Source organism: Pyrus communis, chromosome 17, assembly GCF_041283825.1.
Source record: "Pyrus communis isolate YQ-2024b chromosome 17, ASM4128382v1, whole genome shotgun sequence".
NCBI classification, from domain to species: domain Eukaryota; kingdom Viridiplantae; phylum Streptophyta; class Magnoliopsida; order Rosales; family Rosaceae; genus Pyrus; species Pyrus communis.
Window position 1 is genome coordinate 28,595,411 of NC_142581.1, and position 127,090 is coordinate 28,722,500.

The window sequence follows — 127,090 nt, forward strand, 5'->3', positions numbered from 1 at the left end:
TAATTGAAATGCAACCATATGAAGAGTCACTTTTGTAAGACCATCTCCAATGGTTGAGCTAAAAACCAAATATTTTAGCTCAGAAAATTTAGCTTTTAGCCCAGAAACAGCTTTTCTGCTCCAACTGTTCTAGCTTAAAATTTTAGCTCAGGATTATTAAAGAATGAACTTAGGCTATTTTTTTATTAAATTATTATTATTTTTAAATAAATATGTAGACTATCGTAAATTAATTTTATGAACATTTTAATCTAAAAAAATTTAAATTCCGATAGATATTGGGTGGAGTCCACTCCGATTTCTGGGCTAAATTTTGGGGGGAATTTGGCATTGGTTTAGCATTTAGCCCAAATTTTCCCCTTGGGTTGGAGTGGGTTTGGAAGGAAATTTTGAGGGATAATTTAGCTTTTAGCTCACAATTGGAGTTGGTCTAAGACTTTGTGTATTATGTGATTTGTTGTGGCCGGCTATTTCGTTCTAATTGAATGCATGAAGTCTTGTAGGAAAAGGTTTGGGTTTAGTTTCAACTCGATAAGGACTGGAATGTGGTTAATGAACCAGTGAATACACTCATTAGAGGACAAGGATTGCTTGTCAGTTTTCCAAATGGATTCTAATAAGAGAGACAAGAAGATGCCTATGAATATGATGGCCTCTGCTCTCACAAAACCGCGCTCTCTTAGTGAACCCAAACCCTATTGTCAATTGAGCATATACGAGTTCTGATAGAGGGGGTGTGATATCTACATACCCCATTTTACTTCTCAAATACCTTTTGAATTTTCGGCCGTCGGATCGGATGAATTGAAGAAGATCAACATACAAAAATTATCAAGGCGTGTGTGAGAAGTAAAATAAGGTGTGTGGATAGCACACCCCTTGATAGAGAGGAGAAGAACTATCATTGGAGTTTTTGTTATGGCTTCATCTTCTTCAAGTGATGTAGGTACTATTCTTGGTTGTTACATCGGCTTAGGGCCGTTTATAGAGACTTCATAGTGTCCCCATAGTGCTCTTATAGTGCCATATAAAGCTTCTGTAGTGCTCTTGTATAGCTGTTCTAGATTTTTTTATTAGTCTCGTGATTTATTAACTTTAACTGGATCTCTCAATTGGGCATGTTTATTCTTGCATGTGATATCAGAGACAAGCAACTGATTTTCATGATATTGCAAGCACTGCAGCTAAAGTATAGTCAACTCAAGGTGTCTTACAACACTCAAAACAACAACTGGACTATGGATGAACTCATTGCTCAATGCGTTCAGGAGAAAAACAGACAAACAAAGAAGTGGTAATGTGAACTTGGTGAAAGCTGCAGTGGCAAGAAAGAGACCAATGGTGCTTCTAGTAAGGGTTCTAAGTCTTCTAAAAACCCTTCTAAATCTGCCAAAACTACTGAATCATCTAAGACATCTAACAATCTTGTGAAAATAAAGACAAAACCAAACTCAAATATTTATGGTGCAAAACCAAAGGTCACTTTAAGAATAAAGTGTTTAAGGACTGGCTTAAGAGTAAAGGCAAAACTGATATCTATGTGTGTGTGGAGTGAAATCTGATTGAAATTCCTGCAAAGTCATGGTGTTTTGGTTCTGGCTATTTTGTTCACATAACAAATATATTGCATGGTTTTGAAAAAGGAAAACTAACTGGTCAAAATACTTACAATGTTTTTGTTGGGAGGGAACTAAGTTTGTAGTGGAGACTGTGAAACTGAAATCTCTTGTGGTTTTGTTTTACAATTGAATAATGTGCTTTATGTGCCTAAAATCACAAGAAGTTTGATTTTAGCCTAAAAAATGGTTAAAAATGGTTTTGTTTTTCTTGATGATGATAAGTCTACCAAAAATTTTCAAAGAACAAGCTTGATTTTGTTTCTTGAAGTGTTTCGTTGGTTGAGGAACCTTGGCAACTAAGTTGCACACCTGTTTAAATGAATCACATGCTTTAACTGCAACCACCAAGAGAATGCATAATGAAGAAACTTATATGTTGTGGCACAAAATTTTGGTCATATTTCAAAAGAAAGGATTTTAAAGTTGTCAAAATTGGATCTCATTCCCAAACTTGTTTTTTATACCAAGTCTAAAAGGAAAATTGACTAACCCAAGGAAATTTGATGCTAAAAGGAGTCAAAGTTTATTAAAAATTACACACACTGATGTTTGTGGTCCTTTTCCAACTAAAACCATTTGTGGAAGCTGGAAACATTAATTTTCAATTATTACTTGCTGGATCAGAGTGTAAAAAGTTGATTCTTCTCAAATAATAATCCACGGTTATTGTTACTCCTATATAATTCTTTTGTGAATTTGATTTAACTTTCTCATAGGGGAGGAGAGTATTTTAACAGGTACACTATAGTTGAAGGTTCCCTTTGCTATTTTTCTTGAGCAGCAAGACATAAAACCTAATGACAATTAAGCACATAAGGGAGCGTTTGTTTCACCTCCTTAGGAGGGACTGGCTTGGACTAGCTTAAGTAGGACTATAATACTGTGTTTGCCATGTCCTTAGACTAAAATAAGTGGGACTCGCCTCGACTATGAGACCCTTCAGGGTTCGCTAAAGCAATCTATCTAATCCTAAGCTTTCGTTTGGTATTAAGGGGGACTAGAAAGGAAGGACGACATCAATCCCCAAGTTTTGATCACTGACATCCAGTCCCCGCTTCTTCTGCGGCGCCGTCACTAAGGCTTCGCAATGCTTGCTCTTTCGTGGCCCAAGTCCCGGGGTGGGGGGGGGACAACTGCAGCTCGCAGCCAAAGCGACGCCATTGTCGGTGGACGTTACAACCAAAATCGGCATGTCGGTGGAGAACTTGCCAAGCTACGAGCCGAGAAGCGAATTTCGAGTCCTCAGTTGAAAAATCACATTGAATTTGAAGAACTCAATTGAGTGACAAGTCTTCAAGCTCTGTGGAAATTTTAGTTTTTTCTCTCTCTTTTCTAGAAAGCAGATGTTTGGCTTCCTATTGCCCTGAGAAATTTGCAGGTTGGGTTGGATATTAAATTGGGGAAAACGAAAAGGGGTTTAGATTTTTGGGCATATTTGATAGTTTGAGGGGGGAGGGGGAGAGAGAGAGTGTGGAAGGGTAATTTGGAAAATGAGGAAAGATTGAAAATCAATGGAAAGATGAGTTTGAAAGTTCAAAAAATCAATGTGATTTTTATCTGGGTTCTTCCAATTCATACGAGTGCTAATTCAATAGAAAGTTGAGTTCCCAATTGAAAAATTCGAAGGCTTTTCAACTGGGCTTTTGGGTTCCATTGATTTATTGGAAAGTTTTGTTTTTGTGTTGAGAGAATGTAAAATTTGGTTGCTAGGTTTAGTTGGATTCTGCAGAAAATTTTGATGTTGGGTTCAATTTCTTTGCATTAGAAAATTCTGGAGAAAGTTTTGTTGACAAAAACCTTTTTTTCCTTTTTGTCATTAATTCTGCTTCTTAGCCCGACTCTGCACCAAACACTTCATTAAGTCAATCCAGCTTAGTCTAGTCTAAGCCAGTCCAGCTTAGTTTATAAAGCTACTCCGGTCCGAGATAGTCCGGTTCAACAAATGCACCCTAACAATTTTGATAGAGGGGAGAAGGATTGTCATTAGAGTTTTTCTATGGCTTCATCTTCTTCAAATTCTGCAGATATGATTCTTGGTTATCATCATCTTTGTGGCTTAGGGCTGTTAGAGAGACTTCATATTGTCCTCATAGTGCTCTTATAGTTCCATATAGAACTTCTGTAGTGCTTTTGTGGAGTCGTTCTTGTTACTGTTTACTTTTAACAAAAAAAATCACATTTTTACATTCCCCTGATATTATTCAGTACACCTTCATTTATTATTTTTCATTAAAACTAAAGTTTTTTTTTTTTTTTAACTTTTTGTTCGTTTTTTTTTTTTTTTTTGGTCTCGTGATTTGTGAACTTCATCTTGATTTCTCGATTGGGCATGTTTATTCTTACAACTTTCACATCTATATAAAGGTGTTACCAGAGTCATTGGCCAACTAATTATTTGACTCATACAAGCTTATATGAGTCATATCATACTTAATGAGCCTTTACGATTTGGATTGCTACTATAGCAAGGAGGTGTTGTATCATGAGATCGGAGATAAGTGCTCATCAACTACGAATACCGTAGTAGGATGTAAACTTGTCTTAAAAAAAGAAAACCAAATACTTGACTCCACCGTTGATTTCTGGTTTTTCTAATCCAGTTTTACGTGCGGTAACATTGTGTTTTGTTTATCAATAAGTTGGAAATTTAATTGCATGAATATTTCTTGTATTATATGTGATTAATACAGCAAATAAACCTATTCCAAAAATGAGCACATAGACCCTATTTTCCCAACACACAAGATTTAATACAAATAAAGAGCATTATCCCAAGAGAAGGGTACTTGCAAATAATATTTGAAACCAAATGTTGCAAGAAACTGAAAGAGATGGAAGGATCCACATAAGTCAACAGTTCTAGTACTACAAGATCCTATTAGAGATCTAAGCACTCAAAAACCAGTGAGATATGGAAACGCCATGCTCGTATTTGGACACTGCATAGAAAGACGTCTTGGCTCCAAATCACCTTATGATTCTGAAGCACCATGTAATAGTAGATCCAACAAAACTAAACCAACTCATCTCAATTACGACAATGACACACCAATATATCAAACCTCAAATGACCAAACTCGCATATTGTGAGGCTTACAAAACTCGCCTAAAACAAGACTACCACACTTGCACACGGTAAGGCCAGACAACTCACAAATTTTGTGAAATTATTGGGCATTTTTTCGTTGTGGAACTCAACTCACTTTTCCCTAAAACAAAAATACCCTTTTTTATTCTTCTGTGGGATCGTTTTGTTTACGTGTGGTTGCATTTTTTTCTACTTTTTTATCAAAAGAAAGAGAAACAGAAATACTTATCGGAAGGGTGTTTGCTTGTAAAAGTAGTTAATTTCGTAGCCTATGGAATCAAATGGTCAGATTCTCTTATTGTATCCTTGTCTGCTTGTGATCGACATTCGAGTAAATTAACATCAAACCTATGATCTTGGGATACAAGACAAGTATGTAGTGTTGAGTTTTTTTCAAGCTCTAGAATTTGAACCTTTGCCGTTATAGCATTTAAAGTTGACATACCAGTTAAAGTTGATATAGCAAAGGTTTCTAGTACTTTCAATTGCACCTTTTTATTGCGGGTGCTTTCTAAATTTGGTTTCTCGGTTGCTTTTCTGCCTAGTTGAGGAGGCTTCATCAACCGATCTGAGTCAGCTTCAACTTGATGGGCTCACTAATCCAATTTTTTCTCCAAGAGGTTGTATTCCTCCGTCTAATGTACTTTATGTAGATGATCTATTCATTTTTTGCAGAAGTGATGGTGTCACTCTGCGTTATCTGCAAGGTTTCTTAGATATAGTAAAGCCTCTGGTCAATTTATCAATAAGGATAAAAGTACTTTCTACTTGGACTCTACTTCAAGGCATCGCAAAGTTGTGGTCAAGTGCTACCTGGGGTTCAAAGAAGGCAAATTACCATTTGTTTATTTAGGAGTTCCCATTTTTTGTGGAGGAGGTGTCATCTTCGAGCATTGACAGATGAAGCTAAAGCTAAGTTAACAGGTTGGGAGGGGGAACTTTTAACTATGGTAGGAAGAGTTCAACTTATTCTGTCAGTTTTTTCAGAGTATGCTTTTGCATAGTTTTTTATTTATTTATTAGTGGCCTTCTTTCTTATTGAGATCTCTTTCACGATGGGCTCACAACTTTATATGGTCTGGTGACGTGAACTCAAAGAAGATTGTCACAATTCCTTGGTCTCAAATTTGTGGGCCAAAAAATGAGGGTGGTTTGGGATTAAGTGATCTTTTCTCTCTAAATACTACGACTCTCTCAAAGTTTGGATGGGTTGTTATTACTTCTGATTCTCAATGGAGTGTTTATTTTTTAGAGCTATTTCAGCTACATGGGCGCTTGTACTCTTCCTGCTACAAGTCATCTTCTATATGGCCTGGTATTAAACTCATTCTTCATATCTTATTTCAGAATTGTCGATGGGTGATTGAGAATGGCTCTAGTACTTCTCTTTGGATTGATAAGTGGTTGGATATGCCTACTGTGGAGGTCGTTGGTGCTACTGAGCTTTGCAGATGCCACTTCCAATGGATGAGGAAGATGACATGTTAATTTGGGAAGCTTCTAAATGTGGAGTTTTTTTCGTCTTCTGATGGCTATGAAATTGTTCGTCATCGATTTCCTATTAAAAGTTGGGCTTCCATTATTTGGCATGCTTTCATTCCACCTCGGCATTCTATTTTAGTTTGGAAATTTCTTTTCAATAAGCTCCCAACAGAGGATCAACTTCAGCTACAGGGCATTCCTCTGATTCCAATATGGCAACTATGTTACAATAATTCGGAGTCCATACAAGGTACATGCGTGGTTTTGGCTCGCTAGTCAATTTGGCACTATTCTTCTGCTTACGGGTTCCTTCTCGGATTTATGACTTACCTTCGTATCAAAGCGGTTTTCTCCACAACTTCGTAATGTCTGGCTAGCATCAGGATTTATCTTATTAATAACTATTTGAAAGATGCGTAACAAAGTGATGTTTGAAAGTAAGTCTTCTTCCTTTTCACGCCTTTATCGTTCTTCTTTTGCTTGGATTAGACAGGTTGGAGTTTTTACTCCTGGTCATGTACGTGGTATAAACAACTTTTAATCTCTCTTGGAATCCCAGTTGAGTCTTGTAAAACTCCATCTATAGTTCCTGTTATTTGGCACCCATCATTCCCTTGGGTGAAAGTGAATACGAATAGGCTTGCTAACGATAACCCAGGTCTTGCAACTTGTGGTGGAGTTTTTCGAGATTCTACGAGATATTTTCTTGGTGGTTTCTACTTGAGCTTGGAGAATCATACGTCTTTCTATGCAGAACTTCATGCCGTCATCCTTGCTATCAAATTACCTCCTGCACGATATCTTATGGCTTGAAAGTGACTCTTCCAATGTGGTATATGGGTGGGCACGGCCATACCCAAATTTGGAGGAACCAGACATTTTTGTAAAACTGTAGTACACATTATTTTTACTTCTCACATTTTTTTTTTAATTCTTAATCGTTGAATCGTATGAATTAAAGAATATTAGAAAAATAAATTAATAAATGATGTGTGAGAAAAATAAAAATGTGTATATACCACACCCCATTTTTAAAAATGCAATTTTTTGGATCCTTCAACATATAATATGTCACCATGGTCAAGTCCACCATATTCCATCAGTTTATGGATACCAGATATTCCAAAAATCAAAACTACACAAAAAGCACTAAATTATGGATACCATATTTCATCAGATTATAGAAATTCCAAATTAGATTTCTGGGTTTTCATTTTTCACAAATTTTGCTACAAATTTGGAAACAAATTATAAAGAAATCAAGATGGTGGAGTGGTGGACCGGGGGATTTGGAGAATCAATTTTCCAGAACGATGGTTTACCTTGGGATTTGCATGATAGATGGAGAGGTGAACCGTTGTTCTCGACAGCGAGGATGGGTGGTGGACCTGGAGATCGTCGCAACCTGTGATGCCGTGTGATCACTGGGGTGGAGAAACAGGGGAAGGGAATTTGGGAGGAGACGATGGTGACAGTGACTCGGTCACTCGGTGACACGGTGGAGTGCTCAATGGATTCAGTTGATTCTGCCGAGGGCTTGGGGCAATGAATTTGGGAGTCGGGGACTGAAAGTCTTGCTCTGAAATAGGGGTGGGCAAACCCTATATGCGTTTCAACTTTGGGATTTGATAATTACGTAGGATGAAATCCTGTCCGTTATTTTGGTGGAATGAGTTTCCTCTTTGTGAAGATTTCGGAGGTTCTCTAATCACGTTCGTTAATCGTATATTATACGGTCAAAAATTATTTTAAATTTTTTATTTAAAATTGAATATAAACAGTACTTGATTAAAATTGGTCGGATGATGTACGATAAATAAAAGTGATTAGAGGATATCGGGATCCCCTGTGAGGATCCGGAGAGGATCCTCATTCATTTTGTGGCCCTTAAGATATGGACCTGCCCCACCTCGTAAATATTCCAGCCCGCCCCGGTCTTCCCAATTTCGTATCTCCCAAGGGTACCCATCCTTACCCGCGTGTCTAGGACGTGTTTGCCCATTCCTAGTGTGGTATTTTGCCTTGCTTCTAATTTTCTTTTTCCTCAGTCGTTGCGGACTCATTGGAGAAACTGTATTTCTCGGTCACATATGATTTTTCGTTGCACTCATACATTTTGAGAAGAGAATGCAATTGTGGACAAATTAGAGAATTTAGGGCTTTTCTCATCTTTTTTTTGTTTGGCATGTTGATCCTCCTCTTGAGATTCTTCCTTTTTTGCAATCAGATTTCATAGGCATGTTGGTTTACAGGTTTATCTCTTCTTCTTGATGTGTCATTTTTTTTTTTTTACCTAATCCTTTTAGTTTTATTTTGGAGGGGGTTGATCCTATGTCCCATCCCCTCTTCTTCTTTTTTGTATTTTCTTTTCCTAGATGGATAAGGTTTATATCCCACTCCCCTCTTTTTCTTGTTTATTTGTTTTCATAAAGAGTAAGGTTTATGTTTTCCCTTTCTTCTCCTATTGTCTTTTTTTCAAAGGAGTAAGATTTATGTCCCCCTGACTAGGTGTAACTTTTATCGTTATTGTTGGCTCTTGATACCATGAAAAGATCTCTCAACTCAATGAATGAGCAAGTCTACTGATCATTAATATTTGTAGAGAGTACAAAAGCAATCCGTGTAGAAGAATAATACAGAAACATAATTACAACCAGAACTAGACTAGACTAGAACTAGAAATAGGACAGGCTTCGATTATTCTTCAGCACCAGGCGTGTCCATATTGGAGTTGGGTTGTTCTTCAGCAATTAGACTCAGACTCGGTTTATCATCTTTTATTTTGTCTAATGAATAGTTGAGGAAAGAGATGTGCCGAGTCAATTCCCCTACCATACTTTTTAGGGTTAGTTTGGTATTACTGTGCTTTGAAAAAAAACTGCTTCTGGTATGCTGTAAGAATAAGCAGCTGTGAAATAAAGCAGCATAGTATTTGGTAAACTTTTTTGTAAAAGTGCTTTTGAAAAAAAAGGCAGTATTATAGTGTTTGGTAAACTTTTATGTAAAACAGATGTGAAAAAAAATCCGGTTTTTCAAAGCTGGGTTTTGCAGCTTCTTGTTTTTGGCTTTTTTTCATCCAAAACTATGAAAAAAAACTAAAGTTGAATGTTTACCAAACATAAAAACAGCTCTTTTTTTTATACCAGTTTTTTTCAGAATCACCTCAATACCAAACCAGGCCATAATCTGGCGCCTGCTTGTAGATTTGGAAGTAGTCCGTGTCCTCTCTGCACTGGCCGCACTGCCAGTACAAATTCGCCGGCTTGGCATTTAAGTTTACGATAACAGGACTGCTTATGCAGGTGCAGATTGAGGTATGCGAACTCAGGTGTAAAGCATCTGAATACTGAGATAAATTCTTGGGGTTGGTAACATGGCTGACGAAAATGGGGTGGATAGAGCTATGCCTCAAGAGCATGGGGATATCACTTCAAGAAGCCAAGTAGAAGAAGAGAAAAGCACCGGCACGAATGGGGATCATCAAGGCTCAGACAAGAGAGGCGGAGATGAGAAAGTTGAAATAGTTATTTTCATATGCAGATAAGACTGATATTATATTGATGCTTTTCGGTTCAATTGGTGCCATTGGGAATGGCTCGGGCATGCCCCTTATGACAATATTATTGGGGGAGATGATCAATTCTTTTGGATCTAATCAAAACAATACAGACGTAGTTAGTGCTGTTTCCAAGGTAATGTTAATACGCTGCACAAGCCGAAATTTAATCTTTATCTTTGTTGAGACATTGAGTTTTATATTCAATAACGTTTTGAGTTACCCCTTTCCCCTTATGAGGTCAAATATTAGATGTTAGCCTGAACATGTAGATCATCACTCAGTTATCTTGGTACATTGAAGGTCGCTCTAATATATTTCTATCTGGCAATCGGGACAGGTGTGGCCGCAACTCTTCGTAAGTACATCTCATACCCATAACCACAAAAGTTTTTCATGCATGCACAGACAAATTCATGCATATATCAAAGCATTTGAACTGATACAGCTGTATTTCTTGTTCACAGTCTCGTGCTGGATGGTAACAGGGGAAAGACAAGCTGCAAGGATAAGGGGTTTGTATTTGAAAACACTTTTGAGACAAGACGTTGCTTTCTTTGATTTGGAAACATACACTGGTGAGGTCATTGGGAGAATGTCTGGAGACGCTGTTCTCATACAAGATGCCATGGGCGAGAAGGTACTACGCTGGCTGCACAACTGCAACCCCTAAAATCACCCCAGGGAGAATAAAAACCTTGAAATTTGTTATTCTTACTATGTAATAAATTGTTATATTCGTCTTGTTCGTGCAGGTTGGAAAATTTTTACAACTATTTTCAACATTCATTGGAGGGTTTATAATAGCATTCATCAAAGGGTGGCTTCTTACCCTTGTCATGTTATCCTCGATTCCTTTGCTTGTGGTATCTGGTGCAGCCATGTCCATCATTATATCCAAGATGGCAACCCCTGGACAAAGTGCTTATGCAAAAGCAGCAATTGTAGTTGAACAAACGATAGGCTCCATCAGAACCGTAGGTCACGTTGGCCTTACAAGTTACAACTATTGGAATAATTGTCGTTTGTTTGTCCAATAGTATGATGTTTGTCATCTGGCTTACGTAGGTTGCATCCTTTACTGGAGAAAAGCAAGTTATAACAAGTTACAACAAATATCTTGCGGATGCTTACAAATCAGGCGTTTACGAAGGTACTGCTGCTGGAGCAGGTTTTGGCTTGGTTTCGCTAGTTGTCTTCTGCACTTATGCCTTGGCGATATAGTTTGGTTCAAGAATGGTAAGAAATAATGGACATTCTGGGGGTGACGTGCTGAATGTGATTGTTGCTGTTTTGACCGGATCCATGTAAGGTCCATATTTTTTCTCTCTCTTCTTTTTTTTTTTTTAGGTTATTAAACCTACTCTAATTCTTGGGTTAAAACTTAAAATTTTTAACACAGAAAATTTAGGTTTTGATTCAGAAACAATTTTTCTCCTCATACTTCTAGGTTAAATTTTTAGTCCGAGATTATTAAGGAATGAATTTAGGATAATTTCTTCTTAAAGTAACTTTTAAAAAAATAAAAAATAAAAAAAAATCATGTAGACTATCCTAATTTAATTTAATAAACATTTTAACCTAAATTTAGATTCCTATAAATATTGAAAAATTACAAAACCTACACCATGAAACTCATGGAACACTATGAAACACATAAAATAAATTTTTTCTAATTACTTTAACCGTTGGATTTAAATTTTGACCGTTAGATCTTTTTTTTACTATTGGATTTGATCATATTAGATCTTAACCGTTAGATTCCAATGAATTTATAAATATAAAACTAAAAAAATTACACATATATGGTGGGCCACATCAACTAACCCAGGAGAATCATTGCCTAAATTTGCCCCTATAAATGAGTTTTGGGTTAAAACTCATATTTACCCCAAGAGTTGGAGCAAGTTGGGATACGTTTACAACTTAAAATCTGAGTTTTTTCCCAAGAGTTGGATTAGATCTTAAAGTAAAACTCAAAATTTAGGTTTTAAACCTACCTCAACTTGCCCCAACCCTTAAGCCAAATATGAGTTTTAACGCAATCCTCATTTTTGGGGCAAATTTAAGTCAAAACTCATTCCTAGTGTAACATCCCACATCGTCCAGGGGAGTGGATACTGTAAACCTTATATGTATATTCTCATCTCTACCTAGCATGAGGCCTTTTGGAGCTCACTGGCTTCGGGTTCTATGGGAACTCTGAAGTTAAGTGAGAAAGGGGCGAGAGCATTCCCATGATAGGTGACCCACTCGAGAGTTCTCGTGTGAGTTCCCAGAAACAAAACCGTGAGGGCGTAGTCGAGGCCCAAAGCGAACAATATCGTGTTACGGTGGAATCAAGCTCGGGATATGATGGAGGCCCGGGCCGAGATGTGACACCTAGGTTAGTGGGCTGGCCCACCATATATGTGTATTTATTTTTAATTTTATATTTATAAATTTATTAGATCCAATGGCTAAGATATAATATGATCAAATTCAACGTTAAAAAAAAATATTCAAACAATCCAAATTTAAATCTAACAGCTAAAATAATTAAAAAAATCTTTCATGTCACATCTCGGCCTAGGACGGATCACTTCCAGGGCCCGCTCCACCACCGTAGCACGATATTATCCGCTTTGGGCTTACCATTCCCTCACGGTTTTGTTTTTGGGAACTCACGAGCAACTTCCCAGTGGGTCACCCATCATGGGATTACTCTAGCTCTCTTCTCGCTTAACCTTGAAGTTCCTACAGAACCCAAAACCAGTGAGCTCCCAAAATGCCTCGTGCTAGGTAGGGATGAGAATATACATTCAAGGATCACTCCCCTGGGCGATGTGGGATGTTACATTTCATGTGTTTCATATTCTTTCATAGTGTTCCACGAGTTTCATGGTATCTACTTAGTAATTTTTCAATATTTATCGGAATCTAAATATTTTTAAAAAATTAATGAAAAGAGCTTCAAAACTTTGCATTTTAACCAAAAATCATCTAATAACTTTATTTAATGATAAGAACAAAAAAATAAAACATAATATAAACATGTGTGCCCAGTGCGCGTCCCCCCAACGTCTTTGACAAAGCAAGATAACACAAACACACGTCTGGTACTATAATCTCGTAAGGTGTATTTTCATGTATGTAATAAATAATATATATATATATATATAAGTGATATATGTAGATTTCACTCGTACCTACTTAAGGCAAAAGAAATAATATACATATATACACAGTGTAATACTGTTAAGTTTTATAAACAGTGTAGTACCGTTAAGTTTCATAAACAGTGTAGTACCGTTAAATTTCATAAACAATGTAGTAAGTTTCACAAACAGTATGATACTGTTAAATTTTATAAACAGTATGTGTGAGGATGCGCAAGTCCCGCGCATCAGTTTTTAATTTTTAATATTAAAATTATGTCTTTTTCATTAAAATTTAAGTTCTTTTATCATTTTTATAAAAATTTAAGAGTTTTTCATTAAAATTTAAGATTTTTTCATTAAATAAAGTTATAGCATGGTTTTTTGTTAAAATAAACTTAGCCCAAGTCCTTTTCATAAAAGTTCCCAAATATTTTTAGATTAAAATGTTTTTATAATTAAATTTGGATAATTTACACATTTTTTTTTATAAAGTTAGTTTAAGAAAAAGATTTATCCTAAATTCATTCTTTAACAATCTAGGGCTAAAAATTTAACCCAGAAGGTTGAAGTAGAAAAACTATTTCTGGGTTAAAACCTAAATTTTTGGATTAGAAATCTTAGATTTTAATCAAAGGGTTGGAGATGAATTCAAATGCCCACATTCCGCTGTGGGTTTTAAAATCGTAATCACAATCTCTAAAAAAATCAAAAACCGATCAAAGCAGCTGAACCCACATGGTAGAAATAAGTCATTTAGTTTGCATCTATATTTTATGAATTTACATTAAGAGTCTATGTACAACTAAAATGACGGATTCCAAAGTACAATTCACAAAGAGAAAATAAATTGTTCACATTCATTAGTTTGCATCTAAATTTTACTAACTTTACATCAACAGCCTATGTACAACAAAAATGATTCACAACTTTATTTCACATGGCTTAAATTCTTACTTAACTGTTCTTGGGGCTCATCACAATTTTTTGTTGTCTTGAATTCAAAAACGCTTGAAACTTCCCTTTAAAACTGTAAAGACACAAACTTAAACAATTAAATAGAAATATATTGAAACTTTGACAAATAGAAACAATTTTGAGAAATAAAGAGTGCATAGAAAAGATCAAATCATGATTTTTTTTAATCTAGAAAACATACTAACAAATAACTAAATGAGCATCGATTAAAGCCCTTAAACCATCATCGTAAAAATAAAGAGAAATACTTTAGAATAATGTTCAAATAATAACGTAATGGAATCATTGTTTCATTTGGAAGCCATTAAATCCAAAACCTAGTGTCTTCTTCAACACTAGATGTCAAGTGTACATGACAATTTACACTCATCAAACAAAAAGAAGATAAATCCAGTAAGCAAACTCACACTAAAGGGTGTCTAAATTGTCCGAAGATAGTATTCAATTCTAAGTATTTGGGTGTGAAATCCCATTTAGAGAATGTGGATAATTCGTTGGTCTAATCATTAGTAAAAACTTCCATGCAATGTGCAAAATACTTTAAGCATTCCAAATTGTCGAATAACAACGGTAAGAATTCCAAATTTTCCTCAACTTTCTCCCCAACATAAGCACAAATAACCCCTTCAATCCAAATCAAGATTCAGCGAACACACATGTAGTGTCATTGCTCACGCTTAACTCATCATTCAACAATGAAAATCCCACAAAATAGACCAAACCCATATGATGAAATTCTCAACAGAGCTCGAAAACACAAACAATACAGATAACAAAGAAAAGGGTATTCAAAACAAACCTGAGAAAACGCAACTGCAGCAAGAACGCTATTGAAGTTGGCCAGAGCTATGTTGAAGATAAGCAAGTACGACGGAAAGCAATCACCTTTTCCACTGGTAGCTCCGAGGAGAACACCATCTTCTTCTGTTTAAGCTCTCTCTCTCTCTCTCTCTCAATCTAATCTGAGCAGTAGAGAGGAATGCGAAAATCAGTATTTACTAACCGAACAGTACACAAAAGATCGAAAAGTATTTCTCACCTTTACAATCAGGACATGAAAGCATGGGACAAAGGAGCCTTACTTGCCCCTGTTCAAAATCCCCACCCATCCCGCTCTTTCTCTCTGTAACCTTCCCAACCAGTTTGGATTCCACCATAGCTAAGCTACAGTTACACCCTCCCGAACTTTAGAATAGTGTAATGTTATCATCTTTTTTTTAATTTTTTTAGAGTTTTAACTAAACACTTCCAATATTGTTTATTTTTAATGAAATAAACATTTTTATTCTAAAAAGTCACTCTTGATACTATTCACTTACAACATATTTTTGTTTTTTTAATTAAAACTTAAAAGTTTTCAAACTTTTTTCATTAGTTTTTTTTTTTTTTCTTCTCTCTTTATGTTTGAATTTAACTTCTCGTACACACATGCAGGTACATAAATACGTGACTGCCTAGTTTGGTTTTTTTGTTTTTTTGTTTTCCTTTTCTTCTTCTCTTTTTGTTTAAATTTATTAACAATTTTGGATCAATTAGGTCTCTGGGGCAAGCATCTCCGTGCTTGAGTGCATTCGGTGCTGGTCAAGCTGCAGCATTTAAGATGTTTGAGACTATCAGTAGGAAACCAGAGACTGATGCTTATGACGAAAAAGGAAAGACCTTGGATGACATTCGTGGAGACATAGAGCTGAAAGAGGTTTATTTCAGTTATCCAGCCAGACCAGATGAACCAATATTCGACGGGTTCTCTCCTCATATCTCTAGTGGCACCACTGCGGCTTTGGTTGGACAAAGTGAAGTGGGAAGTCAACAGTCATCAGTCTGATAGAGAGATTTTATGATCCACGAGCTGGTGAAGTTTTGATAGATGGCATAAACCTAAAAGAATTTCAGGTGAAATGGATTCGGAGTAAAATTGGTCTTGTCAGCCAGGAACCTGTACTGTTTGCATCCAGCATTAAGGACAATATTGCCTATGGAAAAGATGGTGCTACCATTAAAGAGATAAAAGCAGCAGCTGAAGTTGCAAACGCCTCCAAATTTATCGATAAATTGCCTCAGGTGCTAGTTAAGTTCTAGCTCATTTTAATTGCAGCTTTCAAATAAGTGCAAGATCATAAGAATATTACTTCACTAGAACTTGAATATTTCGTGTTCAGGGCATTGACAGCATGGTCGGTGAGCATGGAACTCAGCTATCTGGTGGGCAGAAGCAGAGAATTGCTATAGCAAGAGCCATTTTGAAAGATCCACGAATTCTACTTTTGGATGAAACTACAAGTGCACTTGATGCAGAATCTGAGAGGATAGTTCAAGAAGCATTGGATCCGATTATGGTCAACAAAACTACTGTTATTGTTGCTCATCGTTTGAGCACGGTGAGGAATGCACGTGCGATTGCTGTCATTCATAAAGGAAAGATGGTTGAAAAAGGTATTCTACCTGATAAAGCTAGCACATTCTTTTTATTAGTTCTTGTGTATGTTTACCTTGGTTGGAGATGTTGTATCCAGTTTATGCTGTTTGTCAAGTGTATTGATAGACATATATATGCATTGCTTTCAAGAATTCTGCGCAATTATGCTGTTTGTCAAGTGTATTGATAGACATATATATGCATTGCTTTCAAGAATTCTGCGCAATCAACCCTGATTTTGACTTGCTTTCTTCTGATATGACAAGTTGCTTTTGCCACCGAAATCTATTACAATCTCTAGAGTCCAGGCATAGTGTTCGTACTTCTGGATAGAATTTCAGTTTACTCGTGGCTGCAATTTATTGTTAGATCCCAAGTTCCTGCCAATCTAGGAAGACATATCAGTTAACCATATTTTTGTCCATTTCGCACTCAGAATTACTCAAGGATCCTGAAGGAGCGTACTCTCAACTTATACGCTTGCAAGAAGTAAACAAGGGTTCAGGACAAACAGGAGAAGTTCAAAACAAATCTGATATAACTGCCGAATCTTTTACACAATCAAGTCTAAGAATGTCGTTACAAAGATCCATAAGTCGGAATTCCTCTGTACGAAATAGCAGCCGCCATTCATTTCAGCTGCCTTTGGTTTAACCACAGGACATGCTAACATGCATGACACTACCTTGGCAGAACCAGAGGGCGCTGCAGTGGCATCAGAGCAACCTCCAACTGTTTCTCTCCGCCGCCTCGCTGCCCTCAACAAGCCCGAGATTCCAGCACTACTTCTTGGAACGTTAGCTGCAACCGTCAATGGTGTTATACTTCCAATTTTCGGTGTGCTTGTTTCCAGGGTAGTAAAGATTTTGTACGAACCACCTAGTCAACAAAAGAAAGACTCAGAGTTTTGGGCAATTATTCTTATGGTACTTGGTCTGGCATCATTTCTGGTGGTCCCTGCACGAGCATACTTCTTTTCAGTTGCTGGTAGTAAGTTAATTGAACGTATCAGAATAATGTGTTTTGAGAGAGTGGTTCACATGGAAGTTGGGTGGTTTGATGAGCCTGAGAACTCAAGTGGCTCAGTTGGTGCGAGGCTCTCAGTAGATGCAGCATCAGTGCGGACCCTAGTTGGAGATGCGCTAGCTGAGATAGTTAATAGCATTGCGACCGGAATTGCAGGTTTGATCATTGCTTTTATTGCATCTTGGCAGCTGGCATTAATTGTTCTCGCATTGATTCCTCTGATCGGATTTGGTGGTTATGTTCAAGCAAAGTTCATGAAAGGATTCAGTGGAGATGCAAAGGTATGATTAAAAGCTCCCTGATTTAGTAGCACATTTCAAACTTGTAATTTCAAATTATTTCTTTCTGTTGAGGTCTCATAAAGATGTATAATTAAATGGTTGCAGATGAAGTATGAGGAAGCAAGCCAAGTTTCTAATGACGCAGTTGGGAGCATACGAACAGTTGCTTCTTTCTGTGCTGAAAAGAAGGTAATGGAACTATACAGAAGAAAATGTGAAGGCCCTAGAGCCGAAGGGAAATGACAAGGCGTGATCAGTCGAATAGGATTTGGGTATCTTACTTCTTTCTGTTTTGTGTCTACGCAACCAGCTTCTACGCAGGAGCTAAACTCGTCAAGGCTGGCAAAACAACATTTGCCGACATTTTCCAAGTAATTATTCCCTCTACATATGTATCTAACAGTTCGTTTCAGAAGGTGTTGAAAACATACATACGAAATCAAAGTGAGATATACATTCACACCTATGTATGTAGCTGATTTTAAGGTGTATTTGGTTTGCAGGTTTTCTTTGCCTTGACCATGGCAGCCACGGGAACTCTCAGATGAGCAGTTTTGGCTCTGATTATAGTAAAACCAGGAATTCTGCTGCTTCCATATTTGCAATAATAGACAGGAAGTCAAAGATAGACCCTAGTGAAGAGTCTGGCATAAAATTGGATAGCGTAAAGGGAGATATTGAGCTTCGCCATGTAAGTTTCAAATATCCCTCTCGGCCAGATATACAGATTTTCCAAGACCTCAGTTTAACTATCCATTCTGGCAAGGTAAATATTTCGTTAATTGAATTGTATTTGTGTTCGTTTTTTTAATTTTACTTATAACTTCATGACATGCTGATGAACCTCGAGACTTGATATAATGTTTTTTGTATTGGTGAATATGTTTTGCAGACAGTTGCCCTGGTTGGAGAAAGTGGGAGTGGAAAATCGACAGTAGTAGCATTGTTGCAACGATTTTATGATCCGGATTCAGGTCATATCACACTTGATGGAACTGAACTTGGAAAGTTCCACTTGAAATGGTTGAGGCAGCAGATGGGGCTTGTTGGGGCAAGAACCTGTTTTATTTAACGACACAATCCGTGCCAACATTGCATATGGAAAGGATGGTGATGCAAGTGAGGCAGAAATCATAGCTGCGTCGGAGTTGGCCAATGCACATATTGAATTTTGAATGTCTATATTTTGTATTGTGTGGAACCAAGTACAAGGAAAGCTCATATAAATGAGCGGAAGAAAGGAAAAGAAACAGAAGCAGAAAACAAGGAAGAAAACAAGGAAAAGCAAAGCAGAAAGAAAGGAAAAGCAAAGCAGAAAACATGGAAAAGTAAAGCAGAAAACATGGAAAAGTAAAGGGACAACTATGACAGCCAATGTACCATACATACGCCCATGCTTTCTTCCAATACTCCCCCTCAAGCTGGATCAAAGGGATTAATTGATCCAAGCTTGAACAAAAGATGTTGAAAATCAGCAGAGGGTAATCCTTTTGTGAAAATATCCGCAAGTTGATCATGACTGCGCGTTTAGTGAGTGTCGATCACCTTGGACTGAACTTGATTTCTGACGTAGTGACAATCAACTTCAATATGTTTAGTTCGCTCATGGAATACAGGATTCGATGCAATGTGCATCGCGGCCTGATTATCACAGTGTAGGGACATGGGTTGTTGATGAGGAAAACCTAAAGTCAACAGAAGGCTTTTGAGCCAAATAAGTTCACAAGCAGTGGACGCCATAGCACGATACTTTGCCTCTGCACTAGAGCGTGCAACAACACTTTGTTTCTTGCTTTTCCAGGTAACTAGGTTGCCTCCCACAAACGTACAAAACCCAGTGGTAGACTTGCGATCGAGAGAATTGCCTGCCCAGTCAGCATCGGTATAGCCTGAGATCTGAGTGTGACTATTGTTGCGCATAAGAATTCCTCTACCAATGGAACCCTTAAGATAACGTAGCACACGATGAACAATCTTCAAATGATCCATGCTTGGAGAGTGCATAAACTAGCTAACAATGCTGACAGCATATGATATATCAAGACGTGTGATAGTCAGATAAATGAGTTTGCCAACCATTCTTTGATAGTAACTTAAATTGGGAACTGGATCACCGTGAGTTTTTAGCTTCAAGTTGCTATCCAAGGGGGTACGAGCAAGCTTGCAATCTGTCATTTTTGCTTCGTGAAGAAGATCCATGACATACTTGCGTTGGTTGAGGAAGAAACCCTTGTGAGAGTGTGCCATCTCGATGCCCAGAAAGTATTTGAGAGTGCCAAGATCCTTGATAGCAAACTTGTTGTTGAGATACTGTTTAAGAGCATTAATCTCTGACATATTATCACCAGTCACAATTAGATCATCAACATAAATGAGCACCACTAGTTTACCCACTAAGCTGGAACGAACAAATAGGGAAGAATCCGCAATACTTCGACAAAAACCAACCCTTTCCAGAACATGACTGAGCTTGGCATACCATGCACGTGGACTTTGCTTGAGACCATAAATGGATTTATGGAGTTTGCACACCATTTCTGGATTGTTTGATTGAGGATGACCTGGGGGTAGCTTCATGTAAACCTCTTCTTCAAGTTCACCATGCAGGAAAGCATTTTTAACATCCATTTGAAAGAGAGGCCATGCATTGTTAATTGCAACCGACAACAATACTCTAACAGTGTTCATTTTTGCCACCGGAGCAAATGTCTCTTTATAATCGACGCCATAGGTTTGTGTAAAACCTCGAGCAACCAAGCGAGCCTTATTCCTTTCGATTGTGCCATCTGAATGAAACTTAGTTTTGTACACCCAACGACTCCCCACTGCCTTCTTTCCTTTTGGAAGTTTCACTATAGTCCATGTGTTATTTTCATGGAGGGCTTGAAGCTCCTCTGCCATAGCATTTCTCCACTCACTGTGAAGATTGGCTTCTTGAAAACTTTGAGGTTCTCGACCTTCATTAATGGCACTTAGGAATGTAGCAAAAGAAGATGAGACTTTGCTATAATCAATAACATCAGTCACGGGATACCTGGCAGTGTAGGTCACATAATCATGCAACTTGGATGGAAGTTTCCTCTCTCGTGCAGGATTGCGACGAACTGTAGGAGCTTGAACTACAGGTATTTGAACAACATCATGGTTGGAAGGATCACTGGAGGGTGCAGTGTGAATCTCCGATGAGGAAGGGTTTTCATCTTCAAGATGTTCCACCGAGTGAAGGTTAACATCATCCGGCACATGATCACTAGGAGTGCATGTTGCATCTTCTCCGTTTGGATATGGAAAAGGAAATAAGTCCATCAAATGCTCCCCCTGTTTAGAGTAATCCAGTGATTGTGAGAAGTAAGGAACATGTTCTTCAAATTTAACATCCCTTGAAACAACCATTTTTCTAGTTGTTGAATTATAGAACTTGTAACCTTTTTGGGTAGATGAATAACCTAGAAAGACACATTTGGCAGCCCTTGGGTCTAGCTTGTCACGATTTTGAGTTTGAATGTGAACAAAGCATGTACACCCAAAGACTCTCAAATGGGAAAAGTTGATCTTTCTATTTTTCAAGACCTCATAAGGTGATTTAAAATTCAACACTTTACTAGGCAATCTATTGATGAGATATGCCGCAGTAAGGACTCCTTGAGACCAAAACTTCTTAGGCACATTCATGTGAAACATAAGAGCTCTAGTCTTCTCAAGTAGATCTCTATTCTTCCTCTCGGCCACCCCATTTTGTTGAGGTGTTCCAACACAGCTTGTTTGGTGTAATATACCATGCGTGCTCAAGTAGTGTGACATGTTATGAGACATATATTCTGTGTCGTTATCTTATCGTAAAATATGAATTTTTGAAGCAAATTGGGTGGCCACAAGTCTATGAAAATCTTGAAAAACTTCCATCACTTCACTTTTAAATTTCAAAAGATACAACCAAGTAATCCTTGTGAAATCATCCACAAAAGTTACAAAATATTTGTATCCATCAAAAGACTCTATAGTTGGTCCCCAAACATCAGAATGCACGATTTCAAAAGGGTTACTAGCCCTAGACAAAGAGGAAGTAAATGGTAATCTAGTAAACTTAGAAAAATGACAAACATCACAAGGACTTGTAACTTTGCACATATTTGGGAACAAGGTGGATAGAACTTTTTCAGAAGGATGTGCTAGACGTTGGTGCCAAAGTTGTTGTTCTTGAGCTAAGCTTGAAGTGACTTGAAAAACCTTGGGAACTTGAATATGCTTGGAAAGATAGTAGAGACCATTTAAGAAAAATCCTTCACCAATCGTCTTCTTGGTGACTACATCCTGAAAGATCACATTTTTGGGAGAGAAAATGGCAAGACAATTTAATGAGTTTGTGATCTTGCTAACAGATAAAAGTTGAAAAGGGAATGAGGGAACATAAAGAGCCTCAGACTCGACATCACTTGAGATCAAATGTATTTTTCCTTTTCCCACAACCATAGCATTTTTTCAATTGGCAACTGACACTTGAGATGGAATAGAAAATTTTTCAAATTTATGCAAGTTTGTAGACTTGTTAGTCATATGATCAGTGGCTCCAGAATCTATAATCCAATAATCATGCACATCACCAATGTTGAGAGCAGTTGAGAAGGAGTGTAAGATACCTTGGATGTCCCTTTGTACCACGCCTTCATTTCCAGCCAGGAAGCCAGCAAATTGTCCTAGTAGTGCAGTTTGATTGTTGTCACAATGATTTAGTGGTCCTTCACTATCTCCAAGACCTTGTTTCTTGTGAAGAAACATAGCAAACTCGTTGATCAGTGCAGCTGGATTAGTGGTGAACTTCAGTGCTCCATCAGAAGAAGTTGTGGCAACATGATTTGCCTTGTAAGAAGGGTTGTACGAGCCTTTCGAGACACCTTTGTTATCCCTAGGAAACTTTGGTTTTAACTCTGGATGAAGAATCCAGCATCGGTCTCTTGAGTGCCCACCAGCATCACAATGGCTACATTTTAAGCCAGTTTTCTTTCTTTTGTAGCCTCTCTCCTCACCAAGTTTTTGGTTAGAGAAGTAAGCCCTAGCTTCTGGTATATTTGCCTTCATGTCCAAGGTCATGACTTTCCTTCGAACCTCTTCTCTTTGAATTGTGGCACACACACTTGAAAAAGAAGGCAGGTCGGGATTCATGAGGATATGGCTTCGAAGATCTTCGAATTCAGGGCTCAGGCTTGCTAGGAGTTGGAATATTTTGTCTTCCTCGGCTCTTTTAGTTAGCACAGCAGCGTCGATGGTGTGTGGTCGATACACATTCAGCTCGTTCCACATAGTGGTCAGCTTTCCAAGATGTTGCACAAATGGCTTCCCTTCCTGTTGCAAACCAGCAATGTCCTTCTTTAACTGAAACACTCTAGCCGCATTGTTCTGATTTCCATACATTTCCTTGAGATTTTTCCAAAGAGTCATGGAGGATTCAGCATAGCTAAAAATTTCTGCAATCTTACGATCCATGGAATTGAGTAGCCACGACATGACCAACTGGTCTTTGCATAGCCAAGCATCATACTCCGGTGAGGTAGTCTCAGGCATTGGAATAGCACCATTAACATAACCAAGCTTTGATCGTCCTCCCAGAGCAAGAGAAACTGCTCTCTCCCATGGAAGATAGTTAAACTCATTTAGCATGACAGAACTAAGACGTTGATTTGGGTTGATATCAATATCTGAGTGTGGTGATGGTGGAGTAGCATGAAAGCCGTCTCCTTCCAAATTTACTAAGCTTTCTTCAGCCATGATTGAAGGACAAGAAGCTCACAAATCTCTCAAGAGAACACCACAGAGACAGGCCGGTTAGGGTCACTGCTCTGATACCATATTGAATTTTGAATGTCTATATTTTGTATTGTGTGGAACCAAGTACAAGGAAAGCTCATATAAATGAGCGGAAGAAAGGAAAAGAAACAGAAGCAGAAAACAAGGAAGAAAACAAGGAAAAGCAAAGCAGAAAGAAAGGAAAAGCAAAGCAGAAAACATGGAAAAGTAAAGCAGAAAACATGGAAAAGTAAAGGGACAACTATGACAGTCAATGTACCATTCATACACCCATGTTTTCTTCCAATAGCACACAAGTTCATTAGTAGCTTGAATCAGGTTAGAACATATAATAAATTCTTTTTGGGATAGTTTAAAACCAGATTGTTTCAGAACTAATCCAAATGCGTTGTGCAGGGGTATGACACCGTAGTAGGAGAACGAGGAATACAATTATCTGGCGGGCAGAAGCAATGCGTAGCCATTGCGCGTGCGATAAGCAAGAGCCCCAAGATATTACTGTTGGACGAAGCTACAAGTGCACTTGATGCTGAATCTGAGAGAGTGGTTCAAGACGCATTAGACAGGGTGATGGTAAACAGGACCACAGTAGTGGTCGCTCATCGACTATCGACGATCAAGAATGCCGATGAGATTGCGGTGGTTAAAAACGGATTGATAGTAGAAAAAGGGAAGCATGATAGGTTGATCAAAATTACAGATGGATTTTATGCATCCTTGGTTGCTCTGCACATGAGCGATTCAATTGCATGAGCTTCTTTCTTGTTACCCTTTTCTCACCAAACACTAACAGAGAAAAATGGCATTGTCACGCCACCTATCCGAGTGGCATTGTCACGCCACCAAACAATAAGGAGATAAATGCATAATGATTATATTTTCTCGTTCTAATCCTTAATGTAGTCAATGTTATTTCTAGTAGATGTACACGAAAGTAGTTTTAGGTCATAGAAGATGGCTTTTGTTTTGTTTTGTTTTGTTGGTGAGCTTGTTTGAAAAGAAAAGAATACCACAACTTTCTTAGTATTGTTTCAATTCCAAGTGTGTTTTTCCATTTCAAATTCTCACAACATATTTTGAGAGGAATTTCAAATTAGTTCGACGAATTCAACGCAAGTAAACTTTGTTGTCGATGCCTACCAAATAGTGGCCTTATTTTTTGCATTTGGTTTTGTAATTTTCTTAAGATCGTGGTGCTTATATTATTGCATGATAATAGGCAACATACGGTTCTCAATGAGAGTTGTGGTGTAAGATTTTGTTTGTTCTAAAACAATAAAGGAATGCAAGCGATTTTTTGTAAGTTAGTACCAGGCCCATGCCATTGAGTAGTTTTCAATTAACGATGCAATGTCATATGGTGTTATTAATTCACTTGAGTGAATCTCTTTGTGAAAAAATTGAGTAAGGATTCAAGTAACGAAGCAATGTTTCTATAACTTTGTCAGAGTCTTGCGTCAAACAAAGGATTAGACATGTCCTGAGAGGCACAAAACACAATCTAGCCAAAAAAGCAATGCTCACCATCTAAACCAGCTTGGCAACAAGACATCTTCGGCAAATGCAAAGGCAAGGGAATCTGACTCAAACACTTAATTTGTCTAAACAAGAGCGCCTCCTTTGTAGAGAGAAGATAAACCCTTAAAATTCCAGAGTCCAGTTCCCCACACAAAAGCCAAATCATATTCATTCATGAAACCAATCATTTCCAATGATAAAACCTAAGCCCTCCTTCCTCCAATTAACTTCAGATTCGACCTTCATGATACACATGAGAGTGGTTCACAAACACCGGTTATTTGAAACAGGCGGGCATAGAGACAGATGTGCAAATGCAGCTTGTGAATAAAAGATCGTGTTTTGATGATTTTTATAGACCATGTCAGGGAGGGATCATGTCCTACTTCAAACTTTTATATCTTCTTTTTCTCCTATGCGGCAATACATATTAATAAATTTATTATGAAACATATTATCCTAAATCCTGCTTTGCCTTACCGAGTCTATTAGAGATCAAAAGAGATTAAAAGGAAAGAAAAAAAAAAGTTTAATCAACATTAACTGCTCCTTAAAGACATAGAACTAAACTATCAGTCTTCTTCACTGTCATCACTATAGGAAACAAGACCTGTCTTGGCAGCAACACTGGACTTATCAATACTTATACCACCATTAAGCGTCTTATTTACCTCTAAAGTTTTTTCCGTATCTACATGTGGGCTTTTCATTGTGTTTCTAGGTTCTTCACTACCTCCCCGATCAATTTTGGCTTTCTTTGCTTGTGGCTGCACCTTAATAATCATACCTAATCGACGAGGAGGTGGATTCTTCTTCTCAGCTGATTTCTGTTCCTGCAACCAAATGATTTTATTCAGAAACGTAACTAACATTTCCAACTACTGAAGGAGGCCATCTCTCCTCTGGCACTGTCATATTCCTCACATTTATGTACCAACCTGGCCTATAGGAACCGAAGGTGCTTCCTTAAGCTCTTGCACAATGCTAGACTTTGCCGCCACCGCAGCCTGATAAGAACAACTGGTGTAAAAAATTTGTCACACAAGAATAATGAAATGGCCAGGAAATCATGTTTGGCCTATTTTTATTCATCTTTATCATAATTTTTCATACCCATCAAAAAAAGGATCGGACAAATTTATTTTACCATACCCATCAATAACGGATAAGATATATACAAAAAGAGAAAAAATAGTGAACCTACATTGAATTGATTTTACTTCTAATCAGTCGAACTAAAAAACCACATGACCCTTTACTCTTTTTGTCAAACCAGGAGAGCAGGTGGGTAATAAAGCATCATTCAAAATTGAGCTTTGAACGTTTTTAAATTTGAAGCATACCTATTTAAGAAACTTTAAAATCCCCTGTTATATCTTTCAGTGTACCCGTTGCATATCCCAGTCATATCCAAACCGAAATTCAACATAAAGAAGAATTCAAACTGGTACTTCAACTTTCATATTGGATACGTATCTCACCATAAGAGAGCCATATCCCATATCCAATCAGATACTAACCCTATCCTAAAAGCAGAGCACCTCTGCTCATAACATAGAGGTAAGTATAAAGAGAGGTCTAACCTGGAGTTTCATTTGGCTAAACATTTCCAAAGATCTAGATAGAAAAATGTAGTATATCTTAAAAGCACTTAAAGCTAAAAATAAAATGGATTCCTTTTCATGATCAAATGCATCCATGAAATGACCTCAAACGTTAGAATTTCGAGCATTAAGAGGTCAACTGCAAGAAATTATAGATGTATGTCTATTACTAAATTCAATACAAAGGTTAAAGATAATACGAGAAGCTTTGAAACTGCCAAATTCTAGCATACAGGAAATCAAAATAAACTCTCAAACTCTTCTTTTTTGTAAAATGAAGTCAACATAGTGCCTTTCTGATGTAAGTCTTTATTTGTTTTGGGCCTTCAGGCCCTGGTTGTTCACCCAAAAAAGAAGAGAAAGAAGTAAACCTCAAATACGACGCCTCAACTGTAAAAAGTAGGATTACAATTCCAATGTCATTGAAAACATACCTGGAAACTCAGAAGCTGTTGAGCTTCCTCATCTGCAATTTTTTGCTCATATTCCTTCCTTGACTGAAAAGGAATGTCAAGAAAATAACACATGTGATAATATTAGTATCTTAGCTGTGTTGATTGTTTAACTACTTCATCCAGCAGCAGTGACGAATGTCTTGAAATTAAGAAGAAAAAATTTCAGACTGCAGTGAATAAAATCCTACTTAGCTACTCCACAAACCTAAAAAAGCCCTATTAGAAATTGAAAATCCACAGATACTTGATATGCAACAAGTAAATGCTTCAAATGAAGTGCGAGTAACACTGATAACATGAATGAATAATAAAACATAGAGTCTTGTCTTACAGTCTCTAAATTTTCAAGGAACTCGGTCTCGTCATCGTCCAAAGCTTTGGGCGGTCCTGCAAAGAGAAAATGAGTGAGTAAGTGAGTGAGTGAGAGAGAGCACGAGCACGGAGCACATAGCAGTACCAACATTCTTTGACTAATTTTATTTTCATCAAACAAAATGCAATCTTGATCAAATTAAAGGTTTAAATCTCTATATTCATACAATGATTGAAAGAAACGAAAGTTTGAGGTTTGAGGAGCACTCACTGTGCTTGAAACGTTCATTGAACTCTGCATCCTTCTTGTCTTTGTTTTCTTTCAAAATCTGCAATGAATTGAATGTAAACACAAACAATTGATAAAATTCGAATGAAATTGAGAGAATGGAAGAAGGAGAAGAAGAATAAGAAGAAGGGAAACGTACCTCGAAAAGGGGTCTGTCTCTCTGGGCAGTGCCATCCTCAACTCGTTCGCCCCTTGCTCTCTTGGCTTCATCCAACTGCAAGACATCATCAAAACGCAGCGTTAATGCACCAAAATTGCATTAGGATGGTTGATTGAAAGGATAATTAGGGCTTTTAGGGTTTTCAGACAGATAACAACACCTGTTCCTCGGAGACGAAGCTCATAAGCCGGGGTGGGCGTGTGAAATCGTCCTCGGCCATCTCTCCGACTCCGAATACTAACAGTCACAATCCTTATTTCTACCTATTGGCTTTTGCTCTCACACTCGTTCTTCGGGTCTGTTGCTTCCACGGGCTACGCGCCTATAATTTAACAAACAACCAACAATTTTATTGTAGATATTATTACATTTCACACCTTGAGATTTGGATGATTTTCAAAACGAGCCATGAAAGTTTTATTTTTACACCATAAGGTTTTGAATTTGTATCAATTTACATTTTTGGCCGGATTAATTGTTAACCTTCATTAAATTGATGATATACGTGATGTTCTTATATAGGATAAAGTGTAAGCTACATTGCACCACATTGATTAAAAATAAAAATAAACTCATCAATTTAATAGAGGATTAGATGTTCTAATAGATCAAATATCTAACTCAATTCAATTTTAAAACTTCATAATGCAATGTGATAAAATTAAAACATCATAATCCCTTTTAAAAATCGCTCCAAACCTGAAAGTATAAATGCATTTAGCACATTATTTTATTTTCTTACCAAAAAAAAAAAAAAAATTCCTACTCGGTGCTGATTAGTGAAGTGAAATTTTTTTTTAATAATTCATCGACATCCCAGGTAGACTCTATTCCTCCACTTTCTTTTGTCTTGCAGATGAGGCTCTGAGCATGGTTTAACTTTGCTTTGCTCTACCAGATGAATAACTCATATTTTTGCCCCGCGGGATTGTTGTCCTCCAACCGATCGTCCTTAACCTGTTTTGAATAGTAATAGTCAATGGATTATTAGAGATTGGAGGTCAGTTTCTTTTTGGTTTGTTAAATGGTTGGATAAGCCGATTATTAGTTCTTTGTTATCTTCGGTCATTTCGCCTACAGTTTTTTCTTGGGTTTCAAATTTTATTCAAGCTCAGAGTTAGTCATTGTCGAATTATTTTATAGGTTTATTCCCATCTGTAGCACAAAAATTTTGCATCATCTTTTACCTTTGACCTGATGACAATTGATTTAGGAGTCATATTCTTCTAAGAAATTTTCCTTCTCTTCTAGTTATGATCTAATTCGAATGAGACATAGTAATTGTGCTTGGCGTCTTTTTCATATAAACTTCTCGCGACGTTGCACCTTGTTGTCTAAGTCATGTTTCTTAAGAATCTACTACTTATCTTTTTTCGAGTGCCAGTTTTCTAAGCAACTTTGGAAGTGGTTAGCTTGTAAATTTGGTGCGTCTTCGCCTTTTTAGATTCTTTTACTGTTTTTTGGGATGATTTTGCACGTGAGTCCTTTTCTGTCAGTTGCACAATCTATGAGTCTTTGCAGGTCTTTAACTATTTTGGCTATTTCAATAGTTAGAAACAAGTTTAATTTTAATGTCAATCAACATTTTTCCATTGTCTTTGCATATCTATCTTTTATGGGTTGTTTCATGGTGTAAAGTTTATTCTAGGATACTCTCAAGGTTTAGATATTCATATCATTTCTTCTATAAGGATTCAGCCTATTTCTCGTACGACCTCTATTATTCTTCCCGTGTTATGGTTTCTCCATAGTATCTTTGGATTAAATTTAATACAGACATGTTGTCTACAGGAAATCCTGATCCTACTACTTGTGGAAACATTTTTCATTGTGGTCGGTTTCTTGATGGTTATCGTCAAGATATTAGCCATCAAAATTCTTTCTTTACAGAACTTTATGCAATTATTTTTGGTGTCGAATTTGATTATCAGAGGGGTTGGCGTTGTCTCTGATTGGAAAGTGACTCTTCTAATGTTATTTTCGTTCTTTGTTCGAATGATTTTGATCTTCCTTGGATTCTTCACATGCAAGGTTTACTTTTTTGGCCCGCATTCGTGAGATGACTTTTTATTGCTCTCACATCTTTCGAGAGACAAATGTTGTGGTAGATTGCCTAGTTAACATTGACATGTCTTCTCCTAATCTAGTTTGGCACAATTCTTCGTCGTTGGTTGTTTGTGCTGCTATGTTTTCAAACATTGCTAGCTTGCCTGACTTCCACTTCTTAAATTAATGTGTATCCTGACTTTCAAGTGGCGCATTACTTAGCTAATGATATGGTATATCATCTAGGTGGTTTATAACACTTTGATTGGCTTGGTTTGGGACTTTGGTTCAAGGAATTTTCTTCGGTTATCCTTTTTCATTGATGTATATCCCTTTTTATTTTTAATAAAATTGTGGAGATAGGGAACATGGCTATTGAGGAGTTTGCCCTTTCTAATCACTCCGAGCAAAAATGAAGTAGCCCACTTTGTAATTCATGGCTAACTCCAGGGCCTTGATTCTTTCTGACCATCTTGTGTAGGTTTAAAGAGTAAACCTACTATGGTAGACTGATGACAAGCTCATGTAGCTCGACTCGCCTAATATTTAATCTTCTTTATCTTAATAAAATAAAATTAAAAAAAAAAATCCCTTTCATGCATTCAGACTATGTGTTTGATTTTTATGAAATTGTTGCAATAGTGGGTTCGAGTTTAATAGTACATGAGCATCATATTTTTTAAGAAATCAAACTCAATTGATGTGTATATTGCACTCAATTATTGAATTTAGCCCTTTTAGACTCAAAATTTTTTATTTACTTCATGAGCTTGATTCCTTTATACCGGGAAAATCTAAAGGCATGTTTGGTACTCTACTTGAATCTAACTTTTTAAATTCAAAAACAATTTTCAAGTTTTAGACCTTAAAAACTTATTTGGTAAGACTATTTTCAAAAACTGAATTCAAGACTAACTAAAAAATATAGTTTATTATCTAAAAACATAAAAAGTGAGTTTTTAGAGATTTTAAACTTAAACTCACTTTTTTTTTTTTATCTCTCACCTCCATTCTCTCCAAATCTCTCTCTCTCTCTCTCTCTCTCTCTCTCTTCTTCTTCTTCTTCTTCTTCTTTCTCTCTCCTCTTTTTTTTTGTACCTTTTTCGTTCATCCTCCAATTCACTATCTTCATTCTCTCGGTTCTTTCTCTCACTTCTCTTCCTCTCTATCTCGTCCGATCATATCTCTTCTTTCTCTTTCATTCAATCATTTCTTACTTTCTTTCCTCCTCTCTCCTCTTTCTCCCTCACCTGCGATCCCTCATTTTTAGATTTCTTTGTCTAGTTTAAGTCGTAAGATTTAAAAATTTTAACTCGCAAATCAATCAAGTTTTTGAGTTTTAAAGAAAATTGTTTTCAAGAAATGTTCTTAAAAAATATTTCAAAAAATGATAAAAAAAATTCAAATAGGATATCAAACATGCCTTAAATGATTTGATGAAGAAACAAATTGAATGTGATTCCTTCCGAAAATAAATTTGACTGTATGTTAATGCTTAGAAATGGATCATTAATAATTAATAGACCAAGACATCTGGAGCCCAACCAGGGGGAGGAGGTGTATGAGCTTTAGACCTTCTTATTCTTTTATTTTCCTTTGGAGTTACCGAAGAAGGGGTGCTACGGCCTCTCTCTTTGTTATGGAACTAGGTTTTCTTGTTGACCTTCTTTGACCAACCAAATGGTGATTTTGGCACAAACACAGTTACATAATCACGCCGGAAAAATTCTCTTATGCAACCAAGTTTTAATTTTAACCATGTCACATCCAATAAATGTTGTTCACATATTCAAAAAAATACACTGCCTATTGGATAAACAATTAGCTCATGCAAGATTGAGTCCATAATGTTTACATGTCCACGTAAAAGAAAACTATTGGCAATATATCTACGGGTCATTTCCAATTAAAACGATAAGAGAAATTTTATTTGAATTCGTCTAATCTCTTTCTACACCTATATTACTTTTAAATTATCGATATCTCTTTAAACTCAAATTTATTACCTAAAATTACCCTCACAAACCCAATTCAATTTATAAATTTATCTTTACACTCATTTAGAAATAAAAACTCAAAAACCAGTGTTTTGCAACTCATTCAAGAATTATTCGATGAGATGAGTGAAAAGGATGAGGTCACTTATGGCTCATTAGTTTTGGGGTACCTGTTTCTTGGGTTTGTTGACAAAGTCGTAGTTGTTTTTCGAGATAGTAAGAAGTCAAAGTTAAGTAATTGGAATGTTGTGATTTCTGGTTTAGTTCAGAACAACTGGCACGATGAGGCATTAAATTTAATTCACGTAATGCAGGCATGCAGTTGCAGACCAAATACCGTGACATTGTCAAGTATTCTTCCCACATTATTGTATTTATCAAATGTGAAAGTCAGGGAGGAAGTACATGCTTATGCTGTTAGAAACAATTTAATTTGACTGGGCACAAAGGGATTTTGATCAAGCGAAAATCAGTGTGCTGCACGTGCTGTTATACATCGATACTCATGCCAAGTCGAGTTTTCTTTACTGGATTTTCATCAAGCAAAATGTAAGAGCTTAATCATTTGGACATCAATAATATCAGCTAATGCATCCCACAAAGATGCTCATACATCTCTTGGCCTCTTTTATGAGATGTTGAATAGCGTGGTTCAACCAGAACAAGTGACATTTACAACATTATTAACAGCTTGTGCAAATCGGTGTTCTTCAAAATCATCATCTATCGGGTTAGGTCGGGTTTCAAGCGACATTTAGCTAAAATGAACATAGGATAAAGATTGCATAGTGATAGGGTTAATTATTGAATGTGAGTTTGTTAATTTTATCTTGTATTTGATAGTAATTATGAAATAAAGTAAAAAAAAAAATCATATTTAAAATTTAAATTAAATGTAGAAAAAAATTATACGGATTTAAATAAAATTTTTCAAAAACAAGAAACAGTGCCAGCCCTGCTAGGCAGTGACAAAAAGCGTACGGTGAATATCTTTACCGCACATTTGCCCAGTGTAAAATTTCACGGTTTTCCATTTCCCTGCCCAAACGCGCCTAAAACGTAATAAAACGTGTATAGAAAATATAAAAAGAACCAAGGGAAAAAAAGAAAGAACACACGGGGCAAAAGGGCCAACAAGAACGACAGGAGAAGAAAAACCGAGAAAGCTCCTTCAAGTCAAGAGAGGGTCTTTAATTTTTCTGCTTTTCGAAATAATAAAAAAAGAAATATGCCCTCAGATTCTACGTCACATAAAATCCTCCCAAATCGAGTCTTCGGCAATTCCCTCTCAGCCTCAGGTACGCAAAATTTCCAATTTTCTTTTTAATTTCTTATCGATTTGATTCCAGCTGAATTCGGATTCTTAATGTAATAGAAACCCTAGATCCTTTTCTTGATTGCATTTCCGTTCATAGTACAATTGAATTAATTCAAAATTGTGAATTTCATGTTTTCCGTGTCTTAGATTAGATTGAGTTGTGTATACAAGTACAAGAGCGAATTTCGAAGCAGCGGGAAGAAGAAGCTTCAATTGTGAAATGTTGGGGACCCAGTAGGGTTTTGCCCTTGATTCCATTCCATTCGGTTCGATTCATTTTTTTTTTCTCTTAATTTTGGACTCTGGGTTTTTGGGAGGTTTTTGTTCATCAAAGGCCTCCTATTAGCTCATTCTTTCTTCGAAATCTTTTGGGTTTCAATAAGATCCATGTGTGAACCTACTTATAACACTGTTTCTTATCATCCCTCAGTTCAATTTATATGAATAACTAGTTCAATTTGCCTTCCAATTCGAAGCCCTTGCTTTCTACAACTGGGTTTCAACATAATTTATTTCTACTGTGCCATAATAAATTTTAATTCTCGATCCCGGGTTCTTGAGCTTCTTTTGTTTTCTATAGAGGGATTTTGAAACTTTCGATGTCAAATCCACCGCAGCCTCCCATTGGCTACTCTGTCAGTATCACTCCCTCACGCCCACACACACCATCTCCTGACCCTGAGAAAATTTCTATTCCTCCACCACCTTTAATTACTCCTAGATTCCCTCCACCAAAGTTTCAACACGATCAAACTCCTCCTTCGATCAAAACACCAAATGTACCATCACCAGCTAATGGGTTGAAAACTGGCAGCCCTATTCCTCACTTGAGTACACCCCCTGGACCTCCTGTTTTTACTTCCCCTGTGAGGCCTGCTGCTGTGCCTTTTCGTGCTTCACCTGCAACTCCTCAGCCAGTTGCTTTCTCCCCGGGTACATCTTTGCCAACATCTTCGCCTCCCAATTTTTCAAATGGCTCGCAGCACCAACTTTCTAATGATACAGAGGATGATGCTGTGCCTGTTGGAGAATCACCATATGTCCTATTCTCAGCACATAAGGTATCTATCTTGCTCTCTTGGTTTTCAACCATTACGGTTTTACTATTTGTTTGTAAGTATATATGTAAACTTTGGGTTGATTTTTAAACTTTTTTAGAACTTATAAGCTGCCTCTAGATTTCTCTAACCACACACTTTAAGTAAGGACATGCTAGATTTCGTTTTTTGTGGAAACATATACATATATCTGGATATCCTTTAGCTCATTATGCAATCATTTATGCTTGAAAGAAAGTATCTTTCCCTAGATAGTTAAAACTTTCACTGAACCTCTCGCCTATGCATGTTATTATATAGGTGTTGAAACAAAAGAAACAAGCAAATGTACCCAGTTTGGGTTTTGGGGCCTTGGTTTCACCTGGAAGGGAAATTTCTCCAGGTCCCCAGATAATACAACGTGATCCTCATCGCTGCCACAGTTGTGGAGCTTATGCAAATATTTATTGCAACATCTTGTTGGGCTCAGGGCAGTGGCAATGTGTAATTTGCCGAGAACTGAATGGAAGTGAGGGCGAATACATAGCTCACAGAAAGGAAGATCTTTGTAATTTTCCAGAGTTGTCATCTCCTATGGTTGATTATGTTCAAACTGGAAACAATAGACCCGGCTTTGTTCCTGTTTCTGACTCAAGAATGTCTGCACCTATAGTTCTTGTCATAGATGAGTGTTTAGACGAACCACATCTGTGGGACTTACAGAGCTCCTTGCATGCATTTGTTGATTCACTTCCCCCGACAATGAGAATTGGAATAATACTGTACGGTCGCACAGTATCAGTTTATGATTTTTCAGAGGAATCAATTGCATCTGCTGATGTGCTTCCAGGAGATAAATCACCAAGTCAGGATGCCTTGAAGGCATTGATATATGGAAGTGGTTTATACTTGTCTCCAATGCATGCTTCATTACCGGTAGCACATGCCATATTCTCATCCTTGAGGCCATACAAACTGAAAATTCCAGAAACTTCTAGAGATCGGTGCCTGGGTACGGCTGTTGAGGTTGCTCTTGCTATAGTTCAAGGGCCATCAGGAGAAATGTCTCGTGGGGTAATTAAAAGGTCTGGAGGTAATAGCAGAATCATTGTTTGTGCTGGTGGGCCTAATACATATGGTCCTGGATCTGTTCCTCATTCTTTCAGTCACCCAAATTATCCTCATATGGAAAAGACTGCATTGAAATGGATGGAGCATCTGGGTCAAGAGGCACACCGACAAAATACAGTGGTTGACATTTTATGTGCTGGGCAATGCCCTGTAAGAGTTCCTGTTTTGCAGCCTCTTGCAAAAGCTTCTGGAGGCATTTTTGTTCTCCATGACGACTTTGGGGAAGCCTTTGGTGTGAACTTACAAAGGGCATCTACCAGGGCTGCAGGCTCCCGTGGGTTCTTGGCAATACGTTGTTCCGATGACATTCTCATAACTCAAGTTGTGGGTCCTGGTGAAGAGGCACATATTGACACTCATGAAACCTTCAAAAACGACACTTCCCTTTATATACAAATGCTTAGTGTTGAAGAGACACAGAGCTTCTCACTCTCCTTGGAAAATAAGAGGGACATTAGGACTGAGTATGTGTATTTCCAGTTTACAATTCAGTATTTAAATGTGTATCAAGCTGATATATCAAGAGTAATTACTGTTAGATTGCCAACAGTTGATAGTGTTTCAGCATATCTTACAAGTGTTCAAGATGAAGTTGCAGCAGTTCTTATTGCAAAGCGGACTCTCCTGCGAGCTAAAAAGTATTCTGATGCAATTGATATGCGAGCAACAATAGATGAAAGAATTAAAGACATTGCTCTGAAATTTGGGTCTCAAGTACCAAAGTCAAAGTTTTATCGGTTTCCAAAGGAGATCTCTTTATTGCCAGAGCTCCTGTTTCATCTAAGAAGAGGCCCACTGTTGGGAAGCATTGTTGGCCATGAAGATGAGAGGTCTGTGTTACGAAACTTGTTTCTGAATGCATCCTTTGATCTCTCACTTCGAATGGTAGCACCTCGTTGTTTAATGCATCGGGAAGGGGGAACATTTGAGGAACTACCAGCTTATGACCTTGCTATGCAGTCAGATGCAGCAGTTGTTCTTGACCATGGCACAGATGTCTTCATTTGGTTGGTATGTGCTTTGGTTCATACAGTTTTCAATTTTTATTTATTTATTCTAAATGTTGCATGCCATTTATCTGCCCAGAAGGGCCATAACCTTGTCATTTCTGACATTGATTGGACTTAAATTGAAAAGCATTTGAGTCTTGCTATTAATGCCCCCAAAAGAAATCAGAAATACTATTCCTGTATCTGATATATGAAGTTTTATATGTGTAAGTGCATGGAGTCACTTGAAGTGACCGTTGTAGTATCACTATTCATAGTTTTTGTAGTATCACTATTCATAGTTCTGGAATTTTCTCTCGTAAATCATTTTTTCTCTCATTAGAAAATCTTGAAGTGTAAGATGATACGGAGGCTAGGATAACTTTTAAGGTACAGAATTTTACTTGGTTTCTTCCCCCTGTAAAAGATAGTACTTGTGATATGCTCTAGGGAAGAGGACCTATGCATGTTTATCTCTAGTTCTCTATATTGTCATTCTTTATGTAAAGGTAATGATGATAATATCCATCATGTTTTCTTTGCATTGCTCTTTCACTGAGTCATTGCAATGGCTAAAAGTGATGGGGGTTTGGTCTAGAAACTGCCACTCGTTTTTGGTCAAGGATTTTTTGGGAGAGCTGATAAGAAGATGATTACCCTTGTGGTGATCTGTAATAGAGAGAAATAACATAATCTTCCTAGATTAGAGGAAGTGTCACCCTTCAAACCAGTTTCCCCACCTCCCTTTTATTAAAAAAATTAATTAAAAGTTTGTCCTCATATAAAATCGCTTGAAAGGGCGATTTAAACTAAAAACCTCGATATCAATGGCGATGATGTGTATGATTGTAAGATTCCATGATTTTGTAACGGTTATCCATAGTGGTGAAGCGGTTATTGTGATGATTCTAGCAGATTTCATCAGTTGATGAAGTGGATGATACTCTTTAGAAGGATGCTTTGAAGAGTAATATAGTGATTTACCACGTGTTGATAAGGGTGTGACTATTGTGACAACCTTAAAACTCATTTGCCTGGGCTTAAGCATGGGTTAGGAAGCCTATAGAAATCTAGGGAAACTCCAGATCTTTCAAGCATTTGACATTAGTTTTAGAGTTAGGCTTAATAGAGGAAGGTGGATGGAAATGATAATATAGGAATACAGAGGGGGTGGGTTGAGTGAATTAGGATCTCTCAGAAACAAAACTGACGGGGGTGAGTATTGGGGGTGGTGGTAAAAAGTTTCGACGTCGTTATAAACATCAACACCAACGCATTTTAGGGATGTTCCTCATTTCTATTAATTATTTATTGGGTGGGAGTTAGATTTTGAAGTTCCATAGCAAATCCTATTGCACAAAAGTAATTTGTAATCCTTGCTTAAAATTAAAAGGAAGAAATAATAACTGTATAAAATAGATGTATAGGCTGGTTGTGCTGAGCACTCTTGAGCAGTCTACAAATTCATATGATAACATCCACAAGCAGGAAATGGAGTATTACTTAGAGCAGTCTTTGGTCTTAAACTCGGAGATTGGTTTCTCTTTGTTGCTCAAGTCTTTCTCCGTTCAGAAATATCATAGATTTTTTTCATATATTATTGTTTCCATATCTTTTAGTTGAACAGCTTCCTTTTGAATGGTGTATTCAGGGTGCTGAACTCGCTGCTGATGAAGGAAAAAGTGCAGCTGCTTTAGCGGCTTGCAGAACATTAGCTGAAGAGCTCACTGAACTGCGGTTTCCAGCTCCTCGGATCCTGTCGTTCAAGGTTATTTCTTTGTATATTCTTGCTCTTGGTAATCTCTAGAAATGAAGCTGAACCTAATGGTCTGGTTGTTAAACAGGAAGGAAGTTCTCAGGCTCGATATTTCGTATCGCGGCTCATACCTGCACACAAGGATCCTCCTTATGAGCAGGTGAGAGTGAAGACAATAAACAGTGGCGAATGTGGCTAATTGTCTTTGTAATCTAAAGGGTTTCCTATTCACATCGGATTTACTTTGGTACGAATGACGTATTGAACTGTTGCATATACTGCAGGAAGCAAGATTCCCACAGCTACGAACTTTGACAACTGAAAAGCGGACAAAGCTGAAAAGCAGTTTTATTAGTTTTGACGAGCCTAGTTTTTGCGAGTGGGTACGAAGCTTGAAAGTGGTGCCTCCAGAACCAAGCTAGAGGATGTTTGCTTTCTTAAACGAACTTGTTGGCTAATGTCGCTCCAAAAAGGCAGAGGAAATTGTGTCAAAAGGGATTCTTCTTTTCTTTCTTTTTTCACTGTTAACAGGAAATTATAGTTATTTTTCTTGTTTTTGGTCAACAGAGGAAATTGTAGTTAAAGACATGAGCTCCCATCCCATCCCATCCCATGATCAATATCATTCTCTTCCTCTAGGCTATAGTTGCTGCTTTTGCTTTTGTTTTAACTAGGACGATAGTGTTGCTTTATTACGCCTATATAATGTGGCAAACAAGAGGTTCACGAAAGAAAGAAAAAGGGTTAATTTGATTTCTCTCCTCTGAAGTTGGCTAGGGCTTCTTCACCTATGTTTTAATCTTCTTTTTGTAATTTAGATTAGGTCGGTATACGGTTGGAATCAAATCTGCATGTTTACCTGCGAGAAATCTCCCGATTCAAAGCCAACATCAAACGTATAAACATTCTCGTGTTCTTCATTAAAGTCGTCGTGAGTCACCAAAGCATACCACGCATGTGCCCATTTTTTCACATCCAAAGCTAAAAGACCATCTCACGCTACTTGCGGTTCCAAATTGAAGAAGATCAAGCCTTGACAATTTTTGACCAAATCACATTCCGGTCCAAAATCAAGTGTTCGTCACCTTTAGTTCAATCTTGTATCAATACAAATATTATTTTGTACATGTATTTTTGTTTTATAGGTTACAAATACAATTGTGTTTATTGTCCAATTTTTTGTCTATTTTTTTATGAAGCAATCACATGACTTAGTAAAAAGTGACATATTGAGACGTAAAGATGAGATCGACGTAACTTATAAGGGCTTAAATATCCCTCCACAAGAGAGTTATGTGAATGCTTCGTCAAGAAAATGAACAAAGAGTGTAAGAATGTAAGTTGTCTATGAATTGCAACATTTGATAAATTACAAAATTAAAAGAATTCAAATATAAAGAGTAATAACTTAGTTCTATAATTTCGTGGTAAATCAGTGCAAAAAAAAGAAGAGAAAATTGAAGTTGGAGTAAATTCCAAGGAACACAAGTGAAACTCTTTGGGGGAGTTTGTTGCGCCGGACTATCTCGGACTGGATTAGCTTCAAGGACTAAGCTGGACTAGCTTAGACTAGACTAAACTGGACTAACTTAGTGAAGCGTTTGGTGCAGTATTGGACTAAGAAGCTGGATAATAACAAATTCTAATATTATTTTATTTAATATATAAATTATTAATATTTTATTATGATCTTATCTTTTTCTCCATCTTTTCCTACCATTTCCGTCCCACTCTTTTCCTCTTCTCTCATCGTCCCACCCTCTCCCTCTTTTTTTCCTCTCAGACCTCTCAATTCATGTCTCTTTCTCATTCCTGATCAAACTCCTTATTAATTCCAGTCTCTATTTCTCTGTCCTCCCTCCCTCTCTAGCTATGCGTTGTTCGAACGGAACCTCACGGCTCCAATTTTCCCGATGAGTTGCAGGTTTCCCGATGTGTTTTTTGGCCAACCCTCATTAAATTGGATGAAGTTAGCACCGCCAAAAAATTCATCACCATCCCTGGACCGAGATCTTAGCTTTGCATGCTCGAATTTGTCATGGATTTGAAGAAGCCCAAACAGGCCGAGACTTCCAGGCCATTTTCCGGCCACATTCGACCACATTTTGGCCTCGATTCAAGTAAAATCGTAATCTTGTCACTCACAGCTTCAATTTGGTATATTTTATATGAAAGTTGGTTGTGAAATGGATCTGAAAGAGAGTCGGGAAGTTAATGATTGATCTAGGTGACCGGCGATGACGAGGAGTCTGTCGGGAGTGGTCGTTGAGCATGACAAGGACGAGAAATAGAGAATAGTCTTAGCTAGTCCCATGGTTATTGGGGGGTCTCACTAAGACCTTTTAGTGAAGGGTTTTGTCCATGCTAGTCCCCTTTAGTCTCATTAATGTTAGTCCCAACATGGAACAAACACAGTATTGGACTAATAGCTAGTCCAGTCCAGTCCAGTCCGAGTTAGTGAGGGCAAACAAACGCCCCCTTTTAGTCTTAAAAGAGTGTATTTCTGTAAACAAATATTAAGAAAGCCACAGATACACCCTTTGTTTCCATTCTCATGGTCATTTTCTGTTATTTCTTGGGGGTAATTATACTGTTACGCTCACCTTATCCAACTGGTTTCAGACTCGAGAGCAAGCCAACCTCTGGATCCGGGGCTTTTGTAAATAACATACAAACCGTTTGAATCCCTCCTTGAATTCACAACCTCAAGGAATAATGGCGGTGGCGCCTCTTCCTCTGGTGAAACATCATCAACTGTCACCTCTGTGCTCCAAGTTTTCCCACCCCCTCAACCTCAAAAACCGGCAGCTGTGTTCCTCCTTTTTCGGCGGAAGAACCTTCCAAATGCCCGAAACATCGAGAATGGTGTGCCGAAGAAGACGAAGAATGCAAGCAGTGGCTTCGTTGGGAGGTTTATTAGGTGGGATTTTCAAAGGAAGCGACACTGGTGAGTCCACCAGGCAGCAGTATGCTCCCACCGTGTCTGTCATCAATGGCTTGGAAGCTCAGATGTCTGCGCTCTCCGATTCGGAGCTGAGGGAGAAGACGCGCCTCTTTCAAGAACGCGCCAAGCAGGGAGAGTCTTTGGATTCCCTTTTACCTGTCAGTATTATTTTCTTCATTAAATTCTAATTTAGGTTTTCTCTAACGTAGGAATTAAAACATGGGTTTTGTATTCTGGATTGTGCTTGTTGCTCAGACCGAGGATGCTACTCAGTTCTTGGTTTCCATTTTATAGTTTCTGTTGTATATTTACTTTGCTTATATTTATAACCAAAGAAGCATTCCCATTCCAGGAAGCATTTGCCGTCGTAAGGGAGGCTTCGAAGAGGGTTTTAGGCCTTCGTCCCTTTGATGTCCAACTCATAGGTAGTTATCCTCCACTCCCTCACATACTATCCATCTGAATCTTGCTCAAATCGTCCTGTCAAAATAAATGAATGAACATTTAATTTGGCTTCTGGTACATATGCATGACATTTCATTTGTTATACTATTGTTATGTTGGTATTGTCTGAACAGGAAGGACGCCTTTGTTTACTTCTGCCGGGTGCTTAAATATGCATATTATGCCTTTACTTATCGGATGTTACTTTTTGATCATGTAGGTGGCATGGTTCTTCATAAAGGGGAAATAGCTGAAATGAGAACTGGAGAAGGAAAAACCCTTGTTGCTATCTTACCAGCATATTTAAATGCATTAATTGGCGAAGGAGTTCATGTTGTTACTGTCAACGATTATCTGGCACGGCGGGATTGTGAGTGGGTTGGCCAGGTTCCTCGTTTCCTTGGATTGAAGGTTGGCCTAATCCAACGTATGTCTCCTTCTTATATGTACCCTGCGTTACGCTTCCTTCAATCTCCATTTCTATTGGTTTGTATTTTGGATCAAGACTAACTCCTAGGAACTCGGGAGATTGGTAGATTGAGTGCTTCTGCTTCTGCAAGTACTACGTGCTTCATGCCTCACTTTTCCCGCAATTTGAAAGTCTATTTGCTACCAGTCTTCATTTTAATGTTGTGGCACTTAAAATTAAAATTAGATAATGGAAAATCTTTTTAGAGCTTAATTCATGGTCATTTATTGTTTATTTGCAAGTCTACTGAAACGTTTATTAGTGAGGAAGTTAATTTAAAGTGTTGCTGGATATTTTTTCTACATATTGCTTGCTTACTAATTGAGATTGGACAGTTACCTAACAACTGGATGTTTCCTTGAGCAGAGAATATGACAAGTGAGCAAAGAAGGGAGAATTACTTATGCGACATCACATATGTTACCAACAGTGAACTTGGTTTTGATTACTTGAGAGATAATCTGGCCACGGAAAGTAGTTCTTGCCTTATTTTCTATTTCCATAGTATTTCATTTAGCTGAGTACATTTTCCATCCATTCAAGAGATTGTTTAACTATATTATTCAAACTGAATGTATTTCTTGGCATGTGCAGAGTGTTGAGGAGCTTGTCTTGAGGAATTTCAATTACTGTGTAATTGACGAGGTTGATTCCATCCTTATAGATGAAGCAAGGACACCTCTCATTATTTCTGGACCTGCAGAAAAACCTAGCGATCGGTATTATAAAGCTGCAAAGATAGCTGCAGTATTTGAGCGTGAAATACATTACACTGTAAGACTGCTGTGTATTTTAATGCAGAAGTTTCTCTATCTGGAGGGTTTAATAAATTCCAGGAGCCATGAATGATGAATTAGATCTTGTAGTATTCTTACTGAGGTTTTTGTTGCAGGTGGATGAAAAGATGAAAACAGTTCTGCTCACAGAACAGGGTTATGAAGATTCGGAAGAGATTCTGGGTGTAAAAGATCTATATGATCCCCGAGAACAGTGGGCATCTTATGTTCTGAATGCAATAAAAGCGAAAGAACTCTTTCTTAGAGATGTAAACTATATCATCCGTGGAAAAGAGGTTCTTATTGTTGATGAGTTTACAGGTCGAGTTATGCAGGTGATTATATTTGTTAATAGTTATATAATTTACCAGTGTGTTAGTTCTTGAATTAGTTAAGGGCCTTATTGTTTGTGTTGTGCAGTGTAGTTTGTTTTCGCATGTATTTTGTGGTCATGGAATAATTAGGTACCTAGGTGGTATCATACATTTACTAATGCAATAGTTTGTAATATTTATGTTAAATCAATCCCATCGAACACAACATTTTCATGTAGAGTTACCTCACCAACCTTGCAATATTAACCATCTAGTGGTGATGCCATAGCCTATAACTGATTGATTTCCAATCTTGTGTAAGAAATGTAGTCATGTTGGTAATCTGTTGAAAGTGTTCTCCTATCACAGAATTAGATATATGAGAAATATGGGTGCAAAAGTCAGGGTTATATTTCTTAATCTCTCAAGGTACAGGTTATAGTGGCTTATTATTTGTCCTTTAGGGGAGGCGCTGGAGTGATGGACTTCACCAAGCAGTTGAAGCAAAAGAAGGTCTGCCCATTCAAAATGAAACAGTGACACTTGCTTCAATTAGCTACCAAAATTTCTTTCTCCAGGTTGGAGCATTCTCTCTCTCATCTCAATATCTGTCATATTTATGGGAATTTATCTTCTTAAACTTATTTATTTATTTACCTATTACAGTTCCCAAAACTTTGTGGGATGACTGGCACTGCAGCAACTGAAAGCACAGAATTTGAAAGTATATACAAGCTTAAAGTTACAATTGTTCCAACAAACAAGCCTATGATTAGAAAGGTATTCTATACTATTTTATCCTGCCATTATAAAATACTACTAAACTATACAAATTGTACTGCTAATAATTACTCTTATTTCTATCTTTTATAGATGCTTTTATAAGTGGTTCAGTAAATAGATTTGGATGTCCTGTATACAAAATATAGGTAGTTTACACAAGAGTGTGATGGTTTTATTTTACTATAATTAGTACAATCAAGTTTCTTATCATCTCTTTAATCTCTTTCACAGGATGAATCTGATGTAGTTTTCAGGGCAACTAAAGGAAAATGGCGGGCTGTTGTAGTAGAGATTTCTAGGATGAACAAGACAGGTCGTCCTGTTCTTGTTGGTACAACTAGTGTTGAGCAGAGCGACTCATTGTCTGAGCAATTGCAAGAAGTTGGAATTCCCCATGAGGTACGGTCTCCTCTGTCAATATTTAAGATCATTAATTGGGGATTTTGTACTATTACATTATTTGAAGACCAACTGGGTGCGAAATTAATCTTCACTTTATTTTGTTAATTTTAAATTTGGATGATGTTATTTAGAAACTGTAGAATACTATGTGCTTTTTGAGAGGAAATTTATTATCTTTATCTTTTCTGGAAGGTTCTCAATGCAAAGCCAGAGAATGTGGAGAGGGAAGCAGAAATTGTAGCACAAAGTGGTCGTCTGGGGGCAGTGACTATTGCGACCAATATGGCAGGTCGAGGAACTGACATTATCCTTGGTGGGAATGCTGAATTTATGGCAAGGCTGAAGCTACGTGAGATGCTTATGCCAAGGTATTGTCTGAGCTTCAAGCTTGTTTTCCTAGTGGTTAACATATTTGAAACTTGGACTTAATGTTTATCAGACACCAATACCATATAGAAGATTGTTAGGAATTATGGTCTACTACGATACTACATAGGGAACCTTAAGATGGATCGAATATTCTATAGGGGATGAATATGTTATCTCAGAATCTTATTGCTCATACTTTACCTAGCACTACCTCATTTACAATGGTTTATTTATTTATTTAATTAATTTGAAATATATATTTACATCGATTTAGTTGTATTTGTATCATTTTTATTTACTTTTAAGCTTACAATGTGAATGATAAAATAACCTCCCATTTTTGTTGAACAAAAATACCTAGAAAATCAAATCGAATGTCTTGAAATTTGATTGCCGGGTTCAATTCATAAAGTTGTTTTACAGTAACCAAGCAAAGCTTACTTTTTGAAATCAAATGAGTTGAGTTGAGCTCTTAATAAGTAACAGAAAACAACTACTAGGATTTCACCTCTTAATAATTCAATAAACAAACATTATCTTGATATTGATCATTTTTCCCCTTACCGGAGTTGGACGGATTTTTTACTACACTGATAATGACTAACACATGAACTTATGCAATCCGAGATTTAACTAACAAGAATGATACATATGAGTTTTTAAATCAACTTTCCATTCCTAGATGCAAGTCTTGAGTTGACTTCAATGTGAATGGAATGTGTTGGACCATGATCAGTCTTAATGGTAGTCATCAACGTAACTATTGACACTGCAAAGCATTACTCAACTCAACACCAAAATTATAACTCAGTGTTTGTTTTGGACAACAGTCAAATTAACAAAATTATGACTTACAAGTTCTTAATCCTAGCATGCAGATTGCAGAGCTATATAATACTAAGAAGTTCATATTATGTGTTTGACGTTTGTAGTTAGCATATTTCCACTTCCATTCACTTTAGAGTATTCAGATTTTATTTATTTTTATTTTTATAAAAAAATATACTTACATTAAATGAAATTTATATAGGACATGACAGAGCACAAGTGCCCACCGACTAATGCCTAGGAAACGAATTTAGAGTATTTAGAGTAACTTGTTTTGAAGGAAGAACGATTTGCATTGATTTTATATGGGAATGTTTCATGGGGCCTTATATTGCGCCAATTACAATAATTGATTTTCAAAGACTCTGCAGGATGTTTCGTTTTTTCTTCTAAAAGTTATCTGAGGTTAAGGCACACAGTTCATTCTGCCTTTCGTTTTCTTGCAGAGTTGTTAAACTAACAGAAGGTGGTTATGTGTCAGTGAAAAAACTTCCCCCAAAGAAATCATGGAAGGTGTGTTTTTCTTTATGGTTGTCTGTAATTGGTTTTCACTTGAGGTACAATAGTTTAGAAATGACAGGGCATTGTTCAATGAATTTATTATCTTGAAACTTAGAATGATTTTTTCAGGTCAATGAAAATCTATTTCCATGCAAACAATCCAACGAAAAGGCCAAGTTGGCTGAGGAAGCTGTAAAGTTAGCTGTTGAAACGTGGGGTCAGAGGTCATTAAATGAGCTTGAAGCAGAGGAGCGTTTATCTTATTCTTGTGAAAAGGTGAATCTTTGATTCTTAGCTGGAACTTCCTATCCTTATAATAGATTATTGAATCTTCACATTTGTTAGGGCCCTGCTGAGGACCAAGTCATAGCCAAACTGCGGAGTGCATTTCTAGAAATTGTTAAAGAATATAAGGTCTACACAGAGGAAGAAAGAAAGAAGGTTAGCTTCGTTCCACAAAATACAATTTCCTCAACTTTCTGTATTAGTGTTGATATCTTATATTTCTAATCTCTGGCAGGTTGTGTCATCTGGTGGGCTTCATGTCGTGGGGACAGAACGCCATGAATCTCGTCGAATCGATAATCAGGTTTAGGTCTTGGAAAGATTAGTTATATTGTCTTCAATTAACTAAAACTTTTTTTAGTTGAATTTCCTTATTTTCTCAACATTGGCCATGAGAGATTTCCTGCCAGAGAGTACGTCTCCAAATTGATTTCAGTAATTTGTATCTGTATAGCTTCGTGGTCGAACTGGAAGGCAGGGGGATCCTGGAAGTTCTCGGTTCTTCTTAAGTCTTGAAGACAACATCTTTCGTATATTTGGTGGAGACCGTATTCAGGTTTAAGCTTTGATCCTGGGTCTTTAATTGCTAATGCTGCTGTAGGCCTTCTAAAGAATGATTGGCATTGCAACTTGTAGGGTTTAATGAGAGCTTTCAGAGTTGAGGACCTGCCAATTGAGTCCAAGATGCTAACCAAAGCACTAGATGAAGCTCAACGGAAAGTGGAAAATTATTTCTTTGATATCCGAAAGCAATTATTTGAGTTTGATGAAGTGTTAAACAGCCAAAGAGACCGTGTCTATACAGAAAGAAGACGAGCCCTTGAATCTGACAATCTCCAATCACTTATTATTGAATATGCTGAACTAACAATGGATGATATCTTGGAGGTACGCATGCTAAACAATATTCTTTTTGATAATGTTTTCCCTTAGATGTCTTGCATAGTGGATCTGTATCTGATTCTTGGGTCTGAGAAATCAAATTTTGTATGGTGAATAGGCAAATATTGGGTCAGATGCTTCAAAAGAAAGTTGGGATCTTGAGAAGCTCATCAAGAAACTTCAACAGTAAGTTGTGTCTTCCATTCTCTGTGCTTCTGCAAAAGCTGTGTAAAAAAAGTGTCAGATGAATGATGGCACATCATTTCTTTCTAATCCTACCATTTAGTTACCGGAAGCTGAGTTTTAAACTCTATTGGAAAACCCAATACTTATACTAACTATTGATTGCTGCAACTGCAAGCTTCTTGTTAAGAATATCTGCAGAAAAGGTTGCTCTATGCTTGTAAATTTAGCTGTTTATGTCAATTCTATGGTGTGATCTAGTTGTTTGATTTTGGCACTTAAGACTTTTAATGGCAATATTTCCTTGGCTTTAGATATTGCTACCTATTGAATGATTTGACACCAGACTTGCTGAGGAGCAATTGTTCAAGTTATGAGGATTTGCAAGAGTACCTTCGTCTCCGTGGCCGTGAAGCATATTTGCAGAAAAGGGTCAGTATAAGAAGTTTTCGTAAGAAGAATTTCATGATTATTGAGAATATTAACATCTCGCCGATTTAAAGGGATGCTTAGTTATAATTAGAGGGGCAAACTTCTGCTTATTTTGATTACAAATTCTGCTAAAATGTGGCAACCATGAATGCATACTCAGACAAATATTTGTGCATGTTCTTTGTGTAATACTCACTAAGGTAATCACGACTTACTACTGACAAATGCTACTGCTGTGACCTTTTCTGAATATAAAGTTAAATCCGTATATTGACAGACCAAGTCTTGCAAGTGATCTTTTGTTATGAATAACTTGGGTTTGCAAACTAGGCTTGCTATCAATTTTCTGAAAGGCATATAAGTCTGATTATCAATGTTGTTGAACTACGCGTGTCAGGATATTATTGAGAGCAAAGCACCAGGCTTGATGAAGGATGCTGAAAGGTTCTTGGTTTTGAGCAATATTGATCGCCTGTGGAAGGAGCACTTGCAAGCACTCAAGTTTGTTCAACAGGCTGTTGGTTTACGTGGATACGCACAACGGGATCCACTTATTGAATACAAGCTTGAAGGCTATAATCTTTTCTTAGAGATGATGGCACAGATAAGAAGAAATGTTATATATTCCATATACCAGGTGTGTATCAAATTAAAACTTAAAAGACTTTTTCATCAGAAACATGTTGTTCAAATATATCAAGCTTTCCATTATATCAAGCTTTCCAATTCTAATTTTGTTTATTTTATTTTATTATATGGCAGTTTCAACCGGTGATGGTAAAGAAGGATGGAGACCAAAGAGAGAGTAACAATTCAGTTGTCACAAATGGTAGGAGTAATAATAACCCTGATCCATTGAGCTCTGTCGATCCTTCAGCAGCTGCGACCCCCCAATCTAGTGCTTAACATCTACATGGACCTACACAGTTATCCCTGGAGAAGATGAAAAGGAAGGTGCCGAGAAAATGGAAGCTTCATTCCATTGTATTGATTGGTATATATTACTGGACAATTGGTTGTAATGTAAAATTTTGGACGAAGAGGTGTTAAATCTCCAAACGTGTTTCTTAAGAATAGGAAAAGGCGGAGGGTGTTCAATCTACCGCATTACAGAAAATAGGACCGAAAATTTGGGAAATTTGTTGTAACACTACGATGATCATAATGATTGAAATTGCAAGATTACTGTATCTCTGTTCCATTCATTGGCTTGATCATAAGAAGTTAGCTGCATAGTCAGGCAGGCATAGTACATACAATCTCTGAAACTGAAACAGAAACAGCACCTACAACCGTTGTCTCCAACATCTACATGCATAGGAGGCTCCTCTCTGAACTTCTCCTTGTGTTGTGGTAAGCATTTGAGAAGAGTTGAGGCCTTCAGTTCCGACACCGAGTTGCATTATATTGCCACTAAGAATCTCCTCAAAAAGTAGATTGATGGCATTTCCTTTAGCCTGCAAAACAGAAGAACGAACGACTCAAAGGAAATGGCTAAAGTTGGAGCACTCAATGCTTTTCAACAGTTAGTTACCTTAACACCAATGGCAATGGCTGTTTTGAGTTTGAGAAGTTGGCCCAATCTTAAAAAAGCTCCCTTGTTATCTTTGAGAAAGATGACTGGGACCTTCCCTGAAAGAGCCAAGGTTGGCAGGTGCTTTGACAGCCATCGTGGGTTGCAATCGGATGCGATCACAACAGCCTGAAGCTGAATGCATGCTGCTGCTGCTTTACCTGCTAAGCTGCTTGCTCTTGCTGTTGATGCCATGCGTTCAAGCACGCGCGTCACGTCATTCACCCTTATTGCAACTTGTTGCTACAAACACAATGCAGTTATTCATCACACTTGTTGCAGTGTGTCTGAAGAGGTCCCAACTTCGAATCCCCTTTCCTGTTGGATTAAAAAACAAACATGTTATCAAGCAAAATACATGATGATCAATTGGATCCAAATGCACAAACCTTGAACCATATCTTTTCTGGTAAGGACTTGCCATCCACAAGTCTTGCTGACTCTATTTTCTGTGTTATAAAATAATAAGCATTAGACTAATACTGTTGTTGTTGGATAATAAGTCTCGCTCAAGTTAAAATGTATTGACCTCCCAATTTGTTGGAGAAGACGATCGAGAAGTTCTCCTTCATAGAAACTAGATATTTAACAGAGATTAAGCAACTTCTTAACACAATGTATTTGTCGACAAAGACAATTAATTAGAACTCAGAAAGTATTAAATGCCCATAGGAGAAAGGACGCACGTACTCTTGGTCTTTATGACTCGAACAAGAGTGTGGAATGATATTTTTCAAGTGCACGGAACGGAACGATACAAATGAAAATTTGTGCATCAAGTCTGATTTATTTATATATTTTGTTACAATTTAATATTTGTTATGACTTACGAGAGAGTTGGAAAAAATAAATGAATGGAAGATATGGTATCGGTTGGTTGGCAACTTTTTGAGGGTCAAAGGCTCTTAGAAGAAAGGGAGAAACCCAAAACTAATGCAATTAAGTAGATAGGAAAAAGGGAGGAGTGACATGAAATTTGAAATTTGGAGGAAGTAAGAGTGTGAGAAAGGCTAAGTGGGACAGAAAAGGGAAGGAAGGGAAGGGGGAATCATGTTTTTGGGTTTGTAGATAATTAGTATTCGTTGTTGTCAATAAATATTGACAAAATAAATGGAGAACAAAAGAAAAAGCAGCAGCTACAATCATGGTGTGGTATGGTATCCAAGGACCAACGTCATGTGCACGTTTGTTCAGGTGGTGAATATGCTTCTGCTACTTGGATTGCTCGGCAATGCTGCTCCGTTGTCTGTCAAGGGCAGCCCATACTGCAGCAATCAGACCAACTCAGGAGCAATTCGACCTCACAGTGTCGCCATCGCTGAATTTGGCGCCGTAGGAGATGGGGTCACCCTCGACACAAAGGCCATTCACAATCCTATAGGCCACTAGTGTCAACACTAAGCTTATTGCCAGAATTCTGAAATGTTGTTTGTGAGAAATTGCCAAGTTTATTGTGCATTCAGGATAGCTTAATTATTTTGATGATTATTGGTGCTAGTCCCAAAAGTATAAGTTATGTTCAATCTCCAGTCCAGATGAGAGTTGGAACTCCAAGTTCAATAGGGCACTGCTATGCTATCTGTTTTGACCTTTGTGGACACATTTATAATATTTTAGCTCATAATACTGAGTAACTTCTTCTGTAATGTTCCAGAACTCCGATGATTGGCCAATTGTTGAACCATTACCATCATACGGTCGAGGAAGGGAGTTGACAGGAGGAAGACATCGAAGTCTAATCTATGGACGCAATTTGACGGACATTATCATAACTGGTTGGTAATATTTGATGCCGAATCGGCTCTGTTATATATATATATATATATATATATATACACACACACTTTGTTTGATTTGTAGATGTTGCTGCTTTCATCATGCAGGTGATAATAGATCCAGTGGTGACCAAGGTAGCATCTGGTGGGATTGGTTCCATAATAAAACGTTGAATTATACAAGGCCCCATTTGTTGGAGTTGATAAACTCAACTGGGGTTGTCATTTCAAACCTAACCTTCCTAAGTTCACCATTTTGGACCCTTCACCTGTATATTGCAGGTTAGTTTTATGATTCATCCACAAGGATTGACTAGCACCTTTTGTCCTTGCTTAGTCAACTGCAAGTGCATTGAGTATTATTTGAAAACTATGGAAAGTGGTAAGATTTTATGAATTATAGTGGGACTGAACAGCCATGTTACCATCCATAATCGGACAATCCTTGCTCCTCTCAAGTCTCCAAACACGACGGCATTGATCCAGGTGAATCACCAAAATCTCCTTTAAAGATGATTATACAAATATAAATAATTACAAACACCAATCACTCATGGTTGTCTTGTCATACAAATATGTCAAAACCAACCGCACTTACGGTATTTGTAAAAAGCCCGTGGGGTACTCAGCTTAACTTCTCACTATAGAACAAAAATAAGGGAAACATCATAGTTTTGCTGCATGTGCGGATCAAATGTTAATCCTTTACCACACAAATGCGCCTGATTATCCACCGTCGTTGTTGTGGATCATCACTCTCCCCTTGAAAATTGCTGAGCTCAAATAAGCACATGATTAACTTTCATTTTTTACCAGCTGCATCAACTTTAAACTACGTTCTACACCCTTCATTCTGCAGGTTGAACTATGAGCGCACAAATTTTTTCTTACCCATCCATTTTATTGCATCCAGACTCTACAGATAATCTCTGCATTGAAGACTGTCATATTAGTACTGGTGATGATCTGGTTTCCATCAAAAATGGGTGGGATGAGTATGGCACTTCATATGGTCGTCCCAGTATAAACATCATCCTTGTAAGAATTACTGGTAAAACTGAAACAAGCGCAGGAATTGCAATTGGAAGTGAGATGTTGGGAGGTGTGTCAGAAGTTCATTCAGAAGACCTCCACTTTTTCGGTTCCAAAACAGGTATTAGAATAAAGACCTCCCCAGGAAAGGGTGGTTATGTGAGAAATATATATGTATCAAAATTCAAACATGACCTTGGATGGTATAGGAATAGCTATAAGGTTCACCAGTCAGTATGAGGAGCGCCCAGATGAGTTTTACGACCCAAATGCCCTCATTGTAGAGCGAATTACTTTAAAAGATATCATAGTAGAGTGTAGAGAATATCAAAACTGCTGGCCTCCTAGAGGTTTAGAAGGTGAAAATTTTCTCATCATTTGCTTATCCAATATAACCCGTAGTGTGACCTCAAAATCTCCATGGAACTTCTATTCAAGGATATTCTGACTCAGTTTCTCCGGAAACTTGTACGCCTCTCAAGCAGAGAATCTTCCCAGAGCATTACTCGGTTTGTTACTCTCTATCTGATCATTCTGATGACATTTGGATTTCTTCAAGTAATCGAAACAGAGGTGCTTGGCGGCTTTCTTGGTAGATTAAGGAAAGTCACCTTCTTGAATGTCCGTGAATGTTGCAAATTTGATTCTTTCCATTTCCCAGTTCATTCATCCCACTGCACAGATGGAGCCTGACATTAGATGTTAAGTGGAGTTGCCAATTTGTTTGTGCCTTGGGAGATGGTAATAAGAGATTATTATTTCTTGTAAATATGTGTACGGTAACAAATAATAATTGAGTGATTATTATTTCTCCTCTTTGCTTTTCAAGTAATACACTAGAAATTCGGAGAAAACAAGTCTCCTGTTGCTGGGTCGAGGGTGCATATCGTCTGCAAGCGTGGTATTGCGTTACTATCTAAACCGTCAGAAAACTCACATCATATGAGTCTTCCAGCAATGATTTATGAAGGAGCATTCTAAGTTGTAGTTAGTTTTCTATTTACTCCAATGAAAACTTAGCATAAAAAGAAAAATAACGTCATTGACAGTTGCTCCAGAAAAATTGTTTTGCGTGCACACAAAACAAGAGCGCGGCAATGAAGCCAAATTTTAGTGAAGTTCATTTCAACGAAAGTAAAAGGACATTGAATGGCGAGTAAAGTTTAAAAGAATTACATCCAATGGGTGGTATAATAATTTTAAGAGTGCATATACATTAATTAGTCTCCAAGAAAAACCGCATAAGATATCAAGAGTACACACACAGGTGGTAAATGAACCTTTCTCAAAGGTTGAGAATCAACTTTCTATTAAGCACAATCCTCCCTATCTCGGAGATGCCTCATTCCCATCCTTCTTTATAACAGAACACAAAACCTGCCTTGATATGTAGGTCTCCAGCTCCCTCGACACCTCTGTCAATTTCAAGTCAAAATTGTTTCGGTACTTTTGTTTTGGTGAGGGCGCAATGCTAGATGACGTTGTTGGCGAGCCAGAAAACCGCCTTCTTGGGCTTGAAAACTTTCTGCCGGGTGACCCAGGCATCCACCCTTTGGATATAAGAGGTGTTAAGCCTGATCCTACAGAAGTGGCCGTGCTTTTATCTGTGCTTGTCATCAGTGGTCCACGTTTGGTCTCTAACGGTAGGGGTTTCAATGAGTCCTCTTCTGTAAGCGGCTTCTGTTTCACAATCCGTTCTCTGGCTTTCTCTGCTGCTATCAATGCTTTCTCTTTGCTCAACTTGATCAGTCTCCAGGGGTCAATGCTGACACGGAAGCCTTGTTTCTTAGTTGGGGTAAAGGGCTGAGGATCGCTATCAATTCTTATGGACAACCTTCGGTTGTTCTGAAACTTTAAATGGTAATTTATTCCATAAGTCATGTGGCAAATAGACTTGTACGCCTTCTGAAATCCTGAAGATGCAAAACTAGGGAAGACTGTATGTATGCCGTATAAGATATGGACTTTACCTGAGTTGCACCGCTCCCTCTGCATATAAACCGTGATATGAATGAGGGTTTTTCAGGTGAATCAAAATCGCTACTCACATCCGAGGAGAAATCTGAATCGTCATCGAATGCATCCATTTCTATGGGTTGGCTCTCCTCTTTCATTGCCAGGATATAGTCATATGTTTTCATTCCCTGCAGCAGGAATTTGTTGTGCCAAAATTTTCAGTGAGATAGAACATTGGATATACTGTTACTGTGAGACTGGAATTTGGCAAATAATGAGGAATGTTGGGTCAATAGCATACGAGAAATTGAGAATTGACAAGTACCTTCCGTATGAGAACCACATGAAAGAAAAAAAGCTGTCCCATTGCTGCTGAACCATAAGCTATCATTAAAGTCAGCAAAACCTGCAAGATTTGTATGGAGTTGGAACAAGTAACTGAGTGATGATTGTGATGGAGATTTGAGATAACATTAATTACCGATATTGTAGCAAGAACGCTTCTTGGGAATTCCACGTAGAGCTTCCTCTTCAGTTCCTGCTCCATTCCATTTTTATCTGAGAAGCACCTGACGAATATGGCAATTGCAGTTGCTCCTTCTATGGTTAGCTGTGTCACCGGAAGCAGTAAGTTTGTTACCATGAGACAGAAAACAGGTGTAGCAAAGTCACTGAAATCTCAACTTGTAACATACCAATAACAAAACGAAAATCATAAGGAGAATGAATGTGGTGTAGTTCTTTTTCCCGATGCAGTTGTTTAACCACTGGAAGATAGAAACAATTCAGTTTCAAATTGAAATAACATATCTTAAATAAAATACTTGCTATTTGTTCTTCCAAATTGAACGAGAAGAAAACAAGGACAGGATTCAACATCTCTCACCCTGCAGTGATGGTCGAATCCATCAACGCAACGGTTGCAGGTCCTGCAGTGCTTACTGTGTTTTTTCACCTGCAAACAGAATTACAATTACTTGTGTAAATACAAATTATGTGATGAGAGTGAGATATCTAATTGTTTACCTCAAAGTCGCAGAGTGCGCAAAAAGAGATGTCGTCTTCCCTTAAATCAGGAGAGACAGCGTCTTCCTTCATGAGGACAAAGGGAAACGGGAGCAAGGGATCCAACTGAGCGGCGGTCTTCCATGGATCGAGATACCTCCTCCTTATAAAAGTCCGAAGGATCTTCCTCTCCACCCTCCTAAAGAAGGTGACTACAATCTGCCCGAGAAGGAAGCTGTAGTTGAGCTTCGGAAGGCCTTTGCCACCTTTAGGTTTCTTCTTGTTCTTCTTAAGGCTGGTTCTGTCAGATGGGTCAGTGGCTGTGCATCTTATGAAGAGAAACATGACCGAAACAGCCTGAAATTCATATTTCAAATTTCGAGATCAAAATTAATTCACTCAGATATGAGATGTCATGCTGATATCTATTGATAGAGTAGAGTAGAGTACCACAAAGGAAAAGACGGTGGTAACCGTGATTTCGGCGATTCTATTTCCGAGAAAAAGTCCGAGGAATGTGTAGAAGACCACCACAAGAAAACTGTAAACTGCGATTCCAACAATCTGCAACTCCCACATTTACATCTGGTTTTGTAAAGTTACCAAATGAATCCAAAATATGAAATGAAACCAAGTGAGTCGGAGTTACCTGGAGAGGATGGAAAGGGCGCTGCCAACCATGGCGTCTCCTGTTCATTTCCAACAACACTAGGCAGACTAGTTGCTAATCGTCTTGCCGGTTGCTCCTTCTCCGAACACAGAACCAGTACTACTGACTAACTTGTGCCTTTTGTCTTTCCTTGTAAATTCTGAGCAGATCCAGTCCAATCCTCTTCTTGTTTACTTAACTCCCTCTCTCTCTCTCTCTCTCTCTCTCTCTCTCTCTCTCTCTCTCTCTCTCAACGGTCGACTCTCAATGTGCCTTTGAAATTTGAAATTTGCTGGAATGAAATCGTCTACTTATTAGGCCCACCCAGCACACATGTTCTACACATTGAGCCCACTACACATCTTAATACTCATTAGGCCTGGCCCACTACATATCTAATTTGATCAAATTTATTTTTCTCTCTTTAGGAGCCTTATATATAGAGACAAAAACATACAATATATTTCATGGAATTCTACTAGTTTTAAACATTTTAATGAGAGACAAAAACATTTTATTTCAAATAAAATTTTGAAAAATTATATTTTATTGAGATACAAAAACACGTAATAAAATTTTAACCTATTATATTTGTCATCTTTTTTTGAGATGCTCTAACCGAGTTATTTCCATCAACTTTTCCCCCAGTCCCATTTGTTCCTCTCCCACAACTGCTCTCGGCCTCCAAAAATATGAGATCCCTACACTATTTTTTTCACGATGTTCTCCTCCATTTCCATTAAATTCTTAACTTATAAGACAACGTCCCTAAATCTAGTAAAGAATTGAGAAAATATCTGTGGATTCCACTATTTTTGTTCAAAATCACCGACCCACTCCAACTTCACCACTTTTTTTAATTCAAGCTTGTTTTTGCAATATCAGTTTGTGAAAAAGTAAGCCCGCTAAACCCCACCATTTTTAGAAAACTATTGTATGGATAAGTTTCTTGTGTGCCACCTCATCAAACAAACAAAATAAACAAAATAGTTTAACGAATTTAGACAGCATATACAAAATTGATGTGTGCAGAGAGGTCAGTCCTTATCAAACAGGTTTATAGCTAATAGCTTGTACTTCGTTAGTTGATAGAGCATTCTTGATGGGGCTTTATCCTCTTTGAGGTTATCATATTTGTAGCTTTAATAAAAAAAATTTATCTCTAATAAGCCAAAAAATAGGACTACATCCATCACATGGGTTAACAACTTCAATTTTTAGGTAGCAAAAAATTAGGCTTCATCTAGCCCAAAAAAGCAGGGGACCCATACCAAATTGAGGGAGTTTTTTTTTTTTTTTTTTTCTTTTGTATTTAAAAAATGAGTGAGCTCCATTTTTAATTCCATAACATGATTTTAAGGGTTTATTTTTCAACCGTTTAGGATTTTAAGAGTTTATTTTCAGCCATTTGTTTGATTAACAAAACATACAAACAACAACCAGAAAACAATGTTGTGCTTTGTGTGTTATTGATTAGAAAAAAAATGTTGTGCTTTGTGTTTATTTTTCTAAATTGAAAAATTCATAAAAAAATAGTGATGAAATTTAACACTCGTAGTTTAGAGACCTAAACCGAAACAAATAACATAACTAAATTGTGATCAGATAATCCAATGGTTGTTATGAAACGAAAATCTTCTTTGATTCTGGAGAATGTGTCAATCAGATAAATAAACCAACTAATGAGATTGAGATAAAATAATTAAAATCAATGGTTGTTATGAAATGAAATCTTATCTTGTCTGATTTCATGAAAACAAACCAACATATGAGGTTAAGATAAGAGGACCTATAACGGTGCATAAGTGATGAAATCTAACTTTGTCATAATTTGAAATTCTTAGAGTAAAAAGTTCATAAATTAAAATATAACACGTTCAAAAATCAAGTTCAGAAAAGTTACGACAAAAATAAATTTACCATGTAATCGAATTACTACATAAATAGTATATATAGTCTCACGTAAAGCCCGAAAGATGTAAAGGCCCTTATTAGGAGAGATTCTTTGTTAGAGCCCTAAAGATTCATCGGAGTTCTAAATTAGGATATATCCACCACTTTTCTAGCCTCATATACGGCCCCTTACTGAGAATGCTCTTACCACATTGATAAACCTTTCCATTTATTTCAACCTCATATAAACCCATGACTACCTTGTAATGCAGGCTTTGCAGCACCAACATGCGAAACACGCACATTGAACGACAAGAAAACCATCTACAGAGAAAACAAAGTGATAAAAGACATATTCAATACCTTGATGCCTGCCCGTATTTGTTTGTTGCGTCACGTGAAGCTTCTTCAAGGACTCCGTGGACCAAACATAGGAGGATGTACTGATACTGTATGACCGCATTCAACAATAACTCATGCACCATAAAACTGGCCGAAGCATTCCAGGCCTTAAGATGCCTTTAATGCATGTATTTCCAGACCCAAAATTACAAATAAACAAAGCCGCAAGCTGTTTTGCTCCGAGCACTGTTTCTCTCTCTCTCTCTCTCTCTCTCTCTCTCTCTCTCTCTCTCTCTCTCTCTCTCTCTCTCTCCCCCCACTGACTGGAAGTGGAAGGTACGGAACTTTACTTCACTTGAGGCGGTTGCCATGAAAAAGTATATAAAGGTGTAGTAAATAATATCAGAGAAGGGTAAAAATGTGGTTGTTCATTAAAAATGAACAGTACCAGGAGTATTTCGTTAAAACTTTCATTTTGTATGGCTGATTTCGGGCTTTTTTTTTTGTCAAATGACAGATTTGTTAGATAGATATAAGATTAAAGAGCCAATGGAATTTGAATCGACGCCATGGTGCAAAGCAATCCTCTCCACCACTGTAATAGAGGATCACTTACCTAATTTCGAGCTTCTTGAGACTGACCACGTCATCGGGATCAGAAATAATGGTTTCGGAGGAATATACTACAGTAACAAACGGAATTCTTTTCGTGTGCTGTGGATTCAGTCAATTGAATAATCTGGAGCAATATCATACCATGTGAAAACCAAATGGACAAAAATAAAAATAAAAAGGTTTTGCCGCCCAGAAAAAGTTTCCAAACTTATTACTTACGGTGCCGTCAAAGTGATGGCAAATGCCTAGTTATGTGCAAAAGGAAGGTTATAAAAGCAGCCATTGATATTCAGATGAGTGTTATTATTTTCGTCCCATTGTCTTATCTCATTACTCACATTTTAATAAAAAATTTAATTACAAGTTTGTTATTTTGTAAAATAAACAATAAAGACCTTAAAAGGTATAATAATAAATTTGACGCGAAAAGATAACAAAAGCTCTAGACTTGCATTAAATTGCAAAATGAACGGACAGCATATAAACCTAATTCACAAAAGAGACATAAAAGACGACGATAGAAGGAATTTTTAGACAAAAAAGTGTGGATGCCATTTTCAATTAAAAGATAAGAAGCTTGCAGTTGATAATGATTGGATACGATGGTAGTTATTATTGAAGTGCCTAATCACACAACAGCTAAACATTTACAAGGTCATTCATGTTTGCAATCTTGTTTCTGGGAATTTAATTCTGCATATTTGATTAAAAACAATAAAAAAACAAAACTGGTGTAAAGAAAGTTGTAGATAATTGAGTTGGTTTTTCATAAGTGAGGATAAATAGGGGTGCGACGGAATCCATGGAATTCAGGCAAAGTGAAAGAAAAAAAATAGAATTTGAACAAGTCACATACGCAGACCATAAATGATGACAGAGCCTCACCGAGAGTTAAAGAGATTGCGAGACAAAGCTAAATGCGGAAAACTGAAATAAACGCACTCCTGTTTGTAATCTAGAAAAAAGATGGTATAACCACAATGCAGGTTTTCATGGAAAAGTTATTGGCACCGATATCAGTAGTCGTCACCTCTGGATATGACCTCTTTGCAGGTTGGCCGGAGTAAAATGGTATGCTCAAACTGAGAAACATAGCTGCCCTTAACATCACAGAGAGGAGGATAGGGCTGCCAGAAAAAGAAAATAAAAATCAACAAGGTTCTTCATCAGAACCAATTGCAAGAAGCCTTATGGCCAAACACAACATATAATAAAAGCTACATTGAAATATTGAGACGTTCCCTGGAAATTGCAAACTGTCAAATCTACATAAATTACTCATTAAAAAATCATGCAAATGTCAGACTGTGATTTTGGCGGTGGTTGGATGGTTAACAAATTTAATTTACAGAGCAAGGAAGAGCAACCCAGATACACAAGAATCACATATTTCAAGTAGGTTTATTTTTTTTACCCTAGATTCTTTATTTCCAACTACAAAATAAAATCCTTTCCTCAAGCATGTTAGAACGTCAATTTAAAGACTTGCAACAATCTGAAATTGGACCCATTCACCTGATTCTAGACCAGCAAGTTCAGCTTCGGTCTAGAATCAGTCTGGAACCATAACATATGCAAGTTGTATACAATAAACTTTATTTATGTGACAGCAACTAAGGCCACTGCAACCAGAGAGCAATTCAGTTTACGGGAAAACTATTTCACAGCATGATAAAATCCAACTAAGCCATGCTTCACAATATCAGATAGTGATGAAAAATTAGTGTAGAAGCACAGCTATAAAGACTATTAATATACCTACATTTGGATGAGCAAGTTGATTGATGAAAATTACCTGCACAATGCCAGCATCACACAGATTCTTTAGTGCCATAAGATACTTAGTCTCTCCAAGGCGGTCTAAGTAACGCCTGCAGAAGGCCAATGTGGAGAAGTTCTTGTTAATTGTTGCTAGCAATTGCTTTGCCCTGGGCAACCTCAGTGGGATGTGGCCAGCTTCAAAATTTTTCATGTAATGGCTGCACTCTAGATCTTCTCTGACATACCCTTTCCCTAGATATAAGTTGTAGAAAATGGGATAATTAGCACAGTAAATAGCATGTGGACTACTACCTATTTCACATCAAATTGCTGCCAAGTACAAAACCTTTGTTTTACCAGTTGATGCAAAAGTTTCAATTGCGAAAAATTCACCCTCTTCCATTTTTGTCTGCTCCCCGCCTTTCACAATAGGGACAGATTTTCCAGCATGGATTTGATAACGTCCAATGCTATGTCCATTCAAGTTTCGAATACTTTTAACTGTTAACATCAGACAAAGTCTATCTCACATGTACAGAATTATCATACAAACGTCATAAAAAGTATAAGAGTTATTTGTATTACAATTGGCAAACCCATTACTCGTTGCTTGTCAAGCAAATACAACAATGAACAGAAAAGAAAAAAAGTGAGAAATTGTGTGTTTGTTTTACTCCCCTGGTTATTAAGGCCTTCCTCTTCAACCCACTACATCCCGGGTTCAAACCCTCCTTCCTCCACTTAGGCAAGAGAGTATTTTCATACACCAGTGGTTGATTTGGCTCAAGTATGTGTTGTACCATCTACTCTCATAGTGAAGAACAAATTTCTGTTCCATGCGCATAGGTAGGATATTTCTCAAAAAGTTGGGTATTTCCATGTGCCCCTTAAGAGTAGTAATCTACCACAAGTTTCCTAACCATGTAAATATTGTGTGCACTGCGCACACCTTTCCTCCTAAACTATTTATTCACTTCCATTGTGGCTTGTTATTTACGAATCTCATTATGTACCAATAAATCCCAACACCAAAGGTGTGCCTTGGTGTAACGGTATGGTCTACCCCAAGAAACCTGCCAGTGATAGGGCTAAGCATGCCTAACCAACTTTTCTTGAAATTAATAGTAGAAAGTAGCTTCGTAAAATAATTTTACACTGAGCATTTCAGATATTGATCTTGAGAAAGAAAGAATGTTCACTAGTTAGAGACAACCATACTTCCCTCACCACAAAACATAAGTTTTACTTGTTTAGAATTAGTGTGACTCGAGTAAATGTTGCCAATAATTTTATTCACAAAATGTGTTGCTGGTGAAGGCTGCACCTTTTCAAACAACTGCGTACCTTGTACTTTGTTACGAGTGTAAAAGATAATCACATCACATGGAAAAATACCTTGATAAACCTTTCCATTTATTTCAACCTCATATGATTCCATGACTTCTTGTATTGCAGCACCAACATCACAAAGACGCACATCAATTCCACACTCCTAAACAATTATAAAGCCAACATATTACAGAGTAATTAACCTTTGATTGAAGCACTAAATTCAAGTTTCAGAGAAAAAATATCCAGTCAGCTTGTAATGATAAACAACTACAAGTTATACATCCCAGCAGAGTACCAGAATTATTTGAAATCAGTTGAAACTAGTTTGATATGCATTGGATGACAGGAAACTTTCTACAGAGAAACGAAAGTGATCAAACACAATCAACGCTTTTAGTTTTAGGGTATGCTTGGGTGAGGAACTTCGAAATTCCAAGGCATTTAGGCAAAATGAAGAAGAAAACGGATAACAAAAAGTTAGACAGGAGGAATTAGAAAGTGTACCTCATGAGTATTACAAGGTAAGTGAGGGATTTTCAAATGACTAGTACACACCTTTGTAATGTTCATGTGGTGCATTTTCTACTTCCTTCTAACTTTTTGTGATCCATTTCTTCTTCATTTTGTCTAAATGCCATGGAATTTGAAAGTCCCTCAACCCAAACATAACCTTTAAAGTTGGAAGCACTCGAAGCAGACAAGGGCATCAAATGCTACAAGTTCATTACACTGTCTTACCCCCATAATATCAGGCCTTTGTTGAATTGTATAATTAGCTCATTTGTAAGGTGTACGATTAGGAGCTAACTTTTATGGTCAGTGTAGTTACTTCTTTCTTCTCATATGCATTGTACACTTTACATAGCTTCCTTTGAGACAAGAGTAAACAAAGTTTAATTTCACCTCTAGTGATATTCACCTCTTGTGATGAATGATTCCTTAATTGTCTTTCATGTAAAGATATTATCAGTCTTACTTTATACTACTCTAGTCGCAACAAAACAATTGCTAGCAATAATGACTTCAACCCACAATTGTGATTTAGGGTCTTATTGAATTTTTAAGTAGATGGGTTCCATTGACACTTGCCTAAACTATAAGGAAATAAAAAGAGTGTATTCAACGCATTAATTCTTACCTTGATACCAGTATTTGTTGCTTCACGCGAGGCTTCAAGGAGTGGATCAAACATAGGATTGAATGCTACTGTAAAAGCGCAGTCAACTATGTTTCCTGTAAAGTCAACAATAACTCATGCACTATAAAACTGGCCAAGCATACTAGAGTTCATCAAAAACTGACTTCCCAACAGGCTTTAAAACACAAGAAGGATGAATTACCGTCAACATGAGTTCCAAAATCCAGCTTCATTACATCATCATACTGAAGCACAGTCTTGTCCCCTGTATTTGGGGTCCAATGAGCAGCAACCCTAACAGTAAGAACAGGAATGAACACAAACAGAATTATGTGGTAAACAATAGAAGAAATTAAATTCTAAGCTGACGAATTTTAAAATGTCTACCAATTCAAAGAGCATCCTGTCGGGAAAGCAATGCCTGCATCCAGACCATTCTCGGATATTAACTTCCTGACTGTGTTCTCCAGAGTCTCACACAAATCAGTCATCAACATTCCAGGCCTTAATATGCCTTTGATGTATTTCCGAACCTAATTACAAATAAACAAAGCCACAGGATGATTTCCTCTCATTCCTTCTATGCTAATTTAAGCAGAATACATTCGCATGATAAAACTGCACCTGGCGATGAACTTCTGCCGCTCGACGAACAGAATTATACATTGGTTTTTCAAGGCGCTCCAGCTCCCTCTTCTCTTCAGAGCTAGTCCTCCAAAGGTTACTGAAAAACACAAAACCAAATTTAACTCCTATCTTGAAGAAATATACACACAAATGATATACAAATAGCCGCACAGATCCAGTATCATGCAAATCAAACTTGGGCTGACTTTAACCAATAAGACGGTTACACTGAGAGCATATTACATTGATGGTTGTTTTCCATTACCAAGGGTAAAATGCTTTTGGTCATGCATTCTAAGCATATTACTCAGTTTCAATGCACGTACATTAACCCAAAATTCCTGATCTATAAATTGAAAAGCTTCATAAGTAATTGTATTCAATTGGCATGTAATATTATAACTTTTACTTATGTTCAAAGAAAACTAAGATTATTTCAGCTGGCTGTTATACATGAAAACTCTATGAAATAGTTTTCATGAGAAACAGAAGTTCAGTAAATATTTCAGCCCCCTGATACTACAGTACAGCTACTGTGGACTAGAACACTGCAGAAGCACGACAAAATAAATAAATAAATAAATAAAACCTATCCAACAAAACCCTTTTCAATTTTTCCAGGAAAGCTGCATTCTAACTCCCCAAAGTTGCAGAACAAAATATCCCGGAGACATTGAACAGAATTTTATTTTATCCCATAACACCTCCTCCAAGACTATGATTCACAAAATTCCTCTCCATCCAGGTTAACCAGAACATAGCGAGCACACAATACAACAATCAAAAGATTTGGCTTCTTAGTGCTGCCAATGCCTAATACATCTCACAGAAAAGAAAGCAATATGCAGCTGCAATCACCCAACTCAAATCAACTTCTCTAAGAGCGGTCTGAATTACAATCTTAAAACTATAGAGCAGTGAAGAAACAGATAATCCCCACTGTCACTTCCTCTTTCACACGTTATGCACTGTTGGAGAATCACAGGTCTTAAACTTTCAATATTTATAGATTTGAAACAAATTTAATTGAGAAGCAACTAATGTACATTATACATAGAAATACTGGACAAGACATCTGCCTTCCCCCTGATACAAATAACATCCCAGGAACATTATCCAGCAATAAAAAACATGATTACACTTCTAGCAACACTTGTAAATAGACCATCCCAATCATGCCTAAAAGCAGTTTTCCAATCTTGTAAAGTAACATGAAACGATAAATCTCCAAGCACTGGTTTCACTGAAACCTCATAACTAACACTTCTTTACCCTTCACCTCCCAAGTACATTCCAAACTACTTATCCTAATTATTGACTTTTTCTACCCTTGCTCTGCCAACACCCGTCCTCTCGCAATTGACATCAGACTTCAATTATTCTTCAATTCTTCTATTTCCTTTACAACTCTTGGCTCCTATCCCCCCCCCCCCTCCCCTCCTCTTTCTTCTCTTCTTTCTTTCCTCCATTACCTTCAGCTGGGATCAAATGTTGCCATAAAAATTCCTAGTTTTCCCCAAAATTCCACCTCAAACAACAGGCCCTTTTTAATTCTGGTACTAGAGAAATATGGGTTACACTTTGGCCCATGAGTAGAATTGCCTCTTGAACTAGTGGAGGCTTACAAAGTTCCAAACACCATTAAGAGAAGTGCTGTAAATTACAAGAATAATCAAATACACTCACTCATCTTTGTACTGTTGAATTTCACCCTCGGGAAACTCCCCAGATGGGAACAGGTCAACAAGAGGAATAGATGGTGGATCAGTCTGCCCTTGCATAGATTGTGGATTAGTCTGCTCATGTTGTGCTTTCTTTTTCCTGCAGATAAGGAAAGAAAATCAACAAAAATTCAATTTTAATGTTCAAACAAAAAACCTTTGTTTGTAACACCACAAAAATTTTCCTTACTTGCTCTTACTTTTCTTCTTTTTTTTCTTTGAAATGTCTGCTAAAGGAGAAAGGCAGAGAGAGAGAGAGAGAGAGAGAGGTGAGATGCAAAACTTGATACATTAGAAGAAAAACACACGAACAAATTGGAAGTATAGGACATTAAAATGCCCCACTATATCAGTACTTATAATAAAAAAAACTTAAAATGCCCCCACATTATTTCATTGTCCGAATCAGAGCCCTAGATTTTTGCTCATCCCTCACTGTAATAAAATCTCGGGGTTTACAGCGATAACTTGGTATATCTACTATTGGACCATCAACTAAAATATGTCTATGGTTGACTAAATGGCGGGCTCTAATACAATAGTCACACCACAACGGAATGCTTAACCTGCATGGAGGATTATAGCACCACCAGACTCTTAGATACAGAAGTTCTGAAGAAATAGTAGAAGTGATGATTAATTGAGAATTATAATTTTTTGTTTCTCTTTGAAAAAAGATAAGTATTATGATTGAGTAGAAGCATAAAGGCATTCCCTTTCATGATAAATTCCAAACATTAACGTGATTAAATAAATTTAAGGATTTTCTTTTGAGTGGGTGAATGCATATAAACACGATTAAGCATGAAGGCATTCATGTTTGTAGCTTGATTCATTCCTTAATATAGTCATGATGATGTTTTCCTCATAGATGAAGAAGGTAATTAATGCTAATAAAAGTTTTGAATGATTAAGGAGAAGATTTATAAACCTTTGTCGTCATCTTCATCTACAAGATGCAAAGTTGGAGATTGTTGAGCGGCCTCCTTGTTTGTAGGCTCCAAAGTCTCGTTTTCTTCTTCACAAGAAGGGATGTTTTCATTCAAAATTACCTCAGCCATCTCCAATCACCTGTAAACGTAAACAGAAAACAAATATAAAATTCAAATTCGAAACATCACGATTATTCTTTTTCTTCTTAATCAAATTGCACGGTTAATAAGTAGATGAATGACAAGGAGGGAAGGGTAGAATTTACCTGTACCGACAAGCCTACCGCAAAATTGATCTGTTGAATATACAGTTAGAGCCCTAGATGCTGATGCTGGTGATGCTGATGGTACGATTCAGACGTACGAGATTTTAGGGAGGAGCACAAGGAAGGAACCGGGGGTCGGGGTTAGAATTAAACAAGACAAACAACTATCGGGGTGTTGAAGTGACGGAGGAGAGGGGAAAATACCCAAACCCTACTTGCGGACAGAGACTATCAACTTAACTAGAGATTTTGACCGCAACCACGCCATGTTATTATGTAAGAGTTACGAACTTCTTCTTTTCAAATATTTTTTACTTGTATAACGAGTTTGTGAGACAACCCATCAAAAGAAATAAATTTGGACTTATTTTTTAGTATGCACCATGTAAAACTCTAACTTAATCTTATTTTACTCCTTAAATGTCATATTTCTCAACCTTGCACCTTAAAACTCATACTTCTCCGCTTTGCACCTTCAAATTCAATTTTCATTTCACTTTGTCATTTTCCGTCGAGTCTATCAATAATTCTATTTAAAATTTGGCATGGCATGAGTAAGGACCACTTAACTGTTGATATGGTTGTCACATCATTGCTATGTCACTTAATTGTAGAGCCTGAAAAATGTATCACTTTTAGTCTCCTTCAACCTCAATTTTCTTCATGACGTTGGATCGCCTAGTCGACATTCAAGATGGAGAAAAGGAGAGACCTCAACCATCATAAGGAGATGGAGAGAAAGGCAAACGTCATATTTAGGTTGAGATTCACTTAAATATTCTAAGTGACGGATTGGATGAAAAATGTCACAACTGTAGGTTTAAGGCATGTGGTGTTGAGGGCTGGGAGCCAGATTCACGCTTCTATCATCACCAATCTGCCATTTTGAACCTTCGACAAATGTTTTTCTTTCGTGCAATGGACTTGTTTATAGCAAAGAAGGCATGTAACCTCTAGAATCTAGATGGTGTAAGTAAATTCTTGCCTTTCAACACTTTAACCCAAAAAGCACTTGGGAGTATCTAAAGTTTCTAGCATTATTTTGCAAGAAGGGCATCATAAATCTTCAAGTTCCCGGAAGCCCATACGCATTGGCACATTATTTTAAATCAAAAGAGAATTCTTAAACAAAAATTAGCACACATCTATAAAAATCATATCCCTTACACAATACCACTTGAAATGAACAACAATACTATCATCTCCATAACCTAACTCTAAAAATGTTTATTTTGATTCACACAAATTACATTTATCACAAAATAGATTAGATCGGGAGGAGAAAGCAAAAAAAAAAAAAAAAAAAAAAAAATCCTAATTAAGATTCAAAGCTATAAATGTTATTTTAAGTGAGATTCAGTTTTAATTGGTCGAATTAGTCATTTTTGTCCAACTTCTCATTTGGTTTTGTAGTACTACCAACTTTCAATGAACCATTTGGTGGTTCTCACATGAACACTTGATTGGCCAAATCAGCACTTGCCAAAGAGGCATTCACAATTTTTGCCCGAACACTTATAGAAGCTTCCTAACAGTTGTTGAATGTCGTTTTGAAATCTCATACCCAATTTTCACATGTTTTTTCTTAATGTTTTAAAAGGTGACTTAGGTAGTAGCCAGCTGGTCATTACTATAATTAGTTTCTAGACATTTAAAATTTTGGATAGAGCTCAAATGGGCCTAGGCAGGCTACATATGACTTTTCTTTTGTTGTTTTGTTAAAAAAAGAAATTAGAATTACGACTTTCTTTTCCAGACCAAAAAAAGAAACCTAGACTCTTTATCTCTACGACTGTTTGCGTCTCTACTTGCCATAGTCTCTTTCCTTGCTTTCAATAAATTCTAGTACTTTATAATTTATATAGTCTAACATTTTGTATTTTATGTTTCCAGATTAAAGTATTAGTTTTTTTTTTTTAAGTATAAGTGAACACTTACTATATTATATAATAGATTTAATTAAAATAAAAAACCGCATAGGCCTAGACCTTTACTCTATGCCCGACTAACGACTAGAGATTTGTAGAACATTGCTTTGGATTTTTGGTTGGTCAAAGCTTGTTGTAGCATTGCTTTGGATTTTTGGTTGGTCAAAGCTTGTTGTAGCATTGCTTTGGATTTTTGGTTGGTCAAAGCTTGTTGTAGCATTGGGTGAAAAAGAAGAGAGGAAGAAAGTTGGGCATGTGTGGGACCGAATAGTGAAAGAGAAGTTTGCGCGTGAAGCGACGTTATGACTTATGAGTTACATTATGTTTTCTTTCTTTTTTTCTTGTTTTTTTTTTTTTATCATTCAATGGGTTAAGATTATGTTAAGAGTATCACCAGTGAGGGGTTTTATATAAAACTGGAAAAGTGGTGGATATAGTTTATTTTAGAGTTTCGATGAATCTTTGAGACTTTATGAAAGAATCTCTCTTAATGAGGGGCTATATCTTTCAAGTTCTATATGAGGCTATATATATATATATATTTATTTATTTATGTAGTAAACTGATTAAGCTATGATTTTTTTTTTTTTTTGTGTTAGCTTTTTTTAAGGTGATTTTTGGACGTGGTATCTTAAATTTTTTTTTATGAACTCTTCAACTTAAAAAGTTCAAATTGTGACAAAGTTAGATTTCATCACTTATAAATTGTTCGTTGGATTAGATTCTCTTATCTCAATCTCGTCCGTTGAAAGAAACAAACCTCCACTTCCCCCTTTGAAATAATTTGATTTTCACGTATAACACAACAATTTACCTAACATCATTTGGTAAATTAATATCATACAATTTTGAAAAAAAATTATTTGAAAATTTCATCCATCAATGCCTATGAACGTTAAATCAATTTGAAATTTTAATTCTTATGGAATTTTAAACAATTATTAATTAGCCAAATTGCAAGAAAAATAAGTAAGAAAAAAGAATTAAAAAATAATAAAAGGAAAGTATAAGTGTATTCACATGGGTTGCTACTTTTTTTTTGTAGGATCCACTATTTTTTGGGGCTAGATGTAGCCTAATTTTATGCTACCCAAGAAAAGAAGTTGCTAGCCCTAATGGTGGATCTAGCCTCATTTTTCGGCTCATTGGGGATGAAATGTCTTGCTAAGGCTAGAAATGTGGTAGCCTCATGGAGGATAAAGCTCCTACTGGGGATGCTCTAAGAGAAACCATTTGTGGTGCATCAGATTATCGCGAACTAGACTAATTTTAGAGACTCAATTAGACATGCTTAGAATAGACGAAGTTATATGACTTAGTGAAATTGTGGGTACAATATCAGATTAAGAAGCAGAATAATTAACAAACTATAATATTATATAAAATGTTTAATCCATAAATTAATATTTTTTTTATTGATATTATATTTTCTTTTTTCTAAAAAACTCTTCCACCTTCTTTATCTCATATCGAGTAATGCTAGAAAGATTAAATTTATTGACAAAATTAGCAAACCAAATGATGTGTCACCAATAAGAAATAAGCATGTTTATCAACACTTGAGTAATAATTAAATCATAAACTTTTTAATCATTTAGTTTACAAAATTTTGTCTACAAATTTAGTCTCTCTAGCATTACTCATTTCAAAAGGGTAGCAGATTGTTTATTCCTTTGTTTCTCCGTCCGACTCTCTCCATCCCATCTCCCTCTTTTTCTTCGATTTTGTGCTAGATCTTTCCTGCAAAACGCAGAATTGAGAATCCTCAATTCCGTTGATTCCAACATAATTTTGAATATTTAAATCTTGTTCTGATCATAGTGCTTTTGATGTTACGACTTCCCCTCAGCCATTGTATCGCTGCAGCAGTGCTCATTCGGCGGTTCGATGGATGAAGAAATGATCTGATGTGAAATCTCCAGTGTTCTTGACCTCTAGTATTCCTTCAAGGAGAAGACATGTGAATTGGTCCTAGACGAAGCAAAGCAAAAGGGAGTACCAGTTTGATGCTTTTTGAGGGGTCTTGCTAAGACGTCCTAGTGATGGATCTAGTTGAGGCAAGTTCTCCCTTATCCCATTAAACTTAGTCATGTTTGTAACAAACACTAATCTGCGCTAATATGAAATTCAATGCAATCCAGTTAAAGTTAATAATAGCAAACAAATGCACCATTTGGAGGATAAATGGTGGCTGACGTCAAAAATCTACAACGGAGATGTGGTGAAGGCGTTGGGGGGGGGGGGGGTTGGTTGTGAGGTTTAGAGAAGGCCCCAAATAAATTCATCATCCTTATTTGACAATATTAGGGAGCGTCATACTTAAATTTTTAGACATTTCAACAAATAGTTAGAAATAAATTTACCCACAATTGAAGACCAATCTAGTTGAGATCTAGTTCCCGATCAGCAGGAAACGGGTGAACCTAAATATTTTGGATAAATGGTTTTAGTTGAGCGAACTTAAAAGTGAGGGGCAAAATGTAAAGTTAAAATGATAAATGTAAAGTTTAACAAAAACTAAAATGTGGGGAACTTAAAAGGGAGGGGCAAAAAGTAAAGTTAAATGATAAATGCATTTAAGGGTAAATGTAAAGTTTAACTAAAATGTGTGTGTACTTGTCCTAAAAAAAAATAACCTAAAATGTGGGTGTAAATAAATATTCCCTTAAATTAAAAGAAAATCGAAGGCAAGGCCCAAAGGATTGAAAAGCATGCAAGGGCAAGGCCCAAGGTCGGTGCGGTGGCAATACTATAGGCAGTAGGGGTTTTGGAAACGAGGGGAGGAGAGAATTCAGAGAGATGATAATGGAAGTGGCACAGACAGGGTGGAAATTATGGTATTCATATTCATGGGGGTTAAGAGTAGTAGGGGGAGTAGGTGGTGTTTCAAGAAGAAGCAGTGGCAGAGCAGCTGCTGCTGCTGTAACACTAAGAAGAAAGGAAAGCTTCAATAACTGGGCGTGGTCCCAAAAGCATCCACCACCGCCACAATCCTTCTTCTTCGTACGGTGCTGTAAGTATGGAAGTAGCAGCAGCAGCAGTAGCAGCGTCAGTGCTAGTAATAGTAATGGGCCTAATGGCTCCAATGTCGGAAAGGGATATCTGCAATCTACGGACCAAGAGCTGATGAGCCAGTGCCAAATGGACACTTTCAAGACGTCGGGTCCGGGGGGTCAGCACCGTAACAAGCGAGAGTCTGCCGTACGCCTCAAGCATCTCCCCACCGGTATTACTGCGCAGGTGATCCATTGCTCCTCTCTCTCTCTCTCTATCTCTCTCTCTCTCTCTCTCTCTTCGTAGTCAATTCAATTAATTGGAATTCCATTTCTTATTTCTCAGGCTGCGGAGGACCGATCCCAGCATATGAATCGTGCCTCAGCCTTGGCTCGTCTTCGCACTCTTATAGCACTCAAAGGTGAACAACTTCACTCCATGTCAATATTCTTCTTCTTCTTCTTATTATTTTTAATTATCAAATTGTTATTTTATGGAGTTATTCTATTCTAGTCTAGTCAGGAACACCGTCGATCTTGATGCTTATTCCCCTCCTCGAGAGCTTCTTCAAATTCTTCCCCCAAAGTCTACCGTCAGAGGCTCAGATTGTGGTCCCCAAATTGGTCCCAACAATCCTAAGTTCATTTTGGTATGTTAATTCTCTTATATTAAGTCATTCTTTCGACACTATCGTCTACCGCTGTGATCGATCTTATACTAGTCATTCTCCTTGTGCAGGGAATGCAAGCTCTGCTGGATCTCATTTTCACAGTTGACGGTTCTGTCTCGGAGACAGCAAAGTTCCTGGGGTATACCCTTCCCAATATTCTCTACACTTTCTCTATAATTAATAATTATGCTCATTATCCATATTCTCTTCTTACAATCCTTTTCCAGTTGGCTCCATCTTAGATTGACTAGCCTGTTTGTATGGAGACACCATGTACATGCACCAAGGCAACAGTAGTGGTTTCAAAGTACAGCCTAAATAAGTTATCATTAACAGCAAAAATTCCCACTCTTCTTTTACAATAATAATAAATAAAAAAACTACCATTTTCCAGTTCGAATTAACTTCCACTGGTGACAGGAACGACCAGCAACAATAAGGGATAAAATAGGATAGACGGGAAGATGATTCTGTCTGATGATTCACTTACTTACAAATGGAAAGTTTTTGTTTATTTTGTGCAAACATCAGGGCCCGGAAAAAAGTTCATTATGTCTAAACATAATTCTTCTGTTTGATAGCTTACTTGCTAAATAATGCAGGTTGAGCACAGGTGCTCTGTCGCGGTTAATACTCTCGAATGATTCTTTCCGACTAGCAGTCAATGAACTAAGGTTTTCCAAGGTAATACTACTAATTTTCACTACAGGAAATATCACTTCATCTTCATATTTTAGCTTTTGACTTCTGGATAACAACTTATTCCTGCTATTATTTGGTAACTAGATGCTTTCTGTAATGCCATTTGGGTTTTGAAGGGTCAGACACATGTATCCTTAACCTTGCTTTCAGCTAGGCTATGTCCTGTGGCAAACCCACAACCTTTAGGTCACAATGAATCAACCGAAGCTTGCAATGGAGCAGTGGGCTACAAGAAGTTAATGAAACTTTGATGTTACGTTCCATGCATGATATTGTTTAGGGCCAAGATTAATAGTAAAATTAATTTAACAATGAAAAGTCATAAGAACTACAAACACCCATAACGCACCAGAAAATTCAGAGTAGGAAACTAGAGTAATACAAGCAGATTTTTGTACCCACAGTATGTCCCTTCGCGAATTTTAGAAACTAGGTAGTTTTAAATTGCTTCGACTCCTGTAGTTTAGGGTTGGTTCAACTCCAATGCGAGTAATAATTCCTGTAGAGTGTTGTGCAAATGGTTGGTACGAGATGAGAGGGGTAAGGAAATATAGAACCTGTTTTTAGAAGAAGAAATGAACTGGATTCACTCCAGGGGCTTAACACCCAAGCTTGGCTTCACACCAAATTCCTTTCGCAGGAAAGAGATCAGAGTATTTCTGAAACTGAATTTTATTTATAAACTTAATTGCTTTGCCTAAAGGCACTTACATATATTTATAGTCCAGATAACTCTTAATGGCAAAAGGATTTTCGACTCCTATAAAACTCTAGATGCATTAACTTATTAATTTCTAGAAAGCTGCCTAACAAAGGCTTGGAGAGTAACTCCAAGGTCCATTGAAACTGAAATGAATGCACCCTCTATTTTTCTGGAACATTTAGAACCATAAAAGACAATAGTTTGACTCCTGGAATATTCCAAAAGAAACAACTGTAGGAAACATTGATCCAGCCACAAAGCATCTCTCTCGGTGAAAAACCTTAAATGATTTAGCACTGATGTCCTCATTAATTTTATTTCGGTGCCGTTTCTGTTGACCAAAATCTTTTCCATATCAGGTTAGTGGGCTATTTTTTCTACTTCTAACTTTCTAATCAATCTAAAAGGTAAGATAACAATATGAAACCATTTGGCCCGTTTCTCCTTCTCCTTTGCGGGGACCAAGATTCTTCAGGGACTAAGAGTAGTCAGTTGCATAGCATCCTTGTATAACTTTCTAGCCAAAAGTCAGATGTTATGATCATTGGCATTCTCAGTTGAGGGGCACCATTTTGTTTTCCTGTACGCCAGGCAACCATTGTTCCAGGATTTTCTTTCCGGCTTTGTTCCTTTCCTTGCTTGTACTTGCATCAGCCATAACGCATGGTACTTGCACCAACAAATTATGTTTGCTTCTACAGTTGAAATCAGTATGGTTTGGATTCTAGGAAAGTGAAATAACAGAAATGAGATTTATACATTAAGAGATGAAAAAACAAAAGTTTTGAAGGGTAAAAATTGTGGAAGATATAAAATTATGCTTGCCAGAGATTCAGATTGGCAGTAATAGTAGGAATTTTAGGGCTGTTTGAAGGGCTAAAGGTTCTAGAGAAGACCTGGGTTCTAGTTGCTTTATTGTTGTAAGAAAGAAGTGTATTTTCAGGCTTTGCCACTCCAAAGAGATAAGAGAAGTAGGGGCTCTTTTAGTCTAGAATAGAGTGGCGTGGTAATAATTACCCCCACAAACACCTTCCTCACCCCAAACACACACATGCATGCACACACACACACACGCACGCGCGCGCGCACACACACACAGACCATACAGAGGTATCCTAACCACACGTTCCTTTGGTAAACAAATGCTCATATTTTTCTTGTCTGAGCCTGCATTCTTTATGTAATGTATCTTATGTGTACTTTATAGAACATTTGCTTTCCTGTTAGGACAAGAACACTGAATATGGTGGCCACCTAGTAAACGCAGAAGTTAAAAACTAAGTACTCAGTTTATAGTTTAGGCGACTAATATAACCATGGATTCCATATGAAAATCATATTTGTGTGATCTTGCGTGTGGGCCAAAGATGAAAGTTGCATAAACTATACTTTATGTTGCATGTGACATAAAATTCATTTCTTTTATCCTAAGATTCGCTTTCCTGACTCAAGTTTGTAATAGTACAAATGAGTGCTGACACCCAAAATAGTCGAACATGTTCATAAAAGCAGAACTTGGGGATTCAAATAGGCCTTTGTGAATAAAATTGCTCTGGAAATTCTGATAAGAGGTGAAAGCCAATTTTCAGTTGACAAGGTGCGTCTTACAAGATGCGTCTGCCTGAAACCTTATTTTTTATATACAAAATAGGAAAACCCAGGAACACAATATATTTAAAATAACAGATGAGTACAAACTGAAACTACAAAAAAGGAAATGCAGAAGAATAGGAATTCACTTACAATTGAAGCTAATTTAACCATAAACATTAAAAGATATTTTGTATTCAAACAACCTAGCCCACCCCTAAATGATGGATGAAAGTCTTAGAGCTGCAAAGCCGTGAAAAAGGTTGAGGGAAAACTTGAAATCTGGGATTAACTATGAACAAGGAGGTGGCACCACGCAGGAAGAGCTGGGGGAGTGATAATTGTAAACGAAGTTAGTTAGCTGAATTTTAAGAGGGTCGGGTAGTAGAATGAAAAGACTATATTATTTGGTTTGAGGTCGGAGCTGATCTAATTGTTTTGAAATAGACAGAAAACTGTAGATTCATAGGAAGTTAATAAGCAGTATTTGGGGTAGAAGATACAAAGATTGGTGTCAATACAGCATGTGGGAGTACCATTGAACACCTGAACTACCAATGTTTAGGAATCAATTGGAGGAGTTATTTTTCTCTTTTTACAAATCGAGGGGAGAAATAAGTCTGATTGGTGGCTGTCTGGAATCTATGCCTCTTACAAAGCTAGGGAGAGGGTACAATTAAAATATTATTGACTAACTAATTAAAAATTAACTGGATGGTTAGTTATATCCATTCAATTAGATAGGGCTATTAATTAAATGTTAAACTAGTAGTACTTTAATTGATAGATTGCCCCTTTCGTTTTTTCAGTTTTGATTCAGAGGTTGCCTACCGTAAGTGCATATCATAATAATGAAATATGAATAAAAGCTTATATTTTGTAATATTGAGTTGAGCACATGTTAAACTGGGTTCATGCGTAGGAATACCCAATGATTAGTTAGAGCATGTGATGGTAATGGCTTTTTTTTATTTTTTATTTTTTTGGAAGAGACAGTAGTGGCTTAATAGACCCAAGATTTTATCATTTGTGAAGTAAGGGTTAGAATACCCTTCTCAGCAACTTTTTCTTGAAATAATTTAAGGAGGTCTCTTTTAAATGCATCTAGCAAATTATCTGGATTTTAAAAAATTTGGTGCCAGTAATACAGATGTTGAAATTTTCTCTGACGTGTGCAGGGTATGAAGCCTCTCAAGTAGAATTTGTCTGCTGGGAATTACTTGTTTCAACTTTCAAGTGCTAATGTTTGCTTTCTCTTTTCCTTTTTTGAGGTAATTGTTCAAGTACTAATGACTTTGGATGTCACTTTTCTTTTAAAACCTACTCTCCTCTTGACTTTTATCAACCTGCCTTCCAATAGCTTACTTTGCATGACAATTCTTATTTGTCAGATACTGGTATATGCAGTTTATGCACAGACATTGTTTCGAGGCTAAAAGGATGAATGCGCTCTCAGCTTGTATTCTTCGACACAGCAAAGCTAGAAGAAAAGGCTTAGATTCTTCGACACAGCAAAACTAGAAGAAAAGGCTTGTCGGTTCATTTGGTTGGACGGTTGGACCATTGCGTCTAATTGCCATCGTTCAATGTGTCTTTCAAAAGAATAAACTAATCATAGGGTTGGGCTTACTGTTGCTCTTCAAATTAAGTTTTGGAGTTCTTAATATTTTCGATGAACTTTGTGTGTTTGAGATTGTACACTCACTTTAGGCTATGTTTGGACGAGAGATTTTTTCAAATCTTAAGGGATTGAGGCCAAGTTAGTAAAGAATGGACTACAAAACGTTAGACGTAAGGGATTGAAAATGCTCTGCAGATGTTTGTACTAGGACTTGGAATTATGTTTCGTTTATCAAAGTCTATTAGGAATTCTCTACCCATTTTCGTTAGAATCGAAACACATCATGCGTCGTGCACGTGGGCCTTGTAGGATATAGTCGATTACAACTTGTGGGATAGGGCTTTATGGAACTAAAAGATATGCTTTTGGCATTAAATGTTTGTTAGGTTTATAGTTTATCTCTTTCGGAATCACTGCACACAGTTTTAGTGGCGTCATTGATCTGTTAATGTCACATGTTTAAAACTACCACAACTATCTAATTGACGTTTGCCATATGTCGTCATTGGTTCCATGAGGTATCGTTTCGTATGTAGACGGGACGAGACGGAACGGAATGAAACGGAACGGGACGGGACAGGATGGAACGGAATGGAGCGGGAGCAAAGATGCCCTCGGATGGAAACAAGGAGGAAGAAGAAGGAGACGGAGAGGTTATAATTTTGTGTTCCACGGATGTGGAACGAGTCGTTCCAGGAGGGTGAGGTGGAACGAAAATTCACCCAAAACTCGTCCCGTGGAATAGCTCGTTCCACCCGTTTTAGGCGCACCAAACGTGGGACGGAACGCCTTGTCCCACTCTGTTCCGTCCCGTCCCACGTACCAAACGGTACATACGTCTCTTTAAATGTGACATTTCATTAATATCATCTAAATACCATATTTAGAAAATTAATTTGATTTGAAAACTGTTTTACATCCATGTCTATTGAACAAACCAATGATTATAGTAATTCATACAGATGACTAAATAATCTTGAGATCGAATGAATTTTTCTAAGATGATAGTTAGATGATGATAAAGGGAATGAATAACTATGATTATAATATTTCCAAACCTTTAAGGAAAGGGAACTTCATTTATTTTTTCAAAACAGTGGGATTAGTTGTGGATTTACCCCACATCGAACTTTATAATTATCTTTGTAAAAATTTAATTTAATTCGAAATTATTTATCCATTTAATTATCATGATAATATTTTAATATCATAAATATTTTTAATTTAGCTAGTATTTTGTAATGATGATTTATGAGGAGGATGAGGAGAGTAATTATCCTTACAAACTGGCGGAAGAGGAAAGTGTTGGAAAGACCAATGCTGGATGGGCAATCAAAGGCAGTAGCCAGCCGGCCCATAATGTTTTACACAAATATCAAGGCTAAGTCGTTGTCGATGTGTCGTGCAACAGTCTCTTTCATCCCACCATTAACATTTCCATTTTTTTTTTTTCTGACAAGTGACCAACAACATAAATAAATAGATAAATAGCGAAAGGAGGAGGATACAGAGAGAAGACGGGAAGCGAGAGAAGAATTATCTTTGCTGGAGTCGAGTCCTTGTTAACAAAGAAAGACTTGATAGAAAGATAGAAAGGGGAGTGGAGGGAGGAAGATGGCTACTATAAGAATTCCGCAGCTGTATTTTGCTGCTGCGACTTGTCTGTTACTTTTAGGGGCCATCTCCAGCTTTCAACCCCAGGTGAGTTGGTCTTGTCAATTAATCTCCCTTGATCTTATCCCGTGTTTGTTTTGTTTCCTTTCTTTGACTCATAATCAATTATATGAATATGGTGGGAATTGGAGTTTCAATTCAAGTAAGAATTGACAGATGTTATTAATTTACTAGCTTAGCTATACTCTAATCAATTGTTGAAGCTAACGCCAATCGTTGGTTGCTGGCCAAAAATCAAACTAACGTTTAATACTCTCCACAGTTGATTGCGGCCAAACCACTTTCCAAGACTAAGCTTCAGTCTCCTATTCTTCAGGTTTTTCTCTTTTGCTTCCTCATCTATCAATGCTATGGATAAATACAGTACCTGTTTTTTTGGGGGTTGGGGGTGTTAGGTTAATAACTGAGACTTCCATTCCATTATTAATTTGTGATTCACCCCCAAACAGGACTCGATCATTAAACAGATAAATGAAAACCCCAAGGCTGGATGGGAAGCTGCCATGAATCCTCGATTCTCCAATTACACTGTGAGTCTTTCAACCCCAAGGATCTTCTTATGCTCACATTTTAACGAATTTCCTGCCCTCCTATTGCCTCACAGATGCATATATTGCTTATTTTTGTATTACTACTAGGTCCCAAGATTTTTCCTTTTCTTTCCACAGGTTAGCCAGTTTATGCACCTCCTGGGAGTCAAACCAACACCCCAAAAGGATTTGCAGAGTTTTCCTATTAAAACTTATCCAAAATCTCTCAAGTTGCCAAATAATTTTGATGCCAGAACCGCTTGGCCTCAGTGCAACACCATTGGAAGAATATTAGGTCAGTTGGTGATTTCGTTTTATACGTTGTTATCCTGCTTTTTCTTTGATATAAAAATTAAAAGACAAAAGGTGCTGATGAATTCCCCTTTTTATGTCAAATGCTGGATCAATTTCTTTAATGAAGATCAGGTAATAATTTGTCCTACATCTCATGATATATTGTCCAATAAATTGATGCCGAAAATTCAAAGGGAAAATTTACTTTTCCTGGAAATATAGGGTCACTGTGGCTCTTGTTGGGCTTTTGCTGCTGTTGAAGCACTATCAGATCGTTTTTGCGTCCGTTATGGCATGGTAAAAGCTGCCCCTCTTTCTTTTTTCCATTTCTAATGTACATTGATTTCTTTTGTATATTTTGTTCTCTTTTTTAATTTGCTTTATGCTTTATTGCAGAATATCTCTCTGTCTGTTAATGATCTCCTAGCATGTTGTGGTTTCATGTGTGGAGCTGGTTGTAATGGGGGATATCCAATTTATGCTTGGCGGTACTTTATCCACCATGGTGTTGTCACTGAAGAGGTAGCAAATTCATGTACCAATCCTACCTCTCCAGTGGAATCTCAAAACGATAGTGGATAAACCTTACATAATGTTTTCAAGATCATAATCAGTACAAACCCTAACCCTCACATCATTGCAAGTCTACCTTTGATATTGAAATGATATCTTAGTGCTCTCTTACCTTAGAACTCGAAGCCTTCTTGCAACATAAGAACCATTCCCAAACCTTGCTCCCAAGCTCAGTCTTCCTCCACTGTTAGAATGACTGTCACTGCTTACTTTAGAATCACAAGTTTTTCTTGTGATGTAGGTATAATTCTTAGCTCATCCTAATTCCTAAACAAGGAGGTCAGCGTAACTGCAGAAAATAAGGGAGGTCATTGTGTTACCTAAAGACAATGGGTTCCTTTGTATTTCCAACCAATTCTCACCCAAAAGGGAAGTCCAACTCTTGCAACATAGGGACCATTCCTAACCCTTGCATTAAAAGCATACTCTTCTTCCATTGTTAGAATGATTGTCAGTGCACCCGAATTGCAAGTCTTTCTTCTAACTTGGGAATAATTCCGTAGTTCATCCTAAACAGGGAAGTCAATATAACAAAAAAAAAAAAAAGAGGTCCCTGTGTTAATCTCTCCATTTAATCTGCGCCAGTATTGTCTGATATAAAATTTAAGGGTTCTTTCTTTCATTAGGTTCATAAACATCTTTTAAATACTGCATGAAGTCCTGATTAGTGTTCCATCTGGCAGTGTGACCCATACTTTGATTCAACTGGCTGCTCGCACCCTGGTTGTGATCCTGCGTATCCGACTCCAAAGTGCGTTAAAAAATGTGTAGATGGGAACCAGATCTGGAAGAATTCAAAGCATTATAGTATCAGTGCGTATAGAATCAACTCTGATCCTCACAGTATCATGGCAGAGGTTTATAGGAATGGACCAGTTGAGGTTGCATTCACCGTTTATGAGGTAAGTTCTTGTTCCATAATTGAAAACAGCAATTTAGGTGTACAATGTTCTTAACACTTTCTGTCCCTTTCTCTTTTCTTTTTCCTCCCCATTTGTGATATTGGAAAAGAACTAAATATGATTATTTGCCTCCTTCATATGATTATCGGTCTTCACTGAGATTTCAACTCCTAATGCATTGATGGCCTGGCACTCCAAACTTGATATCATCTTATAACATTTTCAAGAACATTTTACGTCTCTTCACAATTATCATTCACATTAAAAGTGAAGGGGTTTTGGGGAGAAACTAGGGGGGGAGAGGGTGGCGCAGGGGGCGATAATACCTACAGAGTTGCAGCTTTTTTTCATTGAACCTTAAATTCCTCTCCTTTTACTAGTAGTATGCATGAGCTGAGTGTGACACTGTAATGAACACAACTGAACTCATAGTCAGCTTAAAGTCAAGAAGATTAGAGGAAAAAAAAAAAAATGGCATCATCACTTTGCACATTTGAGCAGTCTTATCTTTGCTGTCAATTTGGTCATCAGACTCTATCCTAAACTTAATTCAGGATTAACCCTCATATACTATCTTGGATATGTGATCCTTGATTCTCTGGTGTCCTCGGTATTGTGGTTGCAGTTGGTTAAGGAAATGGGATTGTGTTGGATAATTCCAAAGGATTCTTTCTCTTTTCAGTGAATCTTTTGCTATCTCTTGGAAGGGTAAGAAATCAAAGGTGATGTGGAGTTGTGTGATTGCTCTGGTTTCATTATTTGGATGGAAAGAACAGAAAGATTTTTGAAGATTATGTTGGCACTATGGAGTATAGTTAAGTTTTGTTGGCTCTTTGAGCTTCAGTTTCCCCCAATTCAAAAGGAATCGCATCTCCTTAATCTGCCTATTGGAAAGCTGCCATGTCCTAGTTCTGATTAGGCCTTTTGTTCTTTTCAGAGTTGGATGTTTTTGTCTCAATTCTGCACTTCTGGTTCATCTTTTTAGGGGTGGTCTGGCCACCACCTTTTGTTCTTTTCGAAGAAAACAACAAGTGCGTGTTGGTTTTTCTGTTAAATGTCATGACATGTGAAATGCCAAGTCTATATACTAGGAACTTTGATGACCAGTTGCAAGAAATTGACATTTAAAGAATAAACAATGGGAATTGTTATTGGCACTCCAAACTTTGTATATTTAGAAAGAAAAATACTCTTATGCGGAGTGCACATTTCGATTTTTAGAATGCCAATAATAGTTCGCTAAACTCAACGCAATTTTTGTTTTGTTTCAACTGTTTTACAGGACTTTGCACACTATAAATCAGGAGTTTACAAACATGTTAAAGGTGATGTATTGGGAGGTCATGCTGTTAAGCTAATTGGATGGGGGACAACCAATGATGGAGAGGACTATTGGGTATGTCTATGCACCGGTATTTTCTGCAACCAGAATTTTTCTTCTAACACTAGTTGTTGACCGTGCACTCTTGTGTTTCAGCTTCTGGCGAATCAGTGGAATATAAGCTGGGGTGATGTATGTCTCAATTAAATTGTTTATTTGTTTTGAAACAACTATGGATAACAGTTATACGTGGCCTCTCAGATCCTCAAGCACAAACTAATTGTGTAAGCGTAATTGCATATGGTGTGCAGGATGGCTACTTCATGATCAGAAGAGGAACAAACGAGTGTGGAATTGAAGAAGACGTGGTTGCCGGTTTGCCTTCATCCAAAAATTTTATAAGCCAAGTTGCCAGTGTGGATGCTGTTGCGGCGGGTGTTTCAGTATGACGGACATCATTCGGTATCTGGTGTAAACCAATTACAAATTGGTTTGCCACTTCAACTGTGTTATGCCACCGCTTTTCACGTTATAAATAAATAAAGTAAAAACATAAAGCGAGGGAGCGATAACACTTCTTAAGGGCTAGTTTGGTATTGCAGTGCTTTGAAAAAAAATTGCTTCTGCTGTGCTGTGAGAATAAGCAGCTGTGAAATAAAGTAGCAGAGTGTTTGATAATTTTTTTTGTAAAAGTACTTTTGAAAAAAAAAAGCAGTATTATAGTGTTTGATAAACTTTTATGTAAAACAGATGTGAAAAAAAAGCTGGTTTTTCAAAGTTGGGTTTTGTAGCTTTGTGTTTTTAGCTTTTTTTTCACCTAAAATTGTGAAAAAAAGCTGAAACTGAATGTTTACCAAACATAGAAAAATTCACAACTTTTTTTAATAGTCATTTTTTCTTCTTCAGAATCATACCAAACTAGGGCTCAATCTCACTCCCATGCTTACCTTTACATGATTTGTTGCATTCAAAATATTTGTACACTTGTGCTCCCTATTAGAAAGGGCGAATAAAAACTGAATGTAATTTACTCCCTCTGTTTTCTGGAGTAACCAATTGGTACTTGGTCTTAATTAACTTATTTCTAAGCAAATATTAGTTAACAAATTAGGTTATTTCTAAGCAAAGATAAATCTTTAAGTTCCTAAAACCAGTTCAATACAAATCATAAAACCAAATTAAATTGGAAAATTTAGTGCTGAAATTTCGAAGAGGTGGGTTTTTGGAGCCGATATCAACCTGCCACCATCAACTGAAAATTTGGATCGGTTGCGCCGCGGTCACCGCTGTTGTGGCCACCACCTACAACTACTACAACCACCCTTACACTATTGCCAACATCACCACCGTCATCGTTGTCACCGTCAAGTATGCACCACTCCCGGCCAGCATTAATGCCCCTACACCGCCAATTACCCCATCAATGTCGATGCCACAGCTGCCAGTGCTGCCATCACCGTGGTTGTTGTTGCCACTCTCATTATCATGTTCGTATTCGTCATTGCATTTTTATATTACTTTTTATACTCGCGACACTTTGAAAACTACTATTTTTTATTTAATACCGAACTATTTTATTTTACAATTAATTATTCTTAAAACGAGCAATTTAAAAAAAAACACAGCAATCAGCCTTGATACATTTAAATGTTTGCCGTGGCAAATGGCAAAAGAAATAAACCAAGAATCCAAAGAAATAAACCAAGAATCCGAAGAAAAAAACACGCTTTTCACGTTTAGTAGTGTGAGGAGTGATTGAGGTAGAGTAGGAGGAGGAGGGGCCTCGAGGACTCTCTTCTGCCCCACTTCGCTTTCGCACTCGCACATCAACTCAGCAACTCAGCAACTCAGTCTCAACAAAACAACATCTCGTCATCGACATCCATCCCTCGCTCGCACTTTCTCTCTCTCTCTCTCTCTCTCTCTCTCTCTCTCTCTCTCTCGCGTTTTAGGAGAGAGACATTTGTTTCCAGTTACCGTGGATAAGATGAGATGAGAAACTGAGGATTGGATTGGAGGTAATTATAAAATCCTGCTCTTTTCCTATTTCTAAATTCAATTCAGTTCAATTGTACCCATCTCTCTCTCTCTCTCTCAATTGAGGATAGATTCCTTTGGTTTTTTTGTTGTTGTTGGATTACTTTCCTATTTCTTCTACTTTGTAGTCTGTGAATCTCATCCTTTCATCATCGTATGTTTGTATGTGGTCAGTCATTGGTCTGCGGTGTGCTTGCTTAGGGCAATTTTTGACCTACGACGACTAACTAGACTACTGAAATAGCAATAGCAATAGCAGTAGCACTACTAGAAGAAAGAAGGAAATTGTTGCGGTTGCGGTTGCCTGGTTTGTTTTTGATTTGATACCCAAGAAAGAAACTAGATAAATGAGCCATGTCGATACCAAAGGAGCCGGAGCAGGTAATGAAACTAAGAGGAGGATCAGTGCTGGGCAAGAAGACCATTCTCAAGAGCGACCACTTCCCAGGCTGCCAGAACAAACGCTTGTATCCCCACATCGATGGTGCTCCCAATTACCGTCAGGTTTCTTACTTCTCTTAAAATCAGCCAACCATTTTTCTTTTGATATGCTATACATCCTTTTGGGTTAATGGATTCAATTGAGTAAGCACTTGTTTGTTAGATTGACCACTGAATCTATTGGTTGCTTTTAATGCTTCAATTCTACAACTTCACGTTGCATATGTAGACAATCACATACGTACCACTTACAATTTCACTTGAGTTGTCACCAAAATGTACATTGTCAAGTAGTTGCCTCTTCAACCACGTACGAGCGTCGTGGTCTCAGGTATATAAATCTGTCCGTAATCAGGTTCAACATATTTTCATTGTAGCATCCTAATGCTTACGGTTTAATGAAACTTGAATTTTACATGGAAACTTCTCTAAATCACTGGCACATGTTTCACGTCATTTCCCTTCTCATCACCTTGCGTTGTTTGATCTGTTTTCCTTCCATATTTATCCTCTTGGTTTATAGGCCGATTTGCTACATGTTCATGGTGTTGCCATTCCAACAATCGATGGAATCCAGAATGTTCTTAACCATATTGGAGCTCAAGAAATTGATGGCAAGCGAGCACAAGTTCTTTGGATTAACCTTCGCGAGGAGCCGGTAAGGTTAATATGTTCCATGCTATTTCTACCTGTTAGAGTTTGATTTCTTTCTTTCCTATATTGTAAGTTTGCACAACACAATTGGTGCAAACGACTAGCATCATATTTCAGTTATAAAATGTGCATCATCTTTTTGATTGTTAATAACCAAAATAATAAATTATTGTAGGAAATCTTGTTTTCAGAATATAGTAATGATCAAGTTTCAACATTTTAATCTTGAGTATGCTGTCACCCAATCCGGAACTAAATGCAGTTTTGGGAAGTTAATATTGAAAATTATTGTATAAACAAGAAACCTAAACTATAAATTTAATGAATAGCTATTGACAGTCAAAAGCTAATGAGCTCAACTGTTTATGATGATATTGTGCCTATACATCAAGTAATAGCTCTTGGTTTCATCCTCTCACTGAATCCCGTAGTAATTGTAGTATTCAATGTTGCCCATTCTGCCAACTCGTGTGTTGAGCCACGGATGAATTTTCCAGACACTTTTGTTTTTTTAATGAAATGAAATATTATTGCATATGACAATAAACTTACACAAGTGGACAATATGTCTGTAAAGAAAAGCAGAAAGCAATCAACAAGACGACAAACAAAGTCCCCATAAAATTGTAAGAGCTAAGAAAATTCCATAAAGCTAACTAATGGCAGCTTTCCAATGAAGCCAAATAAAGGAAAAGATTCTTTAAATTCTGTAGAAACTGAATACCATAATAAAGACCATAAACGAACTTTATCCCACAACATTTGTCTTCTGGTACGAAATATCTGAATAAAGGATCTGAAATTGACTTGTAAAGATCTGAACGAAGACCGTATCTGTCTACGGATTCTTATATGGTGGGCAGACCTTAATAAAGGATCTGAATCTGACTTGTAAAGGATGGTAGAAAACTGTAAGGTTAATGGTGATCTGGCTTAAATTATTTAGGTTGTTTAGAGGATGGTTTGGTATGGAAAAATGTTTAGGGTTTTCAAATCAGGATTTTCCCGTTAGAATGTGTACATTCCACTTACCTAAACCCATTATACTTTCTGGAATCCTACCCTCAAGTCCTAGCTTCTTTGACCTCACTCATCCAGTAAGGTCAAATTACTTCTTTTGAGTGTCCCGGGTAAAGTTGATGTCATTAGATGTTTCCAAACAACTTTGAGTGGAGTCGTTAAAAAAGAAGTTTCTACGTCACCCTTGATTGTTTAACATTGCATCCGGGGCGTCGATGGAGATACAGCGACCCTTGCTTAATTATCACTGTGCCTGGCCACATAGGGCGTCACTTCCAGGTGATGACCTAGCTTTAGTGCAATTTCGTTTAAGATTCTCCCCCTCCCTCTTTATCCGAGCTTGGGACCAGTAGCGTGAGATAAACTTACACAGGCAAAGTTCTATTTACCCCACCAAAGAGGGACAAAAAGAATAAGAGAAAGCTAGGCTTGAAAGGAATGGATTGTAGAGAGATACTTCAGAATGAATGAGTTGAATTCTTGTACCATAAGGTGGGTCTGTTGGTTGTATCAATTAGTAGAGTTCCCTTAAGCCCCAGTTTCCATGTAAATCCACCTCTCCCCTCTGGTCAACCAATTATTCCTTTTGTTTTTTAAGGGTGCGTTTTTGGGCTTCTTTGTGTGCATATGCCTTCAGAATTTAGAGAGTTATCCTTTTCTTTTATTTGGTCAAATTGGAAAGCCTCTGTATATTGGTTGTATTTTTTTATGCTACAGACCACTTATTCACCATTGTTGTATTAGTTTTTCATTAATAAAAGTTTGTTTCATATAAATACAAAAGGGGATTAGATTTGCCATCTATTCCAAGATGTTTCCAAACATAGGACTAATCTAAAATAGTCTAGTCCTACTCCTTAATTGGTATATAAAGGTACTCTTAGACTTGCAACATCTCTTATTCTAATTTTTCAATTTTTTGAAAAAAAAAAAAAAAAATCCTTGAGTATGCATTTTCTGATGATACTTCATATCTTCAAACAGGTGGTCTATATTAATGGTCGCCCTTTTGTTTTGCGTGATGTGGAGAGGCCCTTTTCCAACCTTGAGTATACGGTATGCTTTTTGTAAATGTAATTTTACCACCAAATTTGGCATATTCGATGATTTGGTTATTAAATACTTGCCTTCATTACTTAAGAAGTAGAGAACGAATAACCGCATGGTCTAACATTATCTATTATAAAATATAGTTCTTCTTACATTAATTTGAATTTCGAGTGCGCTGATTATAGTACTTGCTTTAACGGGGGATTTCTGGTTTTGGGGGGGGGGGGGGGAGAATATGGTGGTTTTTTTTCTTTTTGTTCTTTTGTTTTTACCTTTCTGTTTTTGTTTTGTATTGGGGTTGGGACTTAGAGAATATAGAGGATTGATAGTTATAATACATGCATAATGCTATTTGCATTGCAATGCACATGTCAACATGTTAATTAGCCACATTTTCTGTTTCCTTCTAAATTGATTGTGGCTTTACAAAAACCATCAGGGAATTAACAGGGCTAGGGTTGAACAAATGGAAGCCCGGTTAAAGGAAGATATTTTAACTGAAGCTGCAAGGTATCTCCTTTGGTTGTATGCTGAATTTACCTCTGGATGTTAGGAAATTGTGTACCATAAACTTAAACATTTTCTCACGCCTGCTTTCTATGATATTGGACATTATTTCCACATCTGAAATAGCAGATATGGAAATAAGATCCTTGTCACTGATGAACTGCCAGATGGTCAGATGGTGGATCAATGGGAACCAGTGTCACGTGAATCTGTGAAGACACCACTAGAGGTATCTCATTGGAACAACTATCATAGATGGGAATGAGAGAACAGGTGAAAACCCACCTGCATACTTAATATTAAGTAATTTATTTATTTTATTATTCTGTAGGTTTACGAGGAATTGCAAGAACAAGGATACCTTGTTGACTATGAACGTGTTCCTATAACTGATGAAAAGTCACCTAAGGAGCTGGATTTCGATATTTTGGTTAGTTCATTTTCTAGTCGAATAGTACATGTAGCACAATTCTTTTCAGGCCAGGTAAAACCTGGGACCAAACCTCAACCAATTGGGTCCAAGAAATGGGAACCAAGATCAACCCAACCTAAATTGGTTGGAGTGCATTAGTTCTTGACATGACCATGAATTGAGCTGCACTCTTAGAGTTAATGTCTGTTTGTGGTCTTGTGGTCATAGTCTTCATTGATCGGGTGGTCAGATGCAATCTAATAATATTATCACCTTCCTGAATTACATTTGCTGATGTGTGCGCTTTATTTACTCTTTCATTCTTTGTATTCAGGTTCATAAAATTTCTCAAGCTGACATAAATGCAGAAATAATTTTTAACTGTCAAATGGGACGTGGGCGAACTACAACAGGAATGGTGATTGCAACTTTGATATACCTCAACCGTATAGGAGCTTCCGGTAATCCTCTTACTCTATTCACTCAAATACTAATTCTATTGAATCGACTCATTTCAGTCATCCGAAGGAGTTTTGTTGTTCTAGAACTTGTTAACTTGGTTAATCTATATTTCTTTTCTGAAGGAGTTTGTTTGTGCTATTCTAATGAAAGTAGGATTTCCTCATATGCTCCTTCTTCTCTCCACCCCTTCCATTTCAAGTTTAAACAGTATATTATGTGATTTCTGATATTAGAAGACACTAATCACAAAGACAACATAGTTATAATCATCCAACTCATATCAGGGACTCACATCAGCCTCCCTGAACAGCCTCAACCACAAGGACAACACATTTGGACAGCAAATAAGCAAGTGGTCTAATTTTAAGTCTCACTTTTACTCAAAAGTCAAAACACATCAATGTGGACAACATTGACAAGAAGAAGGTCGTCTCCTTGTTGAAGCCATATACAAGTAATCAACCTCCTGTGACTAATTGATTATCTATTTTCCTCTTCGCTACCCCCTCCCACGAAACATTCCTCATCTCTCTTTAGCCTCTTGGTCACATTACTGGAAATCTTAAAAAGAAAGGTGATTACCAGTACGTGTTTAAAACCGAATGGATTACAGCCTACCACCTTGAGACAAAAATTCTTTGCTCCAACCATCTAGCCTCTTCTCCACATTTTCTACAACAGGATACCAAACGCTATTGCCTCTGTGTTGCCTTGTCATTTGAAGATAATCCCAAATGTGTCATAGGCCATCTCCTCACCTCACATAACAAAACCGGGACTGACTCCATCTTTTGAGTGTTTATCCCTGCCACTCAACACTCAAGCTATTAATATTACTTTTGACTTTTGAGAAATACCAAAAGCTTTTCTTACCATTAGCAGATTCCTCCATTGAAAAATAAACCATGTTCTGCATTTTCTGCTGGTTTCTTGTGAGAGTCCTGGGCATGTTTACAATAATTTCAGTTATCTCTTATTTTGGGTGTCTTTAGTTTAGAGAATTTCAAGTCCTTTATTGGTTTACTTTGTGGTTGGTTATGCTTTTAAAGGATTTCATAATTGTATATTATTTTCAAATAAAATAGGTATTCCAAGAACCAATTCAATTGGAAAAATTTCTGAATCCAGTGAAATTGTTGGTGACAATTTTCCAAGCTCAGAAGATGCGATTCGTAGAGGTGAATATGCTGTCATAAGGAGCTTGATTCGGGTATTAGAGGTATTTGATATCTTCTTTTGCTGCCTATGGTTATATTAAATGGTTAATATATTCTCAAGTATTTTATTAATTAACAACACGCCTTTAGGGTGGTGTTGAAGGCAAGAGACAAGTGGATAAAGTCATTGACAAGTGTGCCTCTATGCAGGTGTAGTTTCAATCCTTTTTTTATTAACTTTATGGTATGCATCTCAGCACATGTTTTACCTTTGCATGAATATTTTTTCCTTTTTGAATAGATGATTTTATTGCTTCATGTTATCTAAGGTTTTGATAGTTTATCTTAATAGTTTGATGTTTCTATCTATTGAATCTAAGTACAGAACTTACGTGAAGCAATTGCTACTTATCGCAATAGTATTATGCGCCAGCCAGATGAGATGAAAAGGGAGGCATCACTTTCATTTTTCATGGAGTATTTGGAACGATACTACTTCCTTATATGCTTTACCGTGTACATTCATTCAGAGGGAGCAGCCCTCCGTTCTAGTTCCTGTGATTATAGTAGTTTTGCTGATTGGATGAAAGCTAGGCCTGAACTGTATAGTATTATTCGCAGGTAAAAATAACAGTTTTAGCATTTGAGTTTTCATTTCTTTTTTTTTATACCATCTTCTTGGTAATTTTTCTTTTCTTGTCTACTAAGGTACAAATGAGATGAAACTTAGTTAATGATTACTTTATGTTCATGGCTTTTTGCAAATTCATAAATGAAATATAGCACAGCTTAGTTATTGGGACACCATCTGGTTAAGTTCTTTTGCTTCAATTCCTCTTGGTTGTAGGCTTCTGAGAAGAGATCCAATGGGTGCACTTGGATATGCAAGTTCGAAGCCATCTTTAAAGAAGATTGCTGAATCTGCTGATGGTCGGCCTTGTGAGATGGGTGCAGTTGCTGCCTTGAGAAAGGGCGAGGTTCTTGGTAGTCAAACAGTTCTGAAAAGTGACCACTGTCCTGGTTGTCAAAACCAAAATTTACCAGAAAGAGTGGATGGTGCCCCTAATTTCCGAGAGGTCCCTGGATTTTCAGTTTATGGAGTTGCAAATCCAACAATTGATGGTATATGGTCTGTCATCCACAGGATTGGTAGCTCCAAAGATGGCCGCCCAGTTTTTTGGCATAATATGAGAGAAGAACCTGTTATTTATATCAACGGAAAACCATTTGTACTTCGCGAGGTTGAAAGGCCTTACAAAAATATGCTCGAGTACACGGTAATTTTTTGTCTTAGTTATACCTTTCATGTCACATCTATATGATATTTATTGGAAATAAATAATGAAGCACTACTTATTGCTTGGAGTTAACTTTAACCATCAGACACTTTGCATGGTAGTTTATACTCAAAAGTTGTTTGATCATACCATAAATGACATGGAAGAGTACAATTTTCTCCTTGCAGTATAAAGCTATATTAAATTAATAACTTGCTATATGCTACAAGGAGCACAATGGACTCTTCTACGGCATAGGTAGTACACTTTGCATGGTACTTTAATCATCTTCATACTGTCAAAATATATGTCTAGCTGTATACAAATGTGTTACCTTGCCAGATAATTGGGCATCATGAGATGCTTCTGTTGCCTGAAGATTGGTGCAATTCATAGTTTGAGAACATAAGCATGTTATGGTAATAAAAGAAAATATTATCCTTTATATACGTTGGACTGTCAAAAAGCAACATGTCCAGAAAATGAGTGTAGGAGAGATGAGAATACTTCGTTGGGTGTATGGGCACATGAGAAAGGATAGGTTTAAGAGTGAGGATATCTGAGGTAAAGTAGGAGTGGCCACAATTGAAAATAAGATAAGAGAAAATCTGTTAAGATGGTTTGAACATGTGAATCGAAGACCTATGGATGCCTCAGTTAGAAGATGCAACTAGGAGATGGAGGCTCAGGGCAAAGGGGGTATAGGAAGACCTAGGAAGATTGGGAAAGAGACTATAAGAAAAGATATGGAGTACTTGGAGCTAACGGAATACTTGGCGCAAAACCGAGCGCAGTGGTGTTCTAAGATTCATACAGAAGAGTCTTCCTTTCAGGGGAATGATAAACATAACCACCAGCTGGCATCTAGACAATATTTACTCCTGAGGACAGCATGTTAAATGGATTTGCTCCAAGATCACATCCATAATGTTTGTATTATACCACCTAACGATACCACATTGACTCTAACTTCCCACCCCCAGTCTGGTCCTATTCCAATAGGTTTAAAACCAATTCCCACTTCACCATGTGCTATTTACCCCTTCTCCTCTGCCCTTCCCTAAAAGATCTCTAATTTACTTTTGCACGCGATTTGGAATTTTGAAGAAAGACATGGTATGCCAGTGAATTTTCCAGAACCTCTTTCGTTAATAAACAGGAAAAAGAAAGTTGCACAAAACTAAGCCTTCCACCCCTATATAACAAGCGTTTCCTTGATCTTTCATCTAGTCATACTTATATTAGACATAGAAATAATTATTAACAGAACTGTCACGCAGTGTCCAGCTTTTATAGCACCAGTCCATAATTTAAATTTTTTTTTAATCATATCAAGACAGATGTCTTTACAGTTATGGATGAGAGTTTGTACTGCAAAAGGGAGAGAGTAAATGGCTCTCTTCTCAGAACTTTAATTCCATTGAGCTTTAACAAGAGTAAACAGAATACGGACCTCAACCTAGGCACATTTGGGGTTTCAAGCACAAAGGTGTTGTAGCATGAACATGGCATCTAAGACCCATATAAGGGTAAAATCTTGAGGCGTAATTACAACTGTCATCATTAGTACAACTGGCGTTGTTTTGTTCCTTTTTGAGGTAGATATTGAAACTATGATCTATTTTTCCAGGGTATTGATCGTGAGAGGGTGGAGAGGATGGAAGCTCGGTTAAAAGAAGATATCTTGCGAGAAGCCGATCATTATGGGGGTGCCATAATGGTTATTCATGAAACAGATGATGGGCAAATATTTGATGCTTGGGAGCATGTAAATTCTGAGGCTATTCAGACCCCGCTAGAGGTTTTTAAAGGTTTGGAGGAAGATGGTTTTCCTATCAAGTATGCTCGTGTACCCATAACGGATGGTAAAGCTCCCAAAAGTTCTGACTTTGACACATTGGCTATTAATATTGCTTCTGCTTCCAAGGACACTGCTTTTGTTTTCAATTGCCAGGTTCACATTTAATTCTTTCCCTTTTCCTTCTTTTCTATATATGTACGTGCAAGGAGACAATAAATTTTTTCCAAACCAATCTGTAGTATTTTTCTTTTTCCTTTAATATTCACAGATGGGTAGAGGAAGGACAACCACAGGTACGGTAATTGCTTGCCTTTTGAAACTCCGAATTGACTATGGGAGACCTATCAAAATCCTGGTTGACAATATTACCCTTGAAGAGGCGGATGGTGGTAGCTCAAGTGGTGACGAAACTGGAGGTAGTAGTGTTGCAGCAACCTCCAGTGTTACAAATTTTAGAAATGAAAAGGAGCAAAGCCGTGTATTCGGCATGAATGACATCCTCTTGTTGTGGAAAATAACAAGATTATTTGATAATGGGGTGGAATGCCGGGAGGCCTTAGATGCTATTATAGATAGATGTTCTGCTCTACAGAACATACGTCAAGCTGTTCTGCATTACAGAAAGGTATTCAATCAACAACATGTGGAGCCAAGGGTAAGGAGGGTGGCACTAAATCGTGGTGCCGAGTACTTGGAGCGCTACTTCCGTTTAATTGCTTTTGCAGCATACTTAGGAAGTGAAGCATTTGATGGATTTTGTGGGCAAGGAGAATCTAGGATGACGTTTAAGAATTGGTTGCATCAGAGACCAGAGGTTCAAGCAATGAAATGGAGCATAAGACTAAGACCTGGACGCTTTTTTACTGTCCCTGTAAATCGCTTCTACTTTTGGCTTAGAGACTTTTTTTTTTTTTTGGTTGGCAAGCTTACTCTAAGGTTAGTTAATATTTCTTTATTTTGGGATGGATATATAATTTTTGAACATTTTGGTTTTGGAATTCAGGAGGAGTTGAGAGCACCACATGAGTCCCAACATGGAGATGCTGTCATGGAGGCCATTGTCAAGGCCCGTAATGGTTCTGTTTTGGGGAAAGGTTCTATACTTAAAATGTATTTCTTTCCAGGTCAAAGGACGTCTAGTCACATTCAAATCCATGGTGCACCACATGTTTATAAGGTATGATTATAGTTCTTTCTGTGTGATAGATAAGTAGGGATCTCTAGTTTCTATTCAATTGGATAAGGCTACAGATGGAATGTGTGTAACAGCATTACTTCATGTAGTTGCATTTATACAAACTTATATATTTAAATTTACATATTTGAGGTGAAGCGAGTCTGCAGGTGGTCTTCTGGTTTTAGGTGTCCTTCATGATCAATGATCTATTAAAATAAGTTAACAGGGTTGGAAAATGGTTTATGCTATGACCTTGCAGAGGGGTCGGAATTTGAAAGAATAGTGCCAAAATTAGAGCACCTAACCATTACTAATGAGCGGAGAGGTCCAGGATTTTATATATTGTGGTGCAAAGACTGTTATATTGGATCCATATATATATTTTTTCAACATGAGACCGCACATGTGTTGGAGTCAGAGACAAATATTTGGACGCATTATGTTTGGATGATGTGGAATATTTGTAGCCATTGTGCCTGACACGTGAAATTTTTCTCTGGTTACATAACCAACCCAAAACCACCTGACGTTGGTGTAGAGGCCCAAGATATTTATGTATTGGGGTGCAAGGCTTGACATACTTGATGTGGAACACTAATCTCACCAAATAGAACGTTGATAGGTCAATAGGAGCAGGTAGGGAAAACGAGGTGCTGGGATTCTTCACCAGCAACAATACTCTCACATTTTGGGGAAAATTTTAAGCCTCTTTTGGGGATAATAATTGTGGAAAGTAGTGAAAGATGTGGTAGGAAGGTGAAGGAAAGCCTGTGGCACACGTCTTCAGTAAGCCTCATTGAATGTTGGCTATTTAATCTAATGATGGACAAGTAATGTATTTTCTTATTGCCAAGGTTAAAAGGATTCATAGTGTTAGATTTGAGCTTGTTGCTAAAGTTGTTTAAGAAGTCCATGTGGGTTGTATTCTCATTAGGCCAGCTATGGTTTATGTACCAGGAAAGACAAAACAACACATCCATGTATAGGAAATGAAATGGATTATAAGACGACTACAGAAAGAAAAAAATAATCAATGCCTGGGATATTGGGAGTGGTGAGCTATGTTGTATGTATATTTAAAACTCGTTGGCAATCCATACATGTACGGCTCTAACTTTTTGGTATGTCACACAGATACAACAGGGGTACAATTGCAATTTCCCTTCAAATCGGGTTCTTGGTTTTTAAAGCAAGCATGAGGGCTTACTTTGTAATATTCAAAATATTTCTGAGCCAGCCACAGAAGACCATCCTTTCTCTGCTCCTTTTTGTTTAAAATCATGAGACAGAGGCTAGGGTTGTTTTATGATTACCACCATGTAGGAGGAAAAGAGTAAAAGAAAGAGAAGGAAAAAGAAAAGAACTCACCTTTTCATATACCCAGCTCTATTGTAGGAGTAACGAACCTTACAAAGCTGCCTAATGTTTTTTCACCCAGAGAACTAATTGGATTGCCTTCTTTTCTCTGCTCCTTTCTGGTTCGACAAGATAAAAGGGGCAAGTTTTTTAAAGTATTTTTCAAGCATTCACTAATTATTACACTTGTGTTTCTCTTTTTTAAAAAAGTTTGGATATTTGTCTAGTCTAGTTTATAACTTAACTACTACTTCCCTATATTAGAGAAAATGCCTCAAGAGTCATCCTCAGCTACCAAATTGACAACACAGCATCTATCTTAAGTAATTAAGTTAATTGTCGTTTAAGGTCATACAATTGAGAGATTCTAAACATTCTAGGCATTTGACTTTTTCCTTAAATGGTAATGATGGAAATTACAACTAATTGGGAAACCGTATTGGCCATGCATCAACTACATCGAAAGCTACAACATTCAAATTGATGCCAACCAATGATTATGGAACATAGATTTGTTTACTTACACTTGCTTGCATCTTTGAACAAAAATCCTCACAAGAATCATAATAGTTTTCAAGTTAATTCTATGGAGTGTTTTTGTAAAAAGTGGGTTTACTCAATAGTGTTATTTGTCGTGGTTTTTTAATTTTCAACATGTAGAATTTTTTTATTAAGAGCCCAATTACTTGTAAGTTGTAACTTATTCATTTAGAAGCATTTCCTTAGGTGTGCTGCCAAAAGAACTCCCAAGCAAGCCATAAACAGTGCACAGTGGTTTTGTGTAAAGGCTACACTCCCTACTTAATGATATGTTGAAGGGCTAACTCTGGCACTCTGAGTTATTGATTGCATGAATCAAGATATTTTTTTTATCATATTGGAGCCATATTTTTACATTGGCATGTATAACTGTTTTTATATAAGCTTTAGTGGATTACATAGAAAGGTAAGTTGGACAGAACGAAGAGACTTTCTAATTTTTTTGGCTAATTTTGTTTTTTCCTTCAATCAGGTGGATGGATATCCTGTGTATAGCATGGCTACACCAACAATTCCTGGTGCCAAAGAGATGTTGGCATATTTAGGTGCCAAACCCAAAGCAGAAGGATCAGGTGCTCGGAAAGTGGTTTTAACTGATCTGAGAGAAGAAGCAGTTGTCTACATTAATGGCACACCATTTGTCCTACGGGAGCTAAACAAACCTGTTGATACACTCAAGCATGTGGGAATCACAGGCCCAGTGGTGTGCACCGATGTTTTTTCTTTCATATTTCAAGTACAATTCTTTAAGCTAACTATAAACTCCAATTTTAAATTCAACGGAACCATTTGCAGGTGGAACACATGGAAGCACGACTAAAAGAAGATATACTATCTGAGGTCAGGCAGTCTGGTGGCCGTATGCTTTTACACCGTGAAGAATATAGCCCGGCATTGAACCAGTCCAGTGTCATAGGATACTTAGAAAACATCTTTGCAGATGATGTTAAGACACCGGCTGAAGTATATGCCGCTCTGAAAGATGAGGGCTATAATATTGCATACAGGAGAATACCATTAACTAGAGAAAGAGAGGCTTTAGCGTCTGATGTGGATGCAATTCAATACTGCATAGATGAGTAAGTATCCACGCTTCGTATGATTCCCATCTGTAACTGGCGATACCACTAAAGATATCAAAACTAACAAAATTATACCAAACAATGACAATTGTGAAACAAAATTTATAGATGTGAATTACAAGTACTCTCAACGCCATTATTTCTTTTGGGAATTTTATCTTTGCCCTCTGTTACGATAACAAAGTTGTATGCTGCAGGGATTTTTCCTAATCATGATACCACAAACATGTTACGGGAGTTTATTTTATATTTTTCTAAATGAAAAACACTCGGAGGTTTTACAGTAATACACTTCTGGCATCTGGATACTGCAAACATGTTATGGGTGTTCAATTTGTGAATTTATTTATGAATTTAATTATAAAATTCAGTAAAATTGACTTTTACCTATAGCTCTGCAGGGTGTTACCTTTTTGTATCACACACAGGGTTTGGAGGAGTTGCATATGCAATGGCTATTATTTGTATCAGAACTGGTGCAGAAACAAATTCCCTACCAAAGGATCCACAACCATTGGTTGGAACAAACCTCATGTGTACACCTGAAGAGGATTTGCCTTCTCGAGCTTCTGATGAAGAAGTTCTGAGGATGGGTGACTACCGAGACATACTAAGCCTTACAAGAGTTCTTGTGTACGGCCCTAAGAGCAAAGCAGACGTTGACATTGTTATTGAAAGGTATTTTATATATGAAAAAGTCCATGTGGAACTTCTCTCCTTATGGTACTTCCTACTTGTCTAAGCATCAGGTAATGTCTTCAAATGTAAAAGCAGGTTTAGCAATTAGTAGTGTAGAAAAAATAAATTGGGGTGTTGGCTGTGTCATTATTAACCAGGAATTTCATACAATAGCTGGAACGACCCTCACAAATTGCAAATACTAATTTGTAGGGGTATTGGCTGTGCCATATAACCCATGTCTTCAGTCGACATAGAAAAGAAAATAATGCTTCTATGCTTGTGAGATTGTGTTTCATTTGTGTAATTATGCACTTGCTCCATTTTTGCTTATTTTACATTTGTGGGGAGTAAATGATCCTTAACATACCTTCAGCTGCTAGTAATTGGCACTTCTTGTTGATGTTTCTTACCTTGTTTCTTCAATTAAAAGGTGCGCAGGCGCGGGACATCTGCGAGATGACATTCTTTATTATAGTAAGGAACTCAAAAAGTTCCCTGATGCTGATGACGAGCAACGAGCATGTCTCATGGACATGGGGATCAAAGCATTAAAGTAGGTTGAAGTAGCATTGTCCTGCTTTTCTTTAATTTATTAAGCCTATGTCAAACCTTTTGAATTGCATTTCATTTACCTTTTAAAGTATTGGATAAATATAGTCACTCCAGGTGGTATATGAAAACCAATTCCAACAGTAGGAGGTTGCATATTAGTAGAGGATAAGAACTCTTCTTTCATCTCCGAATTTTATGTTAGGAATGACAATGTCGATCCTGTGTAGTGTGTGAGCTGGTGTCATGTTGCCTTATCGCAATATCGAAGTTAGCTTATTTGCTTTGGTTTAAGTTTGGGTCTAAAGATTTGGTCTTAGCTACAATATTATACCCCTTAAGTATTCTCTTTGCATTTCTCTTTGGGCTTCAGGTTTGTCATAGTTTAGGGATTTATTTACTTTTGACTATCTTGCTAGACGGGGCGGCAGCAGAAGATGTTAATATCATAGATTTGTTATGTGGCTGCTGTAGATTTCTGCTAGTTCCCTTTGTATCTGGCTTCTGGTTGTTCACTGGTTACTTCTAAATAAATTTGTTCCTTTTCATAAAAGAAAAGAAAGAAAGAAAGAAAAAAATCATTGATTATGAGTTATTTCTTGTGTTGTATTGAGTCTTGACAATAGGTTCTCCATTTCTCATCTTACTGTTGAAACCCACAGAACCTGAATTTGTACTGCATTGATCCCGGATATGAATTCTTCACATGGATATGTTCAGCAAGCAACAACGTTTTCGTTGAGTTCATGATTCATTTTTTTGTTATATTAATTTAACCCACTCTTTCCATCTGCAGGCGTTACTTTTTCCTTATCACATTTAGGTCCTACCTTTACTGCACTTGTGCGGCTGATATAAAGTTCACATCATGGATGGACGCGAGGCCTGAACTAGGACATCTATGTAATAACCTTAGGATTGATAAATGAGTGTAAAATAAATTTATGTGCAGTTGGCAATACATTGCCAGTCATGGTTTTCATCTCTCCCTTGTTTTGTCTCTGATCATATCACCCTGCAGTGGCATCACTGGTATGCATACAAGTGGTCGATAGCCCTGTGGTGGTTTGGGCCTTCGAATTTGCCCCACTGCACCTGTTTCAAAACTTTCCCCCTTAAAACTAGTGTGCAGTCCTGAATGATACGATATAAAACGATCTGGCATTCAATTTCCGCCTTAAGCTCTGAATGCTGGGGCAAATTTAAGAGGTTATTTCAGTTGTGCACATGCATAGGGATGACGAAAGTCCCTGATCCAAGGGAGAAGGGAGTGTTCAGAACTCGGGAACGGCTTCTGTGCTAGTTTTTGAAGAATACATCAGGATGTATATTGAGGCTGATGCATGCATCATGTATGTGACATTATTATCTCATGAAATTCCAATGCATAATGCCTTTGATATGTGGACTCTCGAATGAAGTATGAGCTTATTTGTGATAAAAAAATATTACAATTCGTTGCAGTTTTTTTTAATAATCTTTTCCATTCACTTTGTCCCACGAGTTTGTAAGGTATTTCTGAAGGGTCGTGGTTTTTGGAAGAAGAGCAGCCACCTACAAAGCCAAATAGCCCTCGCTATGAACTGAACTTTAGCTCAGTTTGTACCACTTCCGGTGGTATGGAGACATTGACATATCCAAAAGAACCTCCAATGCCCGATTTACTATAAATATGGTCCTCTATCGAAACCAACACACAGTGAGCACCTCGATACCCCAAACAAAAACACAAGTGAAAAAAGTCGAGGAGACGTGAGGACCGATAGTCGAGAACCAGAGCCAAAATTCCCAAATCAAATCGAAGGATAAGAACCTTGATTAATGGATAGACATGCAGCTATGTGCTGGAGATCTGGCTCCATCAAATTCAGTACCACCGTTGCTTCTGAGCACGCAAAGTCATGCTATATATTACATGAAAAAAAGGCAATGCTTTAGCGAAAATATGAGTTTTCGGCACATACACTGCAATGGACACCGTATTTTAAATAGTACAAGCTACTCGACTCCTTTTTATTAGCTAGATTTTCCATCTTGGCATTTTATCTCCTCATGACGCGGTGACGCTCTCGTTTGCGGAAGCGCTCGAGCATGAACTGATCTGTTGCAGCTTGCCTCTGCCCTGCTGCTTCTGTGCCAGTATCATTTTGTCTGGAAACACCACCATCATCCTGTGAACTTCTGTCTTTGTAGAGTTCAGGATGTTCTGTGAGTTTCATGTTTGTTGTTAGTAATTGGTAGCATGCCATACACATAATATAATTATAAAGAATTCAACAAAAAGAAATATTTTGTGAAGTTAAAACAAAGATTAACATAAAAGGAACCTAGATCTCTTTTGTGACTATGATCGCCCTTGTCTTGCCAGTTTGGTCGGAAGTCAATCTAGGTAATCTACTTATATTGTTCAATGGAATGAAGAAGCAAAGCTAACCAACCTCGTCTAAGCTTTTCAGCATAATCCCTGCCACGCTGGAAATAGTCAGCACTGTAACTTGAAGGGATGCTAAATTCTGATTTTGTCCGCCCAATGAGCCGCTTCTCCTGCAAAAACTTCTTGGCAGCCTCAGTTTCCTCAATATTTCTCAGCTTATATCTGCAACCATTAGAAGGAAAAATGTATAGCATAAATTAAGTATCATGAGAATACATGCAAGGATTGTGCCCTCATTCTATCAATGCAGATCTAAACAACCAAGGCATAACCTTGCGGGGATCAATGCTCTATCATTAATGTCAAACGAGAATTTTCAATAACATATACAGTGTAACAAATCTAAATTTAGAAGAGCTTTACTCAATGGGAAGCTGAACCTCGGCAATCCCAGTAGTCCATTGAGTGGAGCTTTCTTCTGAGTTCCGCCTTTTCACCTGGCAGGGAATGAACCAAGTTAAAAGAAGCCATAGGTCTAGATAGGTTCGATGTTACTAACGTAGCGTAGAGCATTTTACAAAAGAAAACTAGAGGACTGAGTGACTCACTTTAAGATGGTCAGGTATTTTGTACAACTCATCTTCAGCACGCTTTAAATCATTTTCAACTTGATCTGAAGTATCAATTTTTTTGCCCCTCTTCTTTGCTAGTTCGTGTTCAACATATTTTAACCTGTCAAATGAATGATCAATATATAAGTCTATCTTAATCATGCTGAGCGATAACAGCAGTCTATCATAGTCCCATTCAACTACACCTAATGTGAATATTGTTTGTATGGATTCTGTGGGTGGCCGATGCAGTGGAGGTTTTAGAATACAACATGTGATTTGAAATACCAATGCAACTCCGGAGAACTCAAAAGCAATAGCAACAGAAAAATAGCAAGAGGACATTACATATTGGGATCTTCAGCCATGACGGCAGTTTCCTGAGCAAAAGTATCTTGGAGAACCAGATCGTCCTTGTCGCCATCGCCTCCGCCTTCACCGTTGTTGTTATTACTCGGAGAATGAGTGTCGTCACTACCTCTTTTGTTCTTGTTCTTATTAAAGCTAGCATTATTATTGCTGTTACTATTGTTGTTATTAGTGGAACCGGGAAGAGTCTGCGCGGCGGCGTTATTATTAATTAAGGCGGGGATCCCAGACTTCCTCTCCCTCTGCTTCTGAAGGAATTTCACCTCCTCCAGCGCCAATCTAAGCATTCAGTTCAGTTCCATTATTTGCAGAAACATTACATATTCTTTCTTTTCAAAATAAAATTACAGTAGAATCTGTATTTCTACTTTTCAGACAGATTTATAAATCGAGAAACGAAAACAATACCTCCTTTCTTTTTCTTCTTCATCTTCTTGGGCACTGGTTTTATCACAATCTTGGTCGTTATCCTCCGCCGGAAAGCTTCTTTTTCTGAAATTCTTCGTCATCTTCATCTTCTGCTGCTGCTGCGATTGCAATCTATTCAATCTTTCCCCCAAATTCAAATTCAATTTCAGTTTCAATCTCAATTTAATCACTCGTTATTAGATTCTAATTTTCTTAACCCTAGGCGTAGGCTACCTCCATCACAGTACGTGCCACGCGCGCGACACCCTTCTTATCTGCCCGTTTTGGTGTTTTTTTCTTTTGTTATTTATTTATTTTTTTCTTCTCTTTTTTTTTAAGTGTATAATCATCTCACATTTTGTTGAACACGACCGTACATACTAACCCCACACCCATTTTTAAAATAAAAAATTATATGTAATATACCTCATTTACCTATCCAAACTACTCTCACTTTCCACAATCTTCACATAAAATTTTAGCACGTATTTGCCAAAACTACATAAAATTTCGGTAGGCCTTCGGTGTTAAATGGTACACCTTTCTCAAGCCCTGCCATCGCAATTCTGTTCTCCTAAGGTCTTCATTTTGAGAATGTATGGCGATCACATGCATATTAGGTGCAAGATTATATTAGTTTAGAAGCTTAAAATATTTGATAATTTAATAAAGCAAAATCAATTTAAATTCCATGAATCATTAAAATACTCATTTTCTTGTTTTACTTTATTAAGTTGTTAAATATTAGATCTACATATTATTACTAATATGCATTTGGTCCTCACAGACACATGTCCACAAAATGAAACCTTAGGAAAGCAAGACTTCTACTATCGATAGCTCAAAAAGTGAAGCTTTTGTTGGACATGGTTAAAGCTTCCAAGATTATTTGACTTTGGGGATTGTTTGTGCAACTAAGAGTGTCAATGCAATTAGTGTTGTTGTGATCAACTACGTTAAAAGAGTGATTTTGTTTACACTCCAAAATAGTTTCTGGAATCTCAATTTCTCTGACTGTTGACTTGTATAATATTTCCCATTAATTCTGGGATTCCTATAATATTGGGTTTCCTAGTTTAGGTTGTAGATTGATTGTAATTATTCTTTCCTTATTGTAGTAGGATTGTACATGACTATATATACCTCAAAATGAGAAGAATACAATTAACACATTCAAAGCATTCTCTTCTTGGCACCAGAGCCAGGTCGTAAAAAAAGGAAAGAAAGTTTCGAACCCTAACAGGGTTTATTACTGTGCCGTGCCTAACACCACCGTGGTGCCTCCAACGAACAGCAAGCAACGTGAAGTTGTTGCTGTGTCCCGATCTTTTACCCTAAATTTTGGTGAGCAACATGTGTTGTTGCTGCCTCGAGTACCTTTGCCACTGCACAGGTTTCCTATTCTTCGTGAAAGATGTTTGTCGAGAACAACCAAATCGTTTCTGCTACCACTCTGATCATGGTTCAGCCGGATAATTCAAGCTTCAACATTGAGATGGTTTTGGATGAGAAGAACTATGATTTATAGGCTCCTCTTATTCAAATTCATATTGCTGAAGGAAGAAGATGGGATATCTTCATGGGTCCATTAAGGCCCCTGCAAAGGATGATCCCAAATATGATGATTGGTTCTCTGAAGATCAGAGAATTAAGAGTGGCTCTTGTCGACAATGAAGTTGAAGATCATGAAACGTTATATTCGATTGTCAACTTCTAAAGAGATATGGGATGCTCTTAAGAGCGCTTATTTTGATAAGAATGATGAGGTTATAATTTATTCATTAAATTAGAAAGCTTCACGTGTAACGACCCGTCCTTAAAAATTTTAGTCTTTGTAAATTTTAAATGTGAATTTACAGAAATGACCTTCGAGGCAAAGATGTTGACTTTTGTTGGCCGTCTTGTCATGTCACATAAGGTTCATTTTCTTGGCATATCCTCGTAGTACTCGTTGCTACGAATGCGTGGGCGTAAACGGAACACAATTTGGAGTTATAACGAAGAAGTTATTAACGAACGAAATCAAAGATAAAATGGTCAATTTATTATTTTCTGGAATGCTCCAGATTTTTGGAGCAAAATCTGGAAAGCCATGTGTGTGGCCCAGATGAAAAGGAAACAAAAAAGGGTGGTTGAGATGAAAGACAAAGGAGGGGCGGGACCCCCAATCAGAAAGAAGAGAAAGAGAGAGTGACCAATAGGGAAAACAGGAAATGATGGGAAAGGAGAGAGTGGAGGAGCACCGGATCACCCTTACCCAGTTCCTCCCTACGCGACCGACCCGATTTTCTTCAAATTTTCCCGTGGTTTTCTTCGATTTTCCTTCAATTTTCCAACAAATTGTAGCCAACCAACACCACCAATTAACTTGGTGTCATACGAGCTTCCATTCCCACCCAAGTTTGATGGCTATTGATCGTGATTTCACGACGAACACTCACGTATGCTCCGAAGACACCCACAGCGGTGAATTCCGCCATTCCTACAACAATTTTCTTTGATTGCCACCACTAATATACTTCCCTTGAGCTCAGGAACAATGCCCATTCACTGGTTGGAGTGTCGGAGTTGATTTGAGGACAAATAAAAAACACCCAAATTCTAGGGTCTCGATGAGTTCATGGCGATTTAAGGCTTTTCCCGACCAAATTGGACTTGGCCACAGGTATAAAACTTATTCTACTTACTGAGATCTTTATTTCTGTGAAGTTTAAGAATTTTTAGAAATAGTTGATTTTTCCGACAAGCCGGGGTGGCCGACCGCCTTGTACGACGATGCGTAGGCCAAGGCATCCTCTGACCTTCCTAGGATAAATTTGATTCTCCAATTCCGTACGTGAAGTTTGATTGACGAATTTCTGTCGTTTAAACCTAGTTCCATTAAAGTCCGTCGCTTGATTATTATAACAATCGACGCCAAACTTTGATACGTTATAGTATGTAATATTTGAGGATATTAGAAACTTACAGATTGGGAATCCAACGTATGGATCTTCCTGAATAGGATACATAAGTTATATGTTCTATTGATAAGAATTCTGAGACGTGATTTGATAATTGTTTTAGGCACCAATCGTTTGTGACACCTCGATATTCGTGCTAGGGAGTTGTACCACGGACCTCAGGTGAGTGGGCATTTTTTCTTTTATAGTATATATATACCTTACGATTTTCCATAAATGTTTTAAATTGATTATGCATAGCATGCCATGATTTAAATGTGTATATTGCATTGTGATGAGATTTGTGGTTATGCCAAATGATCCTACGGAGGCGCAGGTAAGTTCAGGTGAGTTATTATGTGATTGAAATGGTTGAATTATATGAGCATGCATATATTCATTTAGAGCTCATCAATGTTGCACCCCGGTGTTAGTGCTCCCACCATAGGCCAGGGTACATGCTTTACGTGATTGTTCACCTCTCGCACCTCACGCTTGCCTTGGATCCAAGTTAGGTGCTAACCTGTTGTACAAGTTTGCATTAGGCGACTCCGACTCATAGGTGACCTGCGCATAGCGCTAGCTTTCACGTGATCGTAGCATTACAGCGTACATATTTACACCCAGCCTGTCATGCAGGTCACACTAAGTGACTCCGACTCATGTGCTAGCATGGACTGATGAGCAATAGGTCCAGTCGTACAGGTCACATTTGGTGACTCCGACTGTCATGTTATTTTAGACTGATCTCACAACTGACTTACATTTATTATTGCTGAGATATTGTGGCATGGCATGTTTCTGTTTTTACTGCACTTGTGCATTCATTTTTCATACCTACATAGTATTATTTTGTGGAAACTATACGTATTTTACGATGAGGGGTTATAACGCTTTCAAAAGGTTTTTATTAAAACTTTATTTTCAGACCCACTTACCCTTATTTTTTGCCCCTCCAGGTTCTAGTAGCAGAATTTTCGTACCGACGAGGATTATCGGCAAATCTTAGGGTAGACGGTTACCATCGATGGTATAATTGTCACCCTATTTTACTGTATTGTACTTATGCTCTCTCATCATGTGTGAAATGAGTTCATACCCGCTCACCGCACACTCTTGTACTTAGGCACTTTTAGGTTTAAATTTATTCACATCTTCTACATCAATACACTTTATGGCTTCGTCACCTTCCAAGTGTCGGCCAACACAGCTCGATTCGGAGTCCAAGTGGACATCTCTGGTCAGTGTGTATCATCACGTCTCAAGTAGAATGAGCGGTCTTTAGCTAGTTACTTTGGAGAATTGAAAGATATTTTTCAGGAATTAGACCACTTTAACAAAGTGGCCATGACATGTGAAAAAGATGTTCTGATTTTCCAGAAGACAACCGAGCGACAAAGGTTGCATTTGTTTCTTGGTGGACTTAATGTTCGTGGAGAAATATTGCGCAAAGACCCACCACTTAGACTTATGGCTGCTTATGCGTTTGTCCGTTGGAAAGCAGATCGCAAGTAAGCTATGAAGATGGAGGGCCAAAGCTCAGAACCGGCTGTAATGGCAACCAAGGCTCGCGACCCCTCAAATCGCACCAACCGAGGTGGGTCCAAGAATAAAAGTGGGCAGCCAATAATCGGCCAACCCAGTCGTGATCGTCCTCAGGTTAAATGTCTCTATTGTGGTATGATGAGACATTCCAAAAGTCCATGCTTCGAGCTAATTGGGTATCCCAAGAATTGGGATAAGACATGTGACCCTTGCTTCAACAAACCTCGAGCTTCCATTGCAGAAACCAATGATGATTCAGAGGATGTAGCAAGCAAAACATCAGCTCTAATTGTAGCGGCAAGTACAGATGGTAAGGCACTTAATGTCTCCAATTATGTTATGAATAATACGTGGATAATTGATTTTGGAGCTCTTGAACATATAACTTGTGATTCTAGACATGTTTCATCACTAAAAAACTCTACCGACATTGAGGTTAATGTGGCTAATGGTGATGCCGCCCCAGGCCTTGGGGAAGGCACAGTTTCCCTTTATGATACCATGAAACTTGATACTGTTCTTGTAATTCCCTCCTTGAATTATAATTTATTATTGGTTGCCTAAATAACCTTTGCCTTACATTGTTTGGTGGTGTGTTGGCCTTATTTTTGTGTATTTAGTGACATCCGGACGCGAAAGGACGATTGGTTATGGTATTAGACGAGGGAAGCTATATTACCTTGAGTTAAATTCCAGTAGCTCGGGATTGCTCACTTAAGCATTGTCAATGAATGAAACTCCGACCGAGAATAATAAAGGGTCCGATGTGTAGATGTGGCACCGTCGTCTTCGCCATACTTCATTTGGTTATTTGCATAAGTTATTTTCTAGTTTGTTTGTGAAAAACGATGTTTCTCAGTTTAAGTGTGATGTGTGTGAAATGGCTAAGAGCCATCAAACTTCTTTTCCTCTAAGTTTAAATAAGAGTTTCGTTCCTCTTATGATTGTGCACTGGGATGTTTGGGGCCCTTCCAAAATTACCTCTCTTGGTGAAGCTCATTGGTTTGTCACATTTATTGATGATTGTACGAGAATGACTTGGGTTACCTTGCTATGAAAAGTGATGTGAATATGGCCTTTCAAAAATTTCACAAAATGGTTTCGATACAATACAATATGAAAATTCAGGTGGTTCAAAGTGATGATGGAGGCGAGTATGTTAATACTGAACTCTGCACTTTCTTTGATACACACGGTATTGTTCATCAGACCACATGTTTGTATACTTCTCAGCAGAATGGGGTGGCTGAATGGAAGAATTGACACTTGTTAGAAATGGTTCGTGCTTCTCTTATTGAAGCACGTTTTCCCTTGTATTATTGGGGTTAGGCCATCACGTCGGCTACCTACCTTATTAATTAGCTTCATTCTCGTACCCTAGAGTTTTAGACACCATTTCAGACTTTTATGTCTCTGCTCAACTGCCTGCCAATCCTTAATCTTTCCCCTCAAGTTCTCGTCTGCATGGCTTTTGTCCATGTGCATCCTTCACAACGGCAAAACAAACTTGAACCTCGAGCTCTTCGATGTATGTTTATGGGGTATGCTACTACTCAGAAGGGCTATTGGTGCTGTCACCCTCCCACTAAGAAAATGTTTATCACTGATGATGCCATTTTTCATGAAACTGAGATATATTTTGGTTCCTCTGAGTCCTCATTTCAGAGGGAGTTTCAAGGCAATGAAGTTCGTATGTTTGATTATGGAACTGAACAACAAGCTATGGTGTAGCCACCCACCATTGAACGGCAGACCACTTCACAACAGCCTGCCGCCAAGTAGCAAGCTATGTTGTAGCAGCAAGCCACCGAGCAGTAGGCTACTGCGCAGCAACCTACTACTAAACCCGTGTCGACTGCATATCAGGCAAGTTCCGAGCAGGTTGTTGCTGCACAATAGCTTCCTGCCAGGTCCTAGATAGTAGGAGACATGGCCCCCTTGCAGGTGGAACCTGTGGTTCTAGAAGAAACAGTACATGCCGACTCGTCTCTCAGTGATTCTCATAACCAATCGTTTTCTACGCCAGATGGACCACCGCTTCGTAGTCTCCTAGAAAGAATTAATCGAGATATTCCTAAAGCCACTTATAAGGCAGACCCTAAGTGTAAAACTAAGTATTTAGTGAGCGAACCAACCCATAACTCAAGAGTGAGGTACCCATTAAACAACTATGTGTCCACCTGTCACCTGTCTGAATCAAATAAGTCATTTGTGAATCAATTGTCTACTGTATATATTCCTAACAGTGTGTAAGAAGCCTTAGCTTATCTTAGATGGAAAACAACAATGAATGAGGAACTAACTGAAAAAGAATGCTACCTGGGAACTATCGGACTTACCAGTAGGCAAGAAACTTGGGGGATCTAAATGGGTCTATAGAGTGAAATACAAAGCAGATGGAACGGTTGATAGGTTTAAAGCAAGACTAGTAGCAAAGGGGTACACTCAGAAGTATGGCATAGATTACACGGACACCCTTGTGCCAATAGCCAAGATCAATAGTGTCCAAGTTCTCTTGTCCATGACAGCGAACCTAGACTGGCCACTTCAATAGTTCGATGTCAAAAATGCATTCCTACATGGAGATTTAACTGAAGAAATTTATATGGAGCTTTCACTAGGATGTACCGGAACAGACATGAACAAGGGTAAGGTATGTAAGCTAAATAAGTCATTATATGGATTAAAGTAGTCATCGAGGGCATGGTTCGGCAGGTTCACTAAATCAATGAAGGCTTTTGGGTATAGCCACATCAATTAGGATCACACCTTGTTCTTGAAACAAAAGAATAAAAAGATTACAGCACTCATTGTATATGTGGATGACATGGTGGTTACCGGGAATGACCCAATGGAACAATCAGCTCTAAAGAAGTATTTGTCTACGGAGTTCAAAATGAAAGATCTTGAACCTTTAAAATACTTTTTTAGGATTGAGGTATCAAGAGGCAAGTCTGGGATATTCTTGTCCCAAAGAAAGTATATCATTGATTTGTTAAAGGAGACCGAGATGTGAGCCTGTAAACTTGTAGCAACTCTGTTGGCTGAAGAAATGAAGTTGAGCCTCGACAAGAATCAAGTACTGGTAGACAAAGGAAGATTTAAAGGTTAGTTGGAAGATTGATGTATTTGGCACATACAAGACCTGATCTTGCTTATGCCTTGAGCGTAGTCAGTCAGTGTATGCATGATCCGGAAGAACAATATATGAGTGCGGTCATGAGAAATTTGTCTTACTTGAAGGGACGTCCAGGTAAAGGAATTATGTTTAAGAAAAATGAGCATTTCAGAATCGAAGGGTATACTGTTGTGACTGGGCGGGTTCGGTAGATGATCGACGCTCAACATCAAGATATTTCACTTTTGTTAGTGGTAATCTGGTAACATGGAGAAGTAAAAAGCAGAATGTAATAGCTCGTTCAAGTGCAGAAGCGTAATATGGAGATATGGCTCTTGGTATTTCTGAACTCTTGTGGCTTAAGTTTCTATTACAACATTTGGGGTCAACCATAGTTCGCCGATGAAGTTATTTTGTGACAACAAAGCTACTAGGCATATCACTCATAATCCGGTACAACATGATATGACAAAGCATGTGGAGGTTGATAAGTTCCTCATTAAAGAGAAATTGGAGGAAAAAATAATTGAATTGCCCTCGATTAGAACCGAGGATCAAGTGGCTAATATACTCACAAAGTCTGGTTCGAGTGACAAGTTCTCAAGCTTCTTGGACAAGTTGGGCATGTGTGACATATATGCACCAACTTGAGGGGGAGTGTTGACTTGTATAATATTTCCTGTTAATGCTGGGATTCCTATAATATTGGGTTTTCTAGTTTAGGATGTAGATTGATTGTAATTATTCTTTCCTTATTGTAGTAGGACTGTACATGATTATATATACCTCATAATCAAAAGAATACAATTAACACATTCAAAGCATTCCCTTCTCTAACCACCCATCATTCGAGTTTAGGTTGTTTTGAAAAACAAACTAAAATTGAATAGGAAAATTAAGAAATTAAGAAATAAAGAACCCGAATCTATTATTTCTCTTACAATTTGATTCTTATCCTCCTCATTTCAACTTCTTTTAGGAGTAGAGAGAGTGAGTGTAGTGGGAAAGTCCGGCCATATACGCCAAGCCCATTTACAAAATTGGCTGTTTATACGCAACGCTAACCGTAGGCGGAGGATTTGAAAGAAGGAAGACCCGGTTGAGCTGAGTTATCCACACACACAACACCAATACACAGGAGCGGAGCAGTATGACCATGGCCTCACAGTCACAGTCACTCCAATTCTTTCACAGCCACATAATCATAAGAAAAAGCACTCTTCCTCCTCCTTCCGTTCCTTTTCATTTCCAGGTCCCCAAATCCCTATTTCTTGATTAATTTGCACTTTTTTACTCTTTCTTCTTCTTTCAATTTAATTAGGGCTTTTCCATACTTGCAGTTGCAGTTGCAGGGTGGTTATACTTATACGCCATATGCTACAGTTGGCGTTGTACGCAGGAGGCCTCCCTCCAGATTCTCTCTCAAGTATCAAACAATGGCTATGGCCAATGCCAATGTGAGTGCTTCGCCTTCGCCCACTCCCACTCCCACTCCCACTTCCACTCCGGAGGCACCACTTTCATTTCGTTACACTAGAGCTCTGCACAATCACTACTCAGTCAATAGAATGAATAGGTTTCACAACAATTGGTACGGTAGGTAATTTGGTTGTGTGATTTTAGGATGTAGAGCAGCAGCAGCCGCAGCTGCAAGCCACAGTCACAACCAAGTGCTTCTTTGAAATAGATATTGGCGGCGAAGCTGTTGGTCGCCTTGTATTGGGCCTCTTCGGTCAAGTTGTTCCCAAAACCGTTGAAAACTTTCGCGCCTTGTGCACAGGCAAACCCCCCAAACAACCTTTCTTTCTTTTTCCCTTTCCTTTCTAATTGGCCTCGCTGCTCTTTTTCTTCTACTACTTCTTTTGCTTTATAGTTTATACTAATATTGATTTATCGTTCTTGTAGGAGAGAAAGGATATGGTTATAAAGGATGCTCTTTCCACCGCATCATCAAAGATTTTATGATCCAAGGAGGGGACTTCACTCAAGGAGATGTGATCTCTCTCTATCTCCCACTTTCTCCCTCTCTAATAAATGCAGTAGGATCGGATCTCATTGGTTTCTAAGCTAATCCAAATTTAATTGTTTTTACTCGCCGCAGGGAACTGGGGGAGTTAGTATCTATGGTTCCAAATTTGCAGATGAGAGTTTTGCATGTATGTTCTTGTTACATGGCATACAAAATAAGGAAAATGGAATACATTTCTAAATTGTTGTTATTTCAATTTGTATGGGAAACAAGAACTTTTAACTGGAGTTGAGAATTGAGATCCTATCATTTGAGAGGCATTGGATTGTGAGCTGAAAGCCCTTACCATACTGACTTGAAGAAACACTTGCAGTGAAGCATGTTGGTCCTGGTGTGCTGAGCATGGCTAATGCAGGCCCTGGTACTAATGGGAGCCAGTTTTTTATTTGCACGGTGAAGGTGAGATGGCTGCTGCAACTATGCAATCCTCTCTCTCTGAATCACACATTTAACTAAATACTTTTCTCTTACTTGGCTTTGAATTCTCGTCATGCTTTCCTTCAAATTCCAAGTCTATTCTTTATTTCCATCCGTTATGGTCAGCAGTGAATTTTTTGCAACTTCATAGCTGAGTAGGTGCTACTGCTTTGTTTGGTTGCAGTCTGGTGGAGAAGATTTTATTATATTGTCATCGAAACAACCATACAAAACTTTGAGATAAAATCTTTAAACAAGCCCATACAACATATATGAGATTCATCAGCAGTTGAAAGAAGCACTGGGATGCTTATATATGCATGCACAAATGGTTTTTTTAAGGTTTTACTTCTATCTATGGATCAATTTGTGCTTTTTGCATCATCACATATCCTGTCAAAGTAGTAGACATTGGAATGATTGGAAAACACTCATTAGTTTGTAGTTAGTATTTTTATCACTGTGTTAATTTCAGAGTGTCAGAAATGAAACCCTGTCCTTCTTGTCTGTAATTAATTAAAAACAAAAAGAAAGAGAAGATATACATGCGGTATTCTGTTCAGCCAATTTAGCTCTTTGTCGATTAATGCTTTTGGTATGCCTCATGTAGACTCCATGGTTGGACAACCGCCATGTGGTTTTTGGACACGTGATTGAGGGAATGGATGTTCTGAGGAAACTCGAGTCCCAAGAGACAAGCAGGCTAGATGTCCCTCGTTTGCCATGCAGAATAGTTAACTGTGGAGAGTTGCTGTTGGATGACTGATCTGTCTGCCTTACTCGGCATAAAGTACAACTGTGGGATGAAGTTTTCCGGTTTGTCAATTCCAGAGTTCTTAACTATGTATGTTATTCTTGCGATGTTTTTGGCTGTGAAATGAAATATACAAGACATAAACATTGTTCATTTCCGCCAAGTTCAAATGCGATTTATATATATAAACACTAGAGATGAAGGTACACGTATTCTGTTGGACTGAATACAGGGACACACTTATCCCTTTGTTTTTAGAACAGAAACTCACGGAGTCAATTACGTGAATTAATGCGGCATCCATTAACTCTATTGTTTTACAAGTGTATAACAACTCATAATTCGTAGGGATCCTTAACTCACTTTAATATGCCAAATTACCGCCAGCCCTTGTTAACTGAAATTTGGATTACAAGGTGACTGAAATCGTGACACAGTAGAAGACAAATATGCAACGCAAGGGCAACTGTTTCAAGACGAGCTTTTGCCTCTCTCTTGTTACATCGACTCAATCTTCCAAGAATTATAAATACAAACCAAAGGGGATTTCTAAATCATAGAATCGATCTTCTACTGCATTTTTCAAGTTTCAAAACCAAAGAGATTAGCACCACAAGGCACAAACTTGTTTGGGAGCAACTATTCTACTGGAGGAGTTTGGCTCATTTCACTAAATACTCAACCGGGGATCCATCCGAGATGTGGTCTTCTAATTCATCAACAAGGGCATCATAACGTAAACGATATTGCTCTGGTTTCTGAACCATTCCATCTCGCTGAAATCTGAATGTGGTTATTGTTTTTACTAAATCTAAACCAGGCATGTTCCCAGAAAGAATTCTCTGCAATGTATCATGAATGGTGCAGTACGTTCCAGTTCTCCCAACACCTGTATTGCAGTGCACCACAATTGGGCTGCAGTCGGGTATGGCGGGTGCTACCTGATACATTACTCTTTTCTCAATTTCACGAACAGAAAATGTATCTTCGGGAACTCCATGGTTAGGCCATTGAGAATACCGAATATGCAAAACAGACATTAGTGGTGAAGGTTCCTCTGAGTGAAAAAGAATGAGCAGCCAGCGCCATTCGCGGTATACAGCAGGAATACCCAGGTGACGTTATCAGGCAAGGTCTTTGAAGTAGAGCCGAACCTCTAATCTGCACAAAGAAAGATGGACGTTCAACTACTTAAAGTCAAGAGCAGCTCAGTAAAAATTCCAAGCAGACCATGAATGAGGCAGTTCACTTACCATCAATAAACTCAGTCGAGACGCGTAGCCAGGCAAGAAGTCGGATTCCCACTCTCAGCTGATCCCCAGAGTGTCCCTGGACCACTCATGGTCACATTTGCTTGACAAATCGAAAAGCCCATGGCGAGACCTCAGTTGCCCTCCTTCTTCCTAGTGGCCGATCTCAAAGAAATACTAGAACTCATTGACGGTCAGGCTCAAATCAAAGAACTTGCTCAGGTTCGAGAACCATGCTATCATTCAAACTGTATTCAGGGAACATTGAGCATGAGTGCATTTCATGATGCAGATCACCTGCGCGGCATGAGAAAGGAGAATCCCAACATAAAATAGTACGAATGGGACTTGATGGCTCTCTTCCCAGCTTTGGCAGCCTCACTCCATGATTCATGGCTACTTCCTTCTTCACTTGTTTCATGCGAACTCCGGGCAAGATTGCATGCTTATACATCTTAAGGAAATCCCGAAATAGCTCATCTTACCGGAAGACGTGCCTTGTGACCCAGCACCCCTCGGCCCATGTCAGCAGAGGCCCCAACCCCACTCCACCGTATGTCCTGAACTGTAAAGCCCATAGCTAGGCCCCACGACCCAGCCTCCTCCTCACGGCGCACTGGCCTCTCCCTCTCGTCTTTAACGAAGCGGCCTCAGACCCGCATCTCCCATAACAACGCAACAACCAATAGGTCTTGCACTTCCTTTCTTGGACCTGCCAGGTAGGCTTGTGACCTACATTTCCCTATCTCTACTCACAAGCTTGCACCCACGGGAGGCCCAGCCCGCACTGGCCTTCTTCATTGTCTCTTAGCGCTCCAGCACTAGCATGTGGACTAAGCCAGCCCAATCCGCGGCCCCCTGCCACCCTACTCTTAACCCCAGCCAACTATCTCAGCGTACCACCACCAGCGGTAACCTTGCTGCCTTCCATGACGGCTGCCTCGCGACAGCACCCTTCGAGTAAAAAAAAAAAAAAAAAGGAAATTTTCTTTTCTTAACTTGGTGTGGGGCGGAGAAGAAAACAACGATGACAATCAACTCTTCGCAAGGGCAAGCAAAGAAGAAAATTAGGGGATATGGTACAATTTCCTCTAGCATTTTCTATTTTATTGTTGGGATAAAAATTTGCTCTCTAAATTTATTTAACTTCCTACTTAAGATAAGTTTAAATAAGTTCTAGAGGTAATTGGTTTCTTATTCCTAGAAGACTTAAACTGCAAGTCAACGTGGAGATTTTACATCAAATCAGGAAACAACTATTTGCTCGCCTACTCAGCTTGGGATTTTCTACATACTGCCATTTCTACATACAACCCAACAGGTGTAGGAGCATTTGTAAAGCTAAAAAATAATCCCAAAATCTAGAAGACGACATGTGGACTTTTTTCTTTTCTTTTCCCAAGAATAGAAGATTGCCCTTATTAAATGGGCGGTGCCTAAAATATTCTCATGCACACTTCAACATCCCCAGAGTTTGAGCAGTTGGCTACAACATCTCCAAGCTCTCCTGCTCGTGACATGAAAAAGTCAAAGACATAAAAGATACGATTAATCACCAAATACTATCTTTAATACTTTCCTGATTGAAGATCAATCAATTAAGAAATCCTCATCACAATCAACCAATGATACTTTAACTGATAATCCCAAGATATGATCTTCTAATTAATATCTTCAAAATAATTCTTTCCTCATCCATTTTATAGATGACTCACCTTGGCCAATTGGAAGCCGCCACTTGTAGGGCAGAACCTTACCATGGCTGGCCACCTCTTTATAAATACTCAATCTACACCATTTTCTGGTAAGCTTTTGCTACTCACTTAAGCCTAAACTCTCTCTTGTTAGGGAAATTGACTTAAGCATCAGAGATCTATTGGTCAGACCACCCCCACCTAGTTGGCGTGAATGATCAAATGTGTTCATTGTTTTGTTGGTACAAATTTGTCAAGCTGAAGACGACGATTTTTTGTTACCATAAATAGTGAATGGATGGTGGGGTGAGGGGGGGGGGGGAGGGGAGGGGGGCTGGTGTTAATTTGGATGGGAAAAAGGTTTGGTGAGTTTTTGTAGTAGTTAGATTCCGGCTACACGTCTGAATTTGGGGTCAATTAGTGGTTAGATCAAGAGAAATTTGGCAAAGTCTTGGATGAGTTAGGGTGGTTGAGCTACAGGTAGGGAAGTGAGGGATAGCGTGACTATGGGCAAGGGTGGATGGTGGGGGAATGGGCAGTGCAAAGGTTAGGAGTGGTTGTTATTAATTTGTTTTCTTTTATTACTATAATATTTATAATTTTATTAATTTTTAAATTAGATTTAAGAAACGTGGGAAGCACAAGGCCAAATTCATGGGGTCCACGTTTGTAATGGGGCCCCAAGTGTTCATCATCTTCTTTTTGTGGACGATAGTTTTATATTTGCCAGGAGTTCTCTCCAAAAGTGTATGCAATTGAAGGAGTTGCTAAGAGCTTATGAACAGGCTTCTAGGCAAGCTGTTAATCTTTCAAAAAGTAGGGTGGTTTTTAGTAGAAATTTAATGGATACGGATGCACAACTTCTGGTTGATTGTCTTGGGATGGAACAAGTGGAGTATCATGACTGGTATCTCGGTTTACTAGTGTTTGTTGGCCGATCCAAGAAAGATACATTTGCATTTATTAAAGACAGTCTATGGAAGAAGTTGAATGGATGGTGTGGTTCCTTGTTAAGTAGTGCAGGGAAAGAAATTTTGATAAAAACGGTGGCTCAAGCAATTTCGTTGTATATGATGTAGACGTTCTTGTTGCCTAAGTCCTTTTGCGAGGAGTTGAACCAAATGGTGGTGCAGTTTTGGTAGGGAAAAGAAGCAGGTAGGCGTCACATATATTGGGTGAAATGGCAAAAGTTGTGTAAACCAAAAAGTGAGGGTGGCCTGGGATTTAAGGACCTATATGCATTCAACCTTGCATTGCTTGCCAAGCAAGGGTGGAGACTAATTCAACAACCTCATTCTCTTATTGCTCAAGTTTTCAAAGCTTGGTATTATCCTACAACAGATTTTTTGCAGGCTCCAGTTAAACTAAACTCATCTTATTGTTGGAGAAATGTTGCGGCATTAAGGGAAATTATTCAGAGAGGTGTTAGGTGGAGGGTTGGAGATGGCCAATGAATACACATTTTTTTTGTGGGGGGGGGGGGGGGAATTGGTTGCCAAGGGAGAACTTTTACAAAGTTCTCAGCCCCAGACCGATGGGGGTGCATCCCTCTCTTACTGTGAGATCGTTGATGGTGGATGGACAATGATGGTGTTTGGTGGTATACGTCCATAGTTGGTTTTTAGAGGATGAAGCAAGCTTGATTTTGAGCATTCTGTTGAGTTTATTTAATCCGTCTGATTCTATGATTTGGACTAAAGAACCTAAAGGTTTGTTTACAACTAAGAGTGCTTACTTTGTGGCAATAACGTGTCATGGTATTGGTGGGGACGAGCCTATGGGATATGTGATAAATGAGGAAAACAAGTTCTTTATGGAAAGCATTGTGGCGAGCCAAGGTCCCAGGAAAAGTTAAAATTTGTGCATGGCTTGGGTGTATAAATGCTTTGCCATCTAAGGTGAATTTGAAAAATAGACGAGTTCTTACAGAGGATGTTTGTGGGTACTGTGATAAAGAAGCGGAAACAATTGAACATGCTCTATTATATTGCCCTCGATCTGCTGCTACTTGGTTTGGTAGTCCACTAGCACTTCGTTCGTTTCATAGAAGTGAAGAGGGCCTCGGTGGTTGGATGGCAAATATGGCGAAAGCGTTATTGAACGACAGTTTCGAGTTGTTACTTGTTTTAGTATGGAACATATGGAAGGTGAGTAATAAGTTTCTATGAAAGGGTGCCGATGTTTCCCCTTTGGACACCCAACTTAAAGCTCAAACGTGGCTGTCATAATACAAAAAATGGAATAAAGTACAACCGCACACCACCACATCACAAGTTCAGAAATGGCAGCACCCATATTCTGGTTGCATAAAGTGTAATTTTGATGCTGCTTTGGATGAGAATGGTTCATATGGAGGTATAGGGATTGTGGTAAGAAACTCAGCGGCAAATTTCATGACAACAATGGTGGTCTGGGAGAATGGGATTCACTATGCGCTGCATACTGAAGCTGTTGCTGCACGACCAACAGTTATGTTTTCACGGCATTGGAGAACTAAACAGGTGTAGGTGGAGGGTGATGTTTTTATGGTGATATTTGCAACCCATAATGAAAGATCATCGCATCTTGGTCGTTATGGCCATTTGTTTGCTGATACACGACAGATTCTTCAAAGTTTCAAGCAATGAAAGGTTTCTTTTGGTCGACGAGACACAAACAAAGTGGCCCATCGCCTTACAAGGTTTAGTTTAACTCTTGATCACTCAGTTACTTGGTTCGGGGAACCTCCTGATGTAATTTTTGATTTATTATTGGAGGATAATACCAGTAGTCAATTTGGTGCGGGACATTTTTTTCCCTTCGATCAAGTAAAAAGCTCTGGCAAGGTTTTTATTGAGGCCCACTGTTAGCACCCTATCCTTGATTTTGTACGTATTTCACTATTCAATGAATATCATACTTCATATCACCCAAAAAAAAAAAAAAAAAGTTAACAAAAAATTATGAAAAATAAAGTAAGGGCTGGTTTGACATTGTTGAAATTATTTTAAAAAAAAAAGCTTTTTAAAATGGTTGGGGCTAAAATTGTGTTTGGTAAATGAAAAGGAAAGGTGTTTTTTGTCAAAATCATGGGTCCAAAACAGAAGCAACTCTATCCCTGCTTCTGAAAACATTGTTTTTTTTTTTTTTCACAACACAGCAACCCAAACTAGCCCTAAGATTCCCTCCCTTCAAATATGATTGCTATGGGTGATTGGCCAATTTTGAAAAGTTTAGAGCCTGTTTGGTATCCAATTAAAAAAAAATTCATTATTTTGCAAAATATTTCTTAAGAACAAGTTATTTATTTATTTATTTATATTTTTTGAATTTAAGAACTTGTTTGATATGAAGTTCACAATTATTTTTAAAGAAAAAAAAAGTTCATCCTATAGTGGGAACTTCTAAATTCAACAGAGAGGAAGAGGAGAGAGATATGGAGAGAAACAGAGGAGAAAGAAATAGGAGAGGGTATTGGAGGAGAGAGAGAGGAGAGGGTAGAAAAGAGAAACGGGAGAGGAGTAAGAGAAAATGATAGAGATATAAAATAATAATAATAATAATAATAAAAAGGGATTAGGTGTGAGACGAAAGGGAAGAGTTTTTAAAAACTCTTAAGTTAGTTTTGAGTTCAGTTTTTAACATTTAAATCTTGAAAAGTATTTTAAGGAGGGTGTAGTCAAATTAGGATTTGACAGGACTTATGGTATTTTAATAGACTTTAAAATCCGGATGTAGTCAATTAGATTTTAAAAGATTTTAAAATCATGGTGTAGTCAAATTAAGATTTTAAAGGATTTTAAATAATACATATAAATGTAGTTGATTAGGATTTTAAAAAGTCCACAAAAGTCTAGGTAGAGTGAAAATATCAAAGAATTGTTAGGATTTTAATAAATGATGAATTTTGATGGATATGAGAGTGAATGGTATAAATACCAAACACCTTAAACAATCTAACATCCACCTCTACAATTTCATTTCTCCTCTTTAGAGAGGAAGACGTACACAAATTCAAAAACCGACCACAAATTCAACCCCACAAAATCCCCATTCCCAATTTTGCTATTTGAGCACCTCATTCTCGTTGCGAAGAAACCAAATTGTTGACGGGACTCTGAATTTAGAATCAAGCTATTACTTTCATCTTACGGTGTTCGTCTCGAATGATAGTGATGAATAGGAAATGGGATTGCTATATCCTAAACTTGTCAATATCGTCTCTCCCTTCTTTGTTAGTTTTGATTTGGCAAGGAATGCAATACTGGCAGTCGCTTGGAAAATTTGTTTCAAAATACTCTTGGCAACCCTCTGGGATAATTTGAGAAAAGTTTGGGCTCTTTGGCAATATATATGTCATTTTGGATTGTGTACAGAGAAGAAATTCATTTTATGCAGTAGAAGTCAAATAAAAATCTTAAGAAATCCATGAAAGAAGAACATACAAATTCATAGAAATTTGTAATATAAATTCACATAAATATGTCAAAATTCATATAGAATTATAAAATCCGTTAAAATCTTTTGAAATATGTCACTTAAAACAGCTTATTAAAATCCTATGAAATTCAAATTGATTACACCCCGCTAAAGTTAAAAAAATTAAATTAAATTAAAATACCAAACAAACCCTAACATTATGTTTGGATGAAGAAATTTATGATTATTAAGAAATTTTAAAATGACAAAAATTAAAATGCCGGGATTTTATTTTCCAAAATTTGTGAATTTTCTTATTTGGTTAACCTAAAAGAACAATGAAATTGAATACAAAATTTATTATTTTTAAACTCTCAATCATAGAAATTGAGAAATGTCACATATTTACGTGGAATTTAAACTTTGGAATTGAAGGTCCCAATTTCAAGTTTTTTTTTAATCACGCAAAAATTCTAAATTTTTATGTTTTGAATCCAAACAAAAAAATTAATACATGTCGATTTATAAATTTTGATTTTTATTAAAATTTCAAGTTTATTTCCCTTGTTCAAAGATACTGTAAGTTCTTGTTTTTGGTCTTGCCCAAAAATAAAGTTCTTATGTTTGGTCAGAAAATGCAGAATTGGTGGTTGAATAATATATATAGATTATTTTGTGTGCAAAATCAAATTGAATTGGAAACAATCAGTAAAAAAAAGAAGGAAGAAGAAGACATCAATGGTATTATAGGGAAATGGGGGAAGGATGTGGTGAGTGATATAACCCAAACCAATACCTAGCTACAACCTTGACTGTGTGGTAATGGTGGGTACTGAGGAAAGGAATTGCACAACAAGAAGAAGGGAAATTCTAATTGTTTTTCATATATGCTTTCAAATCCACTAGCTGAGGCTTTTAAACCACAAGCCAACCATTACATTCGCGTGAATGCCATCTGGCATAACAGACAACTCAATTAAAACTAAGACCCACAATTAACAAGACTATTAGAATCTAGTCCTTACTCTATTACAATCCGACCCCATTATTTAACTACTATTTCATAATGATCCAAGGATTCACTAATAGGCCAAATGCAAGATCATAACATCATTCCCTTCTTCGAGAAAACCTTGTCCACAAGGTTAAAGAGAGAAAGCAGGGAATCGAGCTTGGAAGTCTTGAAAGTCTTCCCATGTTGCAGAACTAGCATCTTGATCTTGCCACCGAACAAGCAATTGAACTTCGGCAGAATTACCCTTCTTATACATGCGCCTGGCAAGAATAGAGGTAGGAACCAACTGCTGAAGACCATCTTCTGTAACTTGGGGCAACGGGTTGTTGGCTACCACATTCGGACCATATCACCAACTTCAAAACTCCGTTCCAATCTCTTTTGATCAGCTTGTGACTTCATCCTTGTCTTAGCTAATTCAAGGTTCATTTTCAAAATCTCCAAAACCTTGTCTCTCTCAACCAAACATTGTTCCACATAAGCTAACTTTGTAGAACCAGGTTCATACGGTGTGATATGAGGTGAGAAATAGCCATACACTAATTCGAAGGGTGTGAACTTAGAAGAAGTGTGGTAGGTGGTATTGAAACATCATTCGGCCCATGACAACCATGGCACCCATTTTTTAGGTTGGCCCCCAACAAAGCAGCGTAGGTAGGTTTCTAACCATCAGTTCATAACCTCAGTTTAACCGTCAGTTTGAGGATGGTAGCCCGAACTCATACACAACTTAGCATTTTGCAGTTTGAATAATTCCTTCCAGAAGACACTTAAGAAGATGGGATCACGGTTACTTACTATAGAGTTGGGCATGCCATGGAGTTTGAAAATATGCTCAAGAAAGAGCTGTGCTACACCAGCCGCTGTATATGGATGTGCCATAGGAACAAAATGGCTGCATTTGGATAGCCGATCAACCACCTCCATGATAACAGTCTTAACCTTGCAATTAGGAAGTCCGACGATGAAGTCAATGCTTATATCAGCCCAAATTCGCTCAGGAATTGGAAATGGCCTCGGTTTTTCAGGAGGTGCCATTGTTTCATACTTATATTGTTGGTAGATGTGACACTCAGTGATAAAGAGTTTGACATCATTTTTCATAGTTGGCTAATAAAAGTCCTTAAGTTTGTGGTAAGTTTTAATCACACCTTGATGACCTGCAGCAGGTATGGAATGATAAGTTTTTACAAGCTTAGTACGCCAAGGAGAGGAATGGCTTAACAATATCCATGCCTTATACCATAAAAACCCATTCTTGAAAGAGTAATTAGAAGAGGTAGAGGTGGTGGCATTAGTCTCCTGTGCTTGGAGATACTCCTTAGCTTTACTTTGAATCCAAGAATCCTGCTCATTATATTGTCGAAGTTCATTAAACCAACCAAAATGAGGATATGATATTGCTGCACATTCAGGACGGAGAAGAGAACCATGTACGCGATAAAGAGCATCAGCAACATGGTTGTCACTGCCACTATGAAACTGGATCTCATAATCATAGCCAATAAGCTTAGAAACCCATTTTTGTTGGAAATGAGTATTGGCTTTCTAACTCAAGAAGTATTTGAGGATGCAATGATTGTTTTAATGGTGAAGTGCATGCCTTCTAAGTAGGTATGCCATTTCTTCACGGCATAAACTATGGCAATAAGCTCCCGTTCATAGGTTGAGAGAGATTAATTTTTTGGACTAAGTGCTTGACTGGTAAAGGCAAAAGGTCTTCCCCTTTGTTGTAACACGGCTCCAATGCCATTACTTGAGGCATCACACTCCAGTTCGAAGGGTTTGGAGAAGTTAGGTAAGGCTAAAGCTGGTGGGGATGTCATAATGTCTTTGAGCTGATTAAAAGTTGTTGTAGCTTCTTGAGTCCAATGGAAATTGTCCTTCTTGGTCAATTGATATAACGGCTGGCAAATCTGACCATATCTAGCAATGAACCTGCGATAATATCCCGTGAGACCCAAAAAACCCCTAAATTCTTTAAGAGTCTTAGGAACCAGCCAATCATGGATGACTTGTAATTTGGAAGGATCTGCAACTACCCCTTCCCAAGACATGATATGGCCTAAGTACTCAACACACTGTTGACCAAAATAGCACTTGGATTTCTTAAGGAACAAGCTATGTTGCTGTAAGATTTGGAAAACAGCCAACAAGTGAGACATGTAATCCTCCCAATAGTGGTTGTAGATGAGGATATCATCAAAAAATTCGAGTACACACTTCCTTAAGAAAGGTCAGAAAATGTCGTTCATGAGTTGTTGAAATGTTGCCGGGGCATTAGTAAGCCCAAAAGGCATTACCAAGAACTCGTAATGGCCTGCATGAGTTTTGAACGCTGTTTTTTCAACATCTTCAGGTTTCATCAAGATTTGGTGATAACCGGAGCGAATATCTAACTTTGAAAAATAGGTGGCACCACAAAGTTCATCCAAGAGATCATCAATCAGAGGAATTGGATATTTGTCTTTGATAGCAAGAGCATTAAGCTCCCTATAATCAATACACATACGTCAAGTGCCCTCTTTCTTCCAGACAAGAAGTACGGGAAAGGAAAAAGGACTATGATTATGTCGGATAAAGCCGGCATCTAATAAATCATTGACAACTCGTTCAATTTCATTCTTCGCAAGAGGCCCATAGTGATAGGGTCGTATATTAGGTGGTTTGGCACCGGGCATCAATGGAATGTGGTGATCATGTGAGCGAGAGGGTGGAAGTTGAGATGGCAACACAAGAGGGACTCAAAGTCGGCCAATAGTTTGTTCAGTTGTGTAGATTGAGCTGGGGACAACTCAAAGTCATTAACAAGCATCGGTTGTGTCTCCATAGAATACAACAAAAGGCCTAAGTTGGAATTAGCAACTTCTTTCTCAAGATGCTGTAAAGAGACTTCTTGGATAATAGAGGGTGAAGTCGCCGAATGAAACAATTTGTATTGCTAATTGTTCTTCGTGAATTCCATAGTCAAGTGGTGGAAATCCCATAATACAGGACTAATGGAAGAGAGCCACTGAACCCCTAGAACTAAATCATAACCCCCGAGAGGCAATGAATACAAGTCAACACTGCAATCATAACCCCCTAAGGACAATGCACTGGACCTCCAACAACCTGAACTCTTAACCTTACCACTATCGGCAATCATGACCTCAAATGTCTTAGTAGGATGAACCGGTTGACTCATTGTTTTAACAATCAAGCGTTAACAAAGTTATGTGTGCTGCCGGAGTCTAACAGAATCCTCACAGAATGACCATGGATAGTGCCCTGCACTTTCATAGTTTGAGCCTTCGGAGTGGTGGCGGTCCCATAAAATGCACACTCACTAAGTTCCATGTGATGAACTTCAGGAGGTGAGTCCGAGGTGAACTCATCAAGCTCCTCATGGTCAGCAACATCGAGCATAAGCAATTGCTTCAACCCACAGTTATGACCTGGAACCTATTTGTCAGTGCAAAACCAACATTCGCCCTTGTCCCGTTCTAATTGAATTTCAGCTGGAGAAAGCTTCTTAACAGGGTAATTTTGGACCCGAGGAACATAAGGAGTGATGGCTGATGTAGTGTTGGGTTGGTGTTTAGGGACTGTGGGTGATGGTTTAGTGATGCCGCCTTTAAGCTCTTGAAACTTAGTATCTAACTGAACCGTTATAGCAATAACATCATGAACATAATTAGGCTTCAACAATTTCACATCATACTTTAATTCCCGTTTAAGACCACCAAGGAAACAACTCTTTAACAAGAGAGGACCAACATCACAAGTACAATTAGCAAGTTTGTGAAATTCAGCTATATAATTACGCAGGGTACCTGTTTGGCGAAGTTTGAAAAGTGCCTCAGCACTATCTTCAAACTCGGAAGGACCAAATTCCTTACACAAGGCCTGAGTGAAGTCCTCCCAATAGGGAGTAGTAGTGGAACAATCCATCCATCTATGCCATTGAAGAATTTCCCCCTCGAGGTGGAATGAAGCTGTGACCACGCGTTGAGAATCGGGAATGCCATAATAAACAAAAAATTGTTCAGCCTTATAGATCCAGGCTAACAAATCGTCACCATCGCCAAATCGGGAAAATTCGATGTGCGGAGACCACGCTAGCTTGACCGTAGCACTGCCAGGGGTGACCGGACTGTGCAGATCCTGGATTCGGTCCATGTCACGAGGTGGAGGAAGATCGACGAAAGGAGGAGCAGAACCCTCGCCGTTGTCATAAGCGGTTTGCTCACGATGAAATTGCTCGAAATGCACAAACAATCGAGTTTCAAAAGCATGATCAATGGCTTCAGCGAACTGAGTGGGAAGGTTGACTAAGGTGTTTTCGATGGCAGCAACACGAGATTCCATGGCGGAGATGCGGGTCGTGGTGGTGGGACGGGGCATATACAAAGGGATACCAGAATCGAAGGGTGATACCAATGATATAACCCAAGCCAATACCTACCTACAACCTTCGCTGTGTGGTAATGGTGGGTACTGAGGAAAGGAATTGCACAACAAGAAGAAGGGAAATTCTAATTGTATTTCATATATGCTTTCAAATCCACTAGCTGAGGTTTTTAAACCACAAGCCAGCCATTACATTCGCGTGAGTGCCATCTGGCATAACAGACAACTCAATTAAAACTAAGACCCACAATTAACAAAACTATTAGAATCTAGTCCTTACTCTAGTACAATCTGACCCCATTATTTAACTACTATTTCATAGTGATCCAAGGATTCACTAATAGGCCAAATGCAAGATCATAACAGTGAGAATGGTGAAAGGGGTGTCTCTAGTCGCCAAGGAGTTGGCGAAGCGATCTCCCACTTTGCTGAGCGTCAAAAATGGCGATTTGGAAGCCCTGATCAAGAGAGCCGTGGTGTCCGCCACCGACCTCTCCGGCCTCACCAAAGGCACCCTCTCCCAATTCACCAACAACCCCGTTGGTACTAATGACTTCAATTCCAATACCAATACGAATACCACAGGCCAAAATTCCGTCGTACACTTTACACATAAACAAGTTGAAGTTGAAGCAGCACCACTTCCTCCTTCAACTTCGTCTGCTCCTGCGGCGGAGCATGAACAAGAAGAACACAATCAACAACAATTGCAGCAACCAGTGCAACAACAAGAAGAACATCAATCCATCACAGTGGACGTCCTTGATTCCGCCAAGAATGAGAATTTGGTGGAACAAGAGCCACAACCTCAGCCGTTGCCGCAGCCATTGCAGAGGCGGAAGCCCAGAGAGAGACGAGTTCCTTCCACCCCCTTCTCCAGAGCACTCGGGTCTCTACTCTTCTCCTTTTTAGTTTCCTTATGAATGATATCATGAATATGTATGTGATTTGCGATTGTGATTGATAATTTAAAAAGGTTTGTGGTCTCGGAACTGGGCTCGCGTGGGGAACCATTCAGGAGTCTACCAAGAGGTTCGTTTATGGTACGCCAACCTCATCAGACAAGCAATCTCCACTTTCTCCATTTTTGTCCCTCCAAAATGCAGAACGTTTGGCTCTCGCACTCTGTAGAATGCGTGGAGCTGCCCTCAAATTGGGACAGATGCTCAGTATACAAGACGAGTCCCTCGTCCCTGCTCCTGTAACTTTCTACTTCTCTCTTTTTTGAATGAAATTCATACGCATTACAATGTATTGCATGTTTTCAGTTTCTTAATGTCTTTGCTATATTCATTTTCTTCTAGATCTTGGCAGCTCCTGATATTGTCCGTCAAGGTGCAGATGTCATGCCCAGGAAACAGCTTAATCAAGTTTTGGATGCTGAACTAGGACCTGACTGGCAATCTAAGCTTATTAGTTTTGATTATGTACCTTTGGCGTCTGCAGGTATAGGCCAGGTGACAGCGACAGACATTGCTTGTTTCTTGTTACTTGTTACTTGTTACACACACTGCTTGTTTCCTGTTACTTGTTACACGCAGTCATGCACGCCTACCTACCCACTGTATGTGTATATGTACAACTTTGCATGGTGGCATCAATGTACTTGTAATGCCATCTCTTTGCTTAAGAATACAATCACAATCAGACAGGAACTTCTCCATCTCTTGATAGATTTCTGTAATTGAAACTGTCATGTAATATACATTGTTCAGACTGTTTATGTTACCATCTATAACATTTTTAGGTTCATCGAGCTGTCACAAAGGATGGTATGGATGTTGCAGTGAAAATTCAGTACCCCGGTGTTGCTGATAGCATTGAAAGTGACATTGACAACGTC

At 37.9% G+C, this 127,090-nt stretch overlaps 12 protein-coding genes and 3 pseudogenes across 22 annotated transcripts in view; 9 read left to right on the top strand and 6 right to left on the bottom strand.

The window, feature by feature from the left end:
• The first annotated feature begins 9,562 nt into the window (after positions 1-9,562).
• LOC137708080 (ABC transporter B family member 11-like) lies at positions 9,563-24,291 on the top strand (annotated as a pseudogene). Its single transcript, XR_015958157.1, has 14 exons — positions 9,563-9,631; positions 9,714-9,881; positions 10,049-10,103; positions 10,213-10,385; positions 10,501-10,722; positions 10,814-11,052; positions 15,397-15,921; positions 16,020-16,294; positions 16,702-17,583; positions 17,689-17,954; positions 18,087-18,349; positions 18,476-18,744; positions 23,678-23,703; positions 23,782-24,291. The product of XR_015958157.1 is annotated as an ABC transporter B family member 11-like (transcript).
• On the bottom strand, positions 19,591-23,453 carry LOC148689782 (uncharacterized). Its single transcript, XM_088689392.1, has 3 exons — positions 22,221-23,453; positions 20,249-20,855; positions 19,591-19,981 (listed from the first exon to the last, which is right to left on the bottom strand). Exons 1-3 carry the CDS (start codon positions 23,344-23,346, stop codon positions 19,591-19,593), a joined length of 2,124 nt encoding a protein of 707 aa, XP_088545518.1. The 5' UTR covers positions 23,347-23,453.
• Positions 24,292-25,415: 1,124 nt separating the features above from the next.
• LOC137708632 (NEFA-interacting nuclear protein) lies at positions 25,416-28,053 on the bottom strand. Its single transcript, XM_068447752.2, has 7 exons — positions 27,884-28,053; positions 27,703-27,777; positions 27,546-27,603; positions 27,294-27,349; positions 26,942-27,004; positions 25,842-25,910; positions 25,416-25,736 (listed from the first exon to the last, which is right to left on the bottom strand). The coding sequence occupies exons 1-7, from the start codon at positions 27,941-27,943 to the stop codon at positions 25,476-25,478; spliced, it is 642 nt and encodes a 213-aa protein (XP_068303853.2). The 5' UTR covers positions 27,944-28,053; the 3' UTR covers positions 25,416-25,475.
• Positions 28,054-32,848: 4,795 nt separating this feature from the next.
• On the top strand, positions 32,849-38,632 carry LOC137708372 (protein transport protein SEC23 A). 2 transcript variants are annotated; one of them, XM_068447429.2, is made up of 6 exons: positions 32,849-33,064; positions 33,232-34,145; positions 34,443-36,263; positions 37,893-38,009; positions 38,086-38,157; positions 38,282-38,632. In XM_068447429.2, the coding sequence occupies exons 2-6, from the start codon at positions 33,684-33,686 to the stop codon at positions 38,417-38,419; spliced, it is 2,610 nt and encodes an 869-aa protein (XP_068303530.2). In that variant the 5' UTR covers positions 32,849-33,064; positions 33,232-33,683; the 3' UTR covers positions 38,420-38,632. The 2 variants fall into 2 exon arrangements, with proteins under 2 accessions (XP_068303530.2, XP_068303531.2); XM_068447430.2 differs by having other exon boundaries at positions 32,872-33,064; positions 33,237-34,145.
• A 1,892-nt stretch (positions 38,633-40,524) lies between these two features.
• On the top strand, positions 40,525-48,799 carry LOC137708272 (protein translocase subunit SecA, chloroplastic). Its single transcript, XM_088689951.1, has 20 exons — positions 40,525-41,099; positions 41,294-41,366; positions 41,606-41,812; positions 42,221-42,323; positions 42,448-42,628; positions 42,747-42,965; positions 43,409-43,522; positions 43,611-43,724; positions 43,959-44,126; positions 44,322-44,497; positions 45,773-45,839; positions 45,957-46,103; positions 46,173-46,268; positions 46,348-46,416; positions 46,567-46,668; positions 46,749-47,000; positions 47,113-47,180; positions 47,492-47,609; positions 48,007-48,246; positions 48,372-48,799. Exons 1-20 carry the CDS (start codon positions 40,713-40,715, stop codon positions 48,513-48,515), a joined length of 3,045 nt encoding a protein of 1,014 aa, XP_088546077.1. The 5' UTR covers positions 40,525-40,712; the 3' UTR covers positions 48,516-48,799.
• A 1,493-nt stretch (positions 48,800-50,292) lies between these two features.
• On the top strand, positions 50,293-52,642 carry LOC137707649 (putative polygalacturonase; annotated as a pseudogene).
• Positions 52,643-53,087: 445 nt separating this feature from the next.
• Positions 53,088-55,883, bottom strand: LOC137709512 (protein S-acyltransferase 18). Of its 3 annotated transcripts, none has more exons than XM_088688532.1 (9): positions 55,600-55,883; positions 55,401-55,514; positions 54,972-55,307; positions 54,832-54,900; positions 54,641-54,712; positions 54,427-54,555; positions 54,271-54,351; positions 53,960-54,133; positions 53,088-53,834 (listed from the first exon to the last, which is right to left on the bottom strand). In XM_088688532.1, the coding sequence occupies exons 1-9, from the start codon at positions 55,645-55,647 to the stop codon at positions 53,316-53,318; spliced, it is 1,542 nt and encodes a 513-aa protein (XP_088544658.1). In that variant the 5' UTR covers positions 55,648-55,883; the 3' UTR covers positions 53,088-53,315. The 3 variants fall into 3 exon arrangements, with proteins under 3 accessions (XP_088544658.1, XP_088544657.1, XP_088544659.1); XM_088688531.1 differs by having other exon boundaries at positions 53,088-53,840; XM_088688533.1 differs by having other exon boundaries at positions 53,088-53,840; positions 55,401-55,535; positions 55,600-55,767.
• A 3,309-nt stretch (positions 55,884-59,192) lies between these two features.
• Positions 59,193-66,518, bottom strand: LOC137708159 (methionine aminopeptidase 2B). 3 transcript variants are annotated; one of them, XM_068447169.2, is made up of 12 exons: positions 66,227-66,518; positions 65,960-66,099; positions 65,219-65,255; positions 64,994-65,128; positions 63,305-63,404; positions 63,068-63,213; positions 62,883-62,974; positions 62,681-62,775; positions 61,606-61,702; positions 60,568-60,711; positions 60,245-60,462; positions 59,193-59,576 (listed from the first exon to the last, which is right to left on the bottom strand). In XM_068447169.2, the coding sequence occupies exons 2-12, from the start codon at positions 66,087-66,089 to the stop codon at positions 59,466-59,468; spliced, it is 1,305 nt and encodes a 434-aa protein (XP_068303270.2). In that variant the 5' UTR covers positions 66,090-66,099; positions 66,227-66,518; the 3' UTR covers positions 59,193-59,465. The 3 variants fall into 3 exon arrangements, with proteins under 3 accessions (XP_068303270.2, XP_068303269.2, XP_088545301.1); XM_068447168.2 differs by having other exon boundaries at positions 65,219-65,258; positions 66,227-66,513; XM_088689175.1 differs by lacking the exon at positions 65,219-65,255 and having other exon boundaries at positions 66,227-66,438.
• Positions 66,519-70,870: 4,352 nt separating this feature from the next.
• On the top strand, positions 70,871-76,608 carry LOC137708362 (Class I peptide chain release factor). 2 transcript variants are annotated; one of them, XM_068447418.2, is made up of 7 exons: positions 70,871-71,394; positions 71,494-71,569; positions 71,667-71,797; positions 71,887-71,957; positions 72,421-72,502; positions 75,992-76,084; positions 76,205-76,608. In XM_068447418.2, the coding sequence occupies exons 1-6, from the start codon at positions 70,954-70,956 to the stop codon at positions 76,010-76,012; spliced, it is 822 nt and encodes a 273-aa protein (XP_068303519.2). In that variant the 5' UTR covers positions 70,871-70,953; the 3' UTR covers positions 76,013-76,084; positions 76,205-76,608. The 2 variants fall into 2 exon arrangements, with proteins under 2 accessions (XP_068303519.2, XP_068303520.2); XM_068447419.2 differs by having other exon boundaries at positions 76,221-76,608.
• Positions 76,609-77,696: 1,088 nt separating this feature from the next.
• LOC137707845 (cathepsin B-like protease 3) lies at positions 77,697-82,406 on the top strand. Of its 2 annotated transcripts, none has more exons than XM_088689133.1 (10): positions 77,697-78,135; positions 78,371-78,424; positions 78,558-78,638; positions 78,777-78,941; positions 79,155-79,229; positions 79,329-79,454; positions 80,189-80,407; positions 81,690-81,803; positions 81,885-81,920; positions 82,040-82,406. In XM_088689133.1, the coding sequence occupies exons 1-10, from the start codon at positions 78,049-78,051 to the stop codon at positions 82,175-82,177; spliced, it is 1,095 nt and encodes a 364-aa protein (XP_088545259.1). In that variant the 5' UTR covers positions 77,697-78,048; the 3' UTR covers positions 82,178-82,406. The 2 variants fall into 2 exon arrangements, with proteins under 2 accessions (XP_088545259.1, XP_088545258.1); XM_088689132.1 differs by having other exon boundaries at positions 77,893-78,135; positions 78,777-79,064.
• A 997-nt stretch (positions 82,407-83,403) lies between these two features.
• LOC137707843 (uncharacterized) lies at positions 83,404-99,333 on the top strand. Of its 2 annotated transcripts, none has more exons than XM_068446770.2 (20): positions 83,404-83,746; positions 83,940-84,269; positions 84,730-84,864; positions 86,865-86,936; positions 87,370-87,440; positions 87,567-87,666; positions 87,769-87,867; positions 88,184-88,310; positions 89,397-89,530; positions 89,619-89,678; positions 89,854-90,089; positions 90,316-90,745; positions 92,376-92,699; positions 92,815-93,417; positions 93,550-93,723; positions 96,092-96,322; positions 96,415-96,698; positions 97,095-97,379; positions 97,813-97,935; positions 98,728-99,333. In XM_068446770.2, exons 2-20 carry the CDS (start codon positions 84,120-84,122, stop codon positions 98,858-98,860), a joined length of 3,771 nt encoding a protein of 1,256 aa, XP_068302871.1. In that variant the 5' UTR covers positions 83,404-83,746; positions 83,940-84,119; the 3' UTR covers positions 98,861-99,333. The 2 variants fall into 2 exon arrangements, with proteins under 2 accessions (XP_068302871.1, XP_088545257.1); XM_088689131.1 differs by having other exon boundaries at positions 83,473-83,746; positions 89,472-89,530.
• Positions 99,334-99,716: 383 nt separating this feature from the next.
• LOC137707844 (integrator complex subunit-like protein) lies at positions 99,717-102,006 on the bottom strand. The gene is made up of 6 exons (XM_068446771.2): positions 101,694-102,006; positions 101,265-101,564; positions 100,914-101,037; positions 100,729-100,802; positions 100,370-100,527; positions 99,717-100,137 (listed from the first exon to the last, which is right to left on the bottom strand). Exons 1-6 carry the CDS (start codon positions 101,798-101,800, stop codon positions 99,974-99,976), a joined length of 927 nt encoding a protein of 308 aa, XP_068302872.2. The 5' UTR covers positions 101,801-102,006; the 3' UTR covers positions 99,717-99,973.
• An 8,342-nt stretch (positions 102,007-110,348) lies between these two features.
• Positions 110,349-112,764, top strand: LOC137708101 (uncharacterized). The gene is made up of 7 exons (XM_068447094.2): positions 110,349-110,550; positions 110,639-110,755; positions 110,922-111,078; positions 111,204-111,292; positions 111,400-111,454; positions 111,641-111,726; positions 112,355-112,764. Exons 1-7 carry the CDS (start codon positions 110,449-110,451, stop codon positions 112,508-112,510), a joined length of 762 nt encoding a protein of 253 aa, XP_068303195.2. The 5' UTR covers positions 110,349-110,448; the 3' UTR covers positions 112,511-112,764.
• Positions 112,765-120,700: 7,936 nt separating this feature from the next.
• LOC148689783 (uncharacterized) lies at positions 120,701-125,365 on the bottom strand. The gene has a single exon (XM_088689846.1). The coding sequence runs from the start codon at positions 125,239-125,241 to the stop codon at positions 124,300-124,302; it is 942 nt and encodes a 313-aa protein (XP_088545972.1). The 5' UTR covers positions 125,242-125,365; the 3' UTR covers positions 120,701-124,299.
• A 154-nt stretch (positions 125,366-125,519) lies between these two features.
• LOC137749233 (protein ABC transporter 1, mitochondrial-like) overlaps positions 125,520-127,090 on the top strand; it is a 9,879-nt pseudogene continuing 8,308 nt past the window's right edge. Inside the window, exons 1-4 of the transcript XR_015958790.1 lie at positions 125,520-126,138; positions 126,225-126,448; positions 126,552-126,704; positions 126,995-127,090. The exon at positions 126,995-127,090 is cut by the window's right edge and continues 63 nt beyond it. The product of XR_015958790.1 is annotated as a protein ABC transporter 1, mitochondrial-like (transcript). The remainder of the gene's footprint in view (positions 126,139-126,224; positions 126,449-126,551; positions 126,705-126,994) is intronic.

What these genes read in the sequence shown, in the direction of transcription:
- LOC148689782 (XM_088689392.1), bottom strand. Translation starts at nt 23,346, where the DNA reads ATGGCTGAAGAAAGCTTAGTAAATTTGGAAGGAGACGGCTTTCATGCT. An exon ending in GGTACAAAGGGACATCCAAG is followed by an intron (nt 20,856 to 22,220) that starts GTATCTTACACT and finishes ATCCAAACGGAG; the next exon opens with AAGATGCAACATGCACTCCT. An exon ending in AACACTGTTAGAGTATTGTT is followed by an intron (nt 19,982 to 20,248) that starts GTCGGTTGCAAT and finishes TGTTCGTTCCAG; the next exon opens with CTTAGTGGGTAAACTAGTGG.
- LOC137708632 (XM_068447752.2), bottom strand. Translation starts at nt 27,943, where the DNA reads ATGGCCGAGGACGATTTCACACGCCCACCCCGGCTTATGAGCTTCGTC. An exon ending in TCCTTGAAAATTTAGAGACT is followed by an intron (nt 27,005 to 27,293) that starts GTAAGACAAGAC and finishes ATTCCTTTTCAG; the next exon opens with TCAAGGAAGGAATATGAGCA. An exon ending in CTTCGGTTCCTATAGGCCAG is followed by an intron (nt 25,737 to 25,841) that starts GTTGGTACATAA and finishes ATTTGGTTGCAG; the next exon opens with GAACAGAAATCAGCTGAGAA.
- LOC137708372 (XM_068447429.2), top strand. Translation starts at nt 33,684, where the DNA reads ATGTCAAATCCACCGCAGCCTCCCATTGGCTACTCTGTCAGTATCACT. An exon ending in TCCTATTCTCAGCACATAAG is followed by an intron (nt 34,146 to 34,442) that starts GTATCTATCTTG and finishes GTTATTATATAG; the next exon opens with GTGTTGAAACAAAAGAAACA. An exon ending in CAGATGTCTTCATTTGGTTG is followed by an intron (nt 36,264 to 37,892) that starts GTATGTGCTTTG and finishes TGGTGTATTCAG; the next exon opens with GGTGCTGAACTCGCTGCTGA.
- LOC137708272 (XM_088689951.1), top strand. Translation starts at nt 40,713, where the DNA reads ATGGCGGTGGCGCCTCTTCCTCTGGTGAAACATCATCAACTGTCACCT. An exon ending in ACCAAAATTTCTTTCTCCAG is followed by an intron (nt 43,523 to 43,610) that starts GTTGGAGCATTC and finishes TACCTATTACAG; the next exon opens with TTCCCAAAACTTTGTGGGAT. An exon ending in CAATGGATGATATCTTGGAG is followed by an intron (nt 47,001 to 47,112) that starts GTACGCATGCTA and finishes TATGGTGAATAG; the next exon opens with GCAAATATTGGGTCAGATGC.
- LOC137709512 (XM_088688531.1), bottom strand. Translation starts at nt 55,647, where the DNA reads ATGAACAGGAGACGCCATGGTTGGCAGCGCCCTTTCCATCCTCTCCAG. An exon ending in GCCCTTTCCATCCTCTCCAG is followed by an intron (nt 55,515 to 55,599) that starts GTAACTCCGACT and finishes TGGGAGTTGCAG; the next exon opens with ATTGTTGGAATCGCAGTTTA. An exon ending in GCGTTCTTGCTACAATATCG is followed by an intron (nt 54,352 to 54,426) that starts GTAATTAATGTT and finishes CAAATCTTGCAG; the next exon opens with GTTTTGCTGACTTTAATGAT.
- LOC137708159 (XM_068447168.2), bottom strand. Translation starts at nt 66,089, where the DNA reads ATGGCTGAGGTAATTTTGAATGAAAACATCCCTTCTTGTGAAGAAGAA. An exon ending in AGATGAAGATGACGACAAAG is followed by an intron (nt 65,259 to 65,959) that starts GTTTATAAATCT and finishes TTTCTCCTTTAG; the next exon opens with CAGACATTTCAAAGAAAAAA. An exon ending in TTTTGGAACTCATGTTGACG is followed by an intron (nt 62,776 to 62,882) that starts GTAATTCATCCT and finishes TTGACTTTACAG; the next exon opens with GAAACATAGTTGACTGCGCT.
- LOC137708362 (XM_068447418.2), top strand. Translation starts at nt 70,954, where the DNA reads ATGATAATGGAAGTGGCACAGACAGGGTGGAAATTATGGTATTCATAT. An exon ending in CACTCTTATAGCACTCAAAG is followed by an intron (nt 71,570 to 71,666) that starts GTGAACAACTTC and finishes ATTCTAGTCTAG; the next exon opens with TCAGGAACACCGTCGATCTT. An exon ending in GAGACAGCAAAGTTCCTGGG is followed by an intron (nt 71,958 to 72,420) that starts GTATACCCTTCC and finishes TAAATAATGCAG; the next exon opens with GTTGAGCACAGGTGCTCTGT.
- LOC137707845 (XM_088689132.1), top strand. Translation starts at nt 78,049, where the DNA reads ATGGCTACTATAAGAATTCCGCAGCTGTATTTTGCTGCTGCGACTTGT. An exon ending in ATGATGGAGAGGACTATTGG is followed by an intron (nt 81,804 to 81,884) that starts GTATGTCTATGC and finishes CTTGTGTTTCAG; the next exon opens with CTTCTGGCGAATCAGTGGAA. An exon ending in GGAATATAAGCTGGGGTGAT is followed by an intron (nt 81,921 to 82,039) that starts GTATGTCTCAAT and finishes TATGGTGTGCAG; the next exon opens with GATGGCTACTTCATGATCAG.
- LOC137707843 (XM_068446770.2), top strand. Translation starts at nt 84,120, where the DNA reads ATGTCGATACCAAAGGAGCCGGAGCAGGTAATGAAACTAAGAGGAGGA. An exon ending in GTGCTCCCAATTACCGTCAG is followed by an intron (nt 84,270 to 84,729) that starts GTTTCTTACTTC and finishes CTTGGTTTATAG; the next exon opens with GCCGATTTGCTACATGTTCA. An exon ending in CTGTATAGTATTATTCGCAG is followed by an intron (nt 90,090 to 90,315) that starts GTAAAAATAACA and finishes TCTTGGTTGTAG; the next exon opens with GCTTCTGAGAAGAGATCCAA.
- LOC137707844 (XM_068446771.2), bottom strand. Translation starts at nt 101,800, where the DNA reads ATGAAGATGACGAAGAATTTCAGAAAAAGAAGCTTTCCGGCGGAGGAT. An exon ending in AAATACCTGACCATCTTAAA is followed by an intron (nt 100,803 to 100,913) that starts GTGAGTCACTCA and finishes ATTCCCTGCCAG; the next exon opens with GTGAAAAGGCGGAACTCAGA. An exon ending in GAGGTTCAGCTTCCCATTGA is followed by an intron (nt 100,528 to 100,728) that starts GTAAAGCTCTTC and finishes TAATGGTTGCAG; the next exon opens with ATATAAGCTGAGAAATATTG.
- LOC137708101 (XM_068447094.2), top strand. Translation starts at nt 110,449, where the DNA reads ATGACCATGGCCTCACAGTCACAGTCACTCCAATTCTTTCACAGCCAC. An exon ending in CTTTCGCGCCTTGTGCACAG is followed by an intron (nt 111,079 to 111,203) that starts GCAAACCCCCCA and finishes TCGTTCTTGTAG; the next exon opens with GAGAGAAAGGATATGGTTAT. An exon ending in TGCAGATGAGAGTTTTGCAT is followed by an intron (nt 111,455 to 111,640) that starts GTATGTTCTTGT and finishes AAACACTTGCAG; the next exon opens with TGAAGCATGTTGGTCCTGGT.
- LOC148689783 (XM_088689846.1), bottom strand. Translation starts at nt 125,241, where the DNA reads ATGCCCCGTCCCACCACCACGACCCGCATCTCCGCCATGGAATCTCGT.